The sequence below is a fragment of the Taurulus bubalis genome (assembly GCF_910589615.1).
Source record: "Taurulus bubalis genome assembly, chromosome: 9".
Taxonomy (NCBI): domain Eukaryota; kingdom Metazoa; phylum Chordata; class Actinopteri; order Perciformes; family Cottidae; genus Taurulus; species Taurulus bubalis.
In genome coordinates this window covers 10,937,145-11,081,323 of record NC_136597.1, presented here as the reverse complement: position 1 = coordinate 11,081,323, position 144,179 = coordinate 10,937,145, and the positions used below count along the sequence as shown (strand labels likewise).

Sequence of the window (144,179 nt, the reverse complement as noted above, 5' to 3'; positions counted from 1 at the left end):
AAACAAAACATAAAAATAAAATAAAAATTGATTTGCAAATGTGGAAAAGGTGTTTGGCCTCAAATGTGTTTTGATGTGAAATAAAATGATTACAAGACAACTCCACAATGAAACCTTAAATTCTCCAATTTTATCCATCGAATAAAAATAAAGGTCATGCCATTCAGGTTTGTGGGGAGTCGGCCAGGTGAGACGGTGGAGGACTTGGATGCCTTTGGGCTACGGAGGGAAATTGAAAAGCGGTATCCAATTCTCTTTATACTTTTATGATCAGTGGAAGTTATAGTCTTTATTATTCCCAGGCCAACAGAATGGCTCGCAATGACGGGGACTATAGGAATCTGAAATTAGCAGACACTAAACTGAGACGATAAAGTAGACAAAACAAATAAGGGGCAATAAAAAAATGCAGACATGCTGTCTTCTTTGACATTTCATGATATCATTTAATAATATGTTATTAAAGAGACTGCCTCTCCCAAAGACATTCATTTTCCCTTCCCACCCGTCACCTGACTCATCTCAAATAACAAGTCTGAGACATCCGGGCCAATCACGCCAGCAGCGACAACCATCGACACGACTGCAGGGTGAGGCTGAGTGTCTTGCACTTCGTGACCCCCATGATTCAGACCAAAGGGGAAACAACAAACCTTTGTGTTTCAACTTTATACTTTGCATAACACACTTCTTTTGGCAGCAGAACTGAAATGTTTCATGTGGGAGGTTTCAATATCCACTCCAAAAAAAAAGAGAGCACTTCACAGACACAGCAAGGGTTACAGGAAAATCAGAGGGCCATATCATTTAAAGAATCAGCAAGGCACAACAAAAGAAAAACAGGCTTGTGGTTAATGTCCTTCTCTTGATTTCATAGGGTGCTCTCTTCTTTTCTCGCCCTCACCCCTTCTCTGGATTTCCTTTCACTCGTTCTCATTCTATTTCTTCACATCTATTTGGCCTGTGCAAATATTGCCATTGTGAGATCCTGTGAGCATTGATTGATTGCGGGTAGGGGGCTAATCATCCGGGCTAGTTACAAAGACATCTTCCACAAAATCAATGCCACTAAAAGAGAAACTAAATCTTGTTAGGGTTCCACAATCCTTTGTAATAAAGCACTGTCTACCACAAGGGGAATATCTAGTGTATTCTCTCATTTAGTCTCCTTTCATTTCATTTTCCAACGTCTTCGATTTTTAAAAACAGCTCCTTTATTCAATATCATTTATCCTTTAAAATAAAAAAGATGGGGGTTTATTGGACTCTTGAGGGTTTGAAATATATCACTGAGATTAGCTACACTATATGAGTCAAGTTTAATGGCAGAAGTGATGGCCTCCCATCGGGAAATGGGAAGTATAGAGATTGGCTGTGAGATGCACTAAGACAGAAAACAGACATCTCCAGAAAGGGCAAAGAGAGTCCAAACAAGTGATTTATTCATTTGTATGTTGACTTTTATGTGCCTGGGTGCTTTGCCTGTCATGTGTGGAGACAGCAGAGAGCAATAGTCATGTCAACCTAATGGCTTCATTCCAGACCCTTAAATGCACGCAAACGGACATGCAAACGAGAACGATTTGTTGATCCACTGACTTGATGATCAACAATTTTGATAAGGGATAAATCATGTAAATCTGTTTAAAGTGATTGACAATGGAATGGTCTTTGGCTTATGGACTGTTCATCAGTCAAAGCAAGCCATTTGAAAATGTCACCTTGGGCTATAGAAAATTGGCCTATCGCTAAAGCCCTCCACTGAACCAGATTATCCAATCGTAGCTTAGCCACTGTAACTTGGCACAGCAGATGTAGTAAGTTGCAGCGGTGTGCAGGAGGCAGTTGTGAAAATCACAACCTTTGCATTTGACTGGACATCTAAAAAGTGGGCGAGCTTAGAATTAAGCATGATACCAATCTACAGAGGGCTGTTGGCTCCATGCACACCTTCCTAATCGCTCAAAGTTGCAGGTTGATTGATGGATGGATGTCTTGATATGTTTAGTGGAAATTGGTTGGTACTAGCTTACATAAGCAGACATCATATTTTGTTTTACAGGAAGAAAATATTTTTATATGAATATACAAAGAACTTAAATTCACTGTATTTCTTTTGTTGTGTGCATATATTTATAGATACACAACATGACCGTGGATGTGATGTAAAACCTTAACACCTACGGTACATTTCTGTGCACAACAGAAAACAGGAGACTGAAAGAGAGCACCTGGTAAACAGATCCAAACAAACCTCTGCTTTCACGGACAGACAAACAAATGGCGGGCAATGCAGTGACTCTGCTACAGGACAGGCGTGGACAGATGGGTGACTTTGAGCTTGCTGTGCAGGAACGACAGTCAGGCCAGGTCACGACCCCAGCTGTGTCCTGTTGTCATAACCCTCAGCCTTTTCCAAAAACACCCCGCTCTCTGTCTTCCCCGGGTTCTCAGCAATTTCTTTCTGAAGTTGCCTCTGGACTATAGATTAAACGCTTATGTTCCCATCTGGTAAAAACCATGAGTGCGCGTGTGTGTGCATGTCGTCGGCAGGCTTGTGTTCCACGCTTATTCTGCGATTCAAAGGCATATTACCCACACCTAAAACAGTTGAGCACCAGAACTAATCCATCGGCGTGGATGGCTGTCAACATGTTGCCCTTCATAGGTATAAGGATGCTTGAACTACCCCCACCCCACCCCAGGTGTTCCCATAACTCACCGGGCCTCAAATCACACGCGAGCATTCCTGAACTTCAGAGGCATATCGGCAGATGAGAGCCTGGATTTATGGCTTGCTGATAGACAAGGGGGGAGCTTAGCGGGGGAGGGAAGGTGATAGGGTCCGCTTCAAAGGGAAGGAAGCGTTTGTTGTTGTTGCTCTCCTACGCTCACTGGTGCACACATATGCACAGCTCTCACTCTCCCCCTCTGAGCCTCTGGCAGCTGGAGTGCTCACTCACGGGTTTACACACACACACAAACACACACACACACACACACACACACTCATACACACACACACACAGTTATCTTAGCTTTCATTTCATTTCTGAAACCTGTATGACCAGATATCCTAGGTGGTGATTTGTAACCGTGAAGTTTGCCTCTCTTCCTCTCGCATAGAGATGCAGAACAATTACAAACCCGATTTAGCCTTTCATTTTTCATAATATCAAAGGTGACCCTTCAAAGATTGCCTGCAACCAGGCCGGGGTGGGTAATCGGGAGAGTTCCCGGTGGGCCGCTTCACTTCTGGGCCGGTCGAGAATTTTATTTGTTGACATTTGTCACGTTAGTCAATCTTCTCTTAAAGTGGGCTACACACGTTCCTCATTCTGACACCGCAGCCTCTGCATGGGTTGTACCATGCGAGGAATTTCACCCCTCCCAAATAGAGTTGGTTCGGTCCGTAGCCTGTCTTTTCCAAAAAGTTTTCTCAGATAGGCTACCAATAGCTGGGCCGGCCCGACCGCAACGATACGCGTCAGGGAGGATGGCCGGGAGGAAGAGGGCAGGAGGGGCTGAAAAAGCCAGGTTGAAAAAAAGAAAGGCATTGGAGGAGGAGGATGCTGCCAAATGTGCCAAGCTTACCGATTTATTTTCAAAAGGACAAACACAAGTGGCAACTGGTAAAGAGAGACAAAGGCCTAATGATTAGCAACGTAACTATTCGGCTAACGTTGTAGCCTTGATTAATATCGTTGTAGCGTTGTCAACCTATTCCCAAGCAAAATATTAAATTAAAATATTAGCCTTTCTATATCACCCAAAATATGGCAATCCATAGACTTTGCAAATATTATGCAAATATTGATATATAATATTGATATTGAAGTATGCAGTAATATGACTCTTAATTTTTTCTTTGTAGCTTCGGAGCAGCAGATAAGACAGTCTCCTGCTGAAAATGATGAGCCCGACATTTGCAATGAGGAGGCCATGACTACAGGGACAGGTAGAGAGGATAACAGAGGAAACAATATGAATTAAAGTTATATATTGTAAGAAAGAGCAGTATATGACAGTACTTTATGAACCAATATGCATTGTTTGCTCAGAAGTGGGTGTAGTAAAGGAGTAAATCACCACTATATAATACTCATCCAGAAAAATGATAATGACCATGACAATGACGGCCCCCATGAGGTCTCACTCCAACAAATCTGGCCTACTGCCTAATTCATGTTAATGTGCACTGAGAAGGAAATCCTCATGTCTATAAGCAACGACACAGTTATAGATACAGTGGCTGAAACCAGTGCACTGCTTAGGCGGTTACTGATGCTGTAGATGCTGTTGGTGCTATTCACAATGTAAGTGTATACTGTACTGTGAGTTGAACTGTAAACATTAGTTCAATATGCCTCTTTGTTGAAGAGTGGGATACGTTTCAAATGTTTTATTTATTTATTTCTGCTTTTGTTAATTTATTAACCTATCCTTGTGGAATAGTGGAATATTTTTTGTTAACTTCTCATCTTAAGTGGAGTACTATTGTTGTATTTAACCTTTACATTATTTGTTGGACCATGGTATTAATAAAAAAAACTACAGAATAGTAAGAGCTGAACTGTTGTTTCATTTATCCAATTTCCACTACCATGGAAAAAGTGGGCCGGTCTTGAGCCTGAAATTCCCGGGCTGAAAAGTGGCCCCACTCCAGTCCTGCCTGCAACCCTTTTGTTTTGTATGCAACTGAATAAAATATTCCTCTTGCTTTTAAATGCCACCTCAGAATTTGTTTGTGCGACTTTGCATGTAACATCAAAGGGCAAAGAAAAATGTGCTTGTGTACGGATGTTTGTCTCTACCTATATTTGTGTGTGTGTGCTTGTATTTGCGTGTGTGAGTGCACCTCTGTTTCCGACCAGCTGGTGCGATATTGCAGGGGCCCCGCGGAGTGGGAGGTTGATGGATTTGTGGAGGGGTGTCGTTTCTCTCAGCCGGATGTGTAATGAACCCTGCTTTGCTTCTGTAACATTTGGGGTGATTGATTACAAACAAAGGCCATTCAACATGCAGGGGTGCTGCCTCTTCACAATGCAACATAGCTTCACAGATGAGATTACACATATACGGCATGAGAAAAGACCGCCGCGTGCTGCTTGGTAAATTGAAGCCGGTATCAAGCTTTCCTTCTGCCCACCACATGAGATGAGATGATTCATACACAATTTTCTCAACACCGTATTGCTAGTGGATTCACTACACTGTTTTACAGAAAAGAGCACACCAAACTGTTTCTGCGGCTTTAAATGTCCAAAATGTCTGTTTTGTGTCCTTTTCTCATTCCCTCCGCCCATCTCTTTCTAATTTAACACTCACTAAGATTTTCCTTTCCGAGTTGCCCAACGCGACTCATTGTTAAGGTGGAAAGCTGATGTAACTTGTGGCTCCTATTCCCAGTAACCAGGGCGATCCAAAAGGCTCCGCTCCTCCCGCTGCTTAATCAGACCACTGTTTGTTCACTCTCCCTTTTCTCATGGTCTGGCCTGCCAACTGAAACCAGCCAGGCATTAATGAAAAGCCCAATCGGCATCTTTTTCTTCTCTCACAGGGAAGAGAAGATGGATTTTGAAACAGAACTTTCAACACTCCCATATTGTCCCTGTATTTAAATGCACAGGGGTACAGATGCTTGAACTATCAAGCATCCTTGATAATTGATAGTTTCCATGCATCTATGCACAAGCCTCGCAGGGAGCCTCTCTAACCTGCCTCATTTCAGTCATTGCAGAGCCACGAGAGCTACAAGAGCCTGATGCTAGAAGTGTGTGTGTTTTGAATGTTCTGTTGGCCCTGAAGTGACACAGTGAGGGTATAAATAGAGCAGGCCCACAGATCACTGTGCCAGACAGAATGTGGCATCTGCTGTGCTGGGAGTGCAATGTGTTTGAGAACCTCTAAACTCCTCTCCATTGCTCTTCCCTCCCGTCCCGGTGTCTCATCGTCCTTCCAGCTCTGTTGTGCTGTCTGTTGATATCATCTCTTGCTTTACCTTTATCGTCTTTATCTTTCCTCCTCCTACAATTCCCCTTTTCTCATTCTTCCTTTAGTCTCTTCCTCCATCTGCCTCATTTTCCCTTCGCCCTCCCCCTCTCACATAGTGGCACACACATCTGCTACCATGTGTTGAGTGTTGAGGAGCAGTCCCATTTTCAATTTAAGATCCTATTTCTAAATACACAGAGGTAACCGGAGTATGGGTAAAGAGATATTGATACAATGGATGGCAGATAGCCAACCCAGCATTGATTATCGCCAAAGCCGTGATTTCATATTTACTGTGGTTTACAAATTCCTCTACAGTGATGCTACAAATGTTCCATGAAAAAAACTATTTAATCCCGTGGGATTATGTGGCATACTTTTGAGGTAATCTTGAGTGGGACGAGAAACTCTGTAAGCGCAGGAGACTAAAGCAAAGTCATTGTGATTCTCTGCAGGTTATTTCCCACCCAAAGCAGATTATCAATCCTACAGATTTAGCGATTCATTTCCCTGCTCTCAGTAAAGCCATCACAAAGTGACGGTAACCCCTCTGCCCCCTCTTCGTGACATAACGCTGCGTATTGTAAAATATTATACAGGACTGCATATCCCAACGACATGACTCATTCATACTTTCCACCCACACTCCCTCTACACACACACACACACACACACACAAATTCAATTAAGAATGATTTCCTTCTGGCGTCACTGTACTAACCGTTTTCATTCATCTACCACTTTTTTTTTCTTTTTTTCCCAGAAGCACTTAATCTCATAATCTGCTTTTACTGTGACTAGTGTTGGATCCCCTCAAAGACAAACGGACTGCACGCACACATGCACAAGCACGCACACATGCACGCACACACGCTCGCGCACAGATACTCAGTGTCAGCCAAATTAAAAAGCAGCTTAGCTGTCATTAGATTTCCATTTTTAAAATGATTCATCCATTCTTTATGCTTCCCTCAACCTTTTTCTTCTCCTCTTATATACTCCTCCTCATCTGCTTCAACGCTCTGTGACAGGTAGCCTTCTGCATTTAATTGCTGACACAGCGCTATGTCCACCCTCGGGCAGTCCCATAATTGTTTTAAGAGTTGATATTGGACACAGGCAGTTGGAGACTTGCAGCAAGGGAAGGAGTTAGAGGGAGGGGCTGCCATCAAGAAGACGGGGAACTGTCCGACCGTCAGTCAGAGAACAGCAGCAGGACATCTTTTCATCCTTTTGTTTGCTCGCAGGCAGTGTTCTCGGCAGTGAAGACGAAATTCAATCTTTATCCTTTCACTCACTGTTTTTCTCTCCTCACCTCACCCTTTTTGGCAAAACTATTGTCTGCTTCTATCGCTCCTCTAACCTACTCTTCCCTTTTTCTCACTCTTTCTCTCTGCCTTCTTCTTTCTCACGACTGTCAGTCACATCGGCAACACACACACACACACACACACACACACACACACACACACACACGAAAGACTCTCCTCTATTCTGTTGGCCTCGGGCGTAGTTGTTTGAGTGAGCATTGTGTGAATCTCTCTCGTCTTTAAATCTGTAATTACCTCAGCTATTGTGCCAAATGCAGTCTCACTTCCGCCCCTCCCCAATCTGCCTCCTTTTGACTGACTTGTGCTGGGTTACCTTGACATCAATGCTCAACTCTGATCACTAAAGCAATGACTTAGAAGGTCAGCTTCAACATGAGAAGATAGTGAGTGAGTTGTGACTCGAAAGGTTTTGCTGTAAAGAGCAGTTGTCAGGTTTCTGTGGGAAATGTGTTTCTCATTTCTTATCCAAACAAGAAGTGTGTGAAAACCCTTAAATCATCATCAGCACACTCAAAATTGTGAAAAGCCTGATTGGCTTGGCAGCCAAATAAAGCATTTCTTGCCAAGTTGAAACCATTTTTCACTTTTCAAAAATGTCTTTTACTTTTTTTGTCACATGCTCTGCCTATCTCTCTCACACACTCACCTTCGTGCCGTCTCTCTCTCAGCGTGTAGCAAGCTGAGTCCAACACTATCAACTGTGAGCCCCAGAGGATGGCAAACCAGGATTTGGAAGGTTCGAAGGCTTTTGGCACGGGCTTTCATCCTGAGAATTTTGCAGGGCCACATCAGTGTCAGGATGCCATATACGTGAGAGGGCACAGAGGAGCATTGTGACCCGGCGCCCACGTTAAGGGGCCTGCTGAGAGGGGCCAAAGAGGAAAACACTGAATGTCATTGTTATGTAGCGCCAATGATCTGCTCCGTGTCCTCTGCTATGATGTCATGGCAGACATTTGTCCAGCTGTGGCCAAGCACGCATGTCTGTTGAACGAGGCAGTTGATCACACCATTGTGAGAGTTTGAGAATTCCTACAGGCAAGCTATACATGATGTTAATTTCACTGTACAGCTATATGTTTATGTACACAACCTATTCCTCAGTATTAGTTGTGGATGCTAGACATTTAAATGAAGGGCTCTCTGCCGGGTGTGACTCAGTGGCGAGTACACACTTGTTGTCTCATGATGAAGCACAGATGTAGGAGGAAAATGTCACGAGTAAAGCTATAACAACTTCAGACACACCACCCATTGTGTTTGACTCACTTGTTCTTTCACTGTGAGAAGAATGAGTCTATGTCAAACAGATCTTGACCAGATTTGGGCTGGTGTTACAGAACATCTTCTGTTAACTTCAGACATAAAAGTACATACAAATTAGATTATCTATTTGAGAGAACGTTCATGTGACGGGTTAAGTTAATTATGTTGTTCTCTGTTCACTGACTAAATGTTTATTTGCCTAGGAAGTAGTTCCTAAATGTTCATTTAGTCAGTAAACAGAGAGTAAACCTGACAGTACAAAGTGTGTAGAAAAGTTTCTTAAAGTTCCCTCCCACCCCCCACACACACACACCTCTGCCATATAATAGTTGGTTCGGTATTTACAGGACTTGACATGCACAGTATGCAGTAAAAGCAGTGTCACTTGCAATCAAGAAGTGCACCACATCGTTGGTGTCAAGCTTCACGATGTTTTGCATAGTCTGCCTGTTTACCCTATAAGCACCTGTGCTCGGTGCTATTTTGGTGACAGTTGGCGGAGGCCAAATAGTGCACAGGAAACCTGACCAACCATGATAACTATGAGAATTTCACACAAACCTTCCTTCAAAAGAGACACAACCTGACTGTGACAGTTCATTTGTCCGTATATATATATTAACATCTGGACCGTTGTACTGTATATTCACACTTGTGACTCTTTGACAAGAATGCTTTCCTATTACATGCAGCTCTGTACTCATAGTCCATTACCAAAACATTTATTTTTGGCAGAAATCCAACTAAATAAATATAAGGATGGCCACTTCCTAAGAGAAAAGCAACCGCCTAAACACAGATTCCCTCTCCAAGTTTGCAGATTTAATTAACTTTCTCATCTTCAGCCAACATATGTCTCCTGATGAAGACTGGAACAGAGTGGTCCAATCGCAAGAAGAATGATGACAGAGGAAATTAAGAAATTAATACTTTCTAAAAACTACTACAAGAGGAAAAAAATCAATGTGTGTCCAGCAGATGTAACACCATGTCACGTAGAAACTAGATGTGATGCTGATATTGCTGACGAGGACCTTTGTTGCCAAATATTTTAGTTTGAGCTTATACAAATGGAGATAAGATGCACTTTTTGCTTATTTTGTCATTTTAAGCATAATATGATGAATTTAATAGGAATTGGAAAATACAAGACTGTGAACTAACGAAATGTCAACTGTTGTTTCTCATTATAAATAAATACTTTTGACTCTCGGTATAACGCAGATTTTTTTGACTGGAAATGTGTGGGTCTTTGTTCATTCACAGTTTTGTTTTCAAACATGATGCCATGAACAATGTCAACTGTATGAGACGAATAATAAAAAACTAATTACACCTCCCGCAAACTGTTGCTCAAGTTAAGCTATAAGTTCAATAAAAAAAAAAAAAAGTAATCCGTCTATACTCTCCCATGTGTAACCAATGAATGAAAGGACTGCTGATGTATGATACATTTCAATTTGCTTCAGGGATACAAGCTGAAGCTTAATTGCTTCCACACACTCAAATGTGCAGTGAGAATTCAAAGTCATCATATTAGCCGTGCTGGATGTTTGATTCTGAACAACGTTATTACCGTAGTCTCCCGACACCCTATTTCTGCAGGTCTGAGCAAAAGTGGACCGTGAACCCTGCAGGGAAACGGCTGGCTGCACATCGCCGCCCTACGATGGGCGACGAAAGACAGTTACCGTGGTTACAGAGTGTGTGTAAGAGGCTGATAAGAGCAGGGTTTGGATCAAACAGAGGTAGGCAGAGGTGGGGTACGGTTAAGGAATATATGCCGAGGCAGAGAAGATGAGTCACTTGGTTCCTGTGCTCTGTGGGTTCGGCCCCCTTCATGTCCGTCCGTCTGACATCAGGCTTCATTTATTTTGCCCTATAACAGACAGATCCTCTTCACGGAGACTTGAAAAATACTCAAGTGCACTGAAGGGACACTGTTGATCACTGCTCTTCCATATACTGTATAGGCAGTGAAAAAGATTAATGTGAAATATAGCCTACTTTCCTTTTCATGTAGAGATAATAGAAAAAAATATCTGATTCCTCATTGTTTTTTCAAGGTCATCCAAGTGGAGCAAACTATTGGTGCATTTGTGGTGACAATTAAAAAGTGTTCTTGGTTCAGCCACAGACTTTCTCTGACTTCTAATTCTGTCCATTTGCTTCTAATAATCCTGTCCAAGGTAGAACCTGGAGTTACAAAAACAGACGTGATGCAGTACTCTCTGGGGATTATTGATTAAATGACTTATTGACGGAAGGCCCAAAGCTGGAAATTGATTTTGTTTCTAAGGAGAAGACATTCTATACGGATATTTTGTGACTCATAATAGCCTTCCAGAGGTCAAAACAAGATTTAGAATAGTATGGTACCATAATATGTTATGGATATATTGCCCATTATGCCAGAAATTTGGTAATGCATGCGCAAACAGACCTTTTTTATCCTCATGAGGGACTTTTTACTTTAATACCCAAACTACAAAACAACAATCTCATCTGTAACCCCTTGGAGAAGCAAGGACCAGAAAAATACCCTAAATTAAGCTGGCTTAAGCATTTTAACAACACAAGAAGTGTAACACACGTTTGTGAATACACGTTTACATTTTTCAAATCTAAACTCAGATTCACCCGACCAACATTGTGGGAAGTGGCATTCTTCTCAGCCCGCTCTCGCAAACTTAAGGATTTCTGTTTTCACAAGGGAGCACTCAACATATGCTTTTCTTTTACTTTATGGCAGAGACAAAAAGGAAAGAGAAAGAGAAAGAGAAAGAGAGAGAGAGAGAGAGAGAGAGAGAGAGAGAGAGAGAGAGAGAGAGAGAACAAACACCCCTGACCCTGAGTTGGTGCTTTGCTTGACACGTACAATAATGCAGTCTGAACTAAAATTAAAAAATGTGATCTGGGGCTGCAGTATAGCAATTTAAAAATTGGATAGCTTTAGTTCAGAGAAACCCTTACAGGCTTATTTTGGGTGAAGAAAAGCAGACATATGAACTATTGAATATACACCAGTGTGTATGTATCCCGATAACCAAAAACTGTACTTTACATTTCACACTAAGGTTTTCTGACATTTCCTACCATGTCATTATATGCATATTTGTCTGTATGAATATATGCTGCATACTATAAAGAAAGTCTAATTTGTGGTCTTATAATCAATGGGACTTGGAAAGCATGCTGGGATTCTTTCCAGTCCAATTACCTGATTAGAGGTAATTAGCTGAGGAAGAAAAGCAGGTACTTTCTACAAAACTAGTCTAGCAACAACACATTTGGTAACAGGTCTTGACTTATTAATGAGTTATTTGAAATGTAGTTCTGACATTGAAGTCAAAAAATAAGTACAATCTATATAAATTAACATTCTTGACAACTATATTCTGGACACAGGCAATACCTTATATAAAAGGGGTTCATTTAAGTCCCTGAAACTAAGGAGTATATATTTTACAAATGTAGCTGGTGAACTGCATCTGAGTAACACCAAATGCATCTCTCTTTACTTCCAGATCTGCTTTGAAGCGATGCAACGTTTAGTTATCCTGCTGTATGAGACTGGTTTCAGGGATCCACTAACGACTTTGTATAACAGCATTTTGAGCGTAGACGTTTGAGTCTGTTTTATGTTGCACGGCTGTGACAGGTTAAAAGAGTGGTGGAAAAGTCAAGAGCATCCAAAGCTAATGAGTTGGGAGAGGTAATAAAATATCAACACACAAGGGGGACAGAGAAGAACTCCTCTGACAGATCGTTGCTGTTGCAGTGAGATTTCATCTTGACAGAAACAACTGACCTCATCCTAATAAAACAATGTTAAAACAGAGGCATTAGGTAAGTGTTTTCTGTCTGCCAAAGCTTCCCCCTTTACTCTTGGCTGCCATTTCTGAGAGCTTGATGTTCTTTCTGTTGCCAACTTCCAAGCACAGGCCTTTATGAGCTAGAGACACAATTTAGGTAAACAATCTAGCCTCTATTGTGTGTCCCATTTTGTTTCACGACACACCCTGGGGAGAGAAAGAATCAAATCTAAAGTCCCCATCAGTAGCCACATATCGTATTTATATTTAGTGATTTTACTCGTGAATTGCTAGTCAAGGAGCCTTTTCATTGTTTATAGTGTTATGCAGTATGCAAGATGATGCGGTCTCTTACTGTTCAGCGTTTAATGCAGTGAAAGACTTTTAAAAATAAGTCAGATGTCCATTTAACTTCACACTGACCATGTGTGATGTATTAGCATACAGTAATTTGTGGTTGGATGTGATTTTGCTGTGATTTGTGTGGCAGAACAATTTGTGCTCTCAATTTCAGCTACGACTCCAAACAGAATCATATATTTGTTGTGATTAAATGTGGTTAAATGCATTTTCGGTTTTGATCGTTACATCACTATGGCTTAAGCAAGTCCCATGCCAAGACAAATTTGATTTTGCCAGTGAAATATGTTTTCAATGAATCATGCTTTCTGTTCATTGACTTACTCTAGATCCTGTCTGGTGGCAACCTTGCAATAATGTTCAAAACGGCTCAAAACTTTGACAAAAACAGCCTCATCATCCATATCAAGTGGATGCTGGAATCTCACAGTACTTGGCATGTATTTTTTGGGGATATTTATGGTGTGCCAATCAAATAGCAGCATCTGTAAACATAATATGCCAAATACGGCTTGTCTGAAGCCCAGCTCAATAGCCTCTTTAGATCTCTCAACAGAGAACAGCTTGTTTTTTCTCATCTCTGTCTTTCTCTCCAGAACTCTAATCCTGCTCCATTGTGTCTCAGTGTTGGGTTTTTTAGGGTAAGGATGTGTACAGAATTAGAAAGCATTCATCAAAATTAGAAATTCCCTAATATCCACCAGTGTGAACATTTAAATTTGTTTACTCTTCTGGCTGAACCCTTTGCTTTAGTTAAATAAAACATTTGTCTTTTTTGGCCTTGTGGCTGTCCCTTATTTGCTGTAAATTCTTTAAAATGTATGCATGACCAATAACATGCACTTATTTTAAAAACATGTAAACGCTCAAAACAGGAGGGAATTCTGTGATATAATATTGCTTTCACTAATTTTGCCTCATCCCCCAAAGAATGCCAGGTTCCTTTGATTCTCATCCCCGGGCCCCCAGTTATTGCCATTACTGTTATTACAACTTGTGCACTGATGATTACAGCAATGAATCAGTGTTTTTCAACAAATTACTAATTTAGAAATGTTTAACTGGGGTTTCAAGTCAAAGGTCTCATGAGCAAGTTAGTCACAACACAAGTATTTTAGGTCACAATCCCTATGTTCTTTCTTTCAAAGCGATTTTCATGATATTTCATTGGTTGATCCAGTTCATTCAATCTATTGTAACTATTACCACCAGTGCCTTCGATCATGCATCATATATGTCATTCCTAGAATTCAAAGTCTTTCATTAAGGTGATTTTAAAGTTGTTGCTCCATACTCTTGGTGTGAGCTACACAGTTACTTTAAACTAGATTTTATAAGCATGGAAGACTTTAATAATAGGATTAAAGACTATTGACCTCTGAATGTACATGTCACGCCAACAGTGCTAATTCAATGTTTGAAGTAATTTGGTGTTTGTGTGAGGTCTTTTGCTTGTTTCTTTTTTGTGACATTTCTTGTTGTTTTTAACTTGCTGCAGTTATTTTTTAAGTCTGTTGTTTGAACCTTTATTTGTTTGTTTGCATCATGTTTCTATTTCTAGAATTAATGTTAATTATGACATCCTTAACATATAGTGACACAAATAAAGTGGCACTGGACTGCTTTATTTGGTGTAATGTTGTTTTGTAACCATGGTGTTAACCGCTCACTACTTAGAAGACACCATTATAACTTCACATTATCTAATGTGAGCTAATGTTATCCATACTCACCTGGGCCCTGTTTCTTGTACCTGGCTAAACAAAGTCAAGCAAATGTCCTAATCTCCAGCTAAAATTAGCGAGATGATTGACATCAGGCTATCTGGGTTTCTTCACGGCTGATCCGCGCTGAAACGTCTCGTTAATTCTAGCCAGACGTCAGTCATCTGGATAAATGCGCGCGCCCGCTCCTCTTCAGAAGGGATAATAGTGGAGCACTGACACCACAATGTTCCAACAGTACAATGGCAAATAAACTCAGAGGAACCTCTTTTTATCTCTCTACTGAGAAGCAGGAGATGATCATGAAGGCATATGAGGAAGTCAATACCGTAGTCACTCACAGCAAACGTGTTGCGAATATTCCAAAGTTTTTGCAACATTGTTGCCGTGAACGAAACTTTAACATCGCCCCCGCTGCGAGACGTAAACGTCGCAAATATATCAGACAAGTTAAATGCGTCAGTGTTGGGAAAATGTATCGGCACATTTTAAGTGTTTCATCACCCAAATCAATCAGATTATATTTACGAATAAATATATACTTATGAGGATATATGTACTGTATGCGCGTATGAATCATGTACTATATGTATATACATACATGTATGTGTAGATTACCATATAACTAGGAGTTTGAATATGTGTATGTGTCAATGTCCGCGGCTCGAGAAGCTTTTCGTAAAGAAATAAATTATTTCTTGCCGGCAAAATCTATAGCGCCGCGTACAGGAAGTCATGATGATGTAAAGGATGGATCCTGGCGATCTGAAATAACTCTCTCCCTATGAAACTAATATAACTAACATCGCTCCTTCATCAATGAGGAAGGGAGCTGCCTTTTTTGTCCGGTGGGAGTGGCCAGCCTATCCAGTGAATTTCAGTAAGCCTGCCCGGGAGCAGGTTTACATTTTTGGATGTGTTGCTATGGTGATTAATCTAAGCTTGCTTCGAGAAACCGAGAAAGCCAGACCTACGTCATCTTATTCTGACAATTAGCCCGCTAACTAAACCAGGTACGATAAATAGGGCCCTGAACCCTGAAGAATGGCGGAATCAATTACTTAACCTAATTAATCAATTTGTCGATAACAGCGAGGGGTAAAGCCAAATAAACATAGCCTTAAAATTGTTCAATATTATATCACTTAAATTCAAACAGGTCATGTTTGTAGCTCCTAAAGGTTTCAATCGTGTGCGCACAAGTTAGTTATTAATTAGATTCACGTGCGCACAATATGATGGCATTCCCCTAACGGACCTTACGGGGCTTCGTAGTTTGTTCGCTCGTGACACAACTCACCAGCTTAACGTTACGACAGTGACAGTCGTTTCCTTCTACCTGCCTCCGGTGAGGAGTTTCACCGTCTTTGTCATGCTCGTCAAACGGGTTTTCTCGCTCCAGCCTCTGCGTGTCTCTGTCACACACAGCATACTGGCGCTACAAGCAGGAAGTAGACAAAAAAAGGCAGACAAGCAGCTCATGAAAAGCAGGAAGTAAACGCTGTCGGGTCGAAGTTGTAGCACCTTTTTTTGCTGTAAAGTGAAAGTAGATCCGTCGACAGCTCAATTAATAGCATTCAGGGCACAAACACTGTGCTAGGGAAGTTAGCCGTCAAGCTAATTCCTCCACTGGCTCATTATCTCATAACAAGACAGAAAAACAGAGGGGGGAAGGAAGACACAGACAAGTAAGTACACTGCAAGCCCCACAGGGTGGGTGGGGGTGTGTGTGTGTGTGTGTGTGTGTGTGTGGAAGGCACTATATGACTGTGTGCGACAGAGAACTAGCAGAGAGCTGTGGGGAGAGAGGGTGCTGCATTACATCACTTCTTCCACCGGTTGTTTGTGTCAGCAGTGAGGAAAGAGTACACAGACATAGCTTAGGAGAGGGTGTGTGTGTGTGTGTGTGTGTGTGTGTGTGTGTGTGTGTGTGTGTGTGTGCGTGTGCACAGGGCATGCATCATGGTCTCTCTCCACTCTTTCAGAGTGAGCTGAAAGGAAGGTGAGAGGACATGAAGACAACATGAAAACATGTAAAGGTCAAAGCCTGATGACTTGCAGACGGAGGGGAGAAATAAAATCGTGGGTGTTGGGGTCATACTGAGGGTACTGCTGTACTCCGCACTATCCGTTTGTGAGTCAGTAAACAAAAGTGAGTCTGTTTGAACACACAGACAGTTCTGTGGCTGCAGATGTGTCTTCTTGTTTATTGTCCTTGCAAAATGATGTGTTTTTTTTGTGTAGGTTGTGTGATAGTGTTGCTCTGCATGCTGTTTCCTCTGGACTTTACCTCCCTCTGCACATCATCTGTTGTGGGAGTATTATATCAGAGGGGATTAGTCCTGAGGATCTTGCACTTTCCCCTGTGCAAATATGAGAGCTGTTCACAGAAGGTCACAGCTATTAATAACCTGTCATCTACTCTGTGTCTCCTGTAGGACTTATTCCTCTTATCCCCAGAATTATTATCGGTCACCATGGACCACAAGGGGGAACCCCAAGAAGAAGTTATGGGGTTGAAACACGAGGAGCTGCCGCAGATGGACGGATCGTGTGACGCATGCGAGCCTGACGAGGCCCAACCGGCCACACAAGTGTGCCACACCTGCAGTTTTGCCTTCTGCACTGTCCATGCTGACAGACATGCCAGCAGCACACATCACCCCATAATGCCGTACAACCACGAGGGGACACAAGCTAATGGACTTGGCACCGACAGAGACTCCAGAGTTGGAGATGGCGCTGAGGATGAGCCTCTTTCGGAGAGGGCAGCTGGAATTGGCGCAAATCAGGAGATGGCGCAGCTCGGCTTGGCGATGGCTAATGGCGACGAGAGTGATGATGCTAGTGAAAGAGAAGGAGCCAAGAGTGGTCCGCATCTGGAGGCTGAGCTGGGTGATAGAGCTGAGGGTGCAGAAGCAGGGCAGGAGGCCGTGGCTGCTGGAGAGGCAGGGAAGAGAGACACAGTGACAGTAGAGAGATTGCGTTGCAAGGAGCATAAAGAAGAAGGCTCCCTCTACTGTAAACCCGATGAGAAGATCATCTGTGTGGTGTGTGCTGTGCAGGGTGAGCACCGTGAGCACGAGATAATCACCCTGCATGAGGCCTACGTGTGGCAGAAGGTGAGTCACACACCCAGAACACGATGGCTTTATTAACAGCCCTGTATGCTCTCTAGTGTAGTTAATGCTCAAATGTATAACAATCTACTCGGTGTCCTCTATCTGGTTTACATTTGAAACTCAGTATAGTATTTCAATAGCTGTAGGCCCTGTAGTCTTTAAGTCAACTCACTAGAGCTCGGCAAGAGCTCTGGGTGATATTTTAAACATAACAATCTCTCATGACCTCGTTAATGTATTGATTTAATTGCACAGCAACATAAATATTTTCTGGGAAAACTGGGACATGGAAATTAAACATTAAGAATATATCCCAATGTCCATTTGGCGTGATGCCAATTCACCCATCCTCCATTTCCCAGATGTCTTTTTTGCTTCAGGTGTATTTAATAGATCAAGGGAGTCACCACTCGTTCAGTGCAGCAATGCAGGTGGTTGGTCCAGTTAGCTGAGCCAATGCTGTTTTGGTTTTTGGGAATAATTCCATCATCACTGTGGGCTCAGTTCTGCTGAGCATAGGGCTTGTGATGATTACAGAGCCATTTGAGTCAGATGGTATCAGCACACTGAACACATTTGCACTATGTTATTTCACAGTAATATTTTGAACAGTCAAAGGTTTCGCTTGTCTACACTAAAATAAACTGAATCACAAAGCTGGTGCTCCAGTAATAATGACCCACATGGTGTGTTGATTGTGATTTAAAGAGCACAAGTTTTGTCCTCCTCTACCCTGTGGCTACACATCTGAAAAACAAAAGTAGAACAGCTCACTGTTCAAATGAAATGCATCATTCATCATGGTCGCATATGGATTGATGAAAGACAAAAGGGGTCACACACTTGCACACAGATTAAGGCCACCATATTTACACTAAACTGACTCTAGCTTTCATTCTGCTCAATGTGTCGTTATTCCCAGTCTTTCTTTGTATGGAGGTATGAGAACATGTTAATTAGATGCTGATGAATGATTAACAGTGCCATTATGAACTAATAACAGAGGATCTCCTTGTGGTTATGCGCTGTGTTTTATGTAGTGGCATTGTATTTACTGTGTGTTCTTTGTTTTCCATCTTAAGAGCAGGCAAGGTTATGACCTGCTGGGCTGTACACAACAGATGTCTGAGAAGATCAAGAACAAGTGGACCAACCCCGAGGTGAGTGCAAACTCCTGCACACATCTCACTAAGTCGAATCCTCACGCGAGTTATCCAGTAAGGGCCATTTTTAGAAACTCCCTCCCAAAGGATTTGCACGCACTATTCTCATTTAGAAATGAGCTCTTATCAAATGAAATGAGATTTTATCTGCTGCAATAAAAGTACACTTGACCTGCTTGCAAAAAATGACAGCGGTTTCAGTCAGCCTGACAAATTAACACTGCAGACCCCGCAGGTCCAGTTTCACATTTTAATGCAATTTCAGTTTTTCCCAGTCAACGACTTCATAGCTACAAATTCCTATTTGGCTCACTGACAATCTGATTTGAAGGTGTGATTATTATGTTGTTTGGTCTCAAAATAGCTAAATGAGTATTATTTATTTTGTTATCAAATGGGTTGGGTCTATAACATCATCTTCTGTTTGTTTGTTTTTAGAAAATGTTTTAGTTGAACCTGGTTTTAAGGCCTGGGAAGCCATAAAAAGAGCAAAACAAAATGAGCCATTACTCATTTCTAATTCAGTGGGTACAGCAGTAAACACTGCAGAGAGATATAGACTGTAGCAGTGGAAACAGCAGTAGAATGAGATAAAGAGGGATTAGAAGAAGAGATAATGTCATAAAGGCAGTGGTTCGTAAACATGAGAGGCAATTATTTCAATCCATATAGTTATAATGCTGCCCCATTCACAGATAACAGATTTTGGGTTTCTGAAGCTACAGTTCTACTTGAAGTGTACAAGTGATGCCATCATTGTGCGATCACTGAGTCATGTCAGTGTCAGGCTTCAGCACTCGGCTCTTCTGGGCCAAGTCAGAGGGTGTTTTCAACTCTATTTACTCATTGTCATGTATCAAATGGAGAGGAATACAGAATACCCTGTAGCTGTTTTTATAGCCTTGTTGGACTTGTTAAGTTGACAGAAATCCGAACTTAGTGTATTATACACTGCGTTAAATTGTAAAGGGTTTATATTTTTTTTTTATCCCTCTCGATGGATAAATAAATGACATGGACAAGATATTAAAGACACCTTTCACTACAATGTACAGCCCAATATAACAGAAATAATCGTTACACACCTAATGAAACGGTCTAGCCAAGCTATTTTTCAACATTTCGATTTAACCTTATGAACCTTTTTATAATAGAAACAAATGGATAATAGAACGTCCCTCATGAAATGAAGACGAGCAATAATGGTCACTAGTTGAACATTTTTATTTAACCTTCACCAGGCTGCCGTCTGAGTAGTGTGCCTGCTGCATTTTTCACACGGTCACCTTTCTCTTGATATCAACAATACAAAAGTGGCCAACTGTAAGTCAACCTTGAAAACCTTGCCTGTATTTCCATTACAGATGCAATAGCGGGGGCATGTTCTGCCACCGAAAAATAAAACCTGACCGCAGACAGTTCATGTTGTGCAGTGAGAGACGTAACACTGAGCGACAGGATCGGGTCGCAACTACTTACCGTCGACAGTGACGGCTCCTGCGCTCTCAACCACCCCTGCAACGCCTGTTCTTCCTCATGCTCTGCTTATAAAACTGTGTCTGAATACACTGGAGAGTAGTGGCACACAGGAGCATTGCTCAGTACCTGCAGAGATGTGACCGAAGCACAGAGGCTTAATGTAGAAGGTTAATTTGACTGGCCTGCAAGAGGCAACACTTTTACTGGCAGTCGGCACCCAATCCAAGTTCATGTCTATTATCATACTGAAATATCAATGCTGCCCCAAGGACTTCCTGGACATTTAGTCTTGTGCTGTTCCACTGTAGAGGTGCAGTGCACTCGGCGAAACACTTACCTGCTCACTCACCGGCCATTGTGTGAGAGGCCATTATGTGGATTTGTCAGCGTGTCCTCTCTGCACACTCAAATGTCAACGTTTCTCATTATGCATGACAGACGACCATCAGAGCGACCGCTCCTGGTGAGGAAAGTTCTGTCTATGTGCGAGTGAGAGGGACAGAGGCCAAAAAAAGAGAACGAGATGAGACGGTAGTTAGAGGAGATTAAGCTGCTGCAGGATCTATGTGGTCTGATTTACGTCATATGTTGAGCGCGATAAATCTGGCTCATGAGCAAATCATATTTCATGCTCGCGTACAATAATTGCCATTATACCTCCTCGCGCACCGAATCAACAACGGAGAGTTGGACAGGCAGCTGCGAGCGAGAAACACAACATAGGGAGAAGCAAGGTACATGGGTGTAAATAACTAACCAGCCAGCGTGAGACTGGAGGCCATGCACACTCTCACAACTAACCCTGCTCTCAAAGTTGAGTCCTGCTCGTACGCGACCCAAGGGAGGCGCTTGCCCTCTTATGATTGGTCACATTCAACGCAATCACACCCACACAAAGTGCTGCATGTTGCTGCTGAGCGTCGGCCCAGCCACATCCGCTAGGTGGCTTGTTGTAGTATTGAGGATGTAATCTACTCATTCATGAACCGGACCATTTGGAATCCAGTTTAGAGAAGAACATCAAGTCAGTTCCTCCATACACCTTAAGACACTGATGATGAATTAGTTCCACTCATGCAGGTGGGACAGTTGCTATTACACAAATGCTATTTTCATCTTAATTTTGTTAATTTTAAACACTGGCGCATACAGTATATTACTAATACGGTAATGTAATAATCTAACACAATAATATGATGTAATGCGTAAATGAAGAAAAACGATGCAGTAGGTGTCAACGAGGAAAGCTGCTGTCTGTGAAAAAGTAAATGGGGAATTTAACCCTGATCTGGTGTTTGCTTATTAAAACTAGCCTGCGTAATTATGTACTTTGCTGCAGGTGTGGGGATTTTTCTCTTTCTACCCTTACAGCTCCGTTCTCCACAGGGAAGTGGAATATAATGCAAAAAACAGTGATGAGGCTGCATGTACATATTAATGTGGGGCCAGAGGCGTAAAGTAGACAGCTTAGATTGCTGTCAGTCGTTACTAATCGTCAAAGAGCTGAAAATTATTTGTGAAACATGTTGGAGCTTCAGTCCAGGTCAGCGGGTTGTTGTCATATTTTTCTCCCTCCCTTGTTTTATTTACCTACTTTCTGCTGGGCCGAGTGGCGTCTAGGACACACCGCTCTCTGCAGCTACAGACGGAGGATTTGAATATCTGGAGGCAGCACGACAACATCAGCCCAGTCACAAATGATATGTGTGCAGTAGCTACATCCATTTTCCCTGCCTCGCAAAATGTATAAGAGCAGCAGACATTAAAGCTGTCTTAGGGAGACGAGGAACAGACGGCAGCGGCATGAAAAGACTTTGCTGCTATCGGTATTTTCATCGTGCTTTTTCTTGTTCATTTCTACCTCATCCTTGTCTTCCTCCTCCCACTCTTCCTCTCTTTACACCCTCTCCCACTGCTCTTTAAGACTGCCATTCCCCTTCTATCTCCACTCACAGCATTTTAATTGAATTACCCTGAATCATTTCCAAGAAAGTTGCTTGGCATTGACATTGCCTCACTCAAAACCAATAAAAAGGTGCTGGGTATTGAAACTCTACTATTATAAAACCAAAGGCCTTCTGTCTCATTTTTCCCCTCCCTCTTTTTACTTCTCTTACATCCCCACTTTATATTACTTTATCGGACTTTTGAAGAGCTGATGTTTTTCAAATGAACTTGTATTGCTGTGTTGTGTTAGAGGTTTAATTGGAGAATCTAATTCCTGAAAGAGATAAAAGAGAGCGTGAGAGTAGTGTTCACTTGGATCAGGGCCACTATTGCCAAGGGCAAGGACAGTTCAAATCCATTTATTCCTAATGCTCTATTAATGCTTTTTAAGCCTTTTTTAAAAAGCATCACACAAAACAGACCCCAGTAAGCACCAGAACTGGCACTAATTTCGAAGAAAGTTAACCATTTGAACTCGAGTGCTCCCAAAATCCCCCTTAACAAGCATCAAAGTCTCTCTTTAGCAATTTCAAAGAACATATGCTGCATCTGCATTTTTCATTGAAGCTGCAGGATGCTTAAATTTAGGGAAACAAGATGACACTATTTTGTCTGCACCATTGTATCAAACAGTACATTCTAGATGTCTTGGGCATCACATTGTCATGTAGTTTTGTATCAAACATTTGGTGTCTGTTGAAACTTTGGGAATAAAAATAAAAATTGAATAGTTATTTGTAACGATGGACCCACTGATGTATCAGGTTAAGATTAAGAGCCCGATGCTACTTTGATATTTGTTGTGAGTGCTTTTCAGTTTGCCTTTGTTTTCCATTTTAGCATCCTGATGTCCTGATGGCTCACCAAAATAATGCAACACTGTTTTTTTGTTTTTACCAACACTGCTATATTTGTATTCTCAAGGGCCTTAGTTCTTTTTCTGCATTTCTTTTTTTTTGTCAGCACTGATGACTAGCACAACCTTTTTATTATAGCCAGTAACAGAGTACACTACTGTGTGACGTTAATTCAGTTTGAGCGTCTTGCCTGATTGTAATCATAAAGTGTCTGAGAAGGGTTTTATTTTAAGTAAGCCACATACCACAGTTTTCTGTTTCTGAGGAAACATGTTCACGGAATTTCAACTTTCTCATCTCCCACGTATTGTTCATAAAGTAATGACATCGTCCATGGTGGTTGACAGGCAGATTATAATCCCTTGTCTGAACCCGGCATAGGCCTTTTTAGCAATTGCCTGCAATACCATACTTTCTGAGGTTTAACATGTTTCTAACAAGGCATGTTAGAAACATGACTGAAAATGAATTTGGCTTTTCCCTAATCTGCTTGCCGAACGTCGTACCTTTGCTCGAAAGAGAAATGAGCTTTCTTAATCTGCTAGCCTGATGTGGTGCCTGTGCTCTCGCTCTCTCATATCCTCTGTCCTTACTCTAACTCTGCCCTTGTAAGCAGCGTGCCGCTGTCTCTCCCGAGGCCTCATTTTGTGGCCTCAGCTTGCAGCTATGCAAATGTAGATTAGCACGCATGAATGCTGCTTCCTTACTAGCTGGACAAATTCTCAGGGAAACTCCATCACATTCACTGAGTGAAAGGGCAGAGGGCTCCTGCTCCACATAAACAAAGAGCACTGATCCAGGATCACGCCTCCCATCTGCCACAGGGACTCGATGGTCGGGCAGGGGGCCCGTTGGAGGCCCTGGGCAGAGGAAGATGTGATGATGGAATGTGTCCGTTTGATAAGATCCTAAAGGCAACAAGTTTTATGTTGCGATGCTGTCCGCCCTATTCATGTTGTAGCTTTGTTCTTGGCTGGCATTGTTCTTTATGATTCATTGGAACTGCTTTCTTTCCATTCTCGGAAACCCGGTGGGACCACAAAAGAACAGCGTATGCCGATTTTATAAATTGATGAATACATACTGAATGACTTATTTGTGTTGGTAGAATATCTTTTGTGAAATGAAACTGGACACGTTCATGGGTGAAGATGAGTTGTCACAAATGTTTCCCCACTATTTCATTTTTGCAGTTTATGCGCTGTGAACTGACTCGGTATTATCAGCTACAATGCAATATATACCGCTTGTAACCTTTTCTAACATTAGAAAACATGGTGTATAACATGAGCTAATATTAGCTATAAGCTACTGGCCTTGAGTTCAACTTTTTATTTGAAAGGGTGTACAGTTTCATATATTGTCTCGCTGTAAGTCATTTGGAGACTTTCCATTTAAAATAAATGGCTCTAATGTAACTCTTAATCAGTATTCACAAAGGTAGCTGAATGCTAAAGCTATGCATGCCATGGACTTGACTAATGAAGCAATTAATGCTAGCTGTTATTGAATTCATACTGGAGTTATAATATGAAAAAATATTGACAGGCTCATTACACTTGGCAAACTGAATATAAATGAAAATGCCTTGCAGATGGTAAAGCCTTTTTTAAAGATGAATATTTGAAAGGAAATTTAGATTTGCAGGGTAGTTGGACTTGAATATTGAATATGTTGATCCATCACGGTGTCGATGACGCCTCAATTAGAGCCAACTTTGAGCAAGACGTCTGCCAGATCAAATCATGAGCAGCTCAAGTATTGAATTGTTATCTCTCTACAAAATGAGGTAGTAAATGCCTTGTCATTTCTAAATGTGTTTTTTAACTGTTGGCTGCGTACGTTCTAATTGATGAGTCTTCTAAAAGATTTAATCAGCATATAGAGTAATTAATTTGAGTTTATGATATTTGGGCTCTTCCTACTTACTATCTCTGTGTTAGAGAAAAGAACTTCCGGCACATTTGAATAGATTTGGAAAAAACGAAGCTTCATCCTCTCCAATCTTTCACATTCTACTTGAGTATCTATACAAGGAACAGAACATGTTGCTAGTCCAAGGCAGTTGTGGTCTATTGTTTCTAATTCATCAGAGATATATTCAGAGTATTGATTTTGGTGAAGGACAAAAAAAAAAAAAAAGTCTTTCCAATTTAACAAAGTTTCTTTGTCTGTTTCAGAATGAACAATGTGCACGTTTTTCTCTGTTCGTACAAAGAAAGTAAATATAAAATGTTACCTAATGCGCTGGGTTTAATCGCCAATTTGGAGAATCTGATTGCTTGTGCAGAAATGGCATGTACATGATAAAACGGTGGGCCCCTAGGGGCCGTGGCTCTGCCAACCTCAGTAAAGACTGATGATTCCTTGCTTCACTGGAGAGAGGGAGGCTGAGGGGAAACAAGATAAAATAGATGGAAAGGAAGAGAGTGAAGTTTTGCTCAAGGGAAGTGGAGAGACCGAGCAGCTGATGTTCATAGATAGACGCGATTATAACATATTCAGAAGCAGAGATCATGACGAGAGGCTTCAAGGTGTTTTACCTCATGGTAGCATCTGTGTTGGAGGTGGAGCCACCTCAGTGGCAATGATTGTAGGAAGGCATATGGTTTATTGAGGTATTTTAACGTAATGAGTCATAGCTAAAGAGCGCTTCATCGGGAAACAGGGGAATGGATTAAACAGTATCTCAGTGAGCAGTTTGGTTGCCCTGAAAGCCAAACAGATGGCTTGCTGTGGTAGAAGGAGCCTCTGGGGTCTCTATCTACAGACGGGTTACAAGAGTTTACCTCCAGGTGATCTGCTTCATGCTATCAATTAGCTACTGCCTGACAGAGCCCAGTGGGCTTTATTAAAGTATTATTCACATGTCAAAGTAAAAGATCTATCAATATCTATTTCTCTATTTTTGCATCGGGATGTTCAATTCATAGCTATATAATTTTACTGTCACCCCATCTCTATGTTTACTTGTTTTTGAGTGTATTGTCTTTCTCCGGTTCTCTGTTTTACTCAATATTTCATGCCTACACTACATTAGTTCATTCAGGTTAATTTGAAGCGGCAGCCCCACTATCTCTTTCCTGTCTTGGTTCCTTGTGGATTTCCTCTACTTAAATGTGCCCAGTTCAATCATTCACTTTCACTCACGCTCTCCTTCTCCGGTCCTTCATCTACATGTCTTAGATGTCAACAGAGGAGCTCGAGGCCTATGTGAACAGTCAGTTTGATGAGCTCCGCAAACTGGTGCGTCTGGAGGAGAAGAGGACCCTTCACCTGGTAGACCTCAAAGAGGCGTTCCTGACGGCATCCGCTGCAGAGAAGATCGCAGAGATCTCCCTCCAAACCGAGCTCCTGCAGGAAGAGATGGCCAGCATCACGCACCAGCTGTGCCTGCTGGAACAGGCAGAGGCTCTCGGTCCTGCGATGGCAGCAGAGGCCCTCGCAGCAGGACCAGCCCACCGAGTGCCGGTGAGAAGGGCCTTCTTTCTTTCCTTATTGTCCTTATTCTGCTTCCTAAACTGCTTTTGTACAATCAGCAGTGTGTGTATATATCTCACTGCACAGTTACAGTAAGTGTAGGTAAGGTTAGCAAATGATGTCCCAGAAGCCCAGTGTGAATAACATTCAGCATGCCAGGCTATATATAGGTCGATGTTTAAAGCTTGGATGCTTCGGCTACTGCGAAACACACAGTTTACCTTCATATCTTCAGGCTGTCTCTTTACATAATTACAGTCTCAGACAGTACACAAGTGGTATGCAGTTAAAAGTGTCGGCCTTGCTCAAATATGGCCCTCTGAATCTGAAAGATAATCAATGTGGTTTTTCCGCCCAGTTACAATCTGTGTTTGATGTGGGCTTTTAAAACGTTAAAACAGATCAACTTGATTCAGAGGTGGAAGTTGGTTTAGAACTGAGTAGCAAGTAACAGCAGTCTTATGCTGTGGGCTCCGACTGCAGGAGTTTTGGGCCGATTTAAATCATTTAGGATTTTAAAAGTCCTGTAGTCTGAGCCATTAGTCTGTTTGGCTGGTTTTGAAAGCAGTTACCAAAGTGACTAAAAACCCAGTGCATTAGATTAGTAGGTCCGCATCTGAGCAAAGCTGGCTCCCTAAATCGCGTCACAAAGTTTGCTGAAAGCACAAGCAAACAGGGTCAATGATTAATTAACGCAAACTTTAAACACAGAGGTTCGCTGCCAAAGTTGTAACTAAGGGCAGCTTTGTAAAACTGGGCACTATTGCCTTGTCAATAAACAATTACAAACAGTTTGCCAGCCAGCAGAAAGCTGTTATGTTGCTGATCATGTGTATCCAACTAAACAGTGCATGCTGTACTTGGTTATTATTTATCATTTTTATGTCTGCTTGTGATGTGGCCTAACTTACAAATGTTATTGCTTGTAATGACTTGGTGCCTTGTTTAAAGACACCTGAGCAGGATGGTTGCTCGCAGCCATGGAGGTTTGATCCAGGCCTTCAACTTAAAGGATTATCTTTCTAATGACTGTGGCATCTGCTGTGCAGTCATTATGGCAAAAATGAATATGGTAAACAGGTGTCACTATCCACAGTTCTGTTCCAAATGACCTGCTGTATTTATCCAGGCGAGCATTATCTTCATGTGGAGAAATGCAGTTTTCCTATCATAGCTTTGTCAGTGCGATGCGGATAGTTAGATGAAAATAAATCCTGGGCTGTAGACTGAGGTATAAATGTAACCGTGTTTGTCCTTTTGGCTACAGAATAGTACAGCTATATACACATAAGCTGGGCAAACTGTCCTTCCTTTTAAATACCTGCCCCTTACTCAAAGAAAGGTTCTCGTATAATTAATATATTTACATGCGGGTTAACACAGTCAGAAGTGCAAGCAATGCCATTCACATTTACATCACTTAAGATTATGCAGCATCTCACTCTCTCATCTCTTGTTTGAACATTGAAGTGGAGGATTTTACTGCGTATACATCCCAAATTAAAATATCCCATCGGTCCATTTGTCACTCTACACTGAAGTCACCACATTCAGGAAAAGGAGGCTTGAGTGTTCCCTGGTGGTGTTTTACAGGACCAGGGAGGCTTCAGTAATGGTGCTGTGCAGATTGCTTTTCTAGCTGAGAAATGAATCCACGGTGGGCCAAGTTCATTAGGGGCCCTAATTGAATGCTGATTGTTACCCTGTTTGTTCTTGTGTGTTAGTTATGGCTGGAGTGGGCAGTGTTATTTGGAAATGTATGGTCTCAGGAGAGGTATGTGAGATGTAGAGCGGGGGCTTATGCAGTACTTATCCAGTGATGATGCATCTTTTTAACGTTCCAAGTGAATTGAGCTGGGTTGTATAGACTTGAGATGTGAAGTGAATGGATCTGTGGGTTCCAGAACAGTCGTTGCGTCAAGTCCCCCTGAGCTCACCGACACCTGCAGCCATTTTGTCCTCAGTAAAACATTTGTGATGTGTAGAGAGTTTCTTGTATCCAGAGAACAACTGGCTCAAACATTAATCCTCCTACTTGCTCCCTCACTACATCACTGTTAGTCTGTCTGTCCCATAGTGGCAGTCTCTACTCAACTACAATCATTCACTTCCCTCTTTACTGCATTTCTGTTGAACTTTGAAGGGTACTCTTTGTCTATGACACTTGAGCAGAAACAATACCGTTTTTCCACTAATTGTTTTGATTAATTGGTCATAGTTCAAAATTGAAAAATTTCAAATTGGAAGTTTTCAAAGTGGTGCCTTCATTCCAACTTTTTCCAGCAGCTTCTGAGCCAAGTTGGAAAAGCAATTGCTGCTGCAAGTTCACCCACAGCAGCCATGTAACGGCAAGCCTGTGGAATGGAGCAACTATGATGTAAAATGTGTCTCACCTTCATAAGCTCCTTCCTTTCAAAGTGCTCCCCAAAAGATATACCACATCATTGATGAGAGTCTTCGGGCTTGAGGTCAAACAAACAAATTACTGCTGGTTCCGTTTAATAATCGCTCATCCTTCTTTTAACTCAGGCATAGGAACACATTGGTGTAGACACACACACACGCGCACGCACACACACACCAACCATGAAGAGGGTCAACAGGGATGAGGAAAACATTCAGAAAATTGCCCAATCAGTGGGAGCCAGAGGGAGAATATATTAAGCAACTTTGTCTCCGTCTGAGTCCATTTATTATCAAAATACTCGGTCTCCACGTTTACAGTAAAAAGTACCAGTAGGTGCTCGTGTTTACAGCCATGCAGTTTGTTGACTTGGACATTCTCTGATGATTGTACAGTAATTAATCGAACATGCATATGTCACTGAGCAGGAAATGGTCTTTCGGCCTGACTGGGACTCAGCCAGTGCACAAAAAAAACAAAGCCGAGCTGCCTCATCAGCCAGGCATTGGGAGTCTCAGTCGTGACCCGGGTCACAGTGAAGTCCTTGGAGGCTGATTTTGAAACAGTGCAGCCTTTTGCCCATCGGCTCTACATTACAATAATATGAAGATCATTGTTAAGAGTCTTATTCACATGCAGTTTTGTTAAATTTTGATATATAATGCATGTTTGAAAATAGTTATTTTCTAAAGTAATTGAAAACGATTAAAAGTGATGTTTTATAAATAATTCATCATGTGGGCTGATTGTGAACCCCAAATGGTGTTAAAGGTGCACCATATGAAGCCCTCTAACTTGATGCTAATTTCATGATTATACTGACTTTTTTTCTACATGTTTGATAGTATGACTGAACTCATTATATAGTACTAAAGGTATTTACTATAGGTCATTTCTGTGTATACTAAAAACCGATTAGGTGGCCTTACTACATATATCAATTTGCCCTTGTTTCATTATAAACAGCAGTTTTTTTATTTAGCTCAGCCCCAACAGATGTTTTTGTATGGGGAGTTTGCAGCACACCTTTAAAATAAAGCTGAGCTCTATTTGAAGAGATAAAGGGCTCATCATTCCATGAAGATATTGTTTTTAAATCATGAAGAGAGCAGCTTTAGGTTGCTCTTACAGTGGCTTTGCGAGTTTGAGATTTTTGATGTGCACATTATACTGAATTGTCTCAGGCCATGTAAATAATGGTATTATTATTATTCAGCTGTGAAGGAATGATTCCCCACCTATACTGCTGGAAAGGTAACTGCAGTAATAACAGTCAAAACAAAGCTTCATAGCCGTCACTTTCTTTCTAACAGCACATTGCTTCCAATGTTGTGGGCAGTTGCACTGGAAATCTCTTTAATTGGCCCAAATGAAAACAAAGCAGACAACTGGGACCATAATGACATTCCGTTTATATTGTTGTGATATAATACACTATAAGCAAATATAAAATAAGTACAGTGTGCAATACTAATTCACAATTTACTTGCATAGCATCAGGGGGGAATGGACTTGTGTTGCATGCAACCAAGTTCAAACCAAACGAATGGTAACAAAGTTTATTCTGCTTTTATCACTAAGAACTCCATCTGATTACCAGGAATGATTCCCTGTCGGTATTAATGATGTCAGAGCAGATATCAAGACACTATAGGACATCAACTCCGTAGTAGGATAACTCCATTGTTGATTTTGGTCTCTTCAGGGGAATTGATTTTTGAATTGAAAGATAATATAACGCAAGTGTTGCACTTTAATACGCAAACATTTACTCTCTTCAAAATAGTTTGAAACTTTTGATCCTTGTAATCCCCTTGTAATGAGCAGTCCACTTTATTGCCTCTCCGGCTGAGGGTGGTAGACTAGAATGTATCTACCAACCAGCAACATCATTATTTTTTTCTAGCAGACTTACACTATGGGATTTGTATAAGTCTTCTTCTCTTTGGGTGTCTTAAAACCTGCTTCTGTTAGTAGTCTACTAATGATAGGTCAGTTAATCAACCAAGCAAACAGAAAGAGAAACCAGTTACGAGGTTCTCTGGTGAACGTCAGCTTTGTGCTCTGATTTCACAAATTGGCTTTAGAGTCTATTGAAGTGTTTGACAAGGTAAACCAAGAAGAAGCTCACAGAGAAAGTACCTTATTTGTCCAGATCTGAAGCTAATTAAATTTAGAGCCAGATCTTAGTCAGCGAGAGATAGACAGCCAGTCGGTGCTCTGCAGCCACCACTCATCTGCTGTGTTGCCAAGAAGCCACTGCCTTCAAGACGCTGTAAATTATACGGTGTCCAAATCTCTTTCTGCCGTCGGTAGTCAAGGTCCAGGGCTACAGAACAGTCAGTGCTGGGCAAAATATTAAAGATAACAAAAGAGACTGTCTGTCTTGTGTTTACGGTCCTCTTGACTGAAAATACACCAATTGAGATTATGAATGATATAACGATTACATACTTTTGTACATGACAGTAATTTCAAGTGTAGTGCATGGGTACTTGTATGTTTGGCATGCTGAATACCGAACAAACCGGTGTTACTGGTCGGCCTTGTGGAAATAATGCATTTACATCTTCTAGAGATAAAGACATAAATAAACATAAATGCAATGCTCGTGTAACCGTCGTATCCTGGCAGTAAACAAATCGTGTCCATCATTTTGACATGGAAAAATCTTTTAAGCTCCAATCAGAATTAAACAGGCTCATTTGGTGCTTTGTTCCAGACTGCTCCTTTTTAAAAGCTGATGAATATACATGAGCACGAGTGGTGGATGAAAGGGAAAATGAATTGGTCCGATTAATAGCCCCACCAGATGCAGAACCTAGTTGATGTAAATTGTATTTGTTTTTTAATTGACCAGTGTATTTGTTATTCACAACTCCTGCGTGAAGATTTTAAATGTGTAAATTCTCTCTCTTTTTCAGCGCGACATTGAAGCCCGACCAAGGTAAGACATTATCATTCATTTTCACCATTTCATAAAGATAGTTTGACACACACATACAAACGCACACCCTCCAAGTCTTTTCCCATCTTATAGTGACTCATTAAAGCAACTCACAAGCTCACCACAGACAGAGTCACCTATGCACATCATGCCTCCAAAGCTCACATGCGAGTCACGTCAGTGCCCCAGCAAGGCAATTAGTAGCGTGCGTGTGAATGCCTGCTGGAATCGGAAGAGGCGACAGTCTGCCTACTCCAATAAGAGTGCGAAGGACTGTGCGTGTGTGCGCAAGAATACTCTATACAGTACGTGTGAACTGTAATAAGACAAGCTGTTGTGTGTCATTAGTCGGGTCAAGTCGCGTCCTCTGATCCCGCATGGTATTTACATTCGTACTGTGCCAAAGCTGGTTCTGTGTGCCTGTACGTGTAAGAGAGGTGGAGGAACTGAACTGGACACACAGCCATATTATTTTCCAATTTCCAGCCGCATTTACAGTCTGTTTGGGTCTTTTTTTTTTACCTGGACTACATCCTTAGCCTTTATCTCCGTCTGTGTCAGACAATCTGAAATGGATAGTCCTCTCCCAGTCTCACACTTATTGATCTGTTGACACTGAAAACCTCTCTGCCTCCTTCACCGGGTTACAGGAGCGCTCCTAGCACCACCTGCTGTCTCTGCCTCTCCTCCTGGCCGTCTCTCTGGGCTTTCATCTCAAAGTACTCCTCCCTGCTACAGACACGGACACACCTTCAGCAAATGCCTGCACATCCGTCCTCAGAGAAAAGAACCTTATTTTCTGTGAGACTTAATTTGATTAGATAAGATAAGATGAAGGCTGAAAAAAAAAATATATATATGTATATATATATACACATATAATCATGTGCCACAATACACTTTTCATGGATAACATGCATATTTGTTGCAAACATAAATGTAATTTTTTTTATCACTTTTTACTATTGATGCGCTGCCTTGCATGTAGGAAATGTACTGTATTTCCACTGTGGTCTATAATGTGCCTCGCTAACCAAAAAAAGTCACGATCACAGCTGGTGCGCAGTGCCAACATGTAAAATGTTATTGATTGGTCAGCCAGTATTATGACCCCATTCTGGAGCAGATGGCAGCGAGCTTGGACCCAAGGGTGAGATAGAGCTAATAGTTTGCCCTTGGCCAAGGTTAACCTCACCACACTCTCTCACTCACTCACTCACTCACACACACACACACACACACACACACACGCACGCACGCACGCACGCACGCACGCACGCACACGCACACACACACACTCTCTCTGATAATTACTCCCAAAGTGACCCGTATTGCCCTAAAATGCAGTGGGTGCAGAATCCACTGTGGCTAATGGAAGACATTTTGTAGAGAAATACAATGATGGTAAGTTTTGGTGGTTGGAGGAAATGTGTTAAACAATTCTGGACAGTATCATGTATGAGCTTATTACAGTGGTGGAGCAATAGAGATTGGACATCTTAAGGCTTGAAGGAGAAGCAAACAAAGGGTGAAGAAAGATGCAGCAGAAGGATAAACATTCAGCAGGATGAAGAGAGGAGTGGTGGTTTGTATGCAATGGGATCCAGACAGCAAATTGATTATGAAGCAGAAACACTAATCCGGTGTCTGAGCCCCATATCGCTGCTGTAGACAGAGCATCCCCATAGAACAACGATCCTGCACCCACACGCATCTTTCCCGGACTTCCTCATCAATACGATCCTCCGCCTCTCCCGTGCCCCTTAACATAGGTACTCCATGCCTGCCAAGATTTGTCCTCCTCTGAATATAAATCTTGCTTTACTCCCCTCAGCCCAACCTTTTCTCTGCTGCCTCTAATGTGATACGTTGCAAATTGTGCTTGCCTTGCTCGGCTTAAACCCTCTCACCTCCCTTGCAACCCCAGTCCCTGACTTTCCCCTTTCATACATGTGTGTTGTCTTGTCGGCATGTGTACACTATGTCTATGTGTTTGTCTCTTTATTTGCATATTTGTGTTTGTATGCATTGACTTGGAAAGTCAGAACAATATCATCTGGATCTAATCTAGCTGTTGCGGTCTCCTTTTTGTCCGTGAATAAATGCATGTAATAATGTGCCCAAAGGTGTGAATATTTAGATTATGTCAGTATCTCGTGTCGTATTAAGACACTCAGACGTGTGTCTGTTGGGTAAATTAGCGAAATAATTAAATGTTGCACTTAAACTCATGACTAGAATTATATTTCTCTCTCAGAGTCTACACCCACTGTCTTTCTGAAAGCACACACTTCATTTGCTTTGACATTTTGCCTTCTGATGTCCCACCGCTCTATGATCAATGAGGACTGAGGAGTCGCCATATAACTGATTAAAAGAGGAGAGTGTCTGACTGTTTTCACACATGCACACAAATGAAAGGAAAGGCTTATTTCTGCACTTTTTATGTTGTCCTCTGAGATATCATGCATAAGAGAGAAAGAGAAGCAAAGACGGTGGAACAGTCAATGAGACAAAAAGAGAAGTACTCTAAGGAAATCTGCTTGTAGATTTATATTTACTGTTCCGTTGGCACTTCAGAATATTTGTTTTTTGAATAGATATGTATAGAAGTATTTCTCTGTCTTTTGGCTTCTACGTCTTTTTAGCTCAAGAATTGTGGACGTTTAGCCACCAAGAAGGAGTCATTGGCACACTGCTGCATATGGCCTCAGAAAAAACAAAATGAACTATTCTGTTTCTCCACATCCAAACTTCTCACTGCTGCTACATTTGGCGCTGTTTGAGCACTGCTCGAAGAGAAAAGAAAATATATTTGCAGACTTTTTAATTTTAACTTTTGTGAAAGTCAAGCTAGCAAAATCTCATTAGCTTTGCAACATTGAATGTGTAGTTGCAAAATCTGGCTGACGTTGCTGTCAAGGTGACAGGAATCAGCATTAATATAAAATTGCTCATTATCATGACCCTTCCAAATAGCACATGAAATAATCCAAAGTTTCAGTGCATCATAATTGTAATTGTAAAACACACACAAATGAATGCTTGCTCCAACACAAATGTAGCATGTTGGAATATTAGCCTGGTGGAGCTAAATTAGGGCAGAGCTATCTGTCGTGATGCATTTTTGAACTATAGCTCTGAATGCTAGTTCAGCACCCCAGAAAAAGTCAAAGCCTTAATCCCTGACCCTGATTGTGCCGGATGGTTTGACTTTTCCCCTGCCACTTCTGGGAAAATGTATTTTTTTTTTTTTTTTAAATAAATGCAGATTAGAGTCAACATTGGTAAAGCTAAAACCTGTAAGAGCAGTGCAGTCTTTTTTGGGAGCACTATCATCTTGCAGTCTTGTCAGAACTGGCTGTTTCCCTTGCTTCCCTCGGTGAGCTTTCCCTTGTGTTTTTGTTCCGTGTCATTCTGAGCATTTAAAGAATATCAATGAAAATGGGAAGCCTTAAAGAAAAGATGTTTCCTGAAAAAACGGAAGAAAAAAACACTTGTAAGTTGATTGGCTAGTTTCTCTCAGCAGTTCAGAAATGGCATGACTTTTTTTGTCTAGTTCAACAGATCTCAAAGAAATGCATGAACCCTCATCTACAATAGTAAATCCTTACTTGATGTGACTTTATCTATCTGTACCACAAGCTATTCTGGCACCCATTAGTACTCTCTGTATTAGAAAGGGCAGATTTTTTTATTTTTATATGGCGGTTAGAAATCTCTTTATGCCAGGAAATCCATGTTTTAACAAAAATGGTTTTATAATTATGAGTATGATAGTTTACATTGACAGGTAAATGGTACAGCTTTTATAAATACCTTCCAAACAAGGCATTTAACAAAAAGAAGGTATTTAAATTTAAAATGTTTTAGTTCAAACACAATGCAGGTGAAAGTACTGTAAAAATCTATGGCAATGAAATGATGAGTGGAGCGCATGTGGACTGTAAGGAGCACATCTGTGTGAGTGCAGTTTGCACTCGGTTCCCTCTTGATTTTGTTTTTAAAAATCTGCCTTTTCATCTGCCTTGAGACTTATTTTATTTGCAGAGGGAACGTATTCAAACATAAGAAACAAGAGCTACATGTCTGTAAAACCCCAGAGCTTACTGTATAGAAACATGCCATCCTGAAAGAAGAAAGAGACAATGATACAAGGGAATAGGGGGGAAATCATTAAAAAGCATCCAAATGCATATATATCAAATGAAGGGGAACAAACCGGCATAAATAACTGGGATGTAAGGGATGTGAGAGCTTTGTTTGACAGTCCCTGTATCTGAACTCTGAAACAAAACAAAGACGCAGCATGAAACTCAATGGCTTCAGCTGATAACGTGGTTTGTTTCTGAGTTTAAATCTGCCTCATGATCTGTAAATCTGTGAGAAGAAGAAGAAACAAGAATTAAGAAAAGGTAAAGCTTAGTGGCATGTGGCAAGTTTGCTTGGCAAGAGTGATGGAGGTCTTTTTAGCATATAAATCACATGGTGTAATCACACTAAAATGGTAAAGCCTGCTGGGAAGCATAGCACTTCTAATTACAATGCGACCCCCCCCCCCCCCCCCATTCATTGCTCCAATCAATCACTCACGACACGCTGTATCTCAGGAGCTCCTGTCCCCTGCTTCACTCACTTTATCATGCATGCTTGGGCCAGAACACACACACAGCTGGGAAGTGGGCAGACTGTCGTTTGACTTCACAGATTATCTCCAGCATGCACTCACATACACTTCATAACGCCTACATTCATTTACATCTACACACGACTAATGTGCTCTCCACTTTCTTCACTCGGCAATTCAGTTTTGAAGACCCTCTCTCACTGACGTAATTCTACACATTTTTACTTAATCTCTATGATCTCCGTTGAGAAGTTTTCTCCAATCCCTCGTTGTAATCTGCCGTCATTGAATGCTCGGGGACAGAGGAGAGCAATGGGGCAAATTGCTCTCTCTCTGTCTCCCTGAGGGAAGGCTGTAGACCACCCTCAATCATGGTGGTGGTTCACGTGAACACACGAGCTAAAGGAAAAGGGCGCTGACGGGGAGGCGAGGCAGGCACTTTGGGACACATCTTAACTGTCAGTCTGAGCTGCCTGCCCTTCGCTGGGTCAAATAGATGGGTTGAGTGAAGCTGGGAGGTGTCAGGGGAGCATGGCCAGAGGACACGGGATAGAGCCCAGAGATAAGGGAACGAAGGGAGAGGGCTGCATTTCTTTTAATGAAAAATGTACGTTGCCAAAAGGAGCCACGACAGGCCTTCTGCCTTTATTCCATCCTATTTGTGTGTGTGGGTGTGGGTGTATGTTTGTTTGTGTCTCAACATGCCCTCATTTAATAATTTAAAATGTTGCAGCTAGGGGTGTGTGTCTGTCTGTCTCCCAGCTGCTTGATGACTACTAAAACTGCTTCATTTATACATTTTCTCTTGCTCTGTCCCTGTATGTGTGCCTGTATAGTTCCCTCCATAGTTCCCTCCCCCCCGGCCATCACCATTCTACAGGAGTGGATCTGAGCTCCCAAATGAATGCAAAGCACACAGAAACCAAATACAGACATGCATTTAGATGATAAAAGACTGAGCATGCATAATTCATGCCACATGCACAAGTTCCTCCAGTCTTTATTTCGTGTTTGTATGTGCATTTGTGTGGGTGCTGCCATGTGTTTCATGGATAATGCCTCCACTAGCATGACACATCAAAGTATTTGGAAACTGAGGGGTGTGTGGAGAGGTGTTAAGGGATTAAATAAGGTTTGTGTGTGTGTGTGTGTGTGTGTGTGTGTGTGTGTGTGTGTGTGTGTGAGACTTGTGATGACTAATGGCAGTTATTTGTTTCTACTGCAACTGTTCTGAAATACAAATGAGGCAGTTCACACAGTAGCAACACTCCTCTTTCTCACTTTTGCATGTGAGAGCCAAAAGTTTCCATCTAAACATCCAGTTTCAATATAATGGTTCAAAGAGCAAGTTGGGAAATGGAAGATGTCCAATTGAATATCATGTTAAAGTGGCACGAGTGTCTCGTGACTGTAGAACCACATGTCAAAATGCAAACGAGATCAGACCGTTTTATTTTTCGCTAAACATGAAAGGTATGAATCTATTTTCAAACACAAATGGCTTCTTTTGATTTTGTATTTGACTGACACCTAATACGTTTTTTCTTCTGTGCTTCAGGATTTTGAACACCAGAATTTCTCTCGTGGCACTGCTACTGGCTTTTTTTAGTGGTTGTTGATGTCCTACAATATCGGTCTGTGAGAGCCAGGACACGATGTATAGAGCTTTGACCAGAGCTTTAAGAGGGCTTCTCATTATTGATCTTCTGCGCAGATAGATATGAGAACTCTGTATGTCCTGTGCGTAATCCCCGAGAGCAAATAGTCGGCGGCAAGTTTCTGTGATGCATCCGAGGCTATAGTGAGGCAGACTCGGATTACTGCTGTGTTTGTGTTGATGGTGTGTGTGTGTGTGTGTGTGTGTGTGTGTGTGTGTGTGTGTGTGTGTGTGTGTGTGTGTGTGTGTGATACATTTCTCGCCCACCTTTCATTGCCTTCCCACTGCTGTTGTTGTACGTGTGCAAAGTTGTGCTTCAGTGTCAGCATAGCGACCCTGTACCTTGAGAAAAGGAATGATCGTCTTGTTTTATTCTGCTGTCATTGTAAAGCTGACAAGACAGATGAATTTAACAAGGCGCACCATGGGACTCTTTAAATATTAATATTTGATGAACTTTGCCTTTTTTAAAGTATGGAGAAAAAAGGCTGTGTTTAACACAACGTTATGGGTTGAGAACCTTTGTGGTCCATAGTTTACATGTCAGGCGGATGCTCTTATCCAGAGGGACTTTGCGCAAGTTAAAATAGAATACATGTGTATGTTGAAATCATTTTATGCTCGTATCAAAGACACGCAAGGAACACATGCTATGAAAGATTGATGTGTACATGACATTTTGAATAGAGTTTGAAATGAAATTGAGTGCAGGTATGGTGCAACTAGGCTGAGAAGAGGTGAGCGTGAAGTGTAGCCTGTAGAGATGTTCAGCTCCACCAAGAGAGATGTGGGCTGACTGCTGAGGACGAAAGGGGGGAGAAGGCAGAGGTGAAAAGCAAAACTACAGTAAGCTTTCTGGGTAGGATGGTAATACAGAAGGGAAAATCATGAAAAATGAAAGAGTGTGACAAATAATATTTCAGAAAGCTCCAGTGCACAAGACAGCAACAATAGGTTAGTCTCCGATGGTAAACTTCACACAGCTTCCTGGTATGAGCATTCTAAATCTTCCAGCTGTCCATGTTTTGATATATCGGCTTCAACAAATACCCTTCCTGATAACCTTGCGCTATCGAATATGTAGCCCGGTGTTGAACACCCGGCTGAGCCGCTAAGACTGAGGAGAAACCACACTTTTTGTTCTTCTTCTTCCCAGGTCTTGCATTAATTTACCGTCTCTGTGATTGTAAATTCAGGCGGAACATGTCAGACGATGTGTCGCATCGTAAAATGTGTTGATGTGTTCTTATCTACTTCATTATTTATGAATACAGAACAGTTTCTATGTGCTGCACTCCTTTTTCTCCCAGCCAGACTTGTTCATTCTTTTTTTTTTTCCTGCACCTGCTCATTGAATTACCTACCCAGACTTCTGGAGCTGTCCCATCTAATAATCGCGTTGTCATAGACACCTCTGCGGTTTGTGTGTTCTGTTAAGAGGAAGCAGTGAGGATTCAAAATAAAAAATATAAATATATACAAATGTAATACTTCTAGTGTGAGCTTGTGGGTGTTGTATGTGTGTGGGTGTCGGATGGTCCAATTATTCTAAAAGAAGAAAGCGTCAAAGACAAAAAGAAAGTGCTCGAGGAAGTGCAGTGATGAGGAGAGTTGGCAGATGGCAGATATTGAATCGCTACATCGAAGGTGCAGATGTTGTGATTTTCTTTTTTTTTATATCTCAATCACATGTCAAAGCACATCTGGCGAGATACAGCTCTACTGTTGCAGTGATGGAATGACCTTCTAGTTTCAACGATGTGATTCATCTGCAGTATTTTTATAGCCACAGTCACCATGTCGAAGGATATTTTGCTCTCAGACTGTAAAACATGATGTATCTCGTACAGCCGCAGTAACACACAATAGTAAAATGAAAGACCTTTTATATGCTTGAATTTTGGTTAGATATTAATTGAGAGTTCTTTCGACAACATCACTCAAAGTCTACAGACATGCTAGTGGCTGCACTGAGCTAAATGCTAAAATCGTAATGCTAACATGCTCACAATGACTATATATGTTCAACATTTTATAATATTGGTAAGTAAGTATTGAAAAATTATAATTTTGACTGATCGCTTGAGAGAAGTCATGACCATTAACTATGACATCGTAAATGCTTCATAAATGTCTGTATCTTGTTAGACTCTAGGCAATAGGTGTTCTTAACATAAACACTCAAAACCCCCAATTTTCACCACATGGGGGCCCGAGTGGAAAAATCAGAGGATCATTAAAGTCAGGATTCATCGGCTGGAGACCACGACTGTCTGTACACAACAATAAACTCCAGTAGTTGAGTCTGGACCAAAGGGCCTGACAGTCAGACCAAACGTCTCTGGAGTCACACGTCTAGCATGACTAAAAGGGGCAGGACGAATGGTGTTTTTGTGTTTTTGAACTGCCATGTTCTCATTTCAACTAATGCATGCAGTCTCAGGCAAGCATTTCATTGGGTACTTTGGAAAAGATGATGCGATATGAACATTTAACAGCTGGACTGTAATGATCAGCAAACGTCAATGCTGTCAATCAGAACAACCACCTCGGGAAACTTCCTCTTACTAATTGGTGTGATGGTCATGTTGCGCGCTGCAGGCTATGTGCGGGTGCTTGTGAGATTTTGTTTTTTGCATTTTAAAATAACATTACTTGGCTTGGGTAAGGCTGATGACATACTATACAGGAAGGAGACCAGGCAATTAGTAGCCCTCTCCTCCTGTCTTGCATCTTGTCAGGAAATGATACCCACTTATAAACAAGGAAAATAGGCTCATTTTGAAACGCTTTGCATATCCCCTCTCTCATTTCCACTCTCGCTCTTTCTCGCTCTCATTGGTTTGAATGTTACAAGGACAATATTGCTAAAGCATCAAATAATAATAATAATAATAATAATAATACAAGGTACACTTCATAATCATGAAATCACTTGCTCACTAACCACCAGGCAGATTGTCATACTTGAAATGTAGAAACTTTGCCTTCCACCCTATCATGCATGCAATGCTCACGCACACACAAGTAAAAGCACTCAGAAGATGTCACACTGTGTATAAACATTCATTATTCACTGGAAACACACACACAAACACAACGCACGCACGCACGCACACACACATACATACATTTGCACGATTAGGGTAATTAGTGGAACGATGGAAAGAAGAAGGGAACTGTCTCTCCACATAGACAGAAAGATGCTTTTAAACACAGATCCCTACCTCACCTACTATGTCCCCTTTAACCACACAAACAGACACACATACACACGCACAGTGTGTTAGCCTTCGGGTGGAATTACCAGTTTGATTTCAGCTTGGTGGAGATGTAGGAGAATGATAGTGGCAGGCTAAACCAAGGGGCAATGAATCAGTGCCTTATCAAACCTCTGGCCCAAGGTGTGAACTGTCAACTTAGAAACCACACACGCACTATTGGCAAACATCACACAGCAATATGGTCACAGCACGTGTCTCAGGGCTCAGTGGGGCGGTTGTCAGGGCGCTCTCTCATCTCTCTCTTCCCGTCCACAGTCTGTCCCTCTGCTCAGCTATTCTCCCAGAGAGGGGAAGGGGGAGCGAGCAAAGGCTGGCATGTTTAATTCAGCGACTTGACGACAAGCCCCGTCACCATGTAGATTTATAGTATTGGCGAGAGAGAGGAATGAGGAGATGGTTGGGATTTAACTACCCAGGATTCTAATGGGAGATTTAGCATGCACTTTACAAAATCACCTTAATCCAGCGTTGTTCTGTGAAGGGAGGGATGTGAACGGAAAATTAATTGCTTTTTTCTGCACGTCTGAGTTTCTCTTTTGGACCAGACAATTGCTCACTGGTTGTTGCTTTTTATCATTAAAAAGCATTGCTTTTGATTTTTGTGAATTGTGGCCACATATGGATAGACATGTGCATGTTTTAAATATAAATTATGTCTTGTATTCACCTAGGATAACAGATAAAGATCCAATTCCCAAGGTTGGGGACTAATGATGAAATTAAATCCGATAGGGGCATGTCACCTTCAGGAGAAGGCAGACTTTTATGACTGATTCTTTACAGGATGCATTAGTGCACATAAAAAGTTTATTAGTCAGGCAGCACTGGGGAGCTGTCAAACGCATGACTATATTTCACTTTGTCACAATGGTGAGCTGCATCTAACTATGCTGCTTCTACAGAAACAAAACAACACATTTCACTGGCTAATAAAGTCCAAACCAGTCTCAGTTTGTGCAGTGCCGCCTGTAAAGTCCAAGGCTTATATATTTGCATTGAAGCATAACATTTGCATTTAAAGCTTTTCTGTAAATCTGATTTTGTGGTTATGATCATAACTGTTAATTTCTGTGTTTTTTGCAAGAGGAAGATGTTGGTGCTGCACCCGAAAGGAAGTCCTTTATACCACAGTGAGTTTAACATTCTGCAGAGGAGAAAGCGGGGAAGGATGGGTGAGGCATGTGAGACTTTTATCAGCCGAGATGAAAGTTGTGACAGTCTGGAGCCCAGGTTTTCTGGGCTGTCTGTCTGGATGTCCTTCACACTGAGGGCTTGGATGATGGGGCTTGGACTGGGGTGGGGGACTGTTCATGTGACAGAAGGCTTTTCCTAATAGCCAGCCTGTTCTCCAACTCTCTCCGTCACATATACGCACTCTCATTTTCTCTCCCCTCCTCTTCTCTAGCCATATGTGTCTCTGACATCTCTCAATCTCTAATAGAGGAGAGTACAGACAGAGGAGGAGTCTGTTTCATTGCCTCAAGTGTGGAGTAAACAAGCTTTTAATTTTAAAATCTCTCCAGAGCAATCCAGATTCTGAGACAGCCGGTCTGGGCACCTGGGCAGTTCCCTGATTAAGGTGGCGCCGGCATTGTACTGTTAGAGAAGGGGGTAGTCTGAAAGAGGCAACAGGGGGCAGCTTTGCCAGCCTGCCAAGTGTGTGGGCGCTGCTGTGGCCAGTCAGTCTTCATAATGGCTGTCTGGCCGTTGGACGGAGCCAGCTCACTGGTCACATGACAGACTGTGGGGATCAGAAGAACTCCCCTCAGTAACCCTGAATCAATGGTGCCTAAGGAGACAACAAAGGGCAGAGGGGGCAAGGCATTATTGGCGTGTGCAAATGAAGGGAGAGAAGGGAGGAAAAAACAAAAGAGAAGTAGAAACGGAGCATAATAAAGGACAGAGAATGGACCATGAAACGAAATTACGCCCAAGTTGAAGTCACAAAAGAGGAATAAGGGAATGAAAATCTTAAGTAAAAGGAAGAGTGGTGACAGCCTAGGTGCTCACTATTCTCTACCTATAAGCTGATGCCGTGTGCTTTCCGAGGGACAGATAAACGTTTATCTCTCCAATGTGTTTTTCTCTCCCTTTCTCACTCTTGTGGGCTTGAGATTCAAACTTCAAAGGGGTATTAGATACTAGAAAATTTCAATTTAAGCCAAAGACATAGTCTGCATTTAAAGTTGGCATGTTTTTAAAAACATGCAGGAAAAGGACGTTTTGCTCTGCTTGGCAAGTATGAAATATCCTCAGACCTGGGACCGGCATAATAAAGCAATATCAGCCCGGCTGTGTCTGAGATATGAGGGTTCAGTAGGCCTGATATTAGTGGTCTTAGATAACTGGTCTGACAAAGCAGGTTATCGGCTTTAATCAGAGAGGATTTTCGTATCCAGCATTGGTCATTTACACATTGAAGATGAAATCCCTTATCACGTGCAAGCGGAACAGATCAAGATTGGAATTTAATTGGAGATAAGATTACTCTGCATTGGGGAAATTATGGCTTCAACAGCAACATCAAAAAAGAATAAAGAGGAAATTTTAATCAGGCAATAGGGGCTGCAGTATTATAAGTTGCGCTTTTATGTTTAATGGGCATTATAACCAAGACTTAAACCGCACTAGCATCCTTATGAGGCTGTAATGCTCTTTACACTCCAGAAAACAAATGTGTTGCTTGGAGGCAACATGCAGAGACATCTTCGCTATTATTAGATTCTGACCACTGAAATGACAAGAACTTTGGCCTGAGAGTGGCGCTAAAGGAAAGACCTCGTTGCTATCTATGCAAAGGGTTAATCCCCTGGAGAACATGAATGTGCTTCAAAGAGTTTATGTATGCCGATGTTTCACATAATGTATTAATCTTGTGCAGAAGGAATTATGACTAAGGTAAACCACTTATGAGATGTTGTGTGGAAATCACAATATTCTTTGTTTAATACTTGCATGACATGTTGGCCATAATGATAATATCACAATAACGTTTATATAATACATATTGCAAAACAATTGGCTACAGTTTAATACAGAGTTTGTGTACACATAAAGGAAATGTAGTGAGTTCTCATGCACTGTATTTACTTTTCTAAACTGAACCACTGAACATAGTCTCTCTTCATGTCACTTGTACTTTATGTCATATATAAGAATAGTGACTCCATTGATATGTGTGACGTCGGTTACCATGGCCAAGTGTACCGCAGTAGCTGCTCTTACATCAGTGATTGGCATCTGGCCAGATGTGCAGCCTGTGATTCAGTGTTTAATAATGCTTCACTGATTTATTCATTTGTAGACAGTTATTTTAAAGTATGGCAGTCACTCAAGAAATTAGATTTGTATTTATTTGTTGGCAAAATGGTTCCAGTTTTTTTGTTTAGCTCCATTTCCGTTATTAAACCATCAGTAAAGCTTTTAGCGGTGTTGTAGAACAGTCCTCGCCCTTTAGCAACCAGCATTTTGTCCAAGCCTTTAACACACTGCATCCTATTTCAACTGTAGTCTTTAAACGGGGCTCAGTTTAGCATCAAAGGGTAACATCTACTTTGTATCGCCAGAGTCAGCAATGGCTGTAGACCACAGTGAGCCATTTATTCTGAAACCCCTTGGGTTTCTTTATGGACCTGGCTTTGACTGTGTTTTAAAAATGAATAGCTGCATATTTGTGAGCAAGTCAAATGAATAATACCAGAAAATGACACCGTATATTCTCGTGAAAATGAAACCTCTTGTTAGCAGACTACATCCGACATGTCTGCCCTCTCTCCCATCTCTCTTTGTTATACAGCGGGGAACCATTAAGGTGATTCTATTATCTCCTCCTGGCTCTCCTCTAAGAGATCTTCCTAACGTCATTCATTGCCATTTAATTTGTGACCAAAAGTATAATGGCCCTGGAAATGGAAGGCACAGTGCTGTGCCTACACAGGAGTGTGCTATTCAGGATAATTGTTGATTGTCCGAATGCATCTCGGCGAGAGGGGGATTTAAAGGAGGCATGGTCCACGCGCAGTCATAAAGCAAGTGACGATGCATATCGTCATGTCCAGGTCAATTTTAATTTCACATTCATTCTAATGAGCACTTCTATTTATGTGGGCTACATGGATGGGATGGCTGCAGTTCTTCTCAATTAATTCCTCTATCGCCCCCTTGGCCACAGGAATTGCAAAATCTCTAAATGAGCCGATGTAAGATTGAGTCTTCAGTGGTTTAATGCTCTTATTCGAATTGCTCTGCATTAATTCCTCTGTGTGATTAACGGCAGGTACCTCTGTCAAAGGGAGTAGGAAATTAGTTTATGGAGGGATACAGTATTCATTCAACTCCTCTCACCTGCTGCAGCGCAGATGAATCTGTGTGATCATTCTGATTGGCTGAACACCAGCACAGTATTTTATTCTGCTCCAGCGACCTTTCCGCCTCACTGTCCGCCGTCTGTATGCAGGAGAAAGCATTCTTGGCATAATACACGCACCATCTATTGAGTCGACTGCACGCAATCCTCGGTTGGAGTGGTATACACCGCGCTTTCTGATGCACATTTCAAAATAATGGCATGCATGAACATGAGTTTGAATGGGGTCTACTTGAGGCAATGCATCTGGTGGACGATAAACTGGATTTATCGTGGCTTTTCCCATTTTGTGCTGATGAATAAGCTGCTTTGCACTCATATTAAACCCCCTCTAGCGCGCTGTCCCCTGTACCATGATGCATTGTCTGTTGCTGCGCCTTGCCTCTTCACTTCCTCCGTGAACTGATTAACTCTTTGGAACAGCATGGAAACACCACAGGGTGTTGCATTGTTTTTCAGTGTAAAGACAATTCCACTGAACAGTATGAATAGACCAGTGACTCTGAAAGAGGCAGACTGTCACTGTTTGTAAGGATTATTCAGTCGGCTCAGAACGTGATTCATGTGATGGGAGGCTCTCTGTTTGGTCCGGCCGGCTGGTTCACTCTCTACCACACGCCTTCAGGCATTCAGTCAATAATTAAATTCATGTAAATGCGGGTGTAAATTCTACATGTGTGCGTATTTGAACAGTTCCATCCTAAATGGAAATGAAGTAACAAAAAGACTTGCTTGATGAGATGAAACAATTTCCCTGGCTTGATCAGGTGGTCATTTTAGAGATTGAATTATGATGGTATTTCAGTGTATGCAGTTTGCTGTAGTCAATGTGGATATAGATGATTCTATTTTCTAAGGAGAATAATCTCCTCAGCTTAATAAATCACCATGTAAACAAAGCCAACACTGCTGCGACTGTGGCTCAACAGGGGTTGCTGCACAGATGCGGGCTATAAAGACATTTTTACGGATTTATAATGAAAAAACACCCCGAGAGTTTTGACACCCGTGTAGATTCTAGTCCCATCTCATGGAGGAAGAACAGTGTTGTGGTTGTTTTCTTTGTCTCAAGGCAAATTGCTAACATTCTGAATCCCTGCTGTGTGTGTGTGTCTGGTTTGCACAGTATGTGTGTATATTGCTGCATCTGAGAACATTAGACACGGCTACAATTTTTGCTTAAGGAGGAAAGTTCCCGAGCAGCTTTCTAGTTGATAAATCTGGGCAAACCAAAACTGTTATTGTTTTTTTATGTGGCAAACAAAAAAGTTAATACAAAAACAGTTATGTGTGTTGGGGAGTGTCCTCCATCAAGCCTCCTACAGCATGTCACCTATTTGTGACCCCGACTGTCACATAATCCATTCGAAAGGCATATTTACGCCTCTCAGTATATTCCTGTGCAGCAGTTCATCATCTTGTGTGTCAGTGAGTCATAAAATCCAAGCTGTGAACCATCCACTCTGCCATCCACCTCCAACACCTGCAGAGCTGGTACACCTGTGCCCACACAGCAGCCCCTCGCCATGGAAGTTTAATAGAGCACTCACTCCTCGGCAGTGGCGGGCTGTGCGTTCTTTTTCCGCCATACAGAAACCCGTTACTAGGGGAAGAAGATGGTGTATTATAAAGAAGTTTTAAAATATGAATTAACCAGAGCTGCACATAAGATGAATTATTAAAGACAAAGAAATGAGAAAACTAGTACTTACTAACAATTTACATAATAAATGTGCATATTATAGAAGTGACATTTGACTTACCTCTCGAGTCTGATTTCTTAAGGCGTGTTATTCTAAAGTATCAAAGCATCACAGATCATGGTTGCTTTTAGTCTGCAGTTTACTTGGTAAAGCTCTGAGCGTGTGTAACTCAAAAGTTGAACTCAAAAGTTTTGTTAGCCAAGGACGCTTTGTAATAGTACAAAGCTCAGACAAATATGAATTATGAGGTAAGGAGCCGGGATCAGTGCTGTTTAGAAAAGCCATATTGTCAAACGCTACATTTAGAATATCCTGAAGTATTGTCATTTAGCTGTAAAACATCTTCAGATAAATCTTTTGGGTAAATTAAAATTATAGAAGGTCTCATATTCAGGTCATGTGTTATCTATACACTGTATGTATATATAACTGTGAAAACTGGGGAATGGATCTAGCACAAACCTCCGGGGCACCACAGGAGGCATCTCTGTGCATCAACGCCAAGAATATCCAACACAGGAACACACAGGAAGTCCTGTTAAAACGAGGTTAAAACCAGTGTAACGCTCTTCAGGAGACACAGACCCAGCAAATGTTGCCCCTGAAGGGATCACAACCACATCTTAAAGCCATGTTGGCAGGTGCTGGACCAAAAAAAGACTGCAATAAAAATATAAATAAAGGTACACACACTGTTACTCCCAATGTATTGGCACGTGGTGATCTTGCCTGGAGGAATTACAATGATATTTGTATTGTATCAGTTGCTAAATTAGGTTCATTTTTATAATTTGAAGCAGAGTTTCAGCAGCACACATACATATTAAGCCCAATTGAAATGTCTAAAATAGGCAATTTGTTTGTATAAAAGTGATTAACTGTAAAAGGCTTTTCTTACTTGAAATACAATCTTTTTTTATAGAGGATTCAATTATCAGTAATGAACAAAAGCTCTTTTGTTTGGCTCTTTGTGCAAATATAGTCACAAAGGAAATTGGTTTGTAATATGATGCGTTTTTTCATACAGTGTAATTCACAGAGTTGCAGTAGCTGGTGACAGCCCCACATTGTCTCCTTTGTGAAGTAGCGACTACTCATTTCAGGAGCAAAAGTTCTTAAACTTGGAGCTGCATATTAACAAGACTGTTGATGATTGTGTCCCTGGCAGCGCTCTCATCATGCTCTTTGTATCAGAGCACCTCATACGATCATGGCCCCCAGTAATCTGGGACAATGGTGCTTTATCAGAAAGTCCTGACAAATGTATTAGTCATGGCTCCCACACTTGCACATCAGTCTTTTTTTTTTTTTTCGTCTCATCAACAAGCGGTCATATTCCTGTGAACACTTTGGCTCCCCTCCCTTTGTTCTCCGATCTTTACCTTCCTGGAAGCTCTGATACATTTCCTTTCCCTTCCTAAAGTCTTATCCCATCTTTCCTTGTCACTCCTTTGCCCTCTTTGGTTTTCCTATCGTTAGGATACATCCGTATCTCAAATGCTAGCTGACAGGATCATCGCAGTGCAAAGTGTGAGGAAGATCACAGGGCTGCTCCTAATGAAAGGTGTGTGCATGGGCTATTTCTAAATTACACACACCTCGACCGGGCTGTCAGATGAAAGAGCATAAATCCATAGAGAGGAGGGGAAGTTGGCAGACAAGATGGCAGACGTAAACCTTTCCAGGACAATGGCCAGTCAGAACCAGCAGAGCATTAGCGCAGCAACGGTAAAGTACTCATAATAGCAGTATGTCTTTTTTTTTTCCTTTTTTTTTTACTGGATTGCCAGCCATAGCTGTTTTTTATCGTCCCTTTCTTACGTCATTAATGCTCTACGGTCATTTCACTCTCTCTTTTACTCCTTTATTTGATCTATTTTTCTATATCACAGTCATCTCTTGTCACAAAGCTGTTTATAATGTTAAATCATCCTGCAGAAGCGACAGGATTTACTTCATTAAGTAGTGGCAGAGGGCACTGCTTCACTGAAGAGTAAGGGTAAGAGTCTCTCCTCGTGGGCTCCATCAGTATCGTTAAGTATCCTCTCTCATTAGACCAAACCTCACCGGTCTCCAGGGCTTAAAGTGTGCCCTGACATCTTATGTGATAGAGTATGCTTTGATGGCATCACCACTGTTTGGAAATAGTTACTTTCACCTGAGGATGATTGCCACCAGCACGTATTTACACAGCCTTATTCTCACTCAACGTCTTTGCTTAATCAAGAAGAATCTCACTCGCTTCACAGGAACCCCCAGTTTGCTCTTCGCTTTTCTCCTCTCCATTTTTTTAAACACACACCTCAAACCCATTCAGCATATCCTAGCTATCTCAGCAGTATGATTATTCATATGGCAATAAGGCTGGATCAAGCTGGCAAGGCTGGCACGGCTCGATGGGAGTGTTTCCGGATGATGACTTGGGAGTCCTGCAGCTTCTCTGCCAAGAGCAGGGAATTCAAACCTAATCAGGCCAAGGACCCCTTCCCTCCTCCCATATCCCAGAGAGCTGCACAGGTTGAGGCCGAAACAGGAATAGAGCGAGAGAGACAAAAGTCAAAGTCTCGGCAGCATCCTGGACGCTCCCGCGCTCTGTTTTCCTCATAGGGAGCCAGAGGTTTTCTTCCATGATTGATGGGTTCATTTTAGGGCTATTGGAGAAACTTTTCTCTTTCACTCTGAAAGGGGACATTAGTAAGATTAGCTTTGTTCTACTCTATCAGTCCTATCTAAAATCTTATCTCTCACACACACACACACACACACACACACACACACACACACACACACACACACACACACACACACACACACACACACACAGAGTCTTCCAAACTTCCAGGGCTTATGTCCATCCATCAACCCTAAGGCGCTAGCCAGGATGTGCTACTGAAGCCCAAGCAGTGAGCTCTGTAACGGGCATCCCAGACCCACAGCTCACCGCTGTCCGCAGGACATGGTCACACCAAGGGGAGGAGGCAATGATCGTCCCTAATCAATAATACATCGACTGCATTAAAGCATATGAATAAGTAATGGGCGGAAAGAACCCAGTCGTCAGGGCGCGCGCACACACACACACACACACACACACACACACACACACACACACACACACACACACACACACACACACACACACACACACACACACACACACACACAGAGCAAAGTGATCTTCTACTTAGGCCAGAGAAGATGAACAGACAGAAAAATAGAACAAAGCAAGGGCTTTAACTTGTAGGGAATTTATCACCCACCCACTGACATTGTGTTGCATGTTGAAGCTCCACTCTGTCTTTCACCCCCAACAACCCCAATCGCTGTCTCTTTCTCTCTCTCTTTTATTTCTTTCTCTCTCTGTAGCTCTCTTTCTCTCTCTCTCTCTCTCTCTCTCGTAATGGCCTTTTTTCCTGCGGGTGGAATACATAAGTTTTTATATCCATGTGTCCTAAGGCTTAGCAAGGACCGTTTGAATATAAATAGTTAATTTGCCTCCATAGTGGAGGCCGCCTCGCTTTGTGACATAAATATATTTGTAATTACTTTTTTTTTTTTTTTCACGAAGAGCAGGGGGTGACTGTTTTGGTTGACTGGAGATGGAAGATGAAATTGCCTTACACAAATAAGTCTGCCAACGTTTTGCCCCAAACACCATGTCAGCAGGGCTTAGCTCAAAGCACACTTGTATGTGTTGTGCTCACAATAAAATGTTTAATGCTGTCAACAATTTGAAATAAATTAGTGTGCTACAGAAAGTACAAGTAGTAACTGTGCCAAGAATGATTGGGAGCAGCACTTTTGAATAATTAATATATTTGATGTATAGAGATGGTAGAACTATAATGTGTGTGTGTGTGTGTGTGTGTGTGTGTGTGTGTGTGTGTGTGTGTGTGTGTGTGTGTGTGTGTGTGTGTGTGTGTGTGTGTGCACGCATCATCATTTCTTTTGGCAGTCAGTAAGTTGGTACTTGATGCCAAGTTGTGTGTGTCTGTGTGCAAATGGTTGCCGATTTGTTAAGACCTGAAAGTGTTGTCTATAACTCCACCACCAGGCACTTTGGAGCCAATCCATTAAGTTTTGAGAGGGCGAGCAGTTTGAAATGTTTTACGACTGCTTACAGTCAGTGTGTGCTAGCGCGCATTTGTGTGTGCACGTATTAGTGGCTGCTCTTTGATGAGAGGCCTTGTTGCGAGTTTGTGTTGTGATGCTGTGCTCCTCAAGGAGGTGCAGGAAGGGAAAGGAAGCAGCTCTTTGTTTTTGCCAACAGAAGTGTGTCAGACAGGAATACTCGGGTAGCAGCACTCTGAAAGATATCGCAGCCTATTAACCCACAGGAAGATTTTTTTCTCAAATATTGTGCTGCACACAGCATGGGAGAACAAAGGAGGAGAAGCAGAACAGTGAAGCAAGTGAGTTGGAGAAGAGGAGATGGGCGGATATGTGGGTTTGAGGGAGTGACGGGAAATAGAGCCAGCAGAATATTACAGTCAATCAAGTTTATATGGAGTGTATCAATGAACCGCTTCCTTACGTAAAGGATTAGAAACACTAATGTTTTATATCTCGAACAAGTCAAGCTGCCATAAGAGTTAACTTTAACTTCTATTCCAGTTTGTGTTCTTTAAAACGGTGCATCAGTATGACATCACAGATTTGAATAATGTGTGTTGATTCTTGCTGCAATAGATGACAGTAAATTCACAAATCTAAATGCAAACAAGCTGTCCAAGGTCATAGGAAGTGATTGTTTTAAAAGAAACATTTGAGTGGTGAAATTAGACGACATGGCTCTAAAGTGAATTGCATTTCATTGACTTAAACAGCATCCCCGTACGGTAAGTGTGTGTTTAAAAAAACCTGCTGACACATAGTGTTTTGAAAAGGGAGCTACCGTAGCATATGGGGATGAATCGTAATAAGAAGGATGGAGGGAGGGTGGAATGAGAGAAGTTACAGAGGAGTTACATCTCAGGGAGGAGGAGAGCTCCATCACCCTGACGACATTGTCCAATTAGAGCATATGATTAGCACAGACTGTCTCCGGTGAAATTGAATCTATCAGCCAGGCTCGGATTGCTACAGGTCTCTGCAATTTAGCTATCACTTTGTCTCTGTCACCGCAGAGCTGCTAATATAAAACCGACATAATGGATGATTTCTACTTAAGGCGTAGCTTGATTGAAGCTGATTTCATTTCACAAAGGTTTATAATAGTTCCACAATATGTGTGTATGGTGAGAGGGTGTGTGTTTGTGAAAGAGAGAAGAGTTGGCAGACTTTCAGTCATCTGAAGGTCCTTTCCCACTGGACCAAAAAACCCACTAATGCCCATGAACATCTGGATTGTATCTTTAGTGGGAAAGGTTACAATCAACATTCATTCCCAGGACAAATGACTACAGTAGTGGGTATTAGCAGGTATGTATCTTCTGCAGCTGTGGTTGGCAGTGATGGAAACATGACACCCAGGTGGACGTGCTAATTTTCACCCATGACGCGTGTTACAAATAATATTATTTCTTAACATACTAAACATACAGTTAATATTATCTCCTCTTCAAGCCATCAGACTCCAGTCAAACAACAGTGACTTTACCTCTATGGACATTGAACAACACACTTCAAACAAAGCAAAACTCATCCAAACCTTCTTTGGTAGTCTTTCCTCAACAATCACGCTCTCTGATGTGAAAGTTTGAAAGAGAGACTCAAGCCTCCGAAGACTTGGAGGGTTTTCACATGTGTACCAAAACCACGCATACACACTTACTCTGGTGGGCAAAGGGTATAATTTGTATTTGTTCTTTTTTGTGCTCCTTTTTCTTTCCAGGCTACCAGAGCCGAGGGCAGACCCACGGGACTTTGAGGACAATGATTCTGGGCCCCCCATGGATCACGCCCCCTGATGCCAGCAGACCAGACTCCTACTAGATTCATCTGTCCTTCAATGTCTACTTCAGCCAGCCTTCAGCCCTGTTGAGCTGTCAGGCCGGCCTTCTCTTCCTCTGTCAGCCGTCTCCTTTCTTTCTCTTTTCCCCCCCTTTCCCCTCCCCTTGGGATGCCTGCTGGCAGTGAGCTGACCTTGAGGGAGTTGATGTGACAAATATGGATGGCCATGTCTTTTCTGTGCTCCCAACTTTCTTTCTTTCTTTTTTTATTCCTCACTAGCTACTAACTTTCTTTGATTGAGGCACACAAGTTTGTGCAATCAATTACCATCAGGCTCAATTTCCACAGCCAGTCAGATACTTGGCTTCCTGGCGAGCCTGGCTGACTCGGAGAGGAGCATGGGTAGTAGGCAGCCGAGCAGAGCATCTGTTAAGCCCGACAGATGTCAGAAATGGGGAATTCTTTGGCGCGGTTCTCTTCACAATTCATTTATGCACAATATCCTTTCGTTCATGATGTTTTTGACAAACATTCGAACCCTCCTTAGACATAAAAGGGTAACTTTTGTCAGATGCCACAATGCCTTACGTCATCGAGAGATTATTACAAAGGTATACTCGGTGTTATGTTTTGATTGTAAAAAAAAAAAACCTATGTGTGCCTAGCTTATGTTTTATAATGTTGTACTTTCCATCATCCTGTTGCCTTCACCCTCTGCCCTGCGGATTCTTTATGTTGGAGCGGACTTCCTTGTGTGCTTGTCAGATCCATTATCAGAAGCGGGGGACATTTTGATGCCTATTGATTGGTGAACGTTGCTGAGTCTTTGTTAGGTGAAAATTGAACTATAATTTGACTGTGCAAAATAGCCCTCCAGCAGTATCAGCTCTCTTTACACTGTAATGTAAAGGCTCATTACTCCTGGCCAATCTGCTGGGTATGACGGATTGCAATCCAGACGAGTGTGCGCACTTTCTACCTTGACCCACTCCGCCAAGGCTTTCATTCATGATGTACCGCCGCAAGTCTATCTGTGTCAGCAGTTTGTTTTTAACGTGATTGATTCTGTTGCCTTAAATTCAAAATTCAAAGTGGTGTCACCCATCATATGTGGGAAATGTTTGACAACAACATGACTTCACTGTGCGGTAGCATTGCACTAAAAAGCACAGCGTTGTACACCCGCCCAAGGGAAATGTCTGTGTCAACAGCCGATTGAAATAACTCCAAAAGGCTCAGTCTTTATTCTAGTGTAACAACAGACTTAAGCCTGACTGTCTGATATTTCTGTTTGTTTTTATTTGTCTCTTTTTGTCTTGAATCTATAAATAAAAGCCAGTTTCTTAGATTAGATGTTGAAGATGACATTCATATTTTCACTTTAGGAGCAGTTCCTGCTTTATTTTTCTCTTGCAAAACACTACAAGCACCTGAATATCATCAGTCACCCAAGACACTAATATCAGAAAAAATGCGCAGGCATGCGACGATGGATGGAGACAGGAGGAGAGATGAAGTGCTGTGAAGATGGGATTGGGGAAGGGGAGGACTTCTAGTTCTCCTTCATCAAAATGCAAAGCAGGAACCCATCCAGATCGGACTGGGAATAGTAGGTTTGGAAACAAAATGGGTTGATGGAGCAGGAGAGCTCTTGGGGTCTCTGCTTCTCCACAGAGGCATTTAAATGCAGACTGCTTTCATTCCATACGGAGCCAGAAAAGCCAGAAAAGCCAGAACCCACTTTCATCAACTCGCGGCCTCAATCAGAAAGCCTTTGTCTTTACGCTGCTCATTTCTATTTCTCACTTTACTTCTTTTTTCTCGCCTCTCAAAACAGCACCATGTGGCCGCTTCATGCTTTTTCAGCATGTCTGATCGCTCCACATTGAGATATTGACTCTGAGAAACTCATTTAGCCGGCGGTCATTGCTACCTGGCTGGTAACACATCTGGCTTTGCATCCTCTGGTGAGTTTCCCTTTACAGAAATAATGGACCTTAATGATGTACCGCGTGAGGCATTGATCCCCAGCATTCGCTAAAGCCACTGCTGACCGACCAAGCGCCAGAGCACTCAAGCCCTTTTTAGAGATTTTTTTTTTTTCCTGTGTATGTTTTAGTGTTTCTGCGGCTAAATTGATTTAATGAGGAGACGTCCTGCTATCAAAGAGAGGCTGGTTTTGGAGAATAATCCTTATAATAATGTCGTCATCGGCGGCACCTTCGACGTGGAATCTTTCATGATCATAGAAATAATAAGAAACCTGATGGGGGACAATGTGTCTGCGGAGGAAGTGGAGAGAAGAGGACTGTCTGATCTAATTTAGCCAAGGAGATCACAAGGTTCCCATTTTCCTCACCCAATTACACCTGCTCTTCCAGGTTCACTTCACTGAGCATGTTCACACAGAGGCACAATAAACACAAGCACAGCTGTAAGGCCTGCACTTTCCTGGTGAGCGAAAAAAAAGAAGAGACTATTGTGTATTTGTATTGACATGAATTAATTGCTTCATGGGTTGTGAGATTGAATTAGCTACGTGACATGCTTGCTAGTGGTGATGCAGCTTTGATTGCTGCCGTTAATGGAGCCTATTTCTCGCCATCATTTAAAAGACAGTTGGTGTCTGTGGTTTCACAGTAATAGAGCAGCTCCACCACCCACCAACACACCATGACTTCTGCTTTATTAGCATGCAAGAGCTGGAAGAGCAATATGAGATGTCACACACATGCATGTGTGTTTTAGTGAGGGTGTGCATTAGCCTGTAAAAAAATGACAGTTTATTTGCATAAGCCCACACCTCTTGTACCGTTCAAGGGAATGTATTGCTTGTCTTGCGGTAAATGCCCTTTCTTATTCATCTTTCCCCTTGGCCTCTTTACTCACACACAAACACACAAAAGCAAAAGAAATAGGCATCATTCAAGAGATGCTCGCCCGGATTTTTAAATTGACCCCTATTTGCTTTGGGTTGAACCACTAACCGAAACAGGGATGACTATTACAATACATGACATCACTCATGGTGTGAAAGATCTTTGAGTTTTACATTGTGCTTCCTTATGCGGGCTTCCAATGTGTTTACAATGCATTTTGGGAAGTAGAGAGCTAAAAAGAAATTGACATATTGGGAAATTACGCATGCATAAAATGCACATAACTAAAACAAAAATAACATCACTCGATGCATGGAAGTGCTCTTTGTGTTTTTGTTTGCATTTTTAAACCCAACTCTCCCTTACAGCTCAAGCTTGTCTCCATTTCAGTTACTGTGTTCCACAAAGGGCTGTAGCACCTCTGAGAAAAGCTAATGGGAAATAAATCAATCTCTTCCCAGTCTTCAAGTTTTGGCTCACATGAGATCCAACCAGCGAGAAGGTGCCACCATTCCAGACTGACTGACAGCAGGCATCTGTCAGACTCGACAGGTACAGACAGCTGTCTGGCAGCCCAAGCTTATGAACAATGACTGGGTGGAGACAAGATGGCCAAGGAATCCATCTTTCTGCCAGACAGCTCCCATCACTCTCACATCCCCGAGTCAGCAAAGACACCTTCGGGCTTCTGTCTCGAATTTCTGTGCAATTGCTTCCCGTCTGAGCATCCTACTTCGACAAGTAAAAGAATTGTAGAGTAGGAAGGGAGAAAGGAGACTGAGGGGGTACTGTGATCAAAAGAGCTGCAGATGAGCACGCTCGTTTCAGGGTTTATAGAATAACGATGAGAGTTTAGAGTTAAACGTGCAATGGGGACACATGCAACTGATCACATGCAAGGTGATAAAGATCACGACGGCGTGGATGCAGTGGGAAGTAGCCAGGACGCTCGGTTTCCTCCAGCTGATAATGGAACGTGCCTCTGAATAAAATGAACATCCCGCCTAGATAACACCTACGGCTGTTCCTTCTGGGAGCTGTAACACATTATACTCTCTCTGTCACAGCTGTGATGAATCATCCTCACAAAAAGGATGAATGTAGAATGTAAAGAAGTGGGAGGCAAAATATAGCCTTTGCAGGCTCGCTCTCAAAAATCTCTGCCCAAAGGTACGCGGAATAGCAAACAATACGTCTATATTGCAATATCAAAAAGGCATATTGCATTTCTCTGTCGACACAAATATGTCTGCATGCGTACAACATCTAAAAACGATTTGTTGTATTAAAATCCTCGAGTTGAGATGGACGTCCGCCTACACCAGCTGTTCACAGAAACCTGTCAACTTGGCTGGCTTCACTCGTGTTTTCCCCTCCATCTCTTCCCCTCTCCCCATCCCTGCTCACGCCTCTCATCATTCATGCTGTGTACACAGTCTGTCCCCTTCTCGCTGCCCAGGCTCCTCCGGAGCTTGTTAATTGCGTTGGTGACACAGATCTGTGTGTGAAGCAGCAGTAGTAATTGCTCTGGCCTGGTCCGAGGTGAGGAAGGGTGCAGCCGTCTGGCCTCCAGGTCTGCCCCGAGGCTACGAGATTAGATACACACTTCCATGTTTGATGAGATGGATGGCATGAGCAGTTTTATCAGGGACATTGTCTAACATCAAATTTGTACTGCTCTCCTCATTGGGTTTGCCAGATTATACTGCAGATGCACTATAAATTCAGTATACGTGCTTTTTTTTATATATATTTTGCCGTATAGCTCACCAGTAGTTTGTGATGACCTTTAGATTACAGCCAGGTCAACGTGTTATCCATTCACTTTATTTGTTTCTCTTTACTCTAATACAGGGAGCTCAAATGCCATCGCTTTGCATAATGGGTAGACTCAAATACACAAGAGTGGACGACTTAAACGCCTGCTGTTGTACAAATAGCTTTCTTTCAGTTAGAAGCTTAGTGTCAGTGGCCCCCATTCATCAAGCTGCGCTAGAAGAGACTGGAGAGTTTACTATGAAATGATCCGAAATAAATCAAATGCGTCATTTGGAGGGAAATCTGTTGATGTAAGACACTTAAAATGATGCAGTTTGAGTCATCAAAAGGAATGCTTGACACACCTTGGTGAAATGTAGCGAAGCAAGGTTTGATATTTTTGTTTCAGGTGTTGGGGTTTTGGCTTCATCTGATGAAAGCAAGAGGCCAAAACCTGGCAAGGTGGCTCAGTGGTGGTGAAGTTTTCCTCCCGCTCCAAAATACATACATATATCTAACATGTTCTTCACTTGACTAACATACTGGCCTTAGACCTTGACTTGGTTCCTTGAGGCTGCAACACAGCGGCCCACTTTTGCTAAATGGGTCAAATGTAGAGGACAAATTTCCTCGCAGTGACTAATGAAGTATAACATAGCAGGTGTTGCTTGAGTTTTCTATTTCAAGGTTGCACGAGTTGCTGCCAAAAGTAGAGGTTTTTTGGCAGTCGTAGAAGTGGGCCCAAAGAATGTCATAGAAATAAACTTTGAAAAAGTTATAGGAAGATTGTGTTCTTTCCCTATTCCCCATTCTCAGATTAGAAAGACATTCTACAGTAAAATGTTACCACACTAGTGTGAAACAGCATATTCAAATGTGGGAATGGCAGTAGCGTGTTTGGTTCATAGCAAGTCTGAAAACTAAATTATTAATTAAATTATTAAAATATGATTAATATATATTAATAACGGGACACCACCCTGGGATTAGGGACCAAAAACCAAACTATGAATTATGTCTCAAAATGTCCACATTCAGAGTGAACAGTGAACGTTGAATTTGAACACGGGCCACGATATACAGCGATTGTCACAATACACATCCACAAAATAATCACAGAAAACTGCTCTTTAAAGTATGACAGAGGTTATTTATTTTTAACAATACTGATCAAGTCAATAATATTATAAACTAACAACAGCTACGATACAATTGCAGAGAGAGAGAGAGAGAGAGAGAGACTACAAAAATGGCAGATTTAAACTGATATGTGATAATGCTGTGCAAAACTACAGAAATGCAAGCAGATCCTCACTGCCGCAGTAAAATACAGCAGCTGTTATCACACAGTAACCCGACTGGCGAACTAAGATCCGGCAGCCGCGGCTCTGGACCTTTAAATAATCAAGTACAGGGATTCCATGAATCTTCCTTCTGCAGGTTAAAGTTAGAGTACAGAGCATTTCCTTTGTTCCAACCACATGATGAAGTCCCAATACTCCACCAAACTCCTACTTACTATGGAGCTTGGGGAGCTCACATCTTTTGAAGTCTGCTCGCTGCCAGGTTCATATCCTGTGTGTCTGCTGTTGGTAACGTGTGAGATCCAGCAGTCAGAAACATGACTAAAGCCTGTGGCCTTGTGTCGTTATGGGAGGGGACGCGAGCATTGTTAGTGTGAAGAGAGCGTGTGACAAAAGATTATACATTGTAACCCTGTTTCTATGAAATCAGGTGAATCCCTCTCATGAAGTCATACTGCCACTTTAATTTATATGATTAAAAACAGATGCAATACAAACTAAACAACATTTTAGTGAGTGTACATTAATTCACAGTTTAGACAGGGAAATGGAAAAAAAAGTACAAATATTGACACAGGAATGTCAATATCAGTAAGAGTTTCTACAGTGAACAGGATTTTATCCATTTAGTTCTTCACCGACTTCCCGCCTCCACAAAGTGTTTCTTCAGCAGACTCCCTGTAGTGACTGTTTCATCGTGATGAAAAGCATTTGAAAAATCAGATCCTAATGATGCAGTGATGATATAAGACATCAACTGAACATCTTAGTCTTTTCAAAAATTCGCTCCCTCAATAAGAGTTTTGAACGGATGAAGGAAAAATATTTACATTTCTTTAAAACTGTTGGTTCTCCTCTCTGTTGGAGCCAAATACTGTTAATGCCTCTCAGCTTCCTGTTGTCTGTTGATAGTTCAGTCACCTCTTTGGTACTGCTACACATGTACTCTCTGCACTGACACGTTTAGAACCAACAGTTGCAGGTATGGCAGATGTGCAGATGACCTCTGTTCAAGGGGAAACACTGAATTTCCTTCAACACTTCCTCTGCATAGAAACCTATTCCCAACAGTGGCAGATAGTATGTTTGAATACCTTGTACCGTAGCCCACAAATTCCCTATGAACATTGTTTCACTAAATTAATAAAAGTATAAGACGCACAAGAAGAAATGAAAGATACATTTTAAGGTTGTTTTTTTTTGGCTTGCGATTTTTTTATGGATTTCTCCGAAACCGGAACGGCAAATGTTTCAGTCTGTTATGTTTGTTATTTTGCTGCTTCTTTTTAAGGCACAGAATAAAGGTGTGGTCTCGAGGGGTGATATTCTTCTGCAGAAAAAGACAGGAGGTGGAGAGAAGCATCACAAGTAGAGTATGACCTGGGGTGTGTTTTGGAACGCATACACACGTACAGAAAAGAAAAACTGAAAACAAGGCAGGTTCTTCACCTGCTTTTACAATTCTATTGCAGATAGAACATGTTTTATGATGTGTAGCTAGAGCTACTAGCATAAATGCAGATCTTATTGCATTCAAGGAGCTTTTGAATCACTTGTATTCAATTTCCAACTAGGCAGCCACATTTCTGTAGGTAGCCCTAGGAGTCTGTATTCAATCATCCTTTAGCATTATTGATGCATCTTTTATTGTAGTAGGGGAAATTGTACATGGGGCTTATAATCAAGGGCAGACAATGTGGAGATGGAGCGGGATTAAAAGTAATTCTGTTCCGCAGTAAACTGACACATCAGGGCTACTGTGAAACAATGGTGGGAAGTGAGCTTGGCTTTCAAGGCTAAGAGGAGGCTGTTGTTGAAATCGTATCATGAATAATACACAAGGTAGCACAAAGGGATTAAATGTGTTTGCATTTTGCACTCATGTCCACATACGCCACAGGAGCCTGCAATCCTGTCTTTCTTCGATTTCATTGTCTCTCCAAAACAGGCCAACATCCATTAGTGCTGGCAGGCAGGGGATTGAGATGAATGTGTTCCAATTTTAACCACCCTTCTGAGTGCCCTGCAGGGTCTCTCGGTGTACAGGGGGACTGTGAAGTAAGAGCTGGAGCTGTCCCAAGGTAGCTTGGACTGCTTCAGAGTGGCCTTGCGATCTCTGTGGGTGGAATACCAAACACACAAACTTCTGAATGTGCACGTACCCGTCCATATGAATATTTGCACCCGCAACGCGCCGCTCTCCCTCTTTCTATCTGTTTTGTTCTTCCTCTCTCTTGTGCGCACACACACTATATCACTTGAGAACAGTGCACCTTCAAAAGGTCAGTTTCGGAAAATGTATGTAATCACTTCAAATGTGGCCGCTCCATCTCCATTACCATGCCTGCGTGGCAGATAATGGGCAGGAAGATGGCACCAATGGCACTGAGAGCCCTACTTGATAACTCAGAGGAAAATACATTACCAGTTTGTTTGTTTATGAAAGCCGATATTTGTTTATTCGCACTGCGCTTGAGTCATAGTTGCACTGAATCCTCATGAAAGCTTTGTGTATGACTGAGGGGAGTAATGAGTGCATACAATAAAACGTTCTTCCCTCGCTCTTATTCAACATCTTTCTGTCTGCGGTTCCTTTGAGGAGATGCGTTAAGCCTGTGAATCAGATTAACCCGTGTCCACCTCACCACACTGGAGGCCACAACTTGATGAACAGAGTTTGAATTTTACCGTGATATATGGGTGGCCATTAAGATAATGATGAAGAAACATCTGAATAAACGAGCATCCAGTGTTAATTTTAATTGTTCTCGTGATGAAAGGTCAAGCTCAGCATGTGTCTGAGCCCAGTCGCCACCAGCAATGGTACTCAATGAGACTTTCTCAATTAAATTATCCACAGGGAGCCAAAGACGGAGGCCAGTGAGTTCTGATCCCAACTAACATCTATAGAACATGCTGGGTCCTGAAGGCACTTTAGCATTATAAGGCAGTTAGTCGCTCCATCAAATGTTATGGGGGATGGATCGCTCTCCACCTTCTTAGGAAAAAACACATCATCACAAACACTTCAGGCTCATAAATAATCATTTCAAGTGCGTTTAGCTAAGCTGTTGCACACAAAACATGCACCGACACTCCCCCTTCTGTCTACATTCGGGATTTGGCCCTTCCCCTGCCGATATGCTGAGGTGCCCCCCCTCCTCTGAGGATTAGAAACGATCAAAGCTATGCTCAGTCCACGCTCACATTTCCTCCCTCCAAATAGCAGGTGGGAAACCCCCATCGGCCCACACACACACACACACACTCAGGCAGCAGGGTAAGCTGCGGGCATGCTTGAGAGAACTGGGAGATACGCTAGAAATGTTAACAATACTGCTTAGAATTGTTCTATTACCTCTACATCCATTCTCATGACGTTGCAGTGTGTTTTGAGTCCATGTCCTGTGTGTGTCGGTAGACTCATTCATTAGTGAATCACGTTGCCTCACAACAATTCCACTCCCTTTTGAATGTCCCGCTCCATGTCGTCCAGTCAGAGACATGTTTAGACTCCGAAACATGTCGCCTTCACACCTCAAAGGATGTCTATTGTTGAGATGCTTCTGATGACCGGCCTCCTTTTGTGAGTGAGTCAGTGCTGACTGACGTGTGTGTGTGTGTGTGTGTGTGTGTGTGTGTGTGTGTGTGTGTGTGTGCACTCGTTTGTACACTCGTTTGTACAGACTGGTATCCCCCCGTGTCACTGTTTGTCACGGCCGCATAGCTCCTCTTTGACTCTAACAAGAGTTCGCCCAGGGCAAGGCAACATAACAAAAACATGTCTTAGTTTGTGTGTGTATTTCTGTTTATGTGCGTGCCAAGAAATGAATAACAGTTGTGGAGCAACAAAAGGGGTTGATATTTAAATATTAACAGTTCCCATGGTGCATTGTGGTCTGGGCCCAGCAGCATTGGGCATTTAGCTGGTAATTCTTCCACCCTGTGATCAAAGGCTCCCCTGCCACCCTCTTGCCCTTTCCCTTATTTTTCGTCCTCTCCTCTTGCTGCTCCAATCAGAGCCCAGAGCCACAAGCAGTGATTTATAATCCAGAGGTGGTGTTGCTTAATATGCTGGAGTCTAGCAGATCATACTGGTCCCGCCTGACAAGTAAGCTCTCGCTGTGCCGACTGTCCAGATCCAAACTTCCTCCATGCTCGAGCTGCACCCAGACCTAAACAATCTATTTTGGGCTAGGAACCTTCCGGCAGTGCTTCTACCTCTTGCCTCCCCCTAGTTCAGTCTCTTGAACAGTTTTGAGCTCCACACATGATCCACTCTATCACGCCCTTGACAAAACCTCTCCTAACGCCCATAACTTTCAGTTTAGTTAAGATATTTCATGCTCCCTTTCCTCCTAACCCCATTTTCACACACACCATCTATATTCATGTACTTGACTGCTGAATCTTATGTATGAACCAATTATTTCTTCCCTGTTTGCTCCAACTTTCTTTTGTTCTCAATAGCTGCCCGCTGCTCCTTCTATTCTAATTCACACTTCAATAGCTCAAACACGTCACTCACTCACCGACGCTGTGCATATTTGTTCATCTCGTAGACATACAGCACTTCTGTAATATTCTCAAGGTTGCTCTCAATCTTACCCCCCCCCCCACCCCCCCCCTCCAAATATGGGTTCTTTTATCAAACACAAATATGGCCTGGGGCACCATGCAATCTGATGAAAAATGCAGAATAGGACCAGGGCATGTGAGTGGCCAACTTTAGCCCATTAAAAAAAACACCTAGGACAGTTCAGGTGGTTCACTAAACGAAGACGGCCTGCGGGTGTGAGCAGTGGGCCAAGCCAGAATGATTGCTATGAAACAGGGCCAGCCTGCTGGGAGCACTGGTGCCTCTCTTCATCCTGGCCTCACTCCATCACATGACCTTCTGGCCCTGATGCTCTCTTCTGTCCTTTGTTCTCTCTGGCTCACTCGCTGTGATATCCCCACTCCTTCTATTCTTCAATATTTTATTAGTTTTTGTCTGTTAAGTTGGTCACGTGTGCCCAGACTTATGCACAATGGGGAGTGAAGCAAAATGCGATTATTTTATTCTGTTTAATCCCATTTTACTCTAATGTCGCCTTTGATAACCAGAGTTTTTGACTTTAATGTGAACACCCATTTTGCGAGATGACACTTGCAACACCTGGCAAAGGAAAGAAAATATAATTGAAGAGGTGGACATTATGCCGCAAGGAAGCACTCAATGTCTTGAAAAAGGATGAATGAGAATAATTGTTTTACTTTCTGAGACAATTTGCTTAATGCTTTGTTGAGTTTAATACAATTCTGGTGCTTGTGAGCTGTCCAGAAAGGCCTCACAGTGCCTTCCAAAGAAACATAAGCAAACAAGCATGCAGGGACACATGGTTTGTCTGCGTCTTCCAAGAAACGGGGCTATTATAAATTAGCATTTTCTGATGTGCCACCTTTATGGTTGGGATTTGGTTAGGTTGAAGGGGAAATTACTTTGTTGATGTTAAAGGATTGGGCCTCTCCTCCTTCAGGGCTTCAGTTCATGCCACTTCCACCGTTACATCTGAGTGAGGACAATCACTACGGTTGGCAGTGTTGAACAGCTGGTGCACCTCTTTGGTCCAGACTGAAATATTGTTGCCAAATCACATGGATTGACATGCAATTCAGTACAGACATTAATGGTCCTCATGTGATGAATGCTGACGACTTTGGTGATCCACTGGCTTTTCCTTTAGTGCCACCTTGAGGTTGGCAATCATGGTTTTGTGTGAATTGGCCCAACAGCTGTTGAAAGATGTGGTTGAATGGGATGTTGTACTTATACTCAGGTTTGCCAATGACCGCTAACTTTTCATCTAGCGCCACCAGCAGGTCAAAGTTTTCCCATATCGACTATCACACAGTCTACCTTGGTCACCTGACTTTTCATGTAGCAACATCAGCAAATGGCTCAATAGTTAGCTGCCTTGATGTTTGGTGTAGACATGTATGTTCACCTTATGATGACATGTGACAACTTTGTGATCCCCTGACTAATCATTGAATGCCATCATCAGGTCAAAGTTTCAATGAATCCAATACGATGGTTAACTGCAAAAGCTAATGACATTCTCACCGGTCCCAGCTGCATGGTGCTCAGTGCACCGCTATGCCTAAATAGAGCCTCATTCTGACATACCGCCCCTGGTGTATCTGCTCTCTCTAATCAACCATCGTTTAAACTTCATTGGCAATAATTTCATCACATAGAGTGACACCTAAGATTGTACAAACAACAGTTTAGATTATATTTTGCCTAAAGAGAGGGACACAATCTGAGGGATGAAATCTTGATGGGTGGTTGCAGTTGTCTACTAATTACGTGTAAGTGAGAGATGATTGCCCATTGCTCAGCTGGATTTGACCTTTTTTGAGGCTGTTATTTAAAAATGCCACTGCCTGATGTTTGGAGACCCGACGTGGTAATGGAGTACTGCTGCCTTGAGAGACGGTTAGCCACAGAGAAGAAATCTGCCTCTTGCAGCTTTATTTTTGGGCTCATTTGGATCTTTATTCATCAGAAACAACTGCTGACTGGTGTCAATTTAAATGACGGTGCATAGTCTGGTTTCCCGTCATTAAATTACATTATAAATTATAAATTATTATTGCTCATATTGTTGTACAATGAGGGTCCATTATTACCTTTACTCTGCGCGTTTTTTATTAATTTTAACATTAACATACCGGCTATTTACATTTCCTGAAATAGCCCAGGGATGGATCTTATTCTTTGATATTCATGTGCCTGCTTTCTTCAGTCCAATAATGTTATGCTAATGCTATATTTACCATACTTATTATCACACTTGTATTTAGCAATTTGCCGTGTCACTCATTCCAATCTGTACATCATTTTGTCTAGCTTAATTAAGAAAGTAATTGTTGATGCTGCAGGTGCTTCTCCCTCAAATTGTTATCGGCCCTCGCCTCTGAAATCCCAAATCGATATCTGTTCCTCATTTGATTCTCTGCCTGGGCCTTATAGATTGACAGTCGCACACACACAAGCACACACACACAGACACACACACACACACAAGCACACACACACAGACACACACACACACACACACACACACACACACACACACACAAGCACACACACACAGACACACACACACACACACACACACACACACACACACACACACACACACACACACATAAATTACCCTTTCTGTCTCCCTCTGATTCAATTGTTGATGCCTATCTGATGTCCCCGCAGCGCCGCCGGGCTGGACGTCAGCTTTGCTAACTAATGTCAGTGGAACCAGGCATTGGTCACATAATTGAATGATTATTCAATTAATGCCTTTAAAGAAGCATGAAGGAGACTCTGGGTGAGCACGAGTGTGGGCAAAACTCTGCAATTATGCAAGAACGTATAGCTGTGTGTGTTTATGCATGCGTTGCAATATGATTGGTCACATAAACTGAAATCTTAAGTGCATTTTCCCTGGATGTGTCCTCACCCCTGTTTTTTTCTCTCTCTACTGCTTTCTGACTCACACAGTCACTCACAAACAGAGATGTCCTTCACATTGGTGAGCTGGTTATTAAATGTAAAATGAATGTCAAGAGACTCGCGCCAGAGAATGAGCCAGTCCTTGCCATATCGCAGCTCCCTCAATGGTTTTCTGACATGACAAGTCCATGTCATCCTGAAGCTCTCGTACGTTGTAATATGGCTCTTTCGCCCACATTTTACACTCTCATTAGATTTTGTGATACTAGCAGAGCTCTCAGTGACGGTGAACTCAGCAACCCTTGGTGGCAGAGTTACAGTATATTTGCATTCAGCATTACCCTACACTTTGAATTAAATGTTCCGTAAAATAAGGTTTTTATTCAAATTCATTTATCCTCTCGTTTGCGATCTCTTTCTTTCTATTTCTCCCCTCTTTATACTCACACCTATTTCATCTCTCGCTTCCCTCATCCTTTCCTGATACTTTTTCTTGCCGCCGGCTTCCTTCCTCATTCTGCTTCCCTACTGGTCTGTAAGTGTTGTTTTCTCTCTCTCCACACCCACACAAACACACACTCACACCGACTCCCTTTGTGCTGCTCCTGTTACACGTTTCCTTACCTCCCGCTAGATCTCTGGCTGAATCTTTCTCTCAATGCCACCACTCACCCACAGGCAAAGTCATCCCAGGTTGCGACGCTCCCTTCCTCTTCGCCAATCAGATTGTCTCACTACCTCAGAGTCATTTTCCAAATTTCGCCACTAATTGGGTTCTCCAGCGATTAAGTCAATAACAACCTTCATATTAGAGTTTAATGTCCCCTAATGAGTCCATTTGTTGGCCAGCGGCTAATTAGGTCTGAGCTGTTTATAGATAGCCTAAACCAATTGATGGGCATTACTGAAACACTGCGTCAATCAGGAACATAGTTGAGCCCATTTCTGCTTTTGGCTTGCAGCACCCACCCCCTCCCAAAAAAAACAGATTATACCGTTGTGGTTCATGGATCAGGCTCTATAATTTGTGAAACAGCTCGGCATTAACATTAATGATAACTCCAGGGGAGTAAAAATGAAATCCATTTAACATTGACTGACAAATCATCTTCCTCCTCAGCAAGCATTTAGTTTTATTAGTGTTGATTGTATTCAGGATTTGTGCTGAGTAGGCTTGTGTCTGCTTTTGTTAGCTCATTACGATATTCATATCTGCCAACTATGGCTGCTCAAGAGCGGTTACGCAGCGCACATGCATAGCCGTCTCACATCGGGACTCATAATAGATGAAATACATAAGACCCTGCAGGCAGCAATGGAGGGATGTGAGGACAAGAGGCCCTTGCAGCAGCTATCAAGCTGGAATCTTTCACAAAGTTTTAACAGTCGAGCGACATGCCAAGACCTTCCACTAGAGTTTGAGCCTGCACAAGGCTTTAGCTTGATAAGGCAGTGTGTGGATGAATATAAAGTGAGCTGGAGGAGTCTGATATTGGGACTCATCCCAATCTTAGGCCTCCAGGTTAGCATGCTATCAAAAGGGGGGTTTGTTTGAAGCACGGTTGTCTGTCTGCACACAGCTGCAGTTCTGCGATAAAGAGGAGAGAGGTTTGATAGGTGAAGCCTCCTGTCGTCCCATCCCTCCCTGTCGCTCTCTAATTCAATTCAACTGGCATAAAAATACCAAAATAAAGCGTGACGATACGTTCTTCTGTCTTTTCTGCCTTAAGCTCTTTTGTATGTTTCAGTGGCTGGACAGTGCTCCATCTGGGTTGTTAAATGTTGAATTCCTTACTGTGTGGAAGTTACTAGTCCTGACATTGTAGTACAACTAGAGATTGGATGTCTCTTTCTTTGCTTCTATCGCTCTCTTTCTGTGCCACCACCAAACACTCTTCCATGCTTTGATTTTTGCCTCTTTTAACTTGCATCAAGGCAAACCATCTGTTAAAAGAATGCTCCAAATAGTTTTCCCTTGTGCCATCTGTTGCATCCATATCTATGTATTTTAAAGTTTAAAAATATTTTCATTCCTATTGAAAAAAACTCAGCAATATTGGTCCAGTTGCTCACTTTGTTTGGTGTGGCACATTCAGGTGTACTGTAAATATTTCTATAATATGAATATATTTTCCCGTACACAAACCATAAGGGGGGGGTGAATGAATGGTGACGCAGAACATTTAAAAAGAAAATGAGCGCGCTGCTGCGCCCCATCCTCGTGTTGCCAAGATTGAATATAAGAAGTTATGAATTTACTTCCCATTCATAAAAACAAAGAAGGAAGGGGGCACTTTTAATGTTTCCTGCCTGGATGCAATAAAGTCAACAGGATGTCTATTCACTTCCTAAATCATGTCTGTTGTGGGGCCAAAAAAAAGATGGCCTGACAATTTACAAGTCAGGCAGTGCTTTAAAAAATGCCTACTACGTTTTATATAATTTTCTGTGTTTTCCAAAGGTTACAGGTTACTTATTGTTGGATACATAATACAATGGTTGTTTAATTACTTAATAATGATTGAACAGGGTGGTTTTTATAGGTCATCCTCAAAATGGGATTTTTAATTAATATGATTCATTATCTTAATGCTGTTATCGGCTGCCTCTTTGTGGTTATCTTTCACTCTTGCTTCCTGTGTTTTAGTTTTTAGAAACAATAACCCCATGCAAAGTTTTATCAGAAATTCAGGAGAAAATGAGTGTGTAAATGGTCCTTGCAGAGGCCTGCTCATATATTTACACCCATATCATATCAGTAAGCAATTTGGCCCTCATTTTGTAGATGGATGTTCTCTCCTTGCTAACAGTCCCCATTTCAATGTATCATATGCGAGTGCCGTCTCTGCTGAATATCTGCACGTGAGATAACGGTGCAATCAAACAACTCCTGGTTTCCGCCAGCGGGGTCCGTTAGCGGTCCCTCGCCCGCAGTTTGAGAACCACTGTCCCGGACTGGCCGAGCTCTGCTCTCCGGCTCTCTGCCTCCGACTCCGCCTCTCTCAGCACCAGCGCACGGAGGACCGTCTCCCCAGCCCGCCGCCCGCCTTCCGCCACCCCCGAGCCCCTCTTCCCAGCTCCAGCCCGTGCGCCCTCCCACTCCCCCAAACCGGACTACTTATGTCCCGACGCGAACCCGCCGCTCTCACGCCAAATGCACCACTAGTATTGCCGGAAGATAAAAACAAACAAAAAAAGAGAGAGAGAAGAAAACTTGAGAAGTAGGGCTCCGACAGGCAGTAGCAGCAGGGATTTTTTTCTTCTTCTCCTTTGCCCCCAGTTTTCGGCCCCGCGGCGGGGCAGGACAGCAAGGGCAGGCCGGGGGGGAAAAGGAGACCGTAGGATGTGGATCTGGTACCTTCTGCTTGGTTCGGGGTCAGGCTCAAGAACTGTTGGTAAGTTTTTTTCTAAAAAGCACACGGAAACTACTGTAGTTGTCACGACACTATCTTCAGTGTACGGGTGGGTTAGAGAGAGAGGGGGGTGGGGGGATGTACAATATGTTTTAGTGATTTATGTATGGCCGGCTAAAACTGCACTGTTGGGAGGTTGTTGATATTGCTTTTTACGTCGACGAGCGGCATACGCGCAAACTTTACTGGAGCAACTTCTATGAAAATAAGTTATCCGACTTTTCATTCCCATCGACTGAACGGTGTTTCGTGTCTGGAGATTTGGGTTTGAAGCAGCATGCACGCTCTCTATTGCTTCGTGCACGTCCCCCTTCACTCCTGAGCGAGAATAGTTTAACCCCTTTCCATCGCCACATCCACCCGCTGAGACGGGGTTACAGTCTCCTCCAGGTTAGGGTTATGACGGAGAGCTTGTTGACAGGACGGTGTTGACAAGTCAATCCGTTTCTCCGGCGCCGCCATGGCCGCTTGGGGCCCCTGGTGGAGGACGCGTGTACGGGAGAGGACAGCCAGTTTGCGTTTGACTTCTTTTTAACTATGCGGCTGTTGTTTCGAGCTGGTATCCCAATCAGTGACACACATCTGGTCATTACAGTGGGCTAAAAAAGTCCATTCTCACCGATGGCCTACAGTGAATGATCACGGTGATGCGAAACACGTGCGTGACAATCAGTGATTCAGAGGTAAGCAGCCTCAAATTAGGTGAGATCATTGGGGAAATTATGCTTTTTAAAATATTTTCCCCTTAGAATAATCATCTGCACGTGCATATAAAAAGGACTCCACATGTGTGAACTACTATATGATGCAAGTTCTGATATAAGGAAACCAATTTATTTTAGATGTTCAATACAGTAAATCTTAGTACATGTCACCCATCTGCACGTTTAGGGCTTGTTCACCAATTATATATGACGCTTTAAGGCAACATGTTCAAGGTACTTTTTTATTTTTTCTGATGTGACCTTTTCTAAGGTGTAAAAATAGATTGCACTTTTTTTAATCACATTTTTTAATCACATCTACAGTATAGTGAGCGCATACTAATGAGCCAAACTGTTATTGCAGGTGCATTGAATGTGCATAGCTAAAACAGCTCTAAGATGCTGCAAGTACCACCCAGGTCCTTTCTGGGAGATGTTTTGACATGGCACCGTAGGAAAGGCACAGGAGTATGCAATACAAGTAATGATGGCTGGTGATTTCCATTTAGTTGTATTGGTTTTCAGGGTTCTGATATTGTGGATGCTGGCTCACTGGGAGACTTTAATAGACAGAGAGCCATTGTAGGTTATCAGTGACACCTGTTCATGGAGTGCGTGTGCACATGAATATATGTTTTTGTTAGTGCAAGTGAAGTGTAAATATTATATTAGGTGTGGAACTGAGATTTAGTGTTTGCTGCCAAACCCCGCCCCCGTTTGCTCTTTTGAGCATGTACACATGAGTGATGTCAGACATTTACCTGCAGTAGTTTCTTCAATATTGCGTATGTGTTGTCAGCTTTGAATAAACAAATTGTGCTTCATCCTTTTATTAGCTATGTGCTTCTTATTAGCTCTTAGCCTGACCAGGTTAAACAATGCTGTCAACTGGACACTCTGTGTTTGTGTGTTCGTGTGCTGCATTGGTGCCCAGACCAGTATGCTAAGTTATATATCATTGCTAATACCAGCCACTTTTGTCCTTTAATAGGACATTGCTATTGTTTAATATTCTAGCTACATATATATTGATATGTTGCAGATGTGAGTGCAGTTCATTCCCTTCACAGTGTCATGTGGAACCTAGGTACTCACAACATATACATTGCTATACATGCTGTAAGCAATGAACTCACATTAACACTCAACAACAGAATCATTAATTTCATACATTTCCACAACAGCGTCCACAATTTCTGCAATTCACAATTTGGATTATGAAACCCTCTGATGGAATATGTGAGTCTTGCAGATCAATCGGGTTCAGTCTACCGATGACTATGGCTTTAATACTCAACATTATGTAGATATTATTGTGTAGCTACTACTTTACATACTTAATGAGCCATACAGTATACAAAATCATGTATCAGCTAGCCCAAGCCAATTTCAAGGCTAAAAAGACATTCACAGTCTGTAATACATTTTGGAAATTTGCCAGAAATATCTGGGTTAGACGCACAGCCGGAGAAAGTTTCAACATTTGAATTTTATCAAGTGTCACTGCTTTTGGTTGATGAAATGGTTATTGTAGTTCTTTCATGTGTTTTGGCTCAAAACTGATAAAAAGTGCTCAAATCCTGTGTTCCATTGTACGTACAGCAGCTGTCCCATGGTAATAATGAGATATTGAATATAGCAAAGACTTCTTTTTGTGGGCCAACTCCCTTTCAGAGGATGCTTCCAGACGTTGTTTTGCACTTCGCAGCCTTGCACTCAAAGCTGCTAGTCATAAATCAGGGCTATTATGTATTATGGGATTTAGCCACACAACCCACTGATGATGGAATGTTGCAATGCAGTTACAAACGAGGCACATTTATGGTATTGGGCTGTGCAGCCTGAAATTACATTTAAGATGTTGAGCTGGTCTGCCAGGCCATGCACCAGGGGGAATATTGATATGAATTGAGGTACAATGCCAGAAAGATGAATTAGCTTTGCATTAGTTGTATATGCCAACCTTATGAATGTACATTGTTCTAACACAGAGGGCTGCCCTGGTCAAATATCCTTTAATATAGAGGTACATTTTACACATGTATGTTTATACTGTACTTGGACAGATTTTTATAACTCTTAAACATATATATTTAAATACTTACTTGCTGCAATCCCACAGTTCAATAAGCATTGATTGTTACACAAACACAAATATTACACAAACGTTCAAATAAATCGTGTTAATGGGACCACTTCCCTTTGATATATTCCCCAATAAAATCTGCGTTTAAGCTTGTTTTCATGCGTCTAAAGCTTTAACATTTCTTGTGCATTTGGATTAGCATCCTCTTGACATGTATTTTCTACCCTTTATCTTGAATACGTAACCTCACTGAGCTCTGAAAGCCAGTGGCTTGCCTCTGTGAGGAATTCTGGAAGAAACCGTGATGCTTTACATGTTGCTGTTCTGCTCTCCAAGCGGAACAGCTCAGGGCTTTAGTTCACCCGCTCGCCCACCACAACTGTACAGTACAATCTGCAATATGACTATCAAAGCTACTCTCTGCGTTCCTTTGCTTTCCCAGAGTCTTGTAGGTAAGGAGACCATACACACTGTCCTGACACTAATATGGCTCAGTTAGCCAACTGACACAGCCACTTAAGTATCTCCTCAATCAACACAAATGTGCGCTCTGTTGCCTGCTCTGTGTTACCAGGCCACACACACCGGCCAGGTGGTTGGATTTTTTCATTCAGAACCAAAGACAGAATATTCGGGTCATTTCCCCATTTGAACGGGGAGACAGAATCACATTGTCTTCTGCTTATTATTCTTTGTATTTCTGCACTGTGGCTTCCCAGCGGCGGGCCAGTTCTCTGTGTCTGTGCTTATCTTTGCGTGTCTTTGGAACAGGAAAGAGAGAAAGAGATGTTGTGTGTTTGCGCTGGCTGACATGGTTGATTGTGCTTCCAGCCACAGTCGTACAGAGAAGGCCAGGGATTAGAGGGCCAGCGTGGCTTTGTTTCCCATAGCTGTTAAACAAAGGCACATGACTGGAGTCAAGTTTCAGACTATGATAACAGAGCGGCGTTAAAGCAAAGGTTGGTAATGTTCTTCAAACTTTTTTTGTTATATTTGTTGAAATTCTCTTTGCATCCCGACAGCAATCAATAAAACAAATGCTCTGACAAAAATAAAGAAAACCCCCCCCTGAAACTGTGGCTGTCACGGGACTGTAAAACTCCCGTCCAATCATTTAATTCGGGCAGAATGAATTACCAACCCTATACTGTGAGCATACATTAGTTATCAGTCAAATGTGACAACACATTACGCACAGTGTAGGGTCTTTCACCACCAGGTGTAAGTCATATTGTGTTTTTCTCTGCGTGGGATGTCGGTTCTGTCTTCATTCTCTTTGAGCATCTGTGATCTATAAATCATGAAGCTAAATGTTTCATGAACCCTGCGATATATGGATCGAATGAGACTGAGAGAAACAGAGAGGAGTCAAATTTACTGGAAAAAGTTTGTAAACAGCTCATTACATATTGATTTTAGATTGATTTGAACTAATTTGCCATGCAGTGATGCACAAGCCTTGTTAATCCCTGATGGTTGCCTGATATTGATCCACCACGTTCCTTGATGCCAAGATCAAACTTAGTCTTGGAAGAATCTGCTTATTTACTGAAGAGAGTTGTTTTGAGAATACTAGCCATTAGGTTTTGGCATTTTGTCCACGTGAATAAATGGTCCTCTCCTTTATTCACCAAATATAGTGTTTGCTCAGTCCGTATGCTATCTGTAGTTATTCCCAGTGGAGGGAACTGAGGACAGTTTGTGCAAGACATTGATTTTAACGGTCTACAGTGCCATAGCTAAAGGCAAGGGTAACTTAAGATGTGCTGACAAGTTTGTTTTCTGGTGAAGCCCAAGCAGAGAATGTTTTTTTGTAAGCATTTTTAAGATTGCTGCAGTCTCTGAGTGTATGTTTACAACACATGTTGTGCACATACCCATACCCACTGTATGAGAGGCATAGCGCCTGAGAGAGGACAGGAGATTTACCATCACTGTCAAGTTTTACAGTGGACTGTAAGGCAGAAACATTGTAAACTTACTTTACTGGAGAAGAGATGGAACTTTAAAAACTCCATTCTTTTTTTCCGTAAATCCCACCCCTCTGTCCCTCTTATCAATTCAAACAGCTTCTCCCTCCTTAACTGATCCCATTGTTTTACAGTTCAGAATAATTGACACTCACTCACTGTACATGCCAAGATAGTGAAGCTGCAGCATCCCATTTGGGCAGAGTGGAAGGAAAAGTTAATGTAAATGAACTGTGACTGAAAGAGATGAATAATTGCAACGCGGCAACCAATCACATCTGACATTGTTTGTATATTTTATCGGAATCAAGAAATTTTACTGATGAAATAAGATAGTGTTAGATGCAGGCTGCTCTGATCTGATCCTTCAGCAACCATTGGAGCGAGCAGCAAACTGCATGATTTATCGAGTGGCGGTTTGTGGGATGTATCAGCAGCCTGACAGTCTGGCCACGTTGGGTTTGTCCTCCTTGTGTATGTCCTCACTATGTATTGTGCAACACCAACATCTTGTTTCAATGCAAACTAAATAACAATAACAAACTTTAAATACTCGCAAATACTTTAAATAGGCTACTTCACAAGCGTACGCGATGTGTCCCAACTCTGGAGCTGAATCCACAGAAAGACAGTCCAGGATAAACGAGATTGTTACCTACCACACCCATTCTGTTTCTTGTTGCTGTTTAGTTTGTTGGTTAAAATCACAAGTCCTGACAACTGCAGAGGATGTTCTGCTCCTAACATTTGTATTCTATCACAGTGGAAGCTTTTATTTGGGTACTTTGAGAGCAGTTAAGCTTTTGGATGTACCCAGATTCTGCCAATACAATATTGAAGCAATTTAACACTTACTTGTCTTCATGTTGTTCTGTTTTATAGCTGGAAGAAACCTATCCCAGGTCCGTTTGCAGGTCATTGTGCAAGGCTCTCACAGTACTGTAGACTGTAATTATTTTGATTTTACATAATTGATGTTGAACTTTTGAAAGGAAAAGTCTTGCAGAGTACGAGCGGTCATCAGGGGGCCGGATGCCTCTTGAGTTGAAGTTTTGAGCCTCTGCAAATGCTTGACCCTGAAGTTGTTGATATACTGTATGGTGATGTATTCAGCCATGGAATGCAGACTTTGGAGGATCTGAACTTTGCATGGGGACACGGTTATAGTTGTGCATCATTGTGTTTGGAGCTTACAAAGCACATTTGCAAATTTTTATCCTGTCACCTTGGATTCCCCACTTTAATCTTCATCTACGCCGGTGTCCCCTCTGAGAGGAGACTGACCCGCTGCATGAGTCCCCTGTGTTGCTTTAGCTGCTGTCAGACAGGGAGCGGACACTGGCAGGCTGACAGCTGGCTCCCCTGCTGTCTCTCGTGATCAGCCGTCATTTGCTGTACTCTGTCTCACAGCCAGCGTGGCAGCCAGTGTGGACAATGACAGGCTATTTTGGACTGGCATTCTAGCATCCTGCTGTCAAACCAACTAAACAAACACCTCCTTAAAGGTCAACAGGCACCCACAGAGAAACACAGATCACATTAGGGCCACCTATCCTCTGTGGGTCTTTTCGACCCGGGTGAAAGTATATAGTATGTTTTTATATACTTGGTTCGTCATATGACTTTGATTTGATTTGAGACACTGAGATGACTATGGCGCTGAAAATAGGCTCAATTTGTTTTACTCAACTCGAAGAATTGCTCCTTTTGTCATTAGGTAAAGTCAGGGAAAATAAATTATCTCTCACTGTTTGGCTGTTTCCAGTCGGTATCAGCCACAGTATCAGCCACAGTCTGAAGGTATGGCTGGACAGCAAAATGGGGCCGAAATAAAATACAATTATTTTGTGTCAAATATTTTATGTGATTTTTCTAGTAATTATTAATTTTCTAGTTATGTAGACAACTTTCTCTTTTTTATCATCTGCGTAGGAAAATGGTACGTATCAGCTGCCAAATGCCTGTGGTGATGATTATACAGCAGTAAACTTTGGTGCGGACATACCTTTAGCTTCATGCATAATTGTTTTGTAATTGTGATACAGTTCTGGCAGTTTCATCCTTCCAGTGAGTAGCCCAACTCCAGCCACCAGCTTTTGATGCTGTAATTAGATGCAATTTTCCAAACATCTAATCATAAGTAAAATGGTTATTTTGACTAGACACAGTTTTTGATTGCAATCACACAGGCATTTTTCTTTCCTTGTTTCTCTCTCTCTTGCGTGCGAAGCGTGATTATGTAAGCGTTCAGTGTCCTGTGTGATGAATATGCAAATTGTCTTAATGGCATTGTAGGTAAAATCTGTTTTAGAAGCACAACGTTGCTGCTAATGCATTCATCTTCAGGATTAGATTAATCTTTAGGATCACAGGGACCTTTTGTGGAACTCCTTTTCTCCTTCTATTACACAACACAAGGATTCGGGGTAAACTCCAAGTCCGAGGCTCACATGTCAGAAATGCCGGCTCATGAAACGAGCCATTTGCTGAAGTGAAACTCCATTTAAAATTGAGGTGCCGCAGAGTGCACTGAATTTTCTTTCCCCCTCTGAATGTAATATTGCTGTGTGTGTTATTGATAGTAATTTGAAAGATTGCATGCCATAGTTGTGCCAATGGAGATTTTTGCATGCCATGATGTGTTTTATATTCCAGTAATCATTTTCTCAAAGCAAACATATTTGGCCAGGCATGTCGGAGTGATACTAGCAGACCCATAAACCCTCAGTTACGCTGATATCCAGCCCTATCCACAGAGAAGTGCAAGGGACTGATGTGACCTGCCCTTCTCTTCGCACCAGGCATTTCACTTCACCTAATATTGCGTGCTCGCTCACATGGACACATGTCTGATTTAGCAACCTCTCAGGTGAAATGCCAACCTGGTGATGTACAAGCTACCATGCACTTGAGGCTTCTCCTCCAGGCGAGTGCATAAATGAACAAATAAAATCAATCTCAATTCGGCTGACTTGAAATAATTGCCTATTTGTCACAATTCATTTCAGAGCTTTGACCCAGGACCCCTTGATATTGATATTGAATTTTCCATTATTACATACCTGAAAAGACACTCATTTAATGGAGCTGAATCCAAAGAATTAGTCTCTGTGTTAAATGGATGATAAAAGGGTCAAGGCAGGCAGGGGTAATTTGAAGACTGTTTTAAGGAGGAGAGGTGAAGTGATGCAGAAGCAGGAAGTTAATGTCTTGAGAAGACATGACTCCACCTCTGTCATGTCACAAACATGGCTTCACCCCTAGAGGTTTCAGTGCCTTGCTTCAAGTGTGCACCCATGCATTTTCTCTTTCTTCTCTAGTAGAGTCGGTGCATATGTGTGTGTTTGTGTTTGAATAAGGTGCTTTGAATGCACAATATATATATATATATATATATATATATATATATATATATATATATATATATATATATATATATATATGGTAATCCTCTCTTGGACAGGACCCAGGGGAGGCTTATCTTCACAGGAAGAACTAATCACCTGGTCCCGCCTGCTGTTTACAGAGGCAGTGTCGCCAGCCAAAATCAAATGCAAAACCCATGTTAATTGCCTTAATTCTGCTTCCCTGTCAACTATGGCTTGGCAGAAGCTCTAGGCTACAAAGTGAATTCTTTTCACTTGTTCAATGAATTCCAACGACAAAAGGGGGCTCCTGCTCCTCCAGGAATGAGAAGCAGAAACCCATTTTTACCCTCTGATATTTTCAACCGGGGAGAGCAGAAGAGAGGTAAGGGAGGACAAATGAAAGTGAAGGTGGGTTTGTTTGGGAGGGCAGGAAGTTAAGGCCTGGCTTTGGTCATTATAGGGCCAAAGCCATTAGTCTGGCCCGGGTCTACTGTGTCAGAGATGGTAATTGAGTCCGTCTCTGTGCAGCCTTTTCTAATGAGAAGCTGGAGGACTGAGATTTGACTAATTTCTTTTATGCCCTGGACGATATGTCAGCCCGGCCTTCCTGTGCCTAATGACTCCAGATACTTAATGAAGGATTGGTGGGATTTTCAAAGACTCTGATGGATCTTTGTATTAATGTACTTCAAAAGTTAGTGCACTCTGGAGACTTGTCTAATGACTTTCATAGGCTTTCGATGTCCTGACTCTACTATGCCGTGGATCAAAACTGGTCTGTGTATGTATATACAGAATATGTATATACAGAATATATATATATATATATATATATATATATATATATATATATATATATATATATATATATATATATATATATATATATAAATGCTGCTAAATCTCCCAAGTGACATTTCCAAAACGGTAAACGTGCGACTGATTTTTTTTTAAATAAAAGGTTCCTCAATAACTGCATGCTGTAGATGCGCTGACCTGCACACGATGTCTACGCAGCCCCTGATGTAGTTGAAAATGTCTTATACAGAAAGCAGCCAAGCTGGTAAACATCACATTTCACCCTCATGTGAATCTCATCTCCACCGTGTCCCGCCATGGGTCAGGAGCTCGTCTGTCCTGAAGGAACAACACATCAGCTGATTATGATGGATTATGATAGATTCCTCCTTGACTGACCTCTGCAGCCAGCCACATATCCTTCACAGCACAAGCACACACACACATATAGACAAGACATGTAAACACTCGCATAACTGGCATAACTGGTGATACTCAAAAGTGTGACAGTTGGTGGAGGATTATTGTCCATATTGGACAACCCGGACCACCCTCTCCACCACCTACTGCAGGGACAGAGGAGCACTTTCTCCAAAAGACTCATCCTGCTCCGCTGTCACAAGGACCGTTACAGGACAACATTCCTGCCCACGGCAATAAGGCTTTACAATAAGTCACCTCTGGCCAGATCTTCTGTAAATTAATTAATCAACATGAATAGCCCTTGCACCGCTTTTGTTGTTTGCTACCCACTGTTCTATCTATCTATCTATCTATCTATCTATGAAGGAAGGTACACTCATCCAGGTAATTCAGTCACATATGGAAGCATATACATAAGTGTTACCACATATGTAACTGACCCTCTTGCAGGTTAGCTCAGATCAGCACTAGCGAGTCTTAAAACAAACCCAATTAAACTCACATGAAAGCAAATAAACCCTACGGGGAAATAGAAAAGGGAAAACATACTTCTAAAACCAAGCCAAAGAGTGGGAGCCACTTTCAGGGGGAGGCCATTCGTTTCCATTTGGTTTGGTGTATTTACTGATGCCGTGCAGAGTCCTTTGAGCAGTGTGTCTCTGTCAGACTATCCACCTTCAGCCCCACCCACAGCCACCACCATTACCACAGATAGCACTGGTGTGGCTGCAGTGAAGAGAAATGGGCCGCGTGGCGCTAATCGCTGATGCCGAATGATGCGCGTTCAGTCTCCCGGTCAACAAGCCGCTAAAGCGCTGCTGTTTGCGTTTTCTTCGGCTTAGAAGTGGAGCAAAGGCCACCACAGACAACAGCGAGTGAAAGATGTCAGAGCAGACGGGGACAATGACCCAGCGGAAGCTACAGAGGTTTCAAGGTGCTGTGGCTCTGAGCGTGAGTCTGCATGTGATGTGCGCAGCAGGAGCACAGATCTGTTACGCAGTGAGATGGAAATGGTTGCCGTTCATAACCCGAAGGGCATCTGAGACTTTTTCTCAACGCAGTGTGAGAGTACGTTTTAGCCATTACCATGACAACATAGAGGTCTAGGGCTCTGTGTGTGAGTGAGTGTAACATAATTAAGGGTCTAAGTAATGCAGCTGATCTCTCGGAAGGGAAGGGAAATCAGATGAAGCAGGCTCACCAGCAAAGATGAATTAAGTGTGTGTGTGTGTGTGTGTGTGTGTGTGTGTGTGTGTGTGTGTGTGTGTGTGTGTGTGTCGAAACCGTCATCACGTTGACATGGATTTAGATGAACAAAATACTGCAAATGGACATCTCCCAAGCCTCCACTTTCTTTCGCACACCGGAGAGAGAATAGCTCATCAGAGTAGGAGGAAATGAGACGTTGCCATGCTGTGAACTCGTTGCCCTGACTGTAATTGCCAGTTGGAAAAAGAAATTGGTCACCAAGTACTCTCGGGACCTTTCTCCTCACCGTCCATGTCATTTCCTGTCACGTTGCTTCTATGTCCAAGTTAGCCTTTCAAAGACAGCGCATAGACTGAAATCGTATTGGAATGACCTTTTAGTTACAATATCATCTGCCGCGGTGAGAACTATTCACACACACCTGTTACCTTTTAAACTAAAACCCTCCATTTCACTTATTACCATTTTGACTCATTACTATTCAGTTGAGTAGATATTTTATTATATGGAGAAAAAGAGAGAGAGGAGGCAAGATATAGAGAAAGAGACAATGACCACTGGCTCTCTTTTCCCTCATCTGCATTCTGTTGAAATAAACATTTGCCCCGTAATGCTCTTGTCATTTCCCCTTTACTCCTATTCCTTAATGTAGAGTCTTTATCTCACATCCCTTCATGTCGTCTCCCGCACACTTTGTGCTCTCACTTTCTGTTCCTCTAATGCTCTCTTTGCCAGATATAGTTCATTCACACTGCTTTTCAACCCCTGCAGTGACTCCATGACCTGGCTACACAATTAGGAGCTCATTACTTGCTAATACACAGACGAGAAGATAGACAAAGGCAGTATGTGCCTTTCTTGTTGAGCACTCCCCGCTTCCATCATTCTCTCTCTCTCTCTCTCTCTCTCTCTCTCTCTCTCCCTCTCCCCCACACCCCTTGACACTTTTTAAGTAAAAGGGTGTAATTTATCTTCCTCCTCCTTCTCCCTCCTCTCATCATACCCTCTGCTACAGTACATCTTCTCCACGCTGCATAATGCGCCTGTGTGTGCTAAGAAGAATTCATAGTTAAATGTCAATCCTTTTAGCATTGTTTCTATGAAACTAAATGTACTCTCATCCCATATACCTATGACTTTTGAGTTAATGCATCTAATTTTCTGGATCATTTGGCATCTATAAAGTCAGTTAATGCCCTTTTAAGAACTAGATTGAAGATGTTTTCTTCCTGACATATTTAGAGCTCAGTATGACTAGAAGCAAATACGAGTCTCATGGGTGTAACATAAGGTCAGCACCGGCAGCCTCCCTCTGTGCCGCTGTCTGCATCATTTCTCACTATCTGGCTGGCTCTGCGGAAATGGCAGTTTGCTCGGTAAGGGGTCTCGCATGGTGGAGGCCGATGAGTGTGTGCTGTTTACCGTTGTGTTCTGCGGCAGTCGACTTTATGATGAAAGAGACGCAGAGGAGTGTTGACATTTGGTTTTGTGCTGCTGATGGGCCAATGTGGGGAATATGAATTAATGGAATAGATGTGTTTGTTTGACAAGAAAAGCTTCCTCCTCGGGATTGATGAGGAACTCAAGCCCAAAAGAAGATATTTGTCTGACTGTCCTTGTGGGCAACGGTACATCTCGGTTGTTGTACTTTGTGTGCATTGTTATGTCTATTTTTGTTTGTCTGTGTGTCAGACAAGACAGTTTTTTTGTCTGAGTGGTAAGCAGCTTGCCTGCAAATCTCATTTTTGTCATCGTTCTCCTCCTCATCCTTCCTCCCCTCTATCTCCATCAGCTCCTCCTCGCTGTGAAGGTAATCCCAAGGTGATGTTAATCGGCTGGGATGCTGTTGAAAAAATGCCACTGTCATCTCTTAGAGGATTAGATGGACAATTGCTTCTCTGCAACCCAGTCCAAGAGGTTAAAACAAAACTGCAACAAAACAACTTTTCTCAAATGCAATATACCGCCTATGTGGGAGAATGCTGTTTCTTGCACCACAACATAACCACACTGGATTGTATGACCTCTATATTGAGCTTCCATTGTAATGCATTTATGTTCTAATTGCCATTTTAATTCAACCACAGATCAAACTCATAAATAGTTCAAATAAACCAACGCTATGGGATTATAGGCTCAGTGTGAGCTGTGAAAACAGATTAATGAGAGACCAGTGTGTGATTAATAGGGCCTTGTTTAGCCAAACCAGGCTAATTTGGCCAGTCACTGCTCCAAAAATCCAACGGCCGCCTATAAGGCAGTCATTGCAAGGTCTAATTCATAGAGGAGAGGCTGCTAATGAATGCATAATAGCAAGACAGAGGCCAATGAAGCAATCAGTGTTGTGCTCATGTTGACAAAGAGCTTGTTTGTTTTACAAAGTAAGCATTTTGGTTTCCATTAACCTTTATGTATCCATACGTAAAAACATAGAAATAACTTGAACAGGCCTCTGAAAAAAGTATATTATATTAATAACATAGAGCCACTACTTTCTGAACTGCATTATTTTCTCCACTTCTCGTTACCCTGCATGAGTTTACATTTCGCTTTGCAACAACCTTTAACCCTGATTGTATGCATGAATGCTTTGTTGGGATTTTTTTAAATCCATTTTTAGTGGAAAACAAATTTTGAATACGTTTTTAGTTTAATAAAAATACAAATGTAGTTGATATTGACATTTGTCAAATCATGTGTACATTTTTGCTTAGTAAGAATAGTAATAACATTATTATTATTAGCAGTAGTAGTAATAATATTTCCAGGTTGGATAGAAATGACTTGAAAGGCAATTTGTATGTCCTACTCATTAACTTTGCATTATAAATAATGTGTTTCTATTGTGTCTAGTGTCTGTGGAATATGCACGTCTATAAATTACGTTTGTGTTGGTTTAAAATCACGGTTTCTGTCTCTTCAAACGTGTACTCTCTCTCTCTCTCTCTCTCTCTCTCTCTCTCGTTTTATATATATATATATATATATATATATATATATATATATATATATATATATATATATATATATATATATATATATATATATTATATATATATTATATATATATATATATATATATATATATATATATATATATATATATATATCTGTCTCTGTCTCTGTCTCTAGCTCTGGTACTATTTCAGCCCACAGATGCACTATCAATAATGCAGCCTCTTAAACAAGGCTGAGGCTTTCCAGAGGGCTTGTCTGTGCCCCTCCCTTCTAAATGTCTGCTGGTTGCTGGGTGGTCTCATCCTAGCGGGAAATCGTTGCTTTTGCTCAGAAGCAGAAATAAACAGACATTTTATACCTCATTTATACTGTTATCAAGGCGTTTACTTCCGAACCTCGGACATGCTGAAAGGCACTTAATGCTGGCAGGGCAAGAGGTCGCTGTCTCGCTAGGGAACTGCATTGCTGTATGCAAAAATGAAATGGTAGCTAAAATAAGAAGGAAACACAGCCACATTATCACACCATGAAGTTCATATACTACTTGTACATACTTTGTTTTTCAAAATACAGACCACAGCTGGTTTGGAGGACTATTGCAAAGCTCACACAGCCTCATGCTGCACTTCAAGTGAACCATAGTCAGGCAAACGTGTGTGTGTGTGTGTGTGTGTGTGTGTGTGTGTGTGTGTGTGTGTGTGTGTGGATTATTTACAAGGGGATTTTAAAGAAATAAAGGCTGTTTGTTTTCTGAGTAATGTTCTCTAAAATCACAGTTATCCCTCAATGTCTGAGATAATGCCATAAGCTATAATAGGTCAGTCAGAGAGAGTAGATCCAATGCTGAAAAAAAAAAAAAACTTCTGAGATAATGATTGTATTGGGATGTTGCCATATTATCCTTATTTTCAGAAAATCACAACATGAGGAGGAATGAAAAGCCAAAGGCAATTTTTAATCCATTAAAGGAATGTGACTGCTGCCAAGCGTCGCTAAAAGTTTTGTCATTGTAGTTATCATGCTGTTTCAGTCAAGGCTGTACACTATATGTGTGTATTGGTAAGCACAGTGCTTGCTGTATACTACTGCACATGTGTGTCATTAATTTTGCATAGAAAGGAAAAATTGGAAAACGTCACGCTAGTTGGTTGGGAGTTAATGATACCATTTCACAGGTCTTTTTTTTGCCTCCTTTTGATTACAATACAAAAACAAAATATAGTGAGATGCTGTAGAAGAGAATGTTTTGCACATCACTAGGCTTATATTGTGTCTTCCTTCCTTGAGGGATTTACTCTGACTTTCTGCCTTGAGAGCCAGTGTCCTTATTTCATTATACAGCAAAAGCTAAGTCCCAAAGACAAACAATTGCCTTGTTATCGTGCCACATGGATGGTGTCTAATCCTGCTTCAGCTGAGAGGACAAGCTTGTGGTCCTTTGTTTGTTACTCTCCAGATGCACCCTGGGGGATTGGGTTTATGCCCCACCTGTGAGAACTGACCAGTGCTTTGGCCTGTTGAGAATTAACCACTCTCTCCTTGTGAGGTTGGTGCCAAAGACTTTTTTAGATCTAGTTTGACAGTGGCTGGTTTTTGGGATGTCCTTGGACTGTAATTCCTTTTCTCAAGTCAGCTCAAGTCTTGTTTTTTTTCTTTTTACAGTCGAACTTGGATTTAACACAGAGAAGGGACCTACCTATCTACTAGGTTAGGATCCCCCCCGAAGTCATTTTAATACAACATATTTTGTTCAATACACTACTGTATAGGATTACAAGTACATCAACTTCTTTGCACTTATGCAAATATGGAGATGCTTGTAGGCGCAGTGGTGCTTCATGTCTAACTTTTAATTTTAAGCAGGTGTGTTGCATGAGGTCTGTGATTGCATTACATTCAGCCAGACAGGTGGGTGGGTTAGAAAGTCGCTCTTTTTATTAAAGTCTGTTTCCTCAGGATATTGGCATATGTGTACTGACATTTTCATGTCATTAGTTGCACAGGCAAATGTGTGCGTGGCTCATAAAGCACAGTGCTGTTTTGTGGTATGAATATTTAAGTGTTATGTGCAATGGGGAAATATATAATATTCCTACACTGCTGACTTAAGTGACGGAAGAGGATAAATAGGCAGTATCTATTTTTGTATCTCTTCAGCAGCTACCACGCTGCTACTGTTTAACTTTCTTGCTCAGCATGCCTCCTCCGCTCTGTCTATATCTCTCTTTGGTGATATTCATATGCATGGTTTACCAATAGAAATATAATGTCTTCTGGTTGTCAAAAACAGACGAGGAGTGTGTTGCTTAATGTAATGCCGGAGAGGGAGGGAGAGCGGGAGAGAGAATTGCATTTTTATATATATATATATATATATATATATATATATATATATATATATATATATATATATATATATATATATATATATATATATATATATAAATATATATAAATATATATATATATATAAATATAAATATAAATATATATATATATATATATTTATTTAAATTATATATTTATATTGTGCGACAATTGTAGGGTTGATCATTGATGCACAAAATTGTCACAGATTTTTGATAAATAATCATCAGTAATGTCGATATAATGACTAAGTGGGTAAAGGCAAATACTAGTCTACAGCTAGAACAGTCTGGTAAGTTCAGGAAATAACATACCTGGACTGTAATGCAGCCTTTAAAACCCTGAAAAGACTACATTTATGCCACATGACAGGATCACAATATCAATACAATATCGATATATTGCCCAGCCATACTATATAAACAAGCTCCTGATCCTGATCAGTAGAGAAACGCTCTACAACTTAAGCACCCACAGGTGCTGTATACATGATTGGGAGCAGTTATATTACTAAATCATATCAACCACCATATTAAACGTTGCATCTTTGTCTTCAGCTGCCAGTCTGTCTGACTGACTGACTTCTCTTTACTTCCTTAATTACCACAAGTGATGACGACCAGATGAGACATCAAGATATCTGTTTACATAACAAACTGTGTGTCACTGCTAATAAATCAAGTTCAGCAGAGAAGATGATGTGGTCGGGTTTTCATCAAGTCAACAGTTCAACGATATTATATAATACACTTAATTTAGAAGTGAAAATTAAAGTGAAAGTTAGAGTTGTTATGCAAATAGACTGCTGTAAATGTTCTTTGTGTTTTGGAGATTTAGTCACAAGTTTTACTTGACCCACTGCACCTAGCGTTGTTTTACAAAGTAGTGCGTGTATGTGCTTTTTTGTTTACACCTCCAAATGTGTGCTTCATACAACTGGGTAAATCTGGGATTTGTTTAAAGCCTGTCTGGATTACTCGTGTTGGTCGCATTGTTGTAAAGTAGTGCCGCCAGTGCTGCTGTGTTCCTACAGCAGCTGTATCCACCACACGGGTCAATGAAATGTAGAATGGATGATTGTTCGTGGGAAATAAATGTGAAAATTAAACTAAAAATGCTTCAAGGATGAAGTTGTGATTAGTGCTCGGTTCACGGAGTCATGTTGATGTCAGAAGTATATCAGAAGTATATGGAGCAGGCAAGATGTCAGCTGCCTGGCCTCTGAAATTCACAATCCTCTACTCTGGGAACAACAGAGGCTCTGCAGGAAGTCTGACTCACATCAACCCCTTGTCTATTTTCCTCTTGTGGGGAAGTCTTATTTTTGGAGTGTGCTACACTTTCGATGCTGCAGTAAAAGATATGGCCTACATATCGCGTGTACCAGTCACACCACGACGTCGACGTGCACAGAATGGTGGCATTGTGCATTCTTGACAAATCAAAGCATTTATCCAAAAATGATACGGGCCCTATTGTAAATAAAGGTGGCTTTATGGTAGATTCCATTTCAGTGGATTATTAATTTGATATATGCATCAAATTGGAGAAAACCATTGTGTTAATCCCAAATGTATCTTGAAATTACCCAGGATTAGCTACGTTTACACCACTACTGCATTTTGGAGAAAAATTAGAGTTAAAGGGATGGATTGTCTGCAACCCAGTAACAGAGATGCCGCACACAAAAAGTGATGCAAATGTATTCAATTGTTTTTGGCCTTCGCCATGATATCCACCGCACAATACTGGTTGCCTCTTTAGATTACGGTGGTCACTCATCTAGTTTACTGAATTACTCAAACAGAGGATCCCAGTCAAATGTCTGCTCTGACAGTGGAACTATGGTGTATGTGCACCGAAATCATTATCCCACTGCACGCCATCATGTGTGTATGTTTAGGGAGAAATTACTGATCAAATATATCTCAGATTTCTTGTTTAATGAGGAGGTTTTCATAAGGATGCTTCACATCTTATTAATATGAGTTCTCAAATGTTATTATCTAGGGCTTGAGATCTGTTTAATGACTTTTGCTCTTTTTTTAAAGCCTAATTGCATCCATAATCTGCTGCTGTGTTGTATTTTCCTCATTGTATATTTACACTCTGTTGTGGATTTCACGAGGATTTGGTTATTGACTGATGAGTGTGCATGGCTTGCATTTGTGCTTGTGAAATTTAGCCTATTTTAAGAGCTGTATCTTCATTTCAGAATTAAGTTCAAGATTTAAAACTATGAGTCTTTGGCTCAGTTGCTCATTTAGCATTGTCGTGGCCACTACAGTAACGACATAGCAGATGATGCAGCCTGTGGCCCCTTCCTCTCTAACGCAAAGATTCACAGAACCTCCTCCCATAAAACAGTTCATGTGGCCTTAAGAGGTTGAACAAGTCTGAACAACAGCTGAAAGAGGCGCAGGCTCATATGTAACCAATATTATTCCGGTTTTACTGTCTTCTTTTCTGCACGACTGCCCTTTTCTCCCTCTCTCTCCTCTAATGCCTTGCTTGCTCTGTGCTTATGCTGCGCTGCCTCTGTCTGTCTGTCTGTAGGGTGTCTTTAATTGATGCAGACCAGATTCTTTACACTTGCGCTTATTTATACTGGATACACACACACACACACACACACACACACACACAATGGCAACCAAATCACCTCCACCCCCGCTGCGCCTCAGAGCCTGTTTGTGTAGCCAGACCATCACGAGTGGTGTGTAATTGAAAAATAAGTTTCCATCCTTGAACCTGAAGCTAGATTTTGTTCAGAGCTAGGCCATATTGATTCTTTCCCCGTATCCTCCAACACAAGCACACATTACATTCATGTTTGCATCGACATTGTCAGGCTGTAATGTAACTTGACTTGCTCTTTTCTAGCAGTATGGTGTATTATTGAGGACAAAAAGCTGAGGTGAAATGATGGAGATTATTTCTATGATGACAAAAACTGTTTGTGTCCTTTGGAGAGCAACTCCCATCTATATATGTAGTGTGATACTTCTCCTACAGCATTGCCATTACTTTCAATTCAACAGTAGCTTACAAAGGCAATTCAATTAATGTTCTGGTGCTGTTTCAATTCGAGGCTCAACCTTTGACCGAGGGCTGATCAATGCAGGTCAGATATCTCAGCCTGCTGAGAACGACTGGGTTGAAGCAGTAACAGCTAAGCCAATAGTCATCTCAGATATAGATTTATATCACTGACCTTTCATGCGTGGAGCACAGAGAATAGAACTTTCTTCAGGAGAATATTACGAGGAATCTGAAGGGAGAAAATGATCTTACTGTCCACCTCTCTGTTTCTTTGCCTTTTTTACTCCTCTTTCTTCCATACTTGTTCCATGTGACTCCTTTTCCAGCTGTATCTTTCCCTCCAATGTATTCCCTTTCATCTACTCATCTTTTCTTCTCCTTTTCTTTTTTGGTTATCCCCACCACACCGTACTTTTCTCTGTTTCCCTATTGAGTATTATAGAAGCAGTTATGTCCCTGAAGAATCTTAGAAAGAAAGCCATCCATACACCGCTTAAAGGTGTATTACATTATTAATAGACTTTGTTAAGAGTAATAACGATACTACCACCAAATTAGGTGTCTAGTGTTGGGTGGTATGCTGACATTTGGTGTGAAACTATTCATGTGGGTGGTTGGACTGTAGGCTGCTTGGCGCGGTGCAAGTTTACATATTCAGAGAATTGCTAAGGGTGTACTGAAGGCTCCAGGCTGCAATTTCCAGCATCATTATGTGTGAAGTGCACCCGTGGAACATTGTGGAATAACAGTTGGCAGCTTGCGATTTATGCACTGACTTGATTTTTGCTTGTTCAAATGGGCAACAGTGGTCAGATGTTGAATAATTTACAACATTTCAAGAGATTGTGGGTGCGCAGATCTTTCAACTTCCAATTATGCAAAAGGTAATCACTTTTTAAAATAAATGTCAAAATCATGTACTTAAGTGATACTCAGACAGAAAGAACCCGACTCATCCCCAACAGTTCACCAAAATGTTCTTGATTTTATTTTAATGTGGACTCAGTAAGGATGTATTCCTCGCTTTAACCAGGAAATGCCTGGTTTGATTAAAAGTGCCCTGCGGAATTTTATCGGAGACATAGTCATTTTTCCCGTGTTACTCACCTGACAAACATGTTGAACGGCTTCCTCATAAAACTGCAATTAAAATATTATTATTTTTGGATTGTTGGGACTGTTTACATCTATGTTTGCTAGCATGCAATCTTCTGCCTTGACTTTGCAGGCATCTAACTACATTACTTGTGCATTACCACCACTAACTGTTGAGCATATCTTAAAATCTGAAACATGACACAAGCACACCACTCACGAGTGCGTGCACAAACAAATCCCTCTGCTGAGAATATTACACCACTCATGGTCAAAAACTGCTCAGGGTACCTTTACAATGGATTTTACTTCTTCTCTTGAATGTTTGACCTTCACTGTGCAGAATAATGTATGAGCCATAGACTGTATATAAGACGTGGACGTAGTCATGGTGACGTCAGTCATTGGTTTGTGGACTGATGTTTCGGGTTACGGCCGTCACCACGAGCCGAGAGAATGCAAGTTCCAATCTGCATTGGCTTCACTCGGCAGAACCGGAGGCTGCTGCCTGGTATGAGCAGAGTTTGACACTAGAAGACTATTAACATTCTTCTGAGGGAGGAGTGTTTCTCTGTGCTCATCTTAAATCTAATAAAACACAAGCAGGATTTTGTGACATTTTATAACTACCTTGGAAGACAATTATGCAATTTACAGAGTTGGGATGCTGTGAGTGCGCATAACATAGCACATTGATAAGGGTGTGTGTTTTGCAATTGAACTTTTGACAAATGTTCTTATTTATAGTAACTGTTATTTTAGAAATGTTGAACCATGTATGTAATGGAACATGTTGGGTAAAAAAACATATCAAACTAATTATTATTTAAAGCAGGTATTTTTATGGGTCTAAAATAATATCTGAAGGGGATTCTGAAATTGTATGGAAATATGAGAGATGTTTGCTTTTATTAGTGCCCTTGTGTTCTGAATATAATCATTAACAGCACAGCAGTCGTGCTCATAGTGCACGTCACTTATATCTCAACAGGGAGAGATTGCATTAGGGATGATATTGCCTTTAAAGAATATTTATAAATATACCAAATGTGATTTTAGGATCATCCAGAACCACTGGGAAATTAGACTCGTGTTTTTGCTTGAAGTTCTTTTTGTTTCAAATTATAATTGAGGTAAAAGAGGTTTAATTGATATACTCTACCAGCAACAGCAGCTCAGCAAAAAAGATGGCGAAGAAAGAATTTCAGTCTGTGTGAACCAGTGAAACTTTTTAGAAGTACCGCAAATGTAAATGCTAATTAGAAAAAGTATCCAGCTGAAGCAGGAAAGATTCTGTGCTCTATGATTTAACAGTCTAAATAAGGCCTTAGTGGACACAAACATAGTGGAGGGTGTGCGGCAGAGGATGGGTGTGCAGAGGCAAGGATAGTATAGTCAATATTTACCCTGAGTAATTGGTCTACGCTTCCCCCAGCAAGATACATAGACGTCCAGCGTCATCCCAATCCTTATCTCCTCCAGTTCTCCCCCACACACCCGCTGCGTGGCCACAGTTGCACACAGCAGAGTGTGCAACTGTGCATAATGTCCCAAGATATCCACAACATGGTAGTTTAAAGGATGAATGAGTGAGTTACTCATGGACACTGCCATGTCCACCAAAGTTCTCCAGGTGACCTTGGGAGCATTGCAGTGCCCACAAAGAACGGCAGCGTGTTATAATTCTGTCAACAAGCACACAGAGCAGCCTCTGATGAGCTGTGTGGCCTGCTGTGGCATGCTACTTCAACGGTACTCTTTCAATAGAATGACATGGGTTAGCAATAAGATGTGCTGAGGCTACGAAAATAGCTCTTTTTGTCCCGTTTATACACATACGGTCCTCTTAGGGCTGCAACAACGAATCGATAAAATCGATAAAAATCGATTATCAAAAGTGTTGGCAACGAATTTCATTATCGATTCGTTGTGTCGCGCGATTATTACGCCGGGCAATAAGTCGTGGAGAAGAGAAAAAAAAGAGCAGAGCAACTGGCCGGCCAGCGTTTCTGAGATTGGAGTGAGACACGAGAAAAGCTGAGGTTGTGATGTTCTCAAAAATAGAAGATCTTTGACAAGTCGAGTCTTGGCCAATCAGCGTCTTCATGTTCCTCAAACTTGTTTTTAATGGAAGCTAGCCAGCTTGCTATCGCGTTAGCTAACGTGTTTGGGTTGTGTATTGTCGTTAAAGTTACTTTATGTTCCGTTACAGTTCAGTCTTGCTTGTAAAAAAACGTAACGTGGTGAAACATGCCGTCACCCCCCGGTCTGGTTCAGTTCACGCTGTCACTCGTTAGCGTTAAACCGGCACACCGGCGGATCTGGCTGCAGGTTTTTTTATATTTTTTTACTCAAAGTAGAATGAAGCAAATCACGTAGTCGGGCTTAGCCAACAACGTGACGTCGTGGTCATTAGAGACCCAGAGTGAAAGAGTTTAAGGAAGAGGACGCTCTATATGGAGCAGTACAGCTTCCCTCTGTCCCAGTATTTCATACATATTGATAAAGCAGGGTATGTAAATGCAGCCTCTGGAGGGATCAATTACAGTAAAAAGGGCTCACATTTGGCAGATGTAAAGCATAGATGTGTATGTTTTTAGTGTTAGTCCATTTTGTTGTTTTAATTAACAGCTCAGGGATGTTCAAGGAGCAAACTGTTTGTGCACTTTCTGAAGATGTTTTGTACTGTCACTTCTGTTTTTGAATAAAGGGTTGGAAATGAACGCTTTTTTGATAAAAACATGTTTTTATCCGATTAATCGAAAAAATAATCAACCGATTAATCGATTATTAAAATAATCGTTAGTTGCAGCCCTAGGTCCTCTCCTTCTCCGTGCTCTCTCTCTTTCACGCTCTTGCTCTCAAAGCAACTCTTTAGTTAACCTGATGCCTCTCCAACCACCAGCTCCTTGAAGTATTTTTGCATGGCTCCCTCCGTGGGTTTGAATAGACATTTGCAGAGCATCTAGTTTAGATGATATGTCGACATTGAGTGGCCCCAATCACATGTATCTGCCTGTGAGGTTGCGGGCTGCTGAGGAATCCACAGCATGCAAAGTGTAAGAAAAATCTGACAGAGCTAATTAAGGGTGTCCAACATTACTGTGTTGTTCCTCTGCCTCTATTTCTCTCCAAAGAGTGCATCCCAGTGTAGGTCCCTTTGTGAGAAAGAGCCGAACAAACAAGGACAGGGAGGGACGAGCAGGGGAGGCTGTGTGAATATGTGTGTTTCCTCCCATACATAAAAAAAAGACATTTGGTTGTTTTCACACCTGTTTATGAGGCTCACCATGGTAAATTGCTGTCTCCAAGAAATGGTGTCTGCAACACCACTGGGATTTGTGTTATGCTATGCACTGAAATATTACACCGCAGAGGTGACACTAAGAAGCAGGCACGAACAGTCTACTATTTGCTTTAATTTTGTAAAGGTAGTAATCACTGGTATTGCATATATACGACAGTTACATTTGGTGAGGCCCCCCCACCAATCATAAATGGTAATTGGAATGCGTTTCAGTCCTCATAAATTACAAGAGCCGTAGCTCTTTATCCATCCCTTCCCCCTCTGTATATTGCAAGAGGCAAAAGATGGGTTTGCATCATCCCGTCAGAGGATCAGAACGGTCGTGCTGTCTCATGAGAGGATCTATCTATGGTTTCCACAATCTGCTGCGGTAAAAGAGCACCAGGAGAGCGATGATGTAAGAGCGGATGGTTTCTATGTGTCAGTTACTCAGCTGCACTCTGAGAAGTAGCTACTAAGTGAATATCAACTAGCTTTGAACCTGAGCGCTCTGGTTATGAATTCACAAACACTGAAATGTCAAAGTTTTTTTATTTGTACGGTAGCACAATGGATCCCTCAGTAATGCGCACTGCCTCGTCGAGAATGTGTCCCTGTAATGATTAAATAGAGAAAGCAAGCCGTGCTCAAAATGAATTCATTTATCTGATTTATTTTGAAATACAGAAAGAACAGAGGCTGCATCTTTTCCTTAAACAGCACTAGTATGGCATATGTAATCTCTTTGAACACTGAATATGACATGTTTGAATGGTCAGCTAGTAATGATAATATTGATGTCCCCGTGGAGCACCTTTTTTATAATTTTCACATCGCTGTTCTTCTCAATCCGAGTCGTGGAAGAAAGAGAGATACATTTTGGGACCCAATCAGTCAATTCACTGGTTAACCCCACCGTCACCGGAGGCCTGAAGGCCCACACCTCTTGGCTCCAGTCACACCTCCTGCCTCCTGCTCTCTAGTGTAATGAAGTGGGCTCTACCAGCTGAACCCCGCTTCCAGCACTGCAGCATGAAAGTGTTCCCCGCTCTGACCGGAGCTCCTCATTACCGCCCTATAGTATTGTTTACGAGCTAAACTGTTCACCGCATAGTGTCAACCCTCAGCCGAAAGCCCATGTTTCACATTCCAGCCCATTATACCACAGCTGCACTGCGTCAACTATAAATGCCCGGAACGAGCTCAGGGCACATACTGCTGTGCATGCGTATGTGTGTTTCTGTGTCCAAGACACAGGCTTCATGTTGTCTTTGTTTGTTTGTATGTGATTGTTCTTTTGGAGTTTCCTTAACTGCATGATTATGATACTGCCTCGCTCTAAACTTGAGTCTTACGTGCAAAATACTGTTAACATTGAATGACCCGCCTCTGCTTTTGTATTCATGAGATCGCCCCTCTGTATATTTGCAAGCGGATTGATATAGCTTTTTAAAGAGAGACACTGCCTTTATTGTTTTTTTATCTGTAGAGAGTGGAGATCATAGCGGTCTCCCATTTTGCCTGTGTCGATGCATATCACTGGAATGCAATATCTCTCCACCTGTTTAATTTCTTCATGGTGTGAGATCGTAATAATCAGTTATCTTTCTTTCTTTTCCTGTGTCATTCTATTTGTTTATCAACCAGAGAGCCAGCTTCTCCCAGGGAATAACTTCACCACGGAGTGCAACATCCCTGGAAACTTCATGTGTGGAGATGGGAAGTGCGTCCCAGGTGGGTGGCAGTGCGACGGATTGCCCGACTGCTTTGACAACAGCGACGAGACAGGCTGTCGTAAGTCCAGTTTAGACTCCATTATCAAATCCTTTTTTCTTTTCTTTTTTACAGCCCTCAGCTGTGCCTTAAAGCAATACAGCCAGATAGCCTATCTGTCACACCAAATCTCAATTCCTGAACTCCTCTTGCTATCCAACATTCTCCCATCCCTACCCATAGAGCCATAAAGGCCTAATTATCTGCCAATTTAAATTAACTTTCTTCCTCAATCCTTCCCTCTCCCTCACAGTGTGCACCCGTCCTGCTCCCTGTTAGACCCACGGCCCCAGTTTAGCACCAGCGCACCAACTTAATACCATCAAAGCAAAGGCCGATTATGTCTGTGCGCAGGAATAGTAGCGCATGCATAATTCTACTGTAAGGCTACAGTAATAGTTCCGTTTTGATCCTCACTTTTAGTTGGCTTTGATCTCTCTGGTCTGCTGCTCCTCCTCTCCCCCCTCCCGTCCCAGCCACAGCGCCACACAGAGATGAGACTGCTGATGGAGATTGACTTGGAGGCCCCGCCACACTGAATGGAAACCCGCATCCCCTCATATATTCATCTCTCACTCTCGTTTTTGGTCCTCTCTGCACGCTTCTCATCGGATGATTTTTGTTTTTTGGACATGTAATTTGCTTCACACAGGCTTGTTTCCAATTAGAAAAGCATAATCATCTTCTTAGAGTTTTTCTTTTTTTTTTACCCTGCCCAAAAAAAATCATGAGCAAAACAAAAACAATGCGGTTTGTCCTCCATCCTGTCAGTTCATTTTCATCTTTTCTCCTCGAGCAGTCATTTCTCTCCCTGTTCTCTCTTTTTGGCAGCTGAGGGAACAGGCAGACTACTCTTGACAACGTTGTCTTCCGTGGCATGCACACATACAGACACACTCACACCCACAGAGATAAACATTGCAGTAATCAACCCTTTAGTTTGTAATGCCTTTGTCATTTACAGTATATATATGGGGACATTTCAAGAGATGTCCTAGACCAGTGGTTCTCAAATGGGGTATGTGAAGGCTCTCCAGGGCATCCATTAAAAATCCTTTAAAAATGGTTATTTAATAAATATTAAATAAAATAGCATTGTAAGTTCTGAATTGTATATATACTATATTACAGCACTGTGTATTACATCTTTTTTTCCAACAAAAATGCTTTGCACTGGTGTAATTTTCACATGGGGTACATCCCTGAAAATAGGTTGAGAACCACTGTCCTAGACTATATCATTTAGTACAGCTTTACTGTTGACATCCCTATAACTTAGAACAAGTCAACACTACTTAGATGGGTGGATCCTGTGCCCATGATTCTCATCATTCAATGGCCTTAAACTGTCAGAATGATATTACCATGCATTGAGGCTAATTGCATCAGAATGAGATGCATTAAGTGCTCCTGTTTTATCTAGTTACGCAATTTATGTTTCAGTTTGTAACACTCAAACTCACCTCAAGTACTTTCACTTTGAACCCTCAGACAAGCAAGACTTTTCTGTCTGTTGCTGGCACTACATGCTATACTGGTAAAGATAAAAGCAAGTTATCATAAAGCATCACATTCAGCCTGCCTCTCCGGTTGTCAGAAGACTATTTGTGTTTGTTGTCGACATCTACATTATCTGCTCTGGCATAAGTAGGCCTTATTATCCTCAAATAGATGGCTACTTGTCAGTCAATATCTCCGGCGACTGCTTCACAAAACTCCCCAGACAAACCTCAAGCTCCATTAGGGTCTGTGCAGCGTCAGACAGACAAGGGAGTAAGCGAAGGAAAGGAAGTAGAGAGGAGGACTCATTATGGTAGTGTACAGCAGGAGCTCTGTCTGGATGTCTATTATCTGAGGGGAACACAATGCCTGCAAGCTTTGAGACTGCAGTTCTGGATTCTCAGCGAGAGCAATCTTAATTAGACACCCCCCTCTAAGAAAACACACACACACTCACACACACTCACACACACTCACACACACACACACACACACACACACACACGCGCACGTACTGAACAGAGGGAGATTGTACATTTGCTAACTTGAAAGACAGTGTGTGGACTTAACTTATTCCCTTTCTGTCTTTGAGCTGCAAAAAATGCATTTTCCTCACAAAATGCTAAAAACAGTGTGTCTGACAATGTCTGGCCACTGTCCTTTACATTCCACCACAATATAGAATGTAGTCACTTTTCTCCCTTAAATAGTCTTTTATACATGCATACATACATACATACAGTGGCTTGCAAAGGTATTCATACCCCTTGAACGTTTCCACATTTTGTCACATTACACGCCACAAACATAAATATATTTTATTTTATTTGCAGTGCAGTGTGCAATATTATTCAGCCCCCTTTTCTCTGAGTGCAACCAATTGCCTTCAGAAGTTGCCTGATGACTGCTGAATGATTGAATGTTGACCAAATGACTAAATAGAGTCCACCTGTGTGTAATCTAATCTCAGTACAAATACAGCTGTTCTGTGACGGCCTCAGAGGTTTGTTAAGAGAATATTGGGGAGCAAACAGGACCATGACGTCCAAGGAACACAGCAGACAGGTCAGAGATAAAGTTGTGGGGAAGTTTAAAGCAGGGTTAGGCTATAAAAAGATTTCCCAAGCTTTGAACATGTCACGAAGCACTGTTCAATCCATTATCCGGAAATGGAAAGAGTATGGCACAACTGCAAAACTACCAAGACACGGCCAGCCACCTAAACCTACAGGCCGAACAAGGAGAGCACTGACAAGAGATGCAGCCAAGAGGCCCATGGTGACTCTGGACGAACTGCAGAGATCCACAGCTCAGGTGGGGGAATCTGTCCACAGGACAACTATTGGGCGCGCACTCCACAAATCTGGCCTTTATGGAAGAGTGGCAAGAAGATAGCCATTGTTAAAAGAAAACCATAAGAAGTCCCATTTGCAGTTTGCCAGAAACCATGTGGGGGACACAGCAAACAAGTGGAAGAAGGTGCTCTGGTCAGATGAGACCAAAATTGAACTTTTTGGCAAAACGTTATGTGTGGCGGAAACCTAACACTGCACATCACCCTGAACACACCATCCCCACTGTCAAACATGGTGGTGGTAGCATGATGCTCTGGGGGTGCTTCTCTTCAGCAGGGACAGGGAAGTTGGTCAGAGTTGATGGGACGATGGATGGAGCCAAATACAGGGCAATCTTGGAAGAAAACCTGTTGGAGTCTGCAACAGACTTGCGACTGGGGCGGAGGTTCACCTTCCAGCAGGACAACGACCCTAAACATAAAGCCAGGGCTACAATGGAATGGTTTAAAACAAAACATGTTCATGTGTCTGAATGGCCCAGTCAAAGTCCAGACATAAATCCCATCACAAACGCTCTCCATCTAATCTGATTGACCTTGAGTTTATTTGCAAAGAAGAATGGGCAAAAATCTCAGTCTCTAGATGTGCAAAGCTGGTAGAGACATACCCCAAAAGACTTGCAGCTGTAATTGCAGCAAAAGGCGGTTCCACAAAGTATTGACTCAGGGGGGCTGAATCATTTTGCACACTGCACTTTTCAGTTTTTTATTTGTGATTTTTTTTTTTTTTAAACATGTATAATTTTCTTTGAACTTGCAAGCCACTCTACATGCATGCATGAATACATGCATGCACGCATACATACATAAATACACAATAACTTTATGTGTGAACCTATAGAATTGTCTGGTACATGTTTTGCTCCCCGAGCGAGCTCTATTTTTTACCATTTTTGCACCAGAAGACAGTTGTGGTGAGAGTGCATCCCCTGTAAGCCACACTATCTAGCCAGCACATTGTGCTGATGTGGGTATCTCTGATCCGATGAATACTTATGCAGAGCCTGAGGTAAAGGTCATATTTAGTGACATATCCCTGGTGTCTCATTAATGCGAATTTTGGAAACTATGTAGCTAAAGGGGAAACTCAAAGAAGAACAAATCAATTTGGACTTGCTAATTATTTGGAGGAGCATGGAAAGATCAATTTTCCTTCTGAATTTGTATGAAATTAGTCAACTTGAACACAGTTTTGCAAAGCACACTCACTTGAATATACTGTGATTGTATCGGTCCAATCAGTACAAAACTGCTTCGCAAGATCGAGCAACCCACACATGAACTGACGATGACACTGTCTGGCAGAGTTTCATTTCTCACGAGCAGAAATAAACCTTTTTTCTGGCTGTTTTGTTGATATGACTAGATTTTATTCCAGTGCTATCAGCGGGTGAGGAAGTTCAGAATACAATCATGCAAACCTGGTCTGCGCTTGCTCGCCTCTGTCCTTTATTTATTTACTTGTTGTTGATGTGTGTGCCACAGTCTGCTACGCCTCATAGGCCAGGAATTGTCTCTCTAATGGTCAGGGGAAAGTGTATTCACTTCGAAAAGACAGCCTTCTCCCTTCCTCCCGAGCCCTGCTGCTCCTCTCTTGTTTGTTTGTTCTTCCGGTCCCCTCTAGCACAAGGGTCAACTTGAGTCATGTAAATATATTTTGCTTGCTCTTAAATAACAGTCTGGGCTAAAAGACGATGCAATATCTCCAGCCTGAGTTTATTGCATTTAAGATGCCGCTCATTGTATTACTCGCCTACTGCGCGAGGCCAGGACCCCCCTACAGATCATTTTAATCAAGTCCAAGTTTTTTTGTTGTAACCTCTGTTTATACCACGTAACTGAATTTACGATGAAACAATAGCAGTAGTTTTTTTTTTTTACAGTATCTCCAATACTGAACATCTGCTTTATGCGGGTGTGCATGTATGTATATGTGTTGGCAGATCTGAGGGGTTTTCAAGCTATGATTCAGATAGAGGCTGCTGACTAATTCCTCACACAAAGAGGTCAAAAGTACCACCCTGCTCGCCAGTGTCCATAACGACAGCCTGGGAGAGTGCTAGACGAAATGGATCCTGACAGAGGAGAGAAGGAGGAGAGCTGACTGAGCTTACTGGGCCTCAGAGCCAGGATTAGCCTCTTTGCCCTTGTCTGGGCAGGGCATGGGCAGGCAAGCGAGGACAGATGTGTAGTGGGGCTGAAAGGGTGAGTGTACATGATGTATAAAGCAAGAAGTGGGGAATCAAAGATGGGGGAGCGTCAGAAATGCAGTTTGGAGAGAAAGAAAAGACGGAGAAAGACATTTCAAAGAAATGTTGTGTTCTAAACTGGTCCTGCAGGCTGAGGCCGAGCTTTTAGCTCGGCGGTTCATCAGCAGCGCCAATGACTCTAAAAGATCAAAGATCAGAGCACATTGACCACATGGAAGGGTTGCTCATCTCTTCCTTTTCTGCTCAAAATGTAAAAGAAAGTTTGCATGTTTTTAATCCAGGCTTATGTGCTCCTTTTTCCACTCCGCAATATCTAAATGACATTACACATAATCCTGGGTTTCCAGTCACAAACTGGATGTTGCTTGTTGGGCCCTCCTCTTCTTGGTATGGAATGGTAGGGGAACCAGGTTTTTGAGAACACCAAAGGGGTCACAAGATACATCTGGTGCTATCTGATGATATGATATATATATATATATATATATATATATATATATATATATATATATATATATATATATATGTATATGTATATATCTGATGCGTCACATGATGATAAATAGGCTGGGTGAGAGTCAAAAACAGTTTTAGTCTACACAAATGTGTTTGTTTTTTCTGACTTCTTTCAAATAATTCCCATGTTTTTGTGAAATAAAGGATAATTTCAGCCATTCAGGCTTCAAAGCAGGGCTGGATAACAATCTCCTTCCTCAAATGACTCGTTGAATTCATAAGCAATAAAGTGAACTATGGCTCAATTCAAAGCACTCTTGGGTTTGTACTGCATCAGCCTTATTGGTCTGGTATAACCAGCAGCTAATGGCATCCAATGTTGGCACACTTCAGATGACTATTGCTGCGTAACTGAAATTGCAAAGTCAGTTGGCTGACTTGATGACTCCTCTTTACTTGAGCTACACATTTTTAGTATGCACTATAAAGCTTTAATGGTTACTTGTGGCCACATGGTGCTGGCCAGCAAAGGTTATATAATCTGGCTTTAAACAAAACTATTTCTGAAGGGAAAGTTACCAATCATAGACGTATTAAACTTGTGACCTGTGCCACGAAGCAAACCTTCTCTATTCAATAACATTTGCAATTATTATTATTATTATTATATATTATTTTATCAATTGTACAGTAGTCCTGGCCGCTCCTGCCCTGCTTTATTCAATCACTGGGACGAACAACAGGATCGACAGCAAATTGGAGGCCCAAGGGGGCTGATGTTTTGTTAGTTAGTTTAGAAGTCTATTAATACTTCATAACAATTAGGGGATACAACCATATGGCGTTTTCATTGCCCGATGCACTGTTTATTGATTCGGTTAGTTCTTCACAACATGTAGGAGAAAAATGAATTAATTTCAGTGGATTATTGGAATTGTATCATATTATTGCTTTCTGCCGTCATATCAGCCAAAGCCTGGAGCAACATCAATGGTGCTTTTTGTTTTTCTGTCTACTGACCTCCACAAAATGCCCACGAGATATAAAGCTCAAAAGAGCCGCTAAATGCTGATAAACAACACATTTTTCCTAGACAGCAGGGGTGGAAATAGCTAAAAAGACTCCTGAGACAGATTGGTTATGATTTAGATATTAAGGCTCCTGCTCAAACCCACCCCGTGTAGGGAAGGGTTTGCTAAATTCATGAGTGTGTGTTTTTTTTTATAAGAACAATGACCAATGCACTGACTTGAACACAAAAAGCCGAATGTGTTTGTTCTTCTTTTGGCGCTCTGCTGCGTTGTATATGGGTAATCTTTGCTCTGAGAGTGTGTTTGCATGTGTGTGTCTGTGTGGCTGTGTACATTTGAGAGGACACGCGGATGAGAAAAAGCAGGTGGGATTGGAAGACTTAAACTGGAGCATGTCTGGGTTTGCATGTGTTGTTTGAGCTCAGCCTGGAAAAAAAGAAAATAGGAAAATGAAGAGAATGTGGTGCACTAATAGCAGGAAACGTTAGGACAGCAGAGGGAGGTTTAATGGGACGGAGTCTGGTGCATCCCCATGCGCTTAATGGCTGACTGATCAATGAGCTGCTGTAATTAATACCAAGGAACAGGGATGAAATATTGATAAGCGTCTTACATGCAGTCTCTTAGTCTGATTCTGTCTCCTGATGTCTATCTTCCTCTTCTAAGTTGCTCTTTTAGATTGAATGTCTTGCCAGATTGTAAATCACAAATTAGGCAAAAGGATTGCTTCGAAATTTTCAAAGGAATAAGAAATGCGGCCTTGTCATTTTACAGTATTGTGTTGGGCACTACCAGTTAAAACAAGACAATTGTGGCAGCATGTTGCTTTCTATAATGAATATTGCAGCAGGGCCATTATCTGGCAGATCTCACTCGCTGCTTCCTCACTGTGTGCCCTGGCCTTTCCCTCCGCCTCTTGTACACGGAGTTGCTGAAATATTATTTATATTTTGAACATACTGTATGGTACATGAGCCACACTTACTTCCTCATCTAGCATGAAGTTTCACGGCTTTGCACAACACCATTGGCCTGTAAACTCTTGGCCCTTGAGATGAAGGCAGCTCGACAATGTTGCAATGCCTCTTCCTGCACACAGGAGGTTATTGTATTGTACAACGAACATGTCGGGCTTAGACAGTGAAACGTACCGAATGATTATTTTGATCCCCAAGCCCTCCAGACTGAAACTACCCTTGCCCTTCTTGCTTACACCCTGACTCCATTACCTATTGATTTCCTCCCTGAAGAAACCTCAACAAGGTCAGAGAAACCTTTCGAGCCGTCAGCTGTCTCCACTCTTTCACAGCCTCGGTTCTCCCCCACTCACTCCACTCGTGCTGTTTTCTTTCTTGTTAGTCTCTTCCTCTCGTCTTTCGCCTCACTTTGTCAATCACGCATGCCCATCACGACCAAGCCTACCTGTGCTGAACAAGTTATTCTGTTCTCTGGGGAGTTGAGGAGAGGGAGAAAAGGGGAAAAGTGTGGAGAAGGGCATAGAGGTGCATATTTGGGGAAGAGCAAAGCACTCTGTCTGCAACAGGAGTTCTGCTGTCAGATTCAGCCTGACATGAATGTCGAAGCCACAGGGGAGATAAAGACTGTGTAGAAGTGGCAAACGGTAGAGCATTCTTTTTCAAATTTCATTATAGTTTATCAGACGATGGTCTGGATTTAGTTTTTTACTTAAGATGGAAACGTTTGATTTTAAATCTATGAAAAAAAACAAAGGAGGTATGGATTTTTGTAGAAAGTACACTGCAGTATTGCAGAACCAATTTTAGGCAGATTTGGAAAATAAGCACCTCAGTGAAGTGTGTGTGTGCCTGTAATTGTGCAGGAGATCGTAAAAAACAGAGAGAAGAATAGAGAAGAAGAGAGGGAGGGGGCATATTTATGTGTATGTTGTTGTGCTTTTGTTTGTGTGTCCTGTGCCTTTCTGTGGGAATCCCACAGAAACGCACAGGACAATGTAACTACATGGTTGTGTATCCCGGATACACAACCATGTAGTTACATTGCAAACCTCAAGTAATCGAGCTTGACTGCTAACCATTCGTTTTCGTTTGTGCTGCTCAGCTGAACACTGGAACTTAGTTTGGAAGTCGCCCAATACTCTGCCTGCTTTTCGTAAACAACTAAAGGCTCAGAGAAGAGAAAGAAAACGTGGCATGGGACTAATGCGGTTCAAACCTAAAAACAGAGTGTTGACAGAAGGGATCAAGACTGGGTACACTGGATCATCATAGGTTGCAGAGTAAGGCAGAGGTGCTCAAATCAATCAGCATTACCTGAATCTGAAGTCCCAGACCTGGAGTCAAACAGGTCCCATTCACAGGATCATCAAAGGAAGTTCTTTTGCGTTTCTTCCATCCTCAACTTGCTCTTTCTAATTCATTTTTCCTCTTCTTGCTCTGAAAACTGCTCAGCTCAGGCTATAAAGGGCCACACATCCCCAGACTACAGCTCAGCACATTATCACTATTATCACTTCCAACCAGTGCTGTCTCTCCCACCCACGACCTTCCCTTCATAAGCTTGCCCTTCGTGTGACTTTTGAGCTAATTTGGAACACAACCACTGTGTCAGATGAATCCTACTAGCAGTACAAGTGTTAATGAGGATTGGGATGAGGGAGGGAGTGAATGGGGAATCTCAGAGCAATAACAGAGCTGTCCCTCTCGCCGAGCTAATAAAAATAGCAGACAGGATTCATGTGCAAGCAGGGAAGAGAATACATATTTCCAGACCAGCACAAGTTTTCTTTATTTCTCATAATAGGTCAAAAACAAAAAGAACATATAAAAAAAAGACCATGAATAGAAATAGTGTTGTTGTCGTTATTAGTATTATTACATTGTCTTTGTTTGTAGCCAGACACATTTCAATGTGCCCCTCATAGCTGCATGTCTTTGTATCTTTTCTTTTATGTATTTCTGCAACTCAAAGCCATGACTGTTTTTCTCTCTGGACTCCAATGAACGTGATATACCATGCAATATGAGCTTAGGGTGGTTAAGGCCTCTGCTGTCCAGGTAAACAAAGGCTTCCCAGACTACAGACACAGAGATCGGGCGCTATCCCAGCTTCCTCTTGCGTTCAACGGATTACATTTCATCCTGGAGACGAGCGCTCCAAACCCTGTTATGCCTAGCCCTCCCCCTCGCTACACATAATCGTCGCAGCTTGAAAGAGCTCATAAATCAGCCTACCACAATACATTGTAGAGGGAAAAATGTGCGCCCCTGGCATTTGAGATGGCACGATGCCAACCTATGGGGAGGCCAATTCCACCCTTTGTGTTCGGTAGAGAAGAAAAAACAGAAACTGTTTGGTGCCTTGCTTGAGATGTCTAGCATGTCCACTCACTGTCCCCTCCCCGTGTGTTTGAGTGTGTGGGCTGCTCCATCCTTTTGTTGTTCTGTAATGTTTAAAATGTTCAAAATGCTCTTCCCTCATTGGCATTCATTTATATTCTTATTTAACTAGTATCATGTAAATGTCTCAGCTGTAATTGGTCTCTTTCACTTTCTCTCTCTCCAATAGATATTCCTTTATTCCTTTATTAGTCCCGCAGTAAGGAAATTTCAAGATTAGAGCAGCAAACAGGGTAAAGTGCACACAAGAGACATAGTAAAAAAGCAAGTAATATAAATAATAAACAATAGAAAACAGTAAAATCTACAATACTGAATTTGATATATATATATATATATATATATATATATATATATATATATATATATGAACGGTGTATTAAGATTATTATTGCACAGGTTGAAGTGTTTGAAGTGTTATTTGTGTTCTACTGCAAGCTCAGTTGGTGCAGCCTGACAGCAGCAGGAAGGAAGTCCAGTCCTGATACGATAGAGTTTTGGGTATCGGATGATACCAAGTACTGATCCAATACTCACTGTGTGGAAGTGACAGGGATTATTCTAGTATGTGTAAGGCAACATCCGGCATGACCGAAAAAATTATATCCTAACGTTGTCAAATAAAATGCAACAGATAAATGCATATGACCAAGCTGTATTGTTGTTGGTTGTCAAAGTACTACATTGTATACCAGCAACTTGAAAAAACGTCAATGGCAATTCAAATTCTAATTGGTGCCATTTCAATTCCAGCATTTTATGTATATCGTATATAAATATAGAATTTTATTGAATAGATTCGCCCCATTTGTCACCGATTTCTAGTGTCGGTATCGGTGCATCCTTAGTCTCCAATAAGTACAAATACAAAAGGAGTAGCTCTCACACAAAGTTTAAGCTTTTTCATTATAATACACTGGAAGGGAATAACCCACAAGTAGAGAAACCGAGGTCTCAGCGATGATCCTGTATTTCACACACATGTGGGTCATTCTTATAAACTGTAAATATCGATGCATGCCCACTCACTCTCCCCCTCCTGTGTGTTTGAGTGTGTGGGTTGCGCCATCCTTTTGTTCTGTAATGTTTAAAATCTATCATGTAAATGTCTCAGCTGTAATTGGTAGCTTTTGCTTTCTCTCTCTCCAATAGGCATGCACCGATCCCAATTTGTTTAGTCCCGATACGATAGAGTTTTGGATGTCTTTTGAATATATTTTTGGAGTTGCCATTGAGCTTTACAATTCTAATGTCACAGAGATTGAGCTAAAGCAAGGTCTTTTAGTTCCTGATGTCTTTTTCAGAATCTACCTGCAATCTTGTTTTTCTCCTTCTGCCAGGGAAGATAAATGTGTTTGAGTTAAAACTAGGGGCTAGTGCTAAACGGAGGATGCCAAGCATTGATGTTCTGCAGGCTCGTCACTCAGTCTCAGTCAGGCCTGTCCTGGGAGATAACACCAGTGGCCTGCTTAGGCTGATCAATGGCGTAATCCATTCAAACACTCTCCCACACGACTTGCTCTCTTTGTCTTTGTCATTCATTTGTTTTTCTTCTCTTATCAGTACTTTGTGCTCAGGATCTTACCCTTTACTTGTCATACTTCAGAGACCATGAAGATAATCATTACAGAACAAAAAAAAGAGCTGAGTAATTAATTAGTCTCTATAACAAAGCAGCTGTTTGAACTATGTGCAATGGGTAAAGGTTTAATGGTTTGCTGTTTTAATTTTAGAACATGCCTGTCTGTTATTTAATTATCATTAAAATCATTAAGACAACTTAGCCTCCGTTCTTTTGTTCTTCAAGGCCAAGGTTAATTCTGTCTTAAAACATAATGTAGTGCATTAAAAATTGCTGCATCATCACATTGACTAATCCATTGTTTTTCTTTCCCACACTTTCCCCAACCCACCATCTGTCTTTAGCTAAGGTCAAGTCAAAGTGTGCCCCTACATTCTTCGCCTGCGCTAATGGTGTCCATTGCATCATCGGACGCTTCCACTGTAACGGCTTCAGTGACTGTCCCGACGGAAGTGACGAGGAAAACTGCAGTGAGTCTCGCACAACAACTAATTCCAATAATAGCAATCTGTCTAATCATGCCATGAGTCATGATCTGCCCCAGTCGGAACGGTTTAAACTGCAGCTGTGTACTGATGGGTATTGAATATGTAACTATTCCTGTCAAATCTGAGCAAAGACACGGTTCATTCTGTTTCACTATGAAGAACATTTATTTAAAGACCTTGCTTACAAAACTCAACTGACACCCCGAACCAGTTTTACAAGCAAAGATCTTTTTTTATGGCTAAAAGAAAACCTGCGTAAAGTGTTAATCAGGTTTTCTTTATGTCCTTCCCTTCAAAAGAATGCCATTCTATAAAGAATGCATTGTCCTCCACTCACTACTCACAAATTCTATTAAATAAACAATAAAGTTTAAGTAATTTTATTTGTTTGCATCACTTGTAACTTCCGAGTCTTCAGCCTTGGGCCTAGCTTTGCCTTCTAGACAGGTTATTACACATATTGAATTGAAATGATGGACAATAGGAACACCGGGGTCCAGGTATAGTGTGTGTTATCAGGCATATTGTTTTGTCCTCACATGACCCCATCCCTGCTTTTCCATTGGGGAGCGTGCATCAAGCCGATCACTCACCATTGTCAGAGGCAGTGTTCCTCGCCTGCAAGGCACCACACTCACAAATCTAATCTAGCCATTTAAATGGAGCTTTTGCTCCACACTCCCAGCACATACTGCGTCACCACTGTGTAATTGTCTGGATCTTCTCACGAGATAAATCTGCCTCATTTCGCAGGAGCTAAAGACCAGAACATAAAAGAAAGTGATAGTGCTGGGCAGGATTTTGTTGTATTTTTTAGTTTGATTTTTATCAGCCTCACCAGTTCAAATTATTTACTACTGTAACTCACACTGTTTTTAATGTTTTACTTCTGCTCCAAAATTCCCCATGAAAATGTAGTATGTTTTTCTCTTACATTTAATCAAATCAGTGTTGTTGATGGGATGGGAAGTACACAACACAACTTTGCTCCACGACAGAATAATAATTAAATATGCTTTCAAATATTTTGTTTATGCTGTGAAGTGTTTTCTTTTCTCAGAGTCACTCACACAGTTGATCGTGTTTTCTCAGTTAACTTTGAAACCTCTTACTGTAACCCTGCTTGAACTAACACTTGACCCTTGACCTCTGCCCCGTCTCAATCACAGCAGGCAACCCATTGGTTTGCTCGGAGGCTCGCTTCAAGTGTCGAAATGGCCACTGTGTAGACCGCAGCTTCTTGTGTAACGGCCAGGACAACTGTCAGGACAACAGCGACGAAGAGCTCTGCCTAACTACAGCAGGTAGGTCATTAACTCGATGCATGAAAGGGTCACGTGTGCTGGAAAGAAAGAGGGAATGGAACATCTAGTTAAGTACGGGCAGACTGAGGATGAGGATGAATTAGCGACAAAGGACAGTGAATTGTAGCAGAGCAGAGATGTTCCTGATCTCTCTGATAAGCCTTTAACTCAAACATTTCAAACTGTCGTTTTTTAGGTTTTCAATAACCAATGAAACCCTAAAAAACGACAGTTTGCACAACTGACACATTTCAAACTGTCGTTATTGAGAGTTTCTTGGTTAACTCACACATTTCAAATTGTCGTTATTGAGGGTTTTATTGGTTAACTGACACGCACATTTCCCCAGCCTTTAAAAGACAGAAGCCAGTGAGAGGCACTAGAATACTAAGAAACTTGAATAACTCCTATTAGCACATTGGACTGCTGCAGCAACTAATTGTGAAAGGATACAGCAAAGTCAATCATAAAGCTACAACAAGTACATTTTTTACTTGCAGGTTATTCTTATTATGTAAAAGTTCAGCAGGACTAAAGTATAGAATGCCAAACATCATGCAAAAATAGCAATATAGTACTATGTATGTAATAAGTAGCAAATTAGAAAGATATAAGAATATGAAACAGTTATATCTCACATGCATATATGATATGTACAAATATATGCTATGACACAATGTATCACTTCAGAGAGAGTGTAAAGGCATGTGGTTTAACAATAAGTTGAATATAGATTCATAATTTGTGATAGGATTTAGATTTGAATTAGAGTTTGTTTACTTCATAATTCCAGATGGAGGGACCATATATTAAACAAAAACAGAAAATATGTGTATTTATATCTGTGTTTATTATCTCTGTCATAAACTAGACTTTTTGAAGGAGTATAACAATAGTGAAATTAATGAGTGACTGAAAATGTCTTAAAAAAAGTGCCAACATGCAAACCATCACAATACTGTCACATGCACTTATATTACACAATAATGTTGATCTAGATTATAATCTTTTTATGGGGAATTTTAAACTAAATGTAGTGTGAAAAACACAATATTAAAGAAATAGCTGCAGAGACACCAATTATGGAGGAGTTAGATAAGTTTTCTCTCACAGTTAAAAGGGAAATCTTGAAATGATACCTATAAATAAATTAACTTAATTTGCTTCATTCTGAGTGCATCCACAACAACAACACAAGCATGAATAATTAAAAGATCCGACTGAATTGTATCCACCGGTCATCTGTTTTGACAAACCACAGTTTGTTGAATTTACATATAATCAGGCCATAATTGTTGGAAATATTGGCGGAAACTTTGCAGAAGATTTCAGAATAAGCAAAAGCTTGTGGATCCAGTATTTACAGCGTTGCTATTAAACTGGATAAAATGATGATAGGGCAGTTGGAAGATTATGTCACTCAATATGTCACATCATCGGATATTTCTGAAAACGTCACCTAGGTAATGATTTATTCATAAAGATACAGCAAAGCCACTGACGTATTTGACTTTCTACAGAAGATGTGTGCTGCTGTGAACATTCCCCTCTCTGCCTTTTTGACACACTTGAACACAGCATTGCATCATTAGTGTAATGTTGTGAAATCGAATGGTACGGATGACATTGTGCTGACTTTGCATTGTAACACAAAAAACAGTGTTGTCAGAGTGTCTTATTCACTGGCGAGATCCACTTAAATTACATTTGGCCTGTCGTTGTTATTTAACTGGCGGCCTCGCTTCTTGCTGCCACTATGGCACACCAGTCAGCTCCTGTCAACGCTTCAGCTGTACTTCCTCTGGCAAGGCGACCTGATTTCTGCAAGCAACCCTGATGTGGACCACCCTGTCAGTGTTTTTGCTGCTGTTCAAAAAAAGCATGTGCATCGCTATCCTTCTGTGTAGGTCTTGCTGTCACACTGATTTGCTCTTTCAGAGATAACAAAACAGGCTAAGTGTGGGATACAAAACATAGTATCTGTCAGTATCTCTAGCCCACAAGGCAGTAATGTTATTACCAATGCTGCCATAGACCAAGTCAGCAGAAAGTTGATCGAAACTCAAGAGGCAAAACGCGTCTAATAAACAGGAAAGGAGCTCTGCGGCAGTCCCACATTTGACTTCGGAATATGAAAACAGTAAATCCTGGCGAAACTTTTCAACACCAGTTATCCTCTAAAATGAAATGAAACTGTGTATTGCTTTCGTCGGCTGTGAAAAATAGCTCTGATCTGACACTATTGACAAACTACAGATCGGTTAATGGTCCCAGCAAATAATTATTCTGCTCATTATAATTTAGCCCGCTAATGCATTATTATTATTACCCCGCAAATCTACATTTGATAAGCTAACAGTAATGAATTCTCTGTTTTTGTTACCTGATTAGTGAAGCTGATTAAGTTAGTTTTAAATTGATTGTTTTACTTGTGTTAGTTTGCAATGAGAGAATGAAAGAAGGAGTTCCTCCATCATCACTAGGTCATTCTTCTCAGGCTCCATTCAATGCAGAGCCACAGAATGCTGAATAGAGCTGTATAGTGATGCAGAAATATTGATTGATATCTGTGTCCCATGAACTCCATTTCCCCGTTGACAAGTGAACAATTCCAACTCCAGTGCTAGCAGAGTGTGTGTGTGTGTGTGTGTGTGTGTGTGTGTGTGTGTGTGTGTGTGTGTGTGTGTGTGTGTGTGTGTGTGTGTGTCTTGAGTCTTGTGTTGGACGCTGTATGAACCACTCGTTGTTTGCAGAAAACCTAATACGGGATTCATTTAAGGAATGTTTGCTTCTGTTATACACAATGAAAAAATCAAGGTAAACAAAACATTCAGGAATAATTATGTGGCAGATAGCATTTTCAATCAGTTACACTCAGATAAATAATATCATAAAATGCTCATACGCCTCAGTGGGGCTCGGGGACGATCTAAGGAGGAAAATTATTATACTCACTTTCGACAGAAAGAAAGTGTTAGCAGCATTTTTATTAAAAAAGGCCTGCTATGGTCGGCTGAGAGGCTCCTCAGACTGCTTCTGTTTCTAAAATGTTTTAAGGTGTCTAATGATAAAGTACTAAGTTATATATTGTTCTTGTCAAAATAATGCCTGATTGTTCAGCTGTCCAGCAAAGTAATGGGCATGTTCTCAATTAGGTTTCCAAGAAATGTACCAGCAAATGACCCAAATGTTCTCCCACTTATTTGCAACATGTGTAACGCAACATAAAGTACGAGTGTTGAGGAGTTGTGAGCTCCGTGTTGTCGTGACCTTCAGAACACATTGAGGAAGAGCAGCTTTTTTTCCTTTGTGTGTGTTTTGTTCCTTTATTTTTTATCATCAGCTTCTGCACTTTGAAGGCATCACTGGGGTTTGCAGTTCTTTCCTTCATGAACTATCTCTCTTTCTCTATCACGCACACACGCACGCACACACACACACACACACACACACACACACACACACACACACACACTCTGACCTTTCCTTCTGCTCTGACTTTGCCTCTCTTTATAATACGCAAGCAGAAACCTGCAGGTGACAGATAAGCATACAATATCCGTTCCAAGCCACCCGAGCACAGCATATCCTTCCTCACTTTCTCCCCTGCCCTGTACTTCCTCCTCTGTTCAACTCCTCTTCCTCATCCTTTCCCATAATTACTTGCTTCAGTGTCTCCACATTTGTCTCCTTGATTTGAATAGTCTAGTGAGAGATCAGCACGCTGCCTGTCAGCGGACAGATCATCACGGCATACATGACGTAGCGTTTGGTTCGCCTGCCTTCGAGGTGTGGGATAATTAGATCCACAGAAGCAGCACCATCCTCTTAGCTTCTTTATGCCTCCAGTGCTTTTATTTCCCATCACTGTGATTTCAAACAATTTGGTACAGTTAGACACAAACAGCAGCACAGAGCCGCTTTTATCGTTTATCGTTTTATTTGATGGGTAATTGATTTTTGAAAGAGCAGAGAGGTGGCAAACAGTGCAATGTAATAATACACAATTGTCTATGAATGCATTGGTGCAATCATCGCACAGTGAGATGGAAGAGTTGGGATGGGGAGCCTGTAACCGATAACAGAGATAAAGAAATGGAAAGCACACCACATACACATAATATAGTGAACCAGAAAAGGGGTCGCGAGGAGCAATAAATAGCAATGGGCCGGGAGATGGAGGCAAGCAAAGAGTAAGGTGATTTGGTAGAGAAAGGTGGGATTTGAATAGAACTGAGCGAGGGGTAGCGATTAGCCGAGAAGGATGAGAGCATCCGTCTCAAGACGAGCCCCGAGGCCGAATAATGTAACTCTGGAGACAGAAATGACATGAAAGCAAGTTTCGCAAAGCTGAGCTTCTCATTGCTCTCCCTGGTCTGCCGGGCTACTCATAGCAGGGGATAGAGGCTGCAGTGATGGAGCGCGTGTTTTCCCCTGCAACGAATTGTTGTTGAAACATCGCCGCAGGGCTCACAGGATTTAGCCAGATGCTGGGGGAGCCCTCGCTGAGAACAAGAGAACCACTCTGCATATCCAAAGAAGCATGTGCATGAACGCATGGGCACACACACATTGGCACAGTGCGATGTGAGAGTGATTGTTCTGCATATTTAATTCCAAAAAATAACTGCAACCTCCAGAAGAAACTTCCTGAAGGTCACGGGAGTGACGAGTTTAAAGACTCAGTCTAAATGTGACAAGCACAGAAGTTGAAGCTTTTGTAAAAGAGTCTGAGCATCCCCTTAGAGTCATTTAAGAAAATTAATTGATTTAAAATGCACACATCAGCATCTCTCATGACACATTAATTAACACAAGTAGACAAAAGAGAATCAGATGGTGTGGTGACTATGGGAGAGTGGGATTCATTCTCAAATCTATTCTGTCTCAAAGAATCTTCACCTGAGCCTCTTTCTAAACGGAAATTGTCTTGAGAGAGGAAAAGTAGCAGAGTGAGGAGTAAGTAGGCGTGTGAAGGTGGGAACAGAGGGCTCGAGGATGGTTTGAGGGCATCAAAAGCTCTCCAATGACTTTGTGTGTTGTGGAAGATAAGGTATGCTTTGTAGAGTCACAAGCATCATATGTGTTTGTTTTGGTCGTGTGTGTGCGTGTGTGTGTGTGCATATGTTTCAATGTGCATCTGGTCCTTCAGTGGACAACACACAGAAAGGTCACAATTATTGTATGTTCCTGAGCATAATAACTGTGTGTGAAGCTGTGGCGATAAGGCTCTCCGATCCTGCTTAAGTTTCACAATGTGCTGTAGCTTTTCAACACCACATGAGGAAGACGTATGCTTTCACTGCTGCGTCTCCTCTAGACTTGAGATATCTACTTTAACATTAGTGTAATAATTGAAGAAATAAAAGGCAAAAAAATCCGTAAACTCATGACGACTGCACAAGTACTTTGAAATCATCAAAGCATCAATTAGGCTTCTTCTTTGAACAAAAGGGACAACATACATTTTGCAGCCATTTTTACATTCAGGACACATCTTGGAATGCATTTACATTGTTTGCTGGATACACACATTTACATATGATTTAAATTACAATGCATTATAAGCAAAATGATGTATAATCTGTCTGCTGAATGGTATCTTGCGTCACTCTTACAACGACAGAATCACTCCCAAGGGTATTAGGCATTTGTTTACACACTGCTTCAATCTGCATTGGGCAGTGTGTAATATTTTGGAAGTATAACTGCCACCGCACATTTTGTTCAACTTTCTTTTTGGCAGTGACCCCATCAGAGTAATCATTGGCCTCGAGGTCCTCAGAGAACTGTCAGTCAGAGAGAGATGTTGCCCAGCGAGCTGACAATTAACATTAATCTGCTACATGAGTAAACTGTCAAAACATTGGCAGACAACATCACCCTTGACCCTGATTGGTTAGATGAAAATGACACCACGCACTATACAACGTCTTAAGATCTGCAAAATGAAGTGTCAGCAAAAAAAATGGGGTGCCATGACTGTGTGTAATTACACTTGCCACGTTCTTTTGTACATTGTAATGAGCCTGTCAGCGAGAATTACTTGTTTCTCAGCGATTGTCAAAGGAATTTGACTTATTGTAACAAATTTCAGTCCAACTAAAACATTAATATGACCATAAGCTTCATTTTGTCCACCATCGTCACATAGCCGCAAAAGCTCCCTATTCAACGACAGTACAACAAATACTTTTAACCTTCTGGTTTATGTATGGAGCGCTGCTCTCCGAGAAGTCAAATCCTTCATTTTAAACTCCAGGGATGCTCCCTTCCCACAGAGAGTAATCTGCAGCTTTCTATTTGTTATATCCTCCTAAGGCTGTGTAAGAACTACTCGATAGATCCACTAGCACTGCATCTGCTGTTTTGCATAAGCACTATGTATTCAACAACCTCACTTCACAGCCATGCCATTTACAGGCCCAATAAACAGCAGTAATAAGACTGGGCTGTATATATACTGCCCTGTCTATATACAGTGACTGTCTGCTGACACCCAGCAGTAATTCCTGCCTCTCCATTAGCCTCACCAGAAAACTAGACATTAATATATAGTGTCAGGCTCGTATAGAAAAAATAAAGAACGTCATAGTGATTAAAAGTCCCTCAGAACTCATTCACTGTTGATATCCTTTTAGCTCGCTAATAGTTTCTCACACGGCCACGTCCTCCCCCAATGATTGCTGCCAGACTTTGTACCCGAATAATTCAGGTGCCATAGATTAAAATGACAAGTTAATCCATTCTCAATTTTTGTGGTAGAGACGTGTGTGACGCTGAGATGGTGGTCCGTTCATGGCCTTCGTCAGTAGCACTTTGAATGCTGGCAGAGAGAGAAAAGGTGTGGGAGGGAGCGTGAAATGGCGTAGGGGAATATAATGGCAGCAGACTGAGGTGTGGGAGTGGAATGTAATGGTGCCAGTTTATCAGAGCCAACGCACACTTGTCAGGCACAAACAGGGGAGGTTGCACATGTGGCCGCCCATGGATTTGAACTATGGGACAGTTTCAGGTTTTTGCTTTTGTGAGCGTGGAGCCTGTTCACAAAGCAGCATTGAGAGGCTGTTGGTGCACCGGAGAGAAAGGCCAAGCAGTTGGCTAGATGTTGTTAGCTGCTGCTGCTGACAACATTAAACTGAGCAGGTGCTGCTTCCTATTTCTGTATTTTAAATTGTAGATTTAATTGTTTTCCATTATTGGCAAAGAGCATTTTAAGTTTGGAGATCTAGCAGTAGCATTTAGCATATATACTATATTATATATTTTTCTTTATCTGAGAATATATCCTCACGAGTTTAATATTACATTCCTAGTCATCCGTTCCCTTCCTCCCCTCCTCCCTCCCACTCACCAAGGCTAAGTGTCAGTTTTTATAGAGCTGCTGTTGTTTAAGGACCTTGTTGCCATTAGCTAAGGCCACACAAGGGGGTCATGGGGGGCGTGGGGGTGGGTGGGGGGTGATTCATTCCCGTCCTTGAATCAGGACCAGACAGCCATTGCTGTTCAGGCTCCTGTAAATAAAAAGCCTTTCCCTCCTATCGTCATTCAGTTACCATGGTGATGGTGGTCCAGTGACGACCTGCACCCACAGACTTTAGGTGGAACAATAGCTCTACTGTTGCTATTGGAAAGTTGGAGTACTTTTTGTGTGTTTGTGTATTATGGTTGCGATGGTGCACAGGTGATTGTTTTCCGTCACTTCTTGTTGACATTCTTATCACACTTCCACTTTAATAGCTTCTTGGCCGAATGAATCCAAGGAAAGTACAGGTTCTCTCTCATTAAATAGTAACATAGTGTAAATCTCTTGTTTATAGCTAGCTTAGTCCATGATGGCTACGCACCAGCCCGGAACGTTGAATCATGATAAATTATCTGATTTTAAACCATTTGATTACTTAAGTAGCACTGTAAAATGTAAAACCACCAAAAGGACATAAATAAGCTCATCAGCTCACTGATTTGTGCTTCGACGAGCATCACATTTACATCAAAGTTGTACATTTACATCATGCCTGGCCTCATTTGCAACATTCCCCTGCTCCATGGACACTTGGCATGAGAGACGTGCCCCTCTCTGGCCCCTCGGTGCACGCTCACTGGTTGGCTGACAGCAGAAAGGAAGTAAGATTTGTGTGTGTCTGTGTGTCTGTGTGAATGGGGCTCCCTCCGTCTAAGCCTTTTTATCCTCTGCATCTAAATCATCTCATTCATTAACTGTACCTGCGCTCTTTTCAATACACTACATATTTTAGAAAATTGGGCCTCACTACTCTAAATTTTGCAAACTCCAGTGAGGCTCAGAAGGCCGTTATCTTTCTTGAACAATATCCTATTAAAGAAAGACTATTGACTGCTCATTAGTCACCCTGCTAAAGTACCCAATAGATGTGACGTACTCTGACTACTTCTTTGAAAAAGTTTAGAGAATAATAATGAATTCCTTAAAAGGTTCAGCGTGCAGAAAGAATAACTTAAAAGGAACATTTAATCATTTCTTGTTTTTGGTTTCTCTTAGAAATGTTTCCGAACGTTTGCACAAGATTTTTTTTATCTCTGGGCCAAGAGAAGGGGAAAATGCTGTTTTTGCATTTTTAAATTGCATTAAGTTAAAAATGGAGAAAATTATAAAACCAGAGCTAAGAGGTGCACTGAATATGATTTAATTCTCTCGGATGGCTTTGATGAATGTTGGAGAAGTTTAGATGCATTACTTTCAAGAGACCGTTATGTGCCCAGAGCTCAATTTAATTTCCCCCCACAATTTTTTTGACCATATTATCGTTTTCTTCAGGCATGTCTAATGCAGCCATCCATAAGTAGCAGAGTCACTTAGAGGCTGCCTCCAAATATTGCAGAAAGACTGGTGTAATAAAGTGAATAACAGAAGCTGAAATATAAAATGTGAGTAATCAACACTGGCATCAGGTGCATCTTATCAAAATAAGTGGCTCCATAAATTCCACTCTCTTCGGCTCCCACTTAATGGCTGACATGTTGCAATGGGTTTGGATGACTAAAGTCTTCTTCTCGTCTCATTGCTTGATTACTGCTTTACCTTGTCATGCATGATTTCTTCCTGATAACCTGACAGTAACTAATTCAGTATTAAATATTACAAAGAGGAAGCATAATCCCCACATGCATCTCCAAGAGTGGCAACACACCCAAATGGTGCGCAGTTGTTATGAGGAAACTAATGGACACCCCTTGAGTGATGCATTAGATGTCAGTCAGCTCTCGCTATAATGGGCCGGGTTATTTTCTGCAAATGCTTTCTCTGCCAATACTGTAAGTGTGCATTCACCCATGATATGGTTGAGCCGAAGGTGTTGCTCGACAGACAAGGAGCCATGCCAATTATATATGGTGTGATGGACTGCAGATATTCGTTTAGGTGGTGATAAAGATGAGGGTGCAATGGCTGGTGTGTGTGTGTGTGTGTGTGTGTGTGTGTGTGTGTGTGTGGGTGGGTGGGTGTGTGTGTGTGTGTGGGTGGGTGTTTTGGAGGTGTGAGCATCCATGTGTTTGGTGTACATGTATCCATCAGGGAAATGCATAAAGAAGGAGGCTTTAGTGGAACGGAGGAAAAAGGAGAGTGCCCTGGAGAGAGGAAAGAGGGATTGCATGTCAGAGAGTGTGAGAGATAGACATGTTAGAGGATTGTGAGAGGGGGGAGGGGTTTAATATGGGATGGAAAAAAAAGGAAAATGTGAGTGTGAATACGATGAAGCGGAAGAAAGATGGAGAGGGAGAGAGTGATAGAAAGCGAGAGGGAAACTGATGGAGATGAGGGATTAGGGAGAGTGGCAAAGCCATTGATAAAAAAAAAAAGATAAAACCATCTGGATTCATTGTGTAAAAAGACAGGGAATCAAGGGGGAGCACAAAGCGGTGGAGGGAAACGGGGAGATAGAAACAGTAGCTGGGGAAGGGGTCATGGGTGCCGGTAGAGGGAGAAAAAACACTAAAGACAGGTACTGAGTGGAGGGGAAGATAAGAAGGTAAGCAGGAAATATGGTATCTGGAGAGATGGGAGTGATCACGCAGAAACCTTTGAAACAGGAAGTGCAGGAAGCACAGGTACAAGCAAATCAAAGAGGAACAGGAAACAATAAAGTAAGCGATCAGGACGAGTTGATTGATGTCGAGCCAAAGCAGGGCAGAAACAAAGCAGGGCAGATAAAAGAAGAGAGAAGGTAGGGATGAAAACGGCAAACAAAATGGAGAACAGGATTGTGAGTGATGACGGGCGATTGGAGGGAGGTGAGAAAAACTACAGGGTATGAGATTTTGAAGGAGGTTTTACTTGAAGCTCAGGGATTGAAGAGGGGGCTTAGATTAGTCCCTGCATGCAACAGTGCTCTCATTCATGATAATTACTGGATTCTGCACCATCTTTCTCAATTGCTGCGTTGTCTTTCTTTTCCTTAATACGCTCTCTCATCCGTCTCTCGGACTCATGTGCATTAACCTCCCATCTACTTTTTCCCAGTTTTGGCATTTGGCTTCCATCTCCACCCTTTTCTCATCACTTCTCTTTACCATTGCACCTCCTCATGCCCCACTGTCTTGTCTCCTCTCATCATGAGCGTTCTCCTCTTGCCTCTGTTCTTTTGCTCTTGCTTCCTCTGGCAGTCTGTGGTCGCTATGTTCAGATGGGCAGGGCTTAAATGCTATGCTTGAGATGATAATAACACTCTGTTCCTGCTCTAGCATTTTTTTTGTGTCTTTTCACCATCCCCTCTAACACCCTGCTCATCCTGTTTTTTTCTCTCTGCCTCACCCATTCTTCCTCTTTATGTTATTCTCATTGTTTGATACTGTCATATGCACACCCACATGCTTGAGGCATGTTAACAACCATGCTGGTGAAAGCCAAGCGGCAGGGAGAAAAAAGCAGCAAGGCATAGCAAAATACAGTGAACACTAAAAAGAGATTTGTGTGGTGGATTTCACCTTTGCTCCTTCTCTTAAGCAGCTTTGTTTGGTGCAGAGAATGCACAAAAACCAAGGACAAGTGTGCCTCCAGGACAAACGTGTACAGATCGGTGGTATACATATGTCAGCTGTTGGGTAGTTCAAATTACAGTATACAGTTGCAGCAGAGATGCAGAGAGGAAAAACATATTTCATGCACAAAATGCATTGCTCTCCCAACCCAAGAGAAAGGCCTTAATTATTGTCACATTCAAAATAAAAGCTGATTCTTATCTTAGCCAATTCTTTATAAAATACAAATATTGTGTTGATTGATATAAAATGTATAGACAATATGAGCCCTTATGAAAGTGATATTAACAGTTAGTATAGTCTATCAATGTATATTTGTCCCTTTTTGAATTAGTATTTGAGTTTTGATCAAACCAACATTGACAGATTTTCAGATACAGCTGCTACAGACTTGAAGCAATCAGTATGGTATTACTGTAACTTTTTTGGTTGCAGTTTTAATGATATTCCACACTGCTTCAATTTCTTATCTGAAAAATGCATTGCATGCTCCTCCGAGTCTCAGATAATCTCAGATTTTAGAGCATGTAGCAAAGCATGTAGCATTGATATTCATTTGCTGCCTTGTGTGAAGCACTGAGTCCTGGGTTCTGATTAGAAAAATAGGCTTCATGTGACATGTTCAATGGGTGTTTTAATGTGGAATTAAGGGTTAATTCTTAAACATCTTCACAACCCGAAGCACATGTACGTTTTATCTTGAACGTTTTTTTCTTATTTGCAGAAAAGTGCATTTTTCAAATACAAGGTTTTGCTCTTCCTCCATCGAGTTGTGGTAAGATATTGATGTAAAGCTGTGTTTCTTATTTATGTGTTGGAGTATGAGTTGGGACGTGAATGGCATTTCAAGTGTTACTCGCGCTTATTGACATTATTATGAATTTGAATGTGCATTTGAGCAATTGATGCACCAGACTTTGGTCAGTGGTCTGTTCGTCAGTAGATTGAGTAACAGTGCAGTAGAGCATTTCAAAACGGTTTCATACAATACAAGAGAAAATAAATCACTGCACAAGTAGCTACCAAACTAAAATAGAGAGACATTTCTGCCCTATATGAGAAATGTGTACATAGCTGTCATCCAGATGTTTGTGTTCCGAAACCAGCCCCATTGCCAACAAGAATCTCAAATGAAAGTGTATGAAAGTTGAAGGCTATCAGCAGTTTTCTTTTCTTCTGTGTGATTATTGCATTTGGAAAAATGTCTATCTTTCAGATGTTTAAATAAGACAGAAAACAATACAGTGTAGTTCCATCCATAGTTCTTTAGAGAGCTTTTTATCTTCAGGGTTATCTCTGCCATGTTGCAAACGTTTTACTCTTATTGCCTGTAAAGGCACCTCACACGTTATAGCCTGCTGTGTCTCAGTGGCATACATATTAACTGTTTGAGTTGTGAGTTGTGATTTTTATTGTGACAATAAAGTAAACTGCACATGCAGCTCCAGGGCCGTTGTGAATGGCAGAAATTATGTTTGTAAACACACTTTGGCTTTTTTTAAATCTCAAAGTTATTTAGATATCATTCTTCTGTTTGTAAAAACAGATCTTACATTACGCTGACTGCAAAAACACATTACTATGAAAACATGTTTTTAAAAACTTTATAGTTTTAGCATGTAGTATAGAATTATTTTTGATCCTGTAATTGCATCTGCGAAAGTTGTTCCTCAACACAGAAACCCTCCACAGTGTGCTACGTGATCTCCCTCCCTCACACAGTATCAGATGACTCTTGCAGACTACTGATGATGAATAGCTGGAAGCTGCATTATTAATTAGATGGGCATTGAGTTGACACACTTGCACTGTCTGCCATAGCGTGATGTGTGGTCTGCCTCATCTGTGGTTGTGTGGGCTGGAGATTGTGTTTCTGTGTTACAGAATATGTGCATGCATGCCTGAGCCTGGTGCTGATGGATGGGATCCAGAATAAATGTGCATATTCTCAAAAGCATTAATTACAGATACAAACGAACGTGTGCGTGCGAGTGCATGAACGAGGATCAATTACGTTGGAAAGGATAGCACGTAAGTGTACGTTAACATATACTGTGCCTGGCTGTTATTGATTTGGAGGAACCCATTAATGTGGCTGTCTAATCCATTAAAAGAGGCTCCTGCTGAGAATAAGGCGTATAAAGGCAGAGACAAACTGGGAAACAAAGGCATCTGGGAGGGAGAAAGAAAAACAAACATTCATTGAGATTTAGTGATCAGCAGAGGAAAGAATGCTGTCGATACAGATGAACAAAAAAGTGCGGGAACGAGAGTGCAAGGATAGGAATGAGAACACTATATTTAGCAAGTAAGCTGTACATTAAGTATGGAAAAATATCTTCACAGTGAGCCCCATTTCTTCAATTCTGCCAATAAGCCACAGGGCTCTTGTGCATGTCGAACATATACAGTATAGTACATGCATAATTGATTTAAGAAGCATTGATCCTAATTGGCTGTATTGTGTTAATGTGTGTTAACCCATCAGCAACAGGAAGAGTCATATTTTTATTGTTTAATGAAGCTTTGGCGTTGTAAATAGCCAGCGGAAGAGGTGACAAAGGATGCTGTTTGTCACATATTTGCAATTTATCGAATATTCAGTCTTTTTGGTCTTCAAGAAGACATCAGTCAGCTCTTTCCAGCTGGGGGCTCCACTTGATGTGTGGGAAGATATAATGTACGTGCAGGGAGAGAGAGAAAGAGGATGAGAGACGAGATAATTATTGGCCTGCAATAATAGCTGAGGAGAATGCAAAAGACCATACAGAGATGGTGACACACACAGTATACCTTCTGGTGGCAAACCAGGATTTATTTTCTATCCCTTCCTCATTCTTTGTCAGCACAGCTCCCCATTTTTAGTTCAGACCGCACAGCATGCCTGACCTCCTTGTCTTCTCATATGTAAAAAGGTCATGACTTCAAGCTCTTATCTCAGGGAACGCTCTGGGATCAGCCTTATCTCTGACCTCCAGGTACCAGCCTCCCCATTGGCACTGATCCCCAATCTTTCCATGCTCCCTCAACCCAAACTGTCACAATCGGAGCAAATATGTACAAGCTGCACAACTGACCATCGTGCTCCACTTCTAATCACTCAGATAGGCAATTGATTCTCCTCTGGCTGACCACAGAGATATGAGCAGCAGCAGCTGTAGACCTTCAGCAACATTGTTCTGTTGTTTGACTTTGATAAAAGACGCAGGGGCTCCTCGCGCTTCCAGCCGCCTGACCAGGCCCATTGTGGAAGGAGAGGGTGGTGGAATGAGTATCAAGGGTCTTGCTCTGTTTCTTAACCAGGAGAAGAACTGCTGGGCAGAACTAAAGCCAAGGGAGGATTGGCATTGTGCGTGGACAATGATATTCTGTGTCCGTCTCCATGGCCTTTTCTTTCCAGACAACGTTTTTGGTGTGTCCGTGTTTGCGCGTCAGTACATCCATTATTGTGTGTATGTATACTGCGTGTGTGTGGGTCTTTGCAGGGTTTATCCTTCTTGATCTGAAGCCAGATCCCAGCCTGACTTCCCTGTGCCCTTCTCTTCTCTGAGCTCATTCTTATCGCAGCGTGGCCTGCCAGGATAAAGTGGGCCTGTCATGTGGGGGCGGGTTGGCTGCTGTTCACTGTACCTTTAAAAGATAAGCCTTGTGTAGGCTGTCCACGCTGGCCTACCCTTTAGCTTTGAACCTCATTCACTGGCCCGTTTGTTTGTTTTCTCACCATATTACTTTATGCATCAATATATTGTTTAAAAGTCAGTTGTTGGCAGGTTTAATTTATTACTCTTCAGTGATCTAAGTGATTAAATGGTATGCACAATCAGCTGGAAAATAAATCTAGGTAGAAAATACCCGGATTTATTCTACAACTTTTCCGTTTTCAGCATTGTAATTAAGAAAGAGGTCCGAATGAATCTTGTCTGTGTGACTATGATCTGCTCTGAGAACTAAATCAAAGGCTCTCAACTGGAACTTCACTCACTGCAACACCGTCTTCCTGTTGCTTCTCATGAGATAATGCCACCAAGAGGAATGCATTCTTTGTTTGTGTGTGTGTGTGTGTGTGTGTGTGTGTGTGTGTGTGTGTGTGTGTGTGTGTGTGTGTGTGTGTGTGTGTGTGTACGTGTGTGGTTTTCTTGTCAAGTTAAAACTGCTGCAGTGGTATGGCTTTTACATACTATGCTATGAAAAATGCACTTGCCTTCATGATTCTGTGTTTAGATTTGATATCATTTACACATTATGTTGTGTTTTTGGAAATAATGTAAAAAATATTGTAGAAAAAAACATAATGCTAACAAATGTATTTATTTTTCACTTCATAGATAAGGGCTTACTGTAAATGTATCAGTTGTCAGCACTAATACAAAATGCTGCAACCCTGTTAACCAGCTTGAATCTCATCTTTATAGATGCCAGCCACCTGTGCACTTTGGGTCAAACTCAGCCGTTCGTAGACTGATGGCTCAACTGCCACTCATGCGATCGATACAACTGACATCTGCACAGACAGCATGCACACTCAACTTAAAGCAAGCAGCAAGAACCATGCACTAATCTGATCACTACCGTATGTATGTGTAGCTCCCTTTGGAGAGTTGGATCACTGGCAGCCTAACTACAGGCATTTACACATGGATTATATATTAGAGGACTATATCATTGTGTTTTTCAATGAATAATCATTTCCTGCACCCAAGTAATCATTTGTAAGCATGACACATTTTTTTTAGATGGATTACCCAGTAAAACAACAGACAATTCCTTATCAGTGTAGTCAAGGTCGCAAATGTATAATGGAAGGATTTACCACACGTTATTAATTTCTTGCCACCTTTATGGGCGTCTTCCAAGGTTTGCTTGCCTCTCAAATGTTGGAGTCGTCATGAATGCATCTCCAGAGAAGACGTTTTCAAAGCATCCCTATGCACAATGTAAACACAATGTAAACACCATGCAATCATCAAGCAATGGCCAAAAATGAAGCAAGTTTCATTGTGGTGCATTACCAATTTCAAAGACTCTCACAGCATTGGAAAGAATGGAAACCTCCTAAAAGATGCTTGCATGTTTTGGAAAGTGTTTGGTTCTACGCCCAATTTACAGTGTAAAAAGTGAAAGCATCATTTGCTGATCCAGTCAGCCATATCCTCCTCCTCATCAAACAGTCTTTCATCATGTTTTTTTGGTCAGGTTGCCTCTGGTACCATTTACTTTTTCAGTTGACCTTGTACCCGACTTCTAATGAAAGAAAATGTGGTATTTTACTTTGAATTCAGGGGTTTAATGCTTAAGGATGCTCCTCCACAGTCTTTACATAATATTTTAACATTATCATGTACTTAAATCAACCTTACGACAGGAATATTATATTTCAGAGAAGAAGAAGTGACATTCACATTCTTTATTTTCACATTTGAGCTTAATGAACATCCTAATTCTTTGTGAATGTCAGCCAGCGCTTTTCTTACACGTTCAATCCCAACTTGTGATACTTCTGTGTTGTATAAAAATTGTAATAAGTCACTAAATCCAATTTACCATAAACAGTCAATCGTCCCTGTCACAGAGGCTGTCAGATGAGGCTGTGTCTCTGTGACTCCTGCATGTCAGCCTTCCTGCTGTTCTGTCGATCTAGCTGCTGGTTACAGTTTATAATCTTCTCATCCTGAAGAGGCTGGTCGAAGCCTGCAAATGCACACTGGCCTGAATAGGACTCCTAATCTGCACAGTCTTATCACTCAGCTCCATCACGTCTTGGCTTTGGGTGTTATCTGTCTGTGCGCATGCGTCAGGCGTATGCGAGTTTGTGTCCACCCTCAAGCCAGCCTCCTCCCCTTTCGAACTCACCTTTTGGCCCCAAAGAACAGTTGCCATGGTGACCGTACCTGTCGTTTGGTGGGAGGGGATCTTAGTCAAAGCCTCCCAGCAATCCTGAGCAACCTCTCACCCTCCCCATTCTTCCTTTTCCTCCAGAACAATATAGCCTTCACAACCACCAAAAGGTTTAAGGAAAAAATAATTGATCCTCCCACTTCTGTGCCTCAGTTGAAGCATGCAACTTGTTACAAATAGAACAATGAATGACGCAGGATTTTTTTTGCATCTCCTATGTAGTCTGATTCTCTGTGATACAAAAGTGATATTCATAGCCCATCTTTTTACCAAGACACAAAAGCCTGTTTCTCATGAACATACCTGAGAGGTTTTTCCCCCTTGTGCTACAGAGGCGATTCTTCTGTACCACTTCTCTCTGCTCTCACATGTTCCCCCCACAGCAGCAGCATTAAGTCCTTTGTATTAGAGATCCAGCAGTGGAAACGTGTTTTCTCTCTCTGCACACTAAATAAGAAGCTACCTCTGGCAGCCGCTCAGCTCAGTATAAAGACTGGAAGCCTACACTGCAATAATTGTCACGTTGTATGTTGTTTGTTTAATCTGAACAAAAAACCCCGGGAAAAAAAAGCATGTTTTGGTCTTACATGGATAATGTGCTGCACTATTTCATGGCCAGGTGCAGTGACCTCAGTGTGTCTCAGGTGGTTGCCTGGCAAACTCACAGTGATGACAACACACAGTGAAGTCACTGCCCCCAGGGAAGAATAAATCCAGCACATAACACCACAACATGTTATGCAGACATGAGAGTGGTATCAATCTTGTCATCTGACTCTTGGCAAGAAAGTGAATGAACCTACGTCTCATGATGTCAAAACTATTCCTTTATTGAATTTTACTTCCATGTCAAAACCCACAACTTTTAGAGTTATAAGAAACCGATCAAGTAGATACGACAGAAATGTATGTCAACTAGATTTAAGGTCTTCCAAATGCTGCGCCATACATACAAGATGAGAACCAAATATTGTCAACATTCCTAAATATTAAGCGTTATCTGTAAGACATTGACATTGTCTGTCCCAAGCCTCATGATATCATCATTATAGTAAAGCAGTCATCTATATGTTTATATAGTGTTTTCTCAAGCCTTTATTTAATGTGACAGGAAAGAAAGAAGCGGAATGACATGTAGCAAATAGTCCAGCCAGCCAGGAATTAAACCGTGAACTCGCTGCTGAAGACGTTTTGCAGCCATGTGATAGTCACACTCATCACTCGGCTATCAGGTCAGCCAGTCTAACATCTGGTTATTACAAGTACCTACTGTTGTAGTACTCACTTCATTTATCAGCTGCACTGCATTACTTTTTTAACCCCATCCTTGCTCTCTTTTATTTTATAGTCAACGTCTGGCCTTTTCACAATAGCTGCTCCTGGAATGTATCAGGGAATGTATGGTTGTATATCTTCCTTTCAGCTGCCCAACGTCCTGTCCTGTCCTTCCCATCTATCCTCCACTCTCCTCCTCCTCATCTTCCTCTGTGGATGTTCTCCAGATGCTGAAATCATTCATTAACTCTAGCCCATCTCCCCTTTACTACTCTTGCGGCCCACAGTAAGCTGTGACTGAGTGTTATGGGGGGGTCTGATAGTGGCAAGCAATGGAGCGGACAAGTTATTACAGGACAGGCAAATAGAGTCCCGATGAAGCATGAAAACCTCCCTTCCCCAAAGCGCCACTCAAACACACAGGAATATACATCTAGACAGAAGGACAGAGTTTGAGAGAGATATAGTCTTCACAACTACACAGGCTCTCTTCCATGAAACCATGAAGACATAAACACGTCTTTAATGAGAAAAAAGACAGACAGGCGTATAGAGTACCACACACACAGCCTGTCCAATAAGTCCTTCTATCTCTGTGCATACTAACGAGAACAGACATATAGAACATGATGGGGCACAGCAACAGGAACAGGGTGACAGCCTGGGATATGAATATTAATACTGGGATGCCAAAGGGATCTGGAACAGTCCTGCAGTTAGCATGCTTTGCTTCGCAGCGTGGCTTGGCAGGGCAGCTTTCAATCAATCAATCTTTTATGTGCCACTCGGGGGAAGTGTGTTGGCAGGGAGGGTTTGTAAAAACAATAATGCAGAACAGAGGACAACGAGGGTAATCACACGCTAAAGTAAAGGGTACAAGCCCTAACATCTCAAGGGAGGAGGAGGAGGAGGAGGAGAGAGAGAAAAAGTGTTAAAATTGCTACAAATACATGAACTGAATGAAACATCCAATGTTCTTTCATTGAGGACAGACTTTGATCTCACATGCAGTGAGAACGTCGGGTGCTAGTGAAATATACCTTGAGTGTTTCACAGTGTCTTAGCAAGGATCACTGTATCCAAAGCCATTTATCAGTGTTGCCTGAGTGGATATGTCTCATCTGTAAGATACAGCAACACGAACAAACATCGTGAATCTCAACTGCAACAGGGAAAAATGTGAGGTGAAGCATGGACAACGGGTATTACCGGGATCAAGTTTGATCTGTATCTGGATGTCTTATCTAGAGAAAAGAAGGTAAAATGTTAATGGAGGGGTGACAATGCACACAAACACAATCAGCATGTGGCTGGAACTGCCAGACCACCTCTGGAGTTGAGCTGGCTTGCAGAGCAATTGGATATTATTGGACAGTGTCTGCTCATGAGTTAGAAATAAAACCACTTCAGGCTCTGCTTTGCTTCGAGCCAAAAAAACCCAAAAGGACAATTCTCATCCCCAAAATCAACAAGAAAACATTGAAACATTCACAGTTGCTGCAAAATGCAATTGATGCAGACAAACGTTTTATTTTTCAGATGCCTTCTGTTGAGGAAGAACAGATATAGTAACCTGCTTAGCACATAGACAAGTGTGACCAAATCACAATGCTCCCAATTATTGGGAGTAAATGCAATGGAGTGGTTGGGTTGTATTCCAGATGCAGACTTAAATTTAATAGCAGGTGTAAATTGGGTTAGAAAGACGGTAAAAGCTGGACAGTTTCAGTTTTATAATCCTTTTCATCAAAGTTTATTGCCACCACATCCACCACAGTCACTTTTAAGAGTTTGTTTTTCACCCTCTAGATGTCTCTGCTTGTTGTGTCTGAAGTGAGTAAATGCACGAGTGCCCCAAACAACCCACAAGTTGCTGTTTGTAGTTTCATCCCCATTCCCCTCCCTCCCCTGGTTTATCCACCATGTGGCACGGGCATAGTTAGCTAGCTCATTCTGGATGAAAGGCTTTCTGGGATTTTGTTTGTGTTGCCGTTTTTGCTCGTATGATCATCTGAATGCAGCCTGTGTGTGAATGTGTGGGTGCGTCCATGTGTTTGAACTATTTTTTTATTTTTCTGATGAATTTACTAACTTACAGTAGGGTATACTTGTGAATGTATGTGCCTGGTTGACGCGCACACTGTATGTGGGGACTTAATTGCACGTGGATGCATCTGTTTGAGGGTGTTTGAAGCCAGATGGCGGCGTGCCCCCCACACCCCTCAACCCAATGCATGCCCTCCCCCTGTTCTGGATGCCCGCCCACTACTAGGATGAAGTGTGAACGTGTGTGAGTGTACGTGTACATGTTGCCAAGTAAACATGAGAGCTGTCTGCCCCCTAGTGGTTTTATCATGCTCTTCTCGTCTCATACTGGACTTAATGTGCTGACAAGTCTGTCACTGGCTCCGCACCTCATTTTATCACCCCGTGTTGTGGGCGTAACTGTGGCAACCGAGCTGCCAAATGAGGCAGAAGCCCCACATCAGTAATTAGCGTCAGACAAAGTGACTGCAATAACGGAAAGCACCTCTGTGACCAACCTCAATCAGCTGGAAACAGTTGTACTCAACTCGTATGCAAATCCTGGAATGCTGAAAGGACGGGTCCGCCCCTCTTTGGACTCTTTTTAAAGATGGCACTTTGTGAATGTTAAATGAGTCTTCAGTGCATCGGGAAAGTACAGCACATCTGTGTCGAGCCCTCTCTTTTCCCTCAGGAATGAGCCAGAGGGAGGGAATATCCCCATTCCCTTTATTCGGAGATGTTTTAAGTGTGGCAATTAAGATATGTGGAGTTTTTCATTAGCCCGATTTCTTTTCATGTTACTCTACTTATTGATCTTTGGATGAGCTTATTCTGACAGTTGTTGTTAGCATATTCAGTGGCAAGTAGCCAATCAGGATAGAAAAAACTGCTCTATTAAAAAAAAAAAAACTTGTATCTCAGCAACCCAACGACATGTCTGCTGTTGATCTGCAGCATAGTTTGATTAGAGACAGACAAAGGAGTGCGTCAGAGCTTGTATTAATCACTGCACGCTCAATAGGCTATTATGCACTAACATGGGCCTTCACTTTGCTTCAGTAGCTTCATACAAGCCCACGATGTGTGGGTGTGTCCCAATATTCTGTCTCATCTTGTTCTGTAGCACCTCTCAATGGATTTATGTTTTTATTTCATTTCAAGTAAGGCATATTACTTGATATTTTAATGTGAAAGCTTATTGCTCATGGGCTGTGCTGAAGTTGAATGGAAATCCCTTTATTTTTAGAAGGTGGTGCTCCACAGCAGTATATACTGGTAAAACACACAGATAAACAAATGTATGGTTGCACACAGTTGTGTTCTTAGAGAGAATAATTTAGATTGTAAATGTGGATAGTATCGTGATATATAAGAATTAGATGTTACTTAAATTATGAGGCTCATCACCAAGGAATTAGTATTTACTGGAGCTGAAAAAAACTCTATTTTAGAGGCCAAAATCAATATTTGAGAGTTAAAAAAAACTATATAAGGGCCATTACTTACAGTATACCATTATATACTCCTATACTAATATATAAATAATATTGTATAATACTGTATATATATATTCAGGGCCATAAGTATTTGGACTGTGACTTATTTTCCTCTTTACTCGACTTTACACAGATTTGAAAGGAGGCAGTCAATATGTGGTTGGAGTGTATTTCAGCTTTAATTCAATGGATATATTAAAACTATTGCATTAACCGTTTTGGAATTATAACCATTTTTACTCAGTCCCCCACATTTTCAGAGGCTCAAATGCCATTGGACAATTGTCTTACAAATGGTTTGATGGCTAGCTGTGGCCTGTTCCCTCGTTATTTCATGACAAATTAAGCAGATAAAAAGTTCTGGAGATGATTCAAAATGTTAAATTTGCATTTGGTATCTGGTCCAGGGAACTCTCAGCACGAGGACCAAATAGTGTGTCAATGCAAGTGAAGGAAGCTCTTAACATTCCTGTAAAATTTGACAAAAAACGCCTATCCAGGTATACCCAAAGTAAATTGCAACCTGTACTTGAACTATTTGGAGTGAATGCATGGTCTTGGTCTCTTTTGAATGGTAACAATCTAAAGCTTTTTTCCCCCTATAGTCAGAATCACTTTAAGTGCTGCTGAGTTATATAAGTTTGAACACAATAAAGTATAAGGTTTCTATTTCCGCCTGAACATTTCTTTGTAAATAGATGCCTGTAGATGACTATAAATGGGACTTATGAACTGGAAAACACAATGGAACCATAGCCTGAAGCCTTTTCTAGTCTAAGTAAAAAGTTGATAACAATATCACAGAAAATGAATATTTTACACATGTTTTTCTAATGAAATGTCTAGGCGTTTTTCCATTTTGAGATTGAAAATATTCATGATATATATATATATATATATATATATATATATATATATATATATATATATATATATATATATATATATATATATATATATATATTATATATACCTATTAAAAAGGCTTATAGTCTTGCAAACTTATAGAGGTACTATTCATATATACTACCAGTATTGCTGACACAGAGAAAATGAAGTATAAATGCATTGTTATGCTATTTCAATGACAGACTGAGGATCTATGAGCAGAAGTTTGTTCTGGTGAAGCTGAAGCCTGTTGGGATCATCCCCACCCCCTCTTGATTGGTCCCGTTTTGTAGGCAATTTCATTGGCTGTCCGAAACGCCTGTCATCTGAGCTGTACGGCGCGACAGGCTTGAGCCACGTAAGAAAATAGAGGCTTAGCCTGAACTTCAACGTAGCTTCTGGTTGGGTAATGTAGCTTGTCAGTCAGGACATGAAGCTCCTATTGGTTCAAGTGGGGTCTCATTGGAACCGTTTGATTTCGGCGGACATGCTGATCGTGAGTTTGCAGCTGTGCTCCCATGCAAACATGACTTTCTGCTAAAAACAAAACTGCTTTCATTCATAACTTCCAGCTGCAATGAAATGATGCAACACCAGTTGGTGGATATTTATGGATGTAATCACGTGTTTTGGACTAAATCTTTTATGGGATTTATTTGTATTGGACCTTTACGACGTAACAACGCTGTTTTAGTTGGAATATTATGGATTTATGGATCAATATGAGGCGTCATCGGTGAGTTGTCTTGATTTTCAAATCGCTTGTTTGTTTGTTGTTGTCTGACAAAAGGATTGATTGTAGCTGCTGTGGTGGTCTGATCTTGAAATGGAGTGGACAGCTGGAATCACAAGAATCGTAGGTTTCCAGAAACATATGGCACTCGTACAGAACTATAAATGGATGTACAGTGTACAACGGAATGTACAGTGTATAGTTGAAATGGACGCCCGCGTGACAGCAGAACGTTAAGAGGTTAAAAGGCTGACAAACTACACAAACCTATGAGGCAGATAGCAGAAACATTAGGATTGACCAAATCAACAGTTTGGTACATTCTTAAAAATAAAGAATATACTGGCAAGCTTACCAACACCAAAAGTCCCGAAGACATGTAAAGAAGATGAAGCAGAATTATTCATCATCATCACCTGGTTAACATGGTGGAGGCAGTGATGTGGCATGGGCTGGTATGGTGTTCATTGAGGATGTCTGATAGAAGTAGCAGGATGAGTTTTGAGGTGTTTAGGGCATTACTATCTGCTCAGATTCAGCCAAATGATGCAAAACTGATTGGACAGTACTTCTCGGTGCAGATGGATAATGACCCAAAACATACTGTGAAAACAGCCCAAGAGCTTCTTGAGGCAAAGACATGGATTATTCTTCAATGGCCAAGCCAGACACCTGATCTTAACCCAAGTGAGCTTTTCCTTCAGATAAAGGAAAGTACACTTATTGACTGCTTTATTTAAAATCCATTGCAGTCGTGTAAACAGGCAAAATTAGAAAAATGGTGTCACAGTCTAAATTCTTATGGCCATGACTGTATGTGTGTGAGAGAGAGAGAGAGAAAGAGAGAGAGAGAGAGAGAGAGAGAGAGAGAGACGGCCCTACATCCCTGAAAAACCCAGTGCTAGTTTTCAGACAAAAGAAGGAGGAAAAAAGGAAACCATCTAAGAAACCCAAGGCTTGTTAGCCAGGTTTAGAAAGGATAGCACAAAGATGTACACTAGAAGAGAGCAGCACTAAAAGGGATCCAGGCAAAAAGTGTACGTTCCTGGTACTGAAGGGATGCAGCAGGGGGTCTGTGTGACTGTCTTATAATAGATTTAAAGCTAGTTTGGAGCAGTGTGTGTGCAGTTCAATTGTCTTAGTCTGTGGGAGAGGAGATGAGATGTGTGTGCATGATACTCATAAAAGACACTATATCCCCATCCCTCCACCCCTTCCCTCTGGATTTATCTACATCTGTTTTTAGATCTGTCCTCTTTAAACTCCTCTCCTCTGTCCACTGTTGTGCTGCGTCTGTGACCCCTCCATGTCCCTGTAATTCTCTCCTCTCGTGTAGGGATAATAAGATTGATGCAGGCGGGAGATAATGAAACGCGAGAAAAGGAGAGTGGTAGACTATTGGAGAGAGAAAAGGCAGTGAAGAAGGAACAAGGCTAGAGAGTGTAAAGGGAAAGAAAGAGAGATTGAAAATCGAGAGTTGACAGGTTTTTGCTGTTGATAAGCATTCCTTGAGTGCATAATCCAAGCTTAGTATAGTTGTTGTATTATCCTAAAAGCAAGGTACTGTACATGTCATCGCCATGACAGTAAATGATAAACAACAGAGAGTAGAGCAGAATAGCAGGTGCAGAGGAGAGGAGGGAGCAATGGGACGCACAAAGCTGAGGGAGAGGAAGAGGGAGGCAGAGGAGAAGCAAGAAGGGGAAACAAACGGCACAGGAGTGCTGAAAAGGAGGCGAGAGGAGAGGAGAGGAGAGAGGAGAGATGTGGGGAGAAAGCACTCTGATGTAATTAAAGTGGCTGAGTTGAGAGGCTGCACCTTGCAACCCTCCCCAAGCCTCCCCATATGGAAGGTTTATGGGTTTATGAATAGAGTATAGAAGCACTGTTAGAGGTGCCAATGTCACTGGAGAGTAAGGTTATTTATGTGGAACATAAGTACATCCACTGTATGAAGCTCCACTCACAAATTCTCCAAAATGTTCCTGAGATTGGGATCATGTTTACCTACTCAAGATGAAATCCCTGATGATTAAAGATGAAAGAAGATGAATATTTAAACATGTATTTATAACTTTTAGCTAACCATTTTGACTGTTCACCCATTAGCTAATACATTACATAAATTAACCCTAACCCGATGCAAACCATTACCATTATTCAAGCTTTATTAACCTTTTATTCATTGCCTATAGCTAACTATTTCAACCAGTTACAGGGCTGCCAAAAATTGACCATGAGATCAATGCAGGTGACACTTTATACATCTATTTTTGCATGCAGGGAAAAACAAATGTATGACTGATAACATATATAGCTATCTAACATTGGATACGTAGGCTATATGCATGCCATGTTTTTGTGCATTTTAATGTTTAATATAAATAACTGACTAATCTAATACTGTATGGAAATAATACAACAGCAGTATAAACAATATGATCCATATGATTGAGGATATTAAAACCTAGAGCTCCATCCATCCATTATCAGCCGCTTATCCGGGGTCGGGTCGCGGTGGCAGCAGGTTCAGCAGGCCGACCCAGGCTTCCCTCTCACCCGCAACACTTTCCAGCTCATTCTGGGGGACCCCGAGGCGTTCCAAGGCCAGCCGGGAGATATAATCCCTCCAGCGTGTCCTCGGTCTTCCCCGGGGCCTCCTACCAGTTGAACGTGCCTGGAAAACCTCTAATGGGAGGCGTCCAGGAGGCATCCAGGAGGCATCCTGACTAGATGCCCGAACCACCTCGGCTGACTCCTTTCGACATGAAGGAGCAGCGGCTCGACTCCAAGCTCCCTCCTGATGTCCGAGCTCCTTACCCTATCTCTAAGGCTGAGCCCGGCCACCCTGCGGAGGAAGCTCATTTCGGCCGCTTGTATCCGAGATCTCGTTCTTTCGGTCACGACCCAGAGTTCGTGGCCATAGGTGAGGGTTGGAACGTAGACCGACCAGTAAATGGAGAGCTTCGCCTTCCGGCTCAGCTCCCTCTTCACCAAGACGGACCGGTACAGCGCCTGTTTTACATCTGCAGCCGCACCGATCCGTCTGTTGATCTCCCGCTCCACCTTACCCTCACTCGTGAACAAGACCCCGAGATACTTGAACTCCTTCGCTTGGGGTATATAAAACCTAGAGCTGCTGCTGAAAATAAAACAAAACCTTAAACATACAGACAAGAACAGGCGGATTACAACTTACTGTGTGCTGCTTAATTAAAGATTTTATTATTGATGCATCACGTTTCAGTGTTTGCTTTCCATCTCTTTCTCCACAAGTTGGTGGTTAGTTGCTGCTCCGTGCTCTGCAGGCTATATTTTCATGAACCCAGCCAGATCGCAGTCAAGTGCGTCCTGCCAAGTGCCAAGAAACTGTAGAATAATTAATTGAAATGGCACGTTTGATGTGCACATAAGCGTGAGGGGTTCTGTGGTTATATTACAACAATCTGATGATGGTTGCACAAAATGTAACCAGCGAAACCACCGTGCGTAATTGGCCTCATAGTGACATTATTGCTCTAGTTCAAGATGGAATGGATTTCCGCTGCCTTCATACAGCTGTAACGAGAGTCACAAGAGCAAAGGAAAGGCCTTCAGTTTAGTACTACTAACTGTCACGACAAACAGACATCTATTCTGCCATTGATGCCATCACCGCCAGTTGAAAAATTTGCATTATCATGTGAAATAAAGTTATTGTTGCCGTTTCAACAATTAACTAAATTACAGATATTACCAGACAAATTTCCATGCAGCTATAAGAGCATGTGCCATCTGAGGAATCCATGTCATCAAATAGAAATTATGGAAAAGCATCGTAAACCACCAAACAGAATTAAGCAATTTAGCATACAGACACATTTGACTGAAATAAATTAACTTTGCTGATTGACAATATTTTCCAGTTGCCCATTTATCAGGATGCTACATTTAAGGATGTTTTCACAGTTGGCTGGTTTCAGCTTTTTATGTGAACTCAGGGGGATTATTTAGCATCATTTGGCTATAATTTCTGGAGGTTGTTAAGTATCAATCATGCATATTCATTTTGTCTGCTGAATAGTTTGAATTAAATGCCTTGAAATCTACTCCATGCCTCCTCATAAAATGCACCAACTTTACCCGGACCAGATCTTACTCAAAACTAAATAGCAAAGGTGGCAGCTAACTTACGTTTAGCTATGCCCTCTATTTCAACCAGTTAACTATTACGCTTAGCTACCCGCTAGACTTCTGCTACGTTGCCGACTAGCTACCCCATGACAACTGCAAAACTACCCTAGTGGTTACCAAGAACCCCTGCTGGGAAGTCACTGATCTACATCAACTGGTTTCCTGACAGCAATGTCTGAATATGTATTGCTGTTTCTATTGAATAAGCTAAAAGGACAGCTCCCTTCTAGGACTGTCCTGGACAAAATACATTCTTATTTGACTAAGAATTGATTTAGTCAACTAATCGATTTGTTGATTTAATTGACGGATCTGTACAAAGATCATCCATAAGGAAGAACAAAAGTACCACTTTAAATCTTGGGTTTACTAGAGATGTGCTCATAAATCTCCTGTAATAACTCATTCTGTATGAAAAAAGCTTTAAAAAATGACTAATTAACCTGAGAAATATGAATGGAGTAAGAGGGGGCAGCCCGACTTCCTTCGCTTTAGTATTAACTCCTATACATGCATGCAACAGTGTACAAGCAGCTTTGCTATTGGTCGACAGCACAAATGTAGCCTATCTCAGCTTTTCATGTCAGATTTGACAAGACAAGACAGGAAAGCCTCCAGTGAACTTTGATGTTCAACTTTGATCATGACACCTAGGGCTGTGCGGTATAGGCAAAAATTCATATCACAGTATTTTGTAAGATTCTGGCGGTTTCACAGTATATATTTTTTTAAACAAGTAAACACATTGATTCCATTAACAGCACCAGTCTACTAGACAGCAGTACTGTCAGCAAGTCGTCCATAGCTGCAACAGCAGCAAGCAGCAACATTGACTTTATACAGTTTTTTACAGCGCAGTGGAGCTACTTACCTGTCAGTGTAACTGGGCTCAGTCATGGTTCACACTTATTATAAAATTACAGCGCCGAATTGCATGGTGGGTAGAGTTCGCGCCCAAAAAAACCAGGAAGAGACAGACCGGAAGACACGCCACACAAACAGCTGTTCGCCGCCCAACTTCCCAGCATTCAATTTGGCCGTGTAATTTTTAACCATGAGTGAACCAAGTTACCCTGACAGCTAACTAGCTCCACTGCGCTACAGTTATTAAACTGTAAAAAATAAATGTTGCCGCCTGCTGTTCTTGCGTATATGCACGGCTTGTTGACGGCGCTGGTCGCTGATGGCACCGCTGTCTAGTTGACTGCCGTAGCGCAACAACAGTTGTTACTGTAATCACTGGTATATGAAAAATTCATACTGTATGAAAATCTGAAACTGGTATACGGTTTGAGCGGTATACCGCACAGCCCTAACCTCCATCAAATGAATGAGGTACAAAGTAACAGTGTCAGAGATGCTAGCAGGACCAGGCAGTGTGAGTACATGTAGCGTGAGCACAGCACAAGTTTGAAAGCCACTAAAACGCAAAGTTCATTTATTTGAATTTACCTGTTTTAAACATAATATATGACAGTCAAATGGTTATTGATTTTCATCTTAAAAAAGGGAAAGTATACAAATGTTTATCCTTTGAAATTGATATTAAAATATTCAATCATAGGTGAGTGTGTGGCTTTTCCATTTCTCCTTTTGATGTACCTGAAACACAACATTTCTGCTATCCAGGACTTTGATGTGTGAATCCATTCTTCAGAGAAATTACATTTCTGCCATCAAAGGACATGAAGTGTGCATGTGTCCGTAAGGTACCGTGTGTGTGATTTTCTTTTGAATCAGAATTAGCATTGTTACTGTGAGACCACCCTTACGTATCTTTGAATGTGGTGATCACACCTTTCTTTGTCCCGTAACTGCAACTAACCGCTCAAAATGGTCAGAACATGGAGCTCAATCACACTCACAGTGGGAGACACACACACACACACACACACACACAGCGGGACACACACGCACACACACACACAGCGGGACACACACGCACACACACAGGACCTCCGTCCTCCAACAGAAAAGAAGCTTGCTTCAGTCTCTTTCAGTCTTTTCATCTCCCTGTGTGATTTGAAACAACCTTTCACGCCTCTATTGCTAATGTTCCGAATAGGCTGCCATTGTTAATGTTGCAGCATTATGAGTTCCTTTTGTGTGTGTTTCCCTCTGCTCCCAGGGGACTGCACCGAAACCTGACAGGCAGCACAGGGTGGCAGCGATGTGATCTCTTTATTTGTGCTTTTTTAACGAAGTAATTATGGAAATATTTTTTCTTTGTTTTGGCCTTTCTCTGCTGAGAGTCCAGTTCATAATTAATTGGTAGCACAAACGACAAGCCAATTTGAAATCACAAGGGAGGGGTCGAGGGGGCTTGTTTTATTGGCTGGGGCTTGGTTGGGGCAGCGGGCGGGTGGAGCTTCTGAATTAGATTAGATTTAATTAAGGCATGGGGACCCTGACTACACACTGGTACATAAATAGGCTGTATGCCAGGCTGGTTGTTGTTGAGAATTCAACAGCATGTGTGCATACAAACACACACACACACACACACACACACACACACACACACACACACACACACACACACACACTGCTGAAGACTCCCTCAGGCCTTCAAGGTCAGGTAGACAGAGGAAACATGCAGCACGGTGTCTGGAAGTTTTAGAAAAACTCATCCTCTAATGATGGCTCCCTGCTTTGTCCAGAAAGCTCTGACAAATGTTCTTTCTTTACAGAGCTTGTATAAAAGGCAATTAAAGTCGTCCATGAATATGAGATATGAGTTTACAGTTAATCACAATTCCTTCTCAGCAGTCTGGAGGTTGGTTGAGGGCATTTTGTCTGTAACACTTGTCTTCTTGCTTCTTCTCGGTTCATTTTGTTTATACGCCCTCTGGTGTTTCGGAGAACACAGCGCTGAGCATGAGCACCTTTGTGCGTGCTCGTAGCTGGCCTGCCTTCTATGGAGGCTCAAAAAAACTTAACAGGACCTATATGCCGGACTATTTCTTGGAAAGGCGCCAGGCAAATAAATAGTCTGGTACGTAACCAGATGAAGCTGAAACCGTGACCTGTTTTTTTTAGGTATTTTTGTACAGATTAAACAAACCAAGCCAACCTTTCTGTTCCCATGTGTTTTGTTTACAGTCTGTATGCTAAGCTCAGCCGTCTGGCTGCTGCTTGTAGCTTCATACATACTGAGTTGTGAGTAATCTCCCGGCAAGAAAGCGTATTTTCCAAAATGTTAAACTATTTCTTGGACTGCACATTGTGACCTTTATTAATGCATGATTTGAAGTCCAGTACAAATAACGAGATCTTACATAATCTACTTGGAATCCGTCAGTGGAGTTCCCTTTAGTCAGTATAGCTTTGTGAATCAGACCTATGACTCAACAATACAGGGTCACATTGCTTGTAGCTTTGAACATTTCATTTAATTCTCCTTGTAGCTCTAGCTTGTACATGTGGGGGGGAATCTATAGCTCGTGCTAAATGCAATATCCCCCAAGCGCCTGTAAGTCTCTATAAGCCTGGAGTACTTCAAAAAAGCTTCAAATGGACTTGCCTTGTTGCAGTTTCAGGGGATTTAATCCTTACAGATGGCAGCATTTTCGGACTATCGATTCAACCTTGAGATATCTCGCTATGGTCATTTCCTGGCAATCCTTCTGGGCAATATCCTCAACAGTCTGCATGGTGGCTAATGAACAGAGATGTGAGTCCTTGAATATTAGGCAACACAGAGACCTTGAAGACAGAGCATACAAAGTACCCCAAAGCGTGGTTTGAACTTTTTAGGAGGCACATGGAGGTTTGATGTTTACAAACCCTGAAGACAACAGTGTATTTTGAACTGAAACAGCAACTGTAAAATACTTTTATGTCGCTTATTCCTCATTAGCACAGCCTTCCTGCAGCTCCATAATAAATAGCATTCCTTCCACTCGCCCTAGTTCAACAGTACTGTCTGCCGGTGAGCAGCAGAAACGCCACTTACATGAGCCTCACCCTGAGTTTCTGATTTAAATTCTCACTCTGTAATATCAGTCAGCAGAAATGTTTAAGTGCTATTCCCTCATCCCATCTGAAATAATAATAAGCTGCAGTGCTCTATGGCATTGTAGTACTCCCTTTCCTCATTTCAGGCAGCGAGTTGCTCTGCGTTTCTTGCCACTGGCCACGGCTCTCATCGCGAGCATAAAGTTCCCTGGATTCCTAGGTAGCTTGCAGATTCCCCGTTTCCCTGCGACAAACGCGGCAATGTGTGGCGGCCCCTGTTGCCTCCGCTCATCTTCAATGCCGAGCAACTCGCGTTGTGTTTTATCCAAAATTGCTGTAAGCTGTTTTTTTCTCACAAAGAATTATTCAGCCTCTCTTTTCTTTCTCTTTCTTGAAGATAAAGAGTGAGGTGGTGGGCTCACACTAGCCTCTGCACAGAACACGCTGCACTGTTTGTTCTCTTGGTCTCTAAAAGCTCTCGGAGAGAGTGTGACTGCTGTTATGCTTATTATGTAGCACTCTCATCTACAAAAGAGGCGGCCTCTATTGAATCACACAGAACACATTTTGGAATGAACCTGAATCCACTGCTTTATATTCATGCCAGTCTTCCTCACTGCCTTCTCCATTCCCCGAGCTCTTCAAGTCCACCACTCATGCTCCTGTATCCTCAACCACCTCGTCCCTCAAATTGTTTCCCTTTCCATCCTTATTGCCTCCATTCCTCTCTTTGTCTCTCCTGCCACCACTCATCCTTCCTCTTCCCCCAACCTCTTACATCATCCATCCTCAATTTGCTCTTCATCCCTTTCTTTTTCCCCAACAGAAGCTCCGGGGCAGGACTTTGTGACACTGGATTACCGTCTGCGCTACTACCCCAGCATCACCTACGCTGTCATTGGCAGCGCAGTCATCTTTGTCCTGGTGGTGGCGCTGCTGGCCCTGGTACTCCACCACCAGAGGAAGCGGAGCGTCCTGCTGCCCAGAGGCGTAAGAGGAAGCTCGCATCACCACCACCAGCCCCTGCTGCTCTCCCGTCTGGTCATTTTGGACCGGGGCCACGTGCATCCCGGAGGTCCTGGTCTTTCCCCCGGCTCACCCAGCGCAGGAGGCCAGTATAGCTCAACTCCTCAAACCCTGCAACTGTCTGGGACTCTTTATCCTTCTGGACTCTCCATGGACTCGCCTCCATCATACTCACAAGCTGTTCTGGACGTCAGGTGAAAGCAATGATGATTCTGTATGAAAGTTTATAATCTTTTGACTGAATCCATAAAGCTAGCTTTTCACTTTAAGCCACAACTAAAATAGCATGAAAACATTAAAGCAGTGTTAGTGGCGTTAAATGTTGTCTCTCTAGCAAAGTATTTTCTAATTAAGTGTATTATTTCAATGCAATATAATAAACTAATTAGATTTACTTGTGTAATTTTCATATACACAGACTAAATCAGTTGTATAGGATGCTATCTGAAATATCTGTCCGCATCTGTCTCAGCGGTGCTGGTTACTCATTATATATGATTTATTTAATTATATCAAATAAAGGATTATATAGAGGATTGTTGCTTTAAAAAAATGTGATACATTATTCATACACAGAAATGTAGTGAACATTGATGTAGAGAATGAGATTCTAATTAACAAATTAAAAAAGGGGTGTACATCCAGAATGTTAGCTCAACGATGGTCCCAGTCAAACATATTAATTCTCCAGTCCTTCACATTTTTCTTCTGTTTTTTTTCTCCCTTAGTCGGCCTCCCTGGTTTGATCTCCCTCCTCCTCCATACCTCTCAGATGGGGAGCTTCCATCAGAGGGCGAGCTGCCTCGATATGAGGGCCCACAAGACCCTTTGAGCTACGCCAGAGCACATCCCGCCACGGCCAGAACTGTAGCCTCGGGCACGCAGCAGAGTTTGAGCTCCAGAGAGGAGTTGGACCAGCTGTAGCCTCGCTCTTGGTAGAACTAGTTAGAAATCAGAGACTGCAGGACTGAAGGACCAGGCTGCAGGGCCACAAGGCCAGGGCAGCCCACAGCAAAGACCTGCTGAGGAATCAACAAGGACTAAGAAGCTGTATTCTAAACAAGGTCCTTACTCTCTGCCCACACATGGGCTCACTGAAGCACTGGACTGAGACGAGCTCCTCCTGAGAGACGGGTCTTGTAGGTTGGCTCCGTCTGCTGGGCCCATAGTTGCACTACACCTAAATCAGTTACACATCCATTCGATACTTCACATTTTACATCTATAGTGTTTTCCATAGCGGTGTTTATAATAGATTTGTGTTGTGTTCAATATTAAATATCTAAATTTTAGATATACTGTTGAGCAGTACGGCTAAAATTGATGATGTGCGGTACATAGAACATTTAGCAATGACATGTTGAAGCTTATTCTTACTCAAGTTGATTCACTTTCAAGAGTAAGTCCAAATGAAGACGATACAGTTGTGTAATTTCTAATAGCTTCAAAGAAAACATGCTGCTGTTTAAACAAGAACAGCTCAATAATAGGTACTCAACCCTTCTAATCTGTGTTTGCGGTGTTGATGTGAACAGTGACCTGATAATATGGCTACAGTGGACTTGTTGTAGTGAAGAAAATTACATTTTACACTTTAGTGGTACTTCAAACTAAACATTTGTTTAGAAAAATGCAAGAAATATTTCTAGATGAGCCGTGGAGGTATTCTTTAAAAAATATTTTCACCAAACGGTATGTCTTGTTTTCATGTAGTAAAATTTAAGCTAAAATGTGAAAAGGACCATTGAGATTTATTTAAATGATATACTAAGTGAGTTGCATACATCATTCCTCTGAGCAGATTATCCCCTCTCTTTTCTATTAGCTATTACATTTCTGATTGAAGACCAATTGTGTTTTTATGGAGACACAAAAAGAATGTAAGTTATTTTGTTGATGCCGTATTGTGGGCCAGTTTGGCCCCATAGTCACTTTGTATGTGGTTTGTTTTTAGGCACAAACATCTAAAGACAACAGCCTGGTACGCTCACATGACAACATTCATTTAAGAATATCATCTCTTAGATCAGATTGTTCCAATTTTGTTTGAGTTTTTTTTATGTACATAACTCTGTCATTTTGTAAAATCATCCTCAGTAGTATTAGACAATGACCATCAAATCCATATCTGAAGGATCTGTGTTTATATATTTGTTATTGTCTTTTAACCTGTTTTCTCATTCATTTCAAAGTGTTCAACACTGTAAATAGTAGTTAGGGCGAGTAAAGACATCTATTTAAAAGTAGAGTATAAAGTGAGACATGTGTAATGTAGTTGTGCTTTGGATCTTTCTTTTGCTCCAGAGCCAGAAGTAACAATGCAGGCACAAGAAAACCAATAAAACCAAAGATAATCATTATTAGCCTTAGCCCAAGGATATTACACTCCAAAGGAATGATTACGTGCCACAACAACTGTTTGTGCCTTTATTATATTAAAATGTACAACGTTGTATTGAGTACAAACATAATTCATATTATTTGTAGAACTGGAAAGCATTTCTCAGGACAACATTTATGCCGGTCTGTCTGTTCTGTTGTTTATATCTTGGTTTTGTTTTAAGGAATGTTGAAGATCAAATTCCCTTTTTTCTGATTTGATATCACTGGGTTGGCTTTTTACACACTTGTTTACCCGTCATGATCTTTTTTATTCCTGATATTCTGTATATTGAAAGTAATATAAAGTTCTGACTTGACACTTTAACAATTTAATGTTTATTGCAAAGTCTGAAGCTTTTCCTCCAGTCTGTGCCCCAGACAGGCAAACCTTATATCACAGATCCCCAAATAATAACGATTTAGTAGCAGGAATGCCATCTGACTCTACATTGTAGGTGGAGAAAATACAAGCATTCAGACCTCTTATGAAAGACAGAAACCATCAAACAACTTGTCTATTCTTTAACGTTTAGCATTTTGTTTTATCATCTTAATCTGCAAAATGATTAGTTGTTATAATTGTCAAGTAAAATGAGTAAAATGTATAATATTTCCCTCCGAGGAGTATACGCATAAAGTACAGATTCAAAACACTAAAT

At 41.7% G+C, this 144,179-nt stretch overlaps 2 protein-coding genes across 2 annotated transcripts; both read left to right on the top strand.

Annotated features, from left to right (window-relative positions):
* Positions 1 to 16,144: 16,144 nt before the first annotated feature.
* Positions 16,145 to 53,499, top strand: trim44 (tripartite motif containing 44). The gene is made up of 6 exons (XM_079223680.1): positions 16,145 to 16,178; positions 16,929 to 17,612; positions 18,695 to 18,772; positions 26,245 to 26,529; positions 31,867 to 31,889; positions 53,360 to 53,499. Exons 2-6 carry the CDS (start codon positions 16,968 to 16,970, stop codon positions 53,433 to 53,435), a joined length of 1,107 nt encoding a protein of 368 aa, XP_079079806.1. The 5' UTR covers positions 16,145 to 16,178; positions 16,929 to 16,967; the 3' UTR covers positions 53,436 to 53,499.
* Positions 53,500 to 70,200: 16,701 nt separating this feature from the next.
* Positions 70,201 to 142,062, top strand: ldlrad3 (low density lipoprotein receptor class A domain containing 3; the record flags this gene model as incomplete). The annotated part of the gene is made up of 6 exons (XM_079223677.1): positions 70,201 to 70,252; positions 95,224 to 95,370; positions 107,204 to 107,329; positions 108,517 to 108,651; positions 140,939 to 141,332; positions 141,867 to 142,062. The coding sequence occupies 6 exons, from the start codon at positions 70,201 to 70,203 to the stop codon at positions 142,060 to 142,062; spliced, it is 1,050 nt and encodes a 349-aa protein (XP_079079803.1).
* Positions 142,063 to 144,179: the final 2,117 nt, after the last annotated feature.

Bases quoted from the DNA above. Each gene is read 5' to 3' on its own strand.
- trim44 (XM_079223680.1), top strand. From the start codon at position 16,968: ATGGACCACAAGGGGGAACCCCAAGAAGAAGTTATGGGGTTGAAACAC. The intron at 17,613-18,694 runs GTGAGTCACACA...TTCCATCTTAAG, and splicing joins AGGCCTACGTGTGGCAGAAG to AGCAGGCAAGGTTATGACCT. The intron at 18,773-26,244 runs GTGAGTGCAAAC...TACATGTCTTAG, and splicing joins ACAAGTGGACCAACCCCGAG to ATGTCAACAGAGGAGCTCGA.